The 121,896-nt window shown below is 50.5% G+C and overlaps 1 protein-coding gene across 1 annotated transcript; it reads right to left on the minus strand.

Moving 5' to 3' along the window:
- Positions 1-41,912: 41,912 nt before the first annotated feature.
- SETD3 (SET domain containing 3, actin N3(tau)-histidine methyltransferase) lies at positions 41,913-121,611 on the minus strand (the record flags this gene model as incomplete). The annotated part of the gene is made up of 14 exons (XM_080707226.1): positions 121,518-121,611; positions 106,384-106,493; positions 104,615-104,707; positions 102,446-102,594; positions 100,330-100,402; positions 99,817-100,073; positions 57,800-57,858; positions 57,074-57,188; positions 50,027-50,101; positions 48,357-48,523; positions 47,579-47,664; positions 44,824-44,984; positions 42,371-42,805; positions 41,913-42,176 (listed from the first exon to the last, which is right to left on the minus strand). Exons 2-14 carry the CDS (start codon positions 106,484-106,486, stop codon positions 41,913-41,915), a joined length of 2,037 nt encoding a protein of 678 aa, XP_080563352.1. The 5' UTR covers positions 106,487-106,493; positions 121,518-121,611.
- Positions 121,612-121,896: the final 285 nt, after the last annotated feature.

The following is a 121,896-nucleotide window of genomic DNA, read 5'->3' on the forward strand; positions in this document are numbered from 1 at the left end:
TTTCTCAAACTATCTAATTACACTAAACTGTACGCGCCCTCTTAGGATGATGTAAAATGACACAGTTCTACCCGGTGAGATGGCGTGAGGTGGATGATAACGGAGCATCAGGCTGTGGCTGCCCTGCCCGGGAGGATTATCAGCTTCTGGTGCTCCTGGCTTACCAAGCCATGATGACGATGGGTGGGTAGCATATACAGTGTGGATACGCTGAACAAGGGATGGCTCATATCCTAGCAGGTTGGAGCCGGACAGCACGTTTCATTAGACTACCTAGTGCGGCGCGCTATTTCAATTACTTATTTCTGCAATTTTCCATCTGATTTGTTTTGGGTCACGGTGGAGTAACTTAAACTTTGGGAAAGTGAAACTGAACAGAGGAGACCCACTGTACTGGGTCCGTTTATACGGCAGGGGCGAATACTCGAGTCTGGAAAGAACTGTGGCTTGGAAGGCGTCACTGAAGTGTCTGACACAAGAGGGCAGAGGGGGCCTTTCCAGCAGAGACCCAGCGGGCAGAGCAGCCTGGCAGTGGGCGAGGGTCCGAGCGGAGCCCAGCGGGCAGCGGGCGGAGCAGAAGGCGGTCCCAGCTCCAGGGCTGTCCAAGCACCACGCAGGAGCAAAGGCTGCGTCTCTAACACAGAGGAAAGAAGGGGGCAGAATTGTTAGATTTGTACAGAAAGATGATCCCTGTGGCCATCTGCAGGATGCTGAGGAGTAACCAGTCTGGAGGCAGGGGATTCTAAGCGTTCTTCAACAGAAGCAGGGGGCTGAGGGCAAGAAGGAAGTTTCTGGATGGCTTCAGAGGTAAATGTGTCCAGTTGACAGGGGTCGTGGTGTGTAGGTTTCTTGGTTGAGTGACCAGGCAGGTGCCAGGGACCTTCAGTCACTGGAAAGCCCAGAGGGTCAAGTTTGGGGCTGCTTGGGGGACATGCTGAATTCAGATATCTGTGGGGAGAGGGGTTTTGTGCTGAAAGGAAGGTGTCTGGGGGACACTCGGGTGGAGGGGGAATGCCGGGGCATCTGGTACCCATCAGCACGATGCTGGTGCAGGGGCGGCCACCTGCGCCCACCAGAGTCATTCTGCAGCCCACAGCGACCGGGCACGCCTGATGGCCGGCCGGTGGCATGGGGAGATGACATGTCACAATTTACACCAGAGAATATTGATTTCAAACAGGTGGAAAATACGAGCCAGCAAGAGCAGACAGGAAGAAGAGTTCAACACCCATTCATCAGGGGCTGCAGATCCGCGTCACCAGATGTTGCTGCACACACACACACACAAAAAGAAAGAAAGAAAAATGTAAGGAATTCCATCATTTATCTCACAGACAGGAGGAGCCTGTGAAGGTCAGGGCAGGCAGCCCGGAGTTTCAGGTTGAACAGGAACTCTGGGGTGGGGGTGGGGGGGCTGTCCGCAGCCCACCTGCAATGAATGCTGGGCAGCGTCAGACCTAAGCCTGTAATGCCTGCTCCCAGGGTAAGGGCACTGTCATGGGAAAGCAGTATCTGCCTCCATAGGTCCCCAGCCAGGCTTCTGAGTGAGCATGGTGGCCCAATCTCAACATCCCCCATCCAAGGTGCCTCTGACCTGGAAATCCCTGGTTCAAGACAGTTCAGCACAGGTGCTACCGCCCATCCTGCAGGCCACCTGGCTCTGTCTTCCCCACACCCAGGCACAGGGCCAGCTCTCACGGTGGCCCCCCAGGAGGGAAGTGAGAACCGGGCCTGGCTCCCACGCTGGACACCGCAGAAGCAAGTCATGCTCTGCACGGGGTCCTAAGTAAGGATCCGACTGAGATCCCAACCCAGTGGGAACTCCAGAGCCGAGCCGCTCCCTCCGGCTGGGCTGTGGCAGGGTCCACGCCGCGGTGTGTAAGAGGGGTCGGGTGTCGGGCACCAAGCTACCTCCTCTGAATCGCAGAAGCTGGAGTTCACATCCCAGCAGAGCCCAGACCCTGTGAAATGACCTCTTGGTTTGTTCAGCCAGGGACCCGGGGGGGTGACCAGGGAGCAGGGGCTAGAAACCCACCTGGCTACTTTTTGTTGGTTTGATTTGTGTGTGTGTGTGGGGGGGGGTCAGGGTCCATCCCCAGACCTCTGAGCTAAACCCCCTTCCCTATTTGTTATTTATTTATTTATTTATTTATTGGTGATACTGAGGTGGAACGGGAGCTTTTCTACCTCTGGGCTAGACTCCCAGACACATACACAATATATATATAATGTGTGTGTGTGTGTGTGTGTGTGTGTGTGTGTATATATATATATATATATATAGTGTGTGTGTATATATATAGTGTGTATATATATATTGTGTGTGTATATATATAGTGTGTGTATATATATATAGCATGTATATATATATATATATATATATAGTGTGTGTGTGTATGTGTGGTACTGGGGTTCCTGGAAGCCCTTCTACCTCCGGGCTACACTCCCAGACCTATTTTATACTTTTTTATTTGGAAACAGGGTCTCTTAAGCCGGCGAGGCTGGCTCTGAACCAGCTCAATTCTCCTGTCTCTGCCTCCCAAGCGCAGGGATTACAAGTGTGCACCACCACGCCTGGCTCTATTTTTATATTTTATTTGGAAACGGTCTCACTAAGTTGCTGAGAGCCTCACTAAGTAGCTGAGGCTGGCTTCGAACCTGTGCGATCCTCCTGTCTCAGCCTCCCAAGCGCTGGGATTACAAGCGTGCGCCACCATGCTCGCCTGTATTTGTTTGATTTTTGTATGTATGTGTGTGTGTACCAAGGATGGAACCCAGAGGCATTCTACCTCAGAGCTGCACCCTCAGCCCTATTTTTTATTCTTTATTTTGAAACAAGGTCTCACTGAGTTGCAGAGGGCCTCACTAAGTAGCTGAGGCTGGCAGAGAACCATGATCCTCTGGTCTCAGCCTCCCAAATGCTGGGATTACAAGCGTGCGCCACCACATCGGCCCTGGGCCACTTTGGCACCCTGAGGGGGACCTTATGCAAAGCCACTTGTCTGTCACAGCACCCCACATCACACACCCCGGGAACATGGAGGCAGGGCCTCTGCCCCACGGGGACGGGGTAAAACACACTGCCACAGGTGAGTCCCCAAGAGCCTCAATGAAGACAGCAATGACCAACGGAGACGTTGCTGCCCCGGAGCCAGGCCTGAAGGGGCCCTGGGCGAGGCCCGTGGTGGGAAGGAGAGGTTCCAGGCTGGGAGGCCAGCTCTCTGGGGCCTGCCTCAGTGGTCCTTAAGAGACTCTCCTGCCCAAGTTCTAGACGGAGCCCGGTTCTGCCCCTCAGGCTGGTCAGGAGCCCCTCCTGGGTCCCCACGGTCTCCAGGGGTCCCCTCCCATAACCCTGACTTATGGCACCATTTTCTTGCCTGTTCTCATACTCCCTAGCCAGGCCGGGGTGCCCCTGTGCTGCAGGGCCGTGGTCCCCCAGCCCAAGACAGGGCTGGGCACCTGGGGGTGCTCAGGGCCCTCTGTGGGGTGCACAGGAGAAGGAAGGACCTTCTGAGCTGGGGGCGGGAGTGGGTAGGCGCTGGAGGCGCGGCTTCCTCCTCCTCTGCCCCCCGGGGCTGGGTCCCAGCGAGGGGGAGCCAGCAGGCCAGCCGCGTCCTCACTGCCGAGCGGTGACTCAGCCGCCATCTGGTAGTTAATGAGAAGAAGACAAGCCAATTGCCGCGCTCCCCCTTCTCTTTAATATGGCAAATCGAAAATGTGACTTTCTTGATCTATGTTTTAATGATTCTGACTTCAAATCGAAAATAAGACTTTCTTGATCTATGTTTTAATGATTCTGACTTCTTCCTCTTACTTCTTCTGATTCCGCAGTAAATAAAGCTGTGATTTGCCCAGCAATCCCTGCTGGGGATTCTTAGGATTAGGTTTTGAGGCTTTTGAGTCTGTTCTTAACAGGAGGACGGCTTCTCCTAGGTCATTCCCTCCCTGACTATACCTTGAACAAGGGGCAGTCCACGCCCAGGGTTGGGCTGGACGTGGAGGCAATGTCTGTAATCCCAGTACCTTGGAAAGCTGAGACAGGAGAATGACGGGTTCAAGGGCAGCCTCAGCAACGTAGTGAGCCCCTACCTCAGGCACAAAGTTCAAAAGAGCTGGGGGTCGGGCATGGTGGCACATGCTTGTAATCCCAGTACTTGGGAGGCTGAGACAGGAGGATCCCAGGTTCACAGCCAGCCTCAGCTACTTGGTGAGGACCTCTGCAACTTAGTGGGACCCTGTTTCAAAATAAAGAATAATAAAAAAAAAATGGGGCTAGCTCAATAGTAGAATGCCCCTGGGGTCAATCCCCAGTATCAAAAAATAAATTTAAAAAGCTGTGATTATAGCTCAGCGGTAGAGTGCCCCTGGCTTACCTCCCTACTACCACACACAAAGCTCAGGGTTTGGTTCTTGACTCACAAATAAATGGGAACCCAGGAAAACTCTGAGACCCCAGCACACGTCAGAGAGGACAGCCACAGTGGCAGGTGACAAGGTCTTGCAGGGCGCACAAAGCCTGGAGCCCCATCGTCGAGGCTGGAGACTCACCCTGGGCTGGCCTGCGGCTGACCCCGGGGTGAGCCCGTCCTCATTCTGAAGGGGACCCGACTGATCGCTGAGATCCCGAGGGTTGACGCTATGGCTTCGGGTTCTTCTGGACAGACTTTCTAGCGGTCTGGATGAGCTCCAGGCCTCTCTGTGCAGAAAGGGCATTGTTCAAGTGTGGACCTGGCACGGTCTCCGTGCCTTGTGTGGCCTCGGGCAAGTTCCCGGGCCTGTGTTGATGGGCTCTGTGTTTTGGGAAGGCTGACAGTGCTCTTCCCCCTCCGGAGCCTGAGAAATGGGTATGGGCATCCAGGGAGGTGCTCACCCCAGGAAGATGCCGGGCACTTATACAGGTTCTTATGCAGGAGGCGGCTGGCAGAGCAAGACCAGAGAAGAGACACAGTCCCATGACCAGGAGGAGGCCTGACCTCTCTGGACTGGAAGAGTCCCCATGCACAGGGATGCCCAGACCCGGGAGTGTTTTGTCATAGTTTCAAGCTCAGGGGAACACGAAACGTATCAAGAAGAACCTGCACCTGGGAGTGGAGCAGACCAGCTTGGGCCAGGGATGCCCTGAGACTCAGTTTCCCCATCTGTCCAACAGGGCTGCAATGGCCCTCACCACCGTTATGGGGGAGGAACAAGGCAAATTAGAGGAGTCAGGAGCTGCCGCGTCTAAGGGGCTTCTCGGTTTTCCTCCTTCGTGGTAAGCTGGGCCCCTGAGCACCCACCTGCTGCGGTCCCTGAGCTGGCATGAAGATACCCCCCTTAAAGCTGGCTGCTAGCTAGCTCCCCTTCCCTGCCTGGACAGAGGGCCTGGGGGGGGGTGGCTGCAATCTGGCCACGTGCTCTGCCGCAGTCCAAAAGCCACGCTCACGTGACCATCGACAGTGGATTGATGAAATTAAGCACAGATGGCTACTTTGTTGTTGTTCTTTGAACTGACAGCTGCTGGTATAAAAATAAATTAAATTAAATTTCACATAAGTCAGACTTTTTTGTATTTAAAAAAAAAACGATCTAAGTTTCTCTGTGTTGCTGTCGCTAAATTGTTTTCTTTCTTTTTAACATACGGAGGCAGAGAGAATGCCAGGGCAGTAGAAACAAGAATCGCAAGGCAAAGGCCCCAGTGAGACCCCGGGACCGGAAGAACAAGGTCAGCCCTCCTGTCCACCTGCCCACGCTTGGCCCCGCCTAAGGCCAGGACCGCCATAGGACCGGCGGGAGCCGCCGTCCCGGTCTTGAGGCCTGGGTTGCCTGCCCATTAATCGCGCGTCTTGGAGAGTACTTTCATTTCCCTGTGTACATGGGAGGTAATATCACCGCCCTCCTTGGGATGCTGGGATGGGGGGTGGGGGGGGTCTTGTGCCTGGCTCCTTGGTGCTCAGCGACTTGGACCTGATTCCTGATTCTTTTTTTTTTTTTTTTTTTTTTGCGGTAATAGGGATGGAACCCAGGGGCATTCTACCTCTGAGCTACCCCCGGCCCTATTTTTTATTCTTTATTTTGAAACAGGCTCTCACTGAGTTTCAAAGGGCCTCACTAAATAGCTGAGGCTGTCCTTAAAACATGATCCTCCTGTCTCGGCCTCCCAAATGCTGGGATTACAAGCATGGGCCACCGTGCCCGGCCTGGACCTGATTCTTATTATCTGCATGACCTTGAATGAGTGACCATCTTTACTCGTATCAAAGGGTCACCGTGAAGATGAAATGAATTGCTCCACAGAGGGAACCCTCTGCCTTTCCCCCTTTCTAAACTCAGTTCCCTGTAGGTGACCTCACCCATCACTATACCCACCCCCATTCCCTTCCTTCCCCACACCCTGGGCCCCTGGGCACCTCCATTTGCATATGGGGGGAGGAGGCCTGGCCGGGTGTCCAGTGGACATCATGTATCTGTCTCTTTCTTCACCCTGTTCCTAGAAACCCTCTCCCTTACTCATGGTGGTGCCAGGAACAGCCTGTTCTCGAACAACCTGCCTCTGGCCACACCTGCCACTGTGAATATATAGCCCAGGGGGGCAATCCGAAGGAGATGTGTGTGACCCCTCTTCCGCCAGTCGGTCGCCTACCAGCAGAGGGGAGCAGATGCCTCCGACCACAGCAGCACACTGGTCACAGCAGCGCACGGGTCAGGGCACGGTGGAATTACACGTGCTCGACCTCCCACAGCAGGATGGGCAGTTCTAACGGGGAGCAGGAGGCTGCCTGGAGGAGGGGGCGCTGGAACCGAGGGGGAGGAGGAGAGAACGCTGAGGAAGCGCCTGAGTGGGGCAAATGGGGTCTGAGGGAAGGAAGGCTGGGGCGGGCAGGCCCTGATGAAACCAGATTCCATGTAAGGAATCCGGTCTGGCTCGGTCAGGACAGGACGGTGAGAGCCCTCACACGAGCTGCTCTTTCTTTAAAGACCTGGGGCACGTGCTCCTAGTTGGCCCAAGTGCTCTCTCCTGCTGGGGCAGAACCCCGGGCTTCAGAATCTCTCCTAGCAGGAAGCACTCTGACTCCTGCTCCACGCAGCCAAGCCCAGGGATTGGAGTTGGCACAGGGGTAAAATCTCCTCGGCTGCATCCCTGATGCCGGTGGTGGGACACTGGTTCCCTGCATGCGACCTGCTCCCAAGCCCCAGGGAGGACTGGGTCCTGCGTGGATTCTAGCAGGGGCACCCCTGGCCTCTGGGCGGGAGCAGGGGGCAGGGGACCAGTCGGGGGCTGTGGCAGTAAGCCATCAAGAACTGAGGAAGCAAATTGTGGTGAGGGCCAGGAAGGGGTGTCAGGCTTGGAGCCTGGGTGAGGACACAAAATGGGGTCTGGAAGTTGAGGGTGAGACCAAGGGGACACATGGGGCCGTGGGTGGCAGCTTCACCGTTACCCGGTGCCCCCTCCACGGGCCATATTTCCAAGATGACCCCCAGCCAAGCGGTTCCCCGGGTCTGCAATGTGAGTGAGGACCCCTGGCTAGAGGGCTTCTGACCCTCTCCCAACTCCACACCCCACTCCCAATTCCACATTCAGGGGACCCTGAATTAGAAGTCAGAGAACCACAGTTCTCGGTCCCCGCTAGACACTTGGCGACCAAGCAGCCTCCCAACAGCACCTGCCGACCCGAGTCACCAGTGGACCTTCCTGTATCAACGAAAATATCCTACACCATGCAGTCCAATATGACACCCGCTAGCCATTGAGCACTTAAAATGTAGTTAATACGAGGGAGGAAGTGAAAAAAAATCTAAGTTTTATTTAATTTTTGTTTTAATTTAAATAGCTACATGTGGCCAATAGCTTCCCTACTGGCACACAGCTTCAGATTCTGAGCCTCTATCTTCTCATCTATAAAGTATGAATCCCTCCCTCTCAGGGGGCGTGTAGAACACAATAATAACAACAACAACAACAACAATAATGATAATAATGAGCCCGGCATAGTGGTGGGAGCCTGAGTACTTGGGAGCCTGAGACAGGAGGACTTCAGCAACTTAGTGAGAATGTGTCTCAAAATAAAAAAGGAAGCCAGTTGTGGTGGCGCACACCCGTAATCCCAGTATTTGGAGGCTGAGACAGGAGGATTGTGATTTGCAGATAGCCTCAGCTACTTAGCGAGACTCTCCACAACTCAGTGAGACCTGTAGTAGTAGTAATAATAATAATAATAATAATAATAATAATAATAATGATAATAATAATATAATAAGTAAACAACAATAATAATAATTAAGTTAAATTTAAAAGGAGCTGGGTATGGTGGTGCACACCTGTAATCTCAGTACTTGGGAAGCTGAGACAGAAGGATTGGAGGTTCAAGGCCGACCTCAGCAATTTAGTGAGACCTGGTTTCAAAATGAAAAATAAAAAGGGTTGGGGGTGTAGCTCAGAGGTAGAGTGCCCTGGGGATCAATCTCCAGTAACACAAAATGATGTTGATGATGACTATTCTAATGGTGATCGGACGTCCAGGAACCTCACAAACACAAGGCTGGCCAAGGAACACAGAAGGTCTCACAGAGCAACCGTGGGTTCGTTTTTCTCGAGTCCTTGCCGAGTCCGAGGCCCCGGCTGAAGTCTCCCGTACAGAACAGGGAAGACTGGTCCCTGGGTTCACAGAGCTTGCAGCACAGCCAGAGAAACAGAGACTGAATCCAGGGCCACTGCGATAAATGTCACAACTGTGACCTGTGCCACCAAGGAGGACAGCCAGCTGAGTGAGCAGGACGCGGCCCGTGCCCCTGAGCTACAGCCGCGTCTCAGCAGGGCAGGGGGCGCTCGGTAGAGTTCACAGGGCCTTTTCCTGCCCCGTGACTTCAGACCTAGCCAAGTCCCCCGGTGAGGAACCGTCAGAACCCAGATCTGACAGCCTCGGCGCCTCCGGTCCCTGACAAGAAGCCGTCATTCCTCAGGAATGGCATCTGGGGGCCTCCCACAGACTGCGGAGCTGCCTTCGGGTCTCCTCAGATGCCAGGCTTTTTATTCTGCCCTCGGGATGCAGGTGCTAGGAGGGCGGGTAAAGCCAGAAGACGTGGGGCCCCACTCCCTCCCAGCTCTCCTGACGCTCTGTGTGACCCGGCTGAGCAGTGTTCCTCGTTGGACCTCAGTTGTCGTATTTGTAAAAAAGCTGGACCCGGTGACTGTTGGGGCCGGGCTGACTGTAGCTTTCCCCAATTCTAAAAGATCTGTGTGACAACCGGACAACCACCGTGATGAAAAATAGCAACGGCGACCACGCTTGTCTACCCGCAGGCTAATGGCCGCACAGCGACGTTTTAATCCCCTTCGACCACGGAAAGATTATTTCCGTCCTTTCATAGGTGCCGAGGCCAGGATCACAGGTGAAGGGCCGCGCCCACCAGCCGCAGGTCCTGTGGACAATTCCACACGACTCTAGCACCTGGGATCACAGGTCGGGGCTGGTTCTACCGACAGCGCCACATCCAAAGACCCTGTTCTCTCTAACATCACAGGAGCAGGCACTCATGGGTTCTTCACGCCTGGAACCCCAAGTGTCAGACCTCAGCCATCATCCGATCTTACCCCCTACATCAAAAGGCGGGGAGCCAATCCCCAAGGGACGGAAGGGGTCTACTAAAGGCCTGGGTGTATTGCCTGCTTTCACATAGCACCACGGACTGAGAAGTATAAAGAAAAGAGGCTTATTTTGCTCACAGCCGTGGTTTAAGGTTGGGGGCAGAGGTGGGATCCAGTGATGGTCGTAAGTCCCCAGGTAGTGTAGGGCACCCCACAGTGAGACATGGGTAGTGTGTGTGTGTGTGTGTGTGTGTGTGTGTGTGTGTGTGTTCTAGTCTCTTCTCCTCATTTAAAGCCACCAGGATTGGACCCTGGTGGCTGCCTCTACTCCTAATCACCCTCCATCGTCCCACCTCTAAACACCAGGTCAGATTAAGTGCGAACATCTTAAACCGACCTGACAAGGGGGGTCCAACCCCAATGTGAGTTTCAGAGGGAGACAAAGCATATCTGAACCATGGCCGGTCTCCAGCGAGGAGCGGTGCGTGTGATAGAAACCCAGCTCAGAAAACCACAGGAAGGGGTTCTGTCGCTTGTGGTAGGCTTTTCGCTAGCCTGGGCAGGCCCAGTGGTCTCTGGGCAAAAGGGGCAGACAGACCAGCTCTGCCGCTTCACCTCCGGGAGCAGCAATGGTTCTGTGTCTGCTTCTCTACCTGACAACCGGGGAGCTGACTGCTCCCTCCCGCCACGGGGACAGCAGAGGCCGGCTGGCACAGTGGAGCTGCCCTAGGCTGCAGGGTGGTACACTATCAGGGAGTATTCAGCCACCAAGGACTCTGGACCACAGACCCTTTCGACCTTCTGTGCCCAGCTTCCCTCGAGGCTCAGAAGTCTTGGCCAGGAGATGGCCACCCTACTGTCAAAAAGCCAGGCCCTGGGAAGGACGTGGGGTCATGGATCGAGTCCAAGCACCTCCCCCACAGGGCTGGTCCTCAGGGCTCAGACTCCAGCCACGGCCAGAAGAGCCGGCAGCTGCCCATCCCGGTAGCACCCAGAAAAGAGGATTTCAAGTGAATTAAAAACAAGCATGTGTGTTTCTCTTTTGCCCATCTGTGGCAGTTTCTCGAAGCACCAGCTCTTGGGGGTGGGGGACAAGCGGAAGTAGAGTGGCTCTTGGAGAAGCTGGAAAAATTAGCAATTAGGAGGGAAAATTGTAATGAGAAAATGAGCCTTAATAAGGCAAACACAATACTGCGTGGCTTTTTTCTTGCTCTCTCGCCGCAAACAAGCGGTGACTTCATGTCTGGGTTTCTTTGCTTTCCTGTGGCAGGGCCAACTGGGAAAGAGCGAGAGAAAAATATCTCCATTGTCCGTAGACAGTGTCCCTGGCATCCGGAAAGTGGAGGCCTGCGTGACTGTGATGAGCCAGGCACTCTCGCCGGCTGCCGGCTGTGGAACACCTACACTGCTCTCAGCCCCCCGCACAGGACACCCACACCCTTCATTAGTCAGGATGGGCTAGGCCATGCTGCAACAACAATCTCAAACACTCAGCAGATAACACAACAACCAAAGGTGCTTCTCGCTCACAGTGTATATTCAGACCAGGCTGGCAGGGAGCTTGGCTCACTATGGTCAGTCAGAGACGCAGAGGAGCCAGAGAGCCCTTGTTGATCCATGCCTCCAACGCTGCCACCACAGGGGGCAGTAGCAGGGACATGCTGAATCTCTCAATGCCTTGTTTTTGGGGGGAGGCTACTGGGGATGTTCTATCTACCCATCTGAGGTAGAGCACCCCTAGCCCTTTTTATTTTGAAACAAAGTCTTGCTAAGTTGCTTAGGCTGGCTTTGAACCTGCTATACTCCTGTCTCGGCCTCCTAAGGACTGGGATTACAGACATGCACTAGTACTGCGATTCCACACCCTGCTCCTTCTCGCCGCCCTCTACAGCTCTCACCCAGAAAGGATGCTCATTGCTTCCACTTGCATTTCACGCACCAAAAACGTCACTTGACTATGCTTACCTTCGAGGCAGTAGGGAGCTGCGTTTCAAGTGTGCACCCAGGGGCGGTGTATTGCCAGCATTTCCACTGCTGTCATCTAAAGACTGACCACGTAACTTAGGAGAAGGGAGACCGACTCGCTCGTGGTTTTAGGTTCCGCCTGTGGGGGGCTGGGGACCGCAGATCCCAGAGCATGGTGGCGCGAAGCGGAGAGAGGCAGAGTGCAAGGCTTTGCCCCTCATATCATGGAGGCCAGAAACAAGAGGGGGGAGGAGAAACCATAGGTAATCCCAAAGGCCCAAGGCCCCACCTTCACCAGCTACACCCTACCAAGCCAGCCCACCAACCAGATAAATCCATTACAATGTATTTATCCAACGCTGAAATCCCTCAAGACTCAATCCCATCAACTCCAAATACCAATTCACGCGCTCTTCAGGAACCATTCTATAACAAGGGGAGATGGGAAACAATAAAAGCAGCCCCGATAACTTGCCCGCGTGACCCTCCTCATAGGAGACAGATACTGCCAAGTCAGCGGCGCCATCCTCGCCTACAGATGCAAATACAGCCGCCAACTAGTTCCTCAGTCAGTCACGGGTGCACAGCCTGGGCCACCTGGCGCATTCACTCATGACTAACCATGCCTGGACTCCTTGATTCCCTAGGACCCGGCCCCCGTGCCTTGAAGGCTGGCACTGTGCTAGGCATGGGGGATACTGTGTCGAGGACTCACAGTCCTGTGGGCATGGAGCTCAAGCTCTGGGGGAGACAGACAACATAGGAAACAAGAGAATAAACAAGAAGACGAGGAAGATTATGGAGACGCCGAAGGCAGGGGTTAGACTGGTGAAATAAGAACGTGCTGCACAAATGGGTGAGGGAATGAAGGATTCTCAGCCGGATCCTCGGGAGTCAACTCAAAGCCAGGGTCAATGGCACACACCTGCAATCTCAGCCCTTCGGAGGCTGAGCCAAGAGGAGCGAAGGTTTGAGGTCAGCCTCAGCAATGTAGTGAGACCATAGCTCAGTGGTAGAACTCCCTGGATTGAATCCCTAGTCTCACACACACACACACACACACACACACACACACACACACACACACGTCAAAGGTCAGACTGCTGCAGAGGCACTGGAATAGAAGTTCCACTGTAGGGTTCCCTTTGCACCATTTCCTAGCACTATGGTCTTAAATGAGTTACTTAATCTCTCTGGAACTCAGTTTCCCATCTTTATAAAGAGAATGAAGCCAAGTATGGCGATGCATACCTGGAATCCCAGTGCTTGGGAGGCTGATAGGAGGATTACAGGTTTGAGGTCAGCCTCAGCTTTGAAGTCGACCTCAGCAACTTAGCAAAATCTTATTTAAAAAAAATTTTTTTATTGGTGCATTGTAGTCGTACGTCTTAATGGAGCAGAGGCGTACATGCACATATCACTAATTAGCCCTTACCCAATTCCCACCCCATTTCCTCTCCTTCCCTCCTTCTCAGGTTTGGCTTAGTGATTGACTAGCTAAACCCTATTTAAAAAAAAAAAAAAAAAAAAAAACAATGTCTGGGGTATAGTTCAAAGTCAGAATGTCTCTGGGTTCAATCTCCAGTACCAAAAAAAAAAAAAAAAAAAAAAAGATGAGGAATCTTACTACAAGCTGTTACTTACTTTAGAGATAGTTTACATAAAACACCCAGCATAAGCCAGGTACCAGTACACATTCATTAAATAAGTGGCCATTACGGAAACATGACTCCGTGAAAGGAAGCAAAGAAAATTGTGAGCACAAGAGCGGACGGGGCCGGGCTCTGCTTCTCCTGGGCTGGCTTTCCAGCAGGTGAAGGGGGGAGTCTGGGTCTTCAGGGCCCTCAGCTCCAATTTCCCAGGCCTATGAATTAATGCCTTTGGGGACCAACAGACAGACGCACTCAATACAGAAACAGCTGGCCCTTTCATAACTATTAATGCTGATCAATATCTCTGGGCCTTGCAATATATAACTTCAACGGTCTTTCTGCCGAGGCCAGGCAATCACTAGGCATGACATGGCTGAATGTCTGTATCTAGCCGCCTGCAGCCGCCCAGCTGCTAGTCACCTCCTGAGGACCCACCTTGGTCCTGGTCCAGGGGCCTCCTGGGTTCTGGTGTGGGGGCATCAGCAGGACCTACAAATTTGCTTCCAGGGCACTGCCTGGGTACCAGAAGCTGCTTGAGGCAGGGAACTGTACCCACACATGCTGGGGACACACAAAGGCCATCTTGGAGCAGAAGTCCCTGCTGCCCTGGGAGGAGCCAGCCTGAGCATTTATAGTTCCTAGGAATGGCTCTGATTGGCTCCGATATGGTGCATTCCTATTGGCCAAATGCATCTCGTTTTGACTCCTCCCCCAAGACCTGGTCCAATCGGCATCAGCAAGCAGTCCACCGGTGGGTGTGGCTGCATGCGGTGGGGTGGAATGAGGTGTGGGGCTCTGTCCCAGGCAGGTGGAGGCCCTGCTCTGGGGCTTGGGTCACCAGAGATGCCTAGCATACCTGAAGCCGTGAGGAAGGAGAGCCTGACTCTTGGACTGCCGCCATAGCTAAGGTCCCAGTGATCCTGGGCGAGTCACTGCCTCGCTCATCCAAAATGGAGTAAATGGATGGGGAAATGCGGCTGGCCCTGCACAGATCACATACATGCTCGGGGACTGGCTCCTCGCCCGGTCTGGTACATCAACAGCACGCCTCCGAGCCCTGGTCTCAGTGCCCCTCTCCTCCGCCTCTGGCTTCTCCAGTCCTGCGCCAGCCAGCAGGGCCCCAGCACAATACCTGCTGTGGACAAAGGCTTCTCTGCCAGGGCGTGACAAGCCTATGCATGTAGACCCAGGGATGAGTGTTCTGTGGCTCTCCCGCCAAACCAGTCCCTTCCGCCCGGACTGGCTGGAACGGAAGAAACAGCGGGGCTGCCCGGGCAGCTCAGTTAAGGCTGGTTGTTAACTTCCAGGCCCTCTGTGCAGAAATGGAGTGTTGTGCATAATTTATGGGGGTCTGGGTCTGCGCAGCCAGCCCGGGCGCGATCGCTGTTGGACGGGTGCAGGACGCAGCCACCTGCCCCAGAGACAGCCCTGTTCTCAGGGAGCTAAGCGCCCGGGGCTGAAGGGAGGCCTGGACCCGCTGCTTCCCTGGAGTTCGGCTCCCTGCTGGTTTCACTAGCTGGTGGCAGCTTGCACGCTGAGTCCCCCGACCAGCTGACACCTGGCTGTGTATCCAGTGATTCACACACACTCTCGCACACCACTGCCCATTCCAATGTCGGCTCCGTGAGGGCAGGAATCCTTGGGGGCCCCATTGACACCTGTCTCCTCCTGGTCTAGAAGAGAGCCAGGTCAATACAATCTGCACTTGTCCCTCGACTGAGAGGGCTGGGGGCCTCGGCAGGCGTGGGGGAGACCGTGTGGTGGGGGCAAGGGCCGAGGCGTTGGCTCTTAGTTCTACTACTGACTCGCAGTGTGACCTTGAACAATTTTTTAAAATTTTATTTATATGTAGAACATATTGAAAATGGCATACATTTAGACTGTGCTTGGTGCCCTCTCCTGCCCCGTTCCCCTTCCCCTCCCAACAATGAGCGTCCAGGTCGACCATGCTATATTCATACATTTACTCATATTCGGGCGTAGCTCCTCCATTAGTCAACCTCAGCCTCTTCCTCACCTTTCATTTCAGCTTTGCTGAGGTTTCCCCTCCATTACCTGGAGTCCCTCTGGTATCCCCAATGCTCCCTAGTTTGGGCATTTTAGAGAAAACATATGCCCCTTCTCTTTCTGTGCCTGGCTGACCTCACTTAACATACTGTTCTCCAGGTCTTTCCATCTTATTGTGAACATGATTTTTTCTTCTTTAGAGCTGAATAGAATTCCATTGTGTGTATTTCCCATAATTTTGCAATCCATGCATCTGTTGATGGAGACCTAGGTTGGTTCCATATTTTTGCTATTACGAATTGTGCTGCTATGAACACGGGTATGCATATGTTACTGTAGTTCTGATTTCAACCCCTTTGGAAAGATACCCAGGAGTGGTAAAGCTGGATCATATGGTGGATCTACTCCGTTTTCTTTCTTCTCCTTCTCCTTCTCCTTCTCCTTTCTGTGGTACTGGGGTTCCTGGAAACCCTTCTACCTCTGGACAATGGAGATAACTGGACCTGTTCTTTATGGACCCTAATGGGGGCATATTTGGACTGTGGGGCTACAGGCAGAGTTGGCAGGAAGCCGTGGTGCCCCTCAGGAATCCACATGAGGTTAAGGAATTCACTCCGTAGACAGCTGTTCCCAGTGGGAGGACCCCCCCACCCCAGGGACATCGGCCAGGTCTGGAGACATTCTGGGGAGAATCCTGGTGTCTCTAGTGAGCCCAGGCCAGGGGTGCAGCTAAACACCTTGTGGTGCCCAGGACAGCCCCACCCCAAAGGGCTCCCAATGCAAATAGGGCTCAGGTGAGAACGCTTGGGATAGCCCAGCTTCAGGAAAGAAGCCTGGGAAACCACACACAGGCAGACTTGGACTCAAGACAGAGCCTTCCAAGCCCCCAAGCCCCCCAGAGCTGGGGCGGGGGGGCGCGGTTGGAGAAGACGTGAGCAGGGAATGCCTCCCCGAGTGTGGCGTATTCTCCTGAACTCCTGGGTGAACAGATAAACAAAATAGCTGGTGGGGGGGCTCTCTGCCCATGTAAGTCAGCTCGCGAGGGCAGGAGCAATGGCGGCCCTGATGGACGTCCGAGCGGCTCAGCATGTCACTGTTGTCAGAATCCCCTCCGTCTTTCATCAGCGGCACTGGCCTTCACCCCTGCCAGGCTCTGGCTCCATAAACCCTATTCCTTAGATGGGTTTTGCCCCCCAAGAGGGCAGGATGAGCTCTGCACAAGCAGGACAACTATTGGGAATGCGGGTTCCAGAACCACCTCCATGGTTCTAGAACCACCGGCTCCAAGGTTCCAAACTGCCCATCAGGATTTGGAGTCAGTGACTCTCGGATTTCAGAACTGTACCCTTGACCATTCTGGCAGATGAGAACCATCATCTCCAAGAAGAGGCCAGAGGTCCAAGGACGAGGAGCCCCTGACTCTGGAAGTGTGAGCTCTGGGGTGCCGCCTCGTGGTGCTAAGGCGATCAGCCTACGGTGGCCTCGTGGGGGCTGCACGTCAGACACCAGGGCCCTCACCTGACCGGCTGTGCATAATTCGAGGTCCCATGGCTGGCAGCAGTGCTGGGACCAGGGTGTCCTGAATTCCAGACTTTCTGGTTGGAAGTCAGCTTGGGCAGGCGCTATCATCCACTCCAGAAGGTCCGCCCAGGCCCGGTGTGCTGGCAGTCAATTCTTTGTTGACTGGGGCCCCCACCAGCAGAACACAGCTGAGCCACGTTGTCCAGAAGTCTGGTTGGAAAGAGCCCTGGTGCTCAATAATGCATTCCCTCAAATGAGGACATCCATCAGGTGGCGGAGACAGCACGCGCCCCCTCCTGGGTCAGGCCAGGACGGCACATCTGTCCTAGCAGAGGCGCCGGCAGCTTCCCCAGCCCACGGGGCCTTTGTGAGCACACAGCTCCTCCAGCCCTGACAGCCCATTCCTCTGCCCAGCAGCCTGAATATTCTATGGGCTTGAATAATGCAGGTCCCCCCATCAAAGCAAACCAGCCACGGCTGGGAAACTGGAGAGTTTTAGGGCGCGGGGGCCCCAGTTGCTTCTTCTCCACACATGACTCCTTTCAAGGGGAGAAGCAGATTCCGGCCAGGCTAGGAGGGGGCCGAAATAGATGGGGCAGCCACTCCCAAACTCCGTGAGAGTTGAAGGGCCCGCAAACTGGAAAGGAAGAGGGGTTGGGGGAAGGCTCACTGGGGCTCAGATCCTGGCCCCGCAATTCACTAGCTGTGGCCCCTATGCGAGTCAGCCCACTAAGAGTAAGCTTCCAAACTCTAGGGGGAGGGGAAGTGTAAACAGGAAACGTGACCCGCGTGAACCCCACCCCAGCCAGCTCGCCATCCCCGCGCCAGCCGTCATTGGTCTAGCTCCCGTGGCCGGAATCGCAAGAGGCACTTTCCTCTCTCGTTTTCTGCATAATTTTTCCTGATGGCTTCCGTGAATGTGTTTGGCCAACAGTCTAGAGGCCCGGAAAGGAAGATCCTTCCAGAGGACGGCTGAAATGCCTGGCCACAGAAAGGCAAAAGAGAAAATAGGAAAGAGCCCCCCAGACCCTCCATCCCAGGTCTCTGTAAAATCCTTTAGTTTTCAAATTCAAGGAAACAGCCCTGCTCATGATAACAGTTTAAACAACGAACGCACAGTGACACACCTCCAGCCTTTCCCACCTGCCGGGGCTCGAGTTTGGAATATCTCCCCAAAAGCTCCTGGTTTGAAAGCATGGTCACCGCTGCAGCGAGGTTCAGAGGTGGGGTGTGGCCGAGGAGGCGGGTCCCTAGGACAGGGCCTTGGGGACGATACTCTCTGGCCCCCACCTCTAGTTCTCTCTGCTTCTGGCCCCCATGATGTGAGAGCCGTGTCTCCGCCAGGCCTTGCCATCGTGATTTCTGCCTTGAAGTTGGCCGGCTATGGACCGACCCCCAAAACCATGAAGTCATGAAGATTTACCCTCCTCTTTCTCCCAAAAGTTGTAGAGTCTTTGCTTAGTTTAGATCTTGGTCCACTAAGTGGCCAACTTCATTCTTTTGCATACACCATCCAGTTATCCCGGCATCATTCATTGAAAAACCTGGTCTTTCCTCAACAAAGGAACCTTGTACCTTTATTGAAAATCGATTCGTCATAGACACGTGTTTATTTCTGGACCCTGATTCTATCCCACTATCCACGTGTCTAGCATTATTCCAGTACCACAGAGCTTCCATTATTAGCACATTTAGAAATCAGGAAATCTGAGTCTGCCTTCTTCGTTTCTCTTTTTTAAGATTGCTTTGGGCCAGGCGTGGCTGTAATCCCAGTGCTTGGGAGGCTGAGACAGGAAGATCATAGGTTAGAGACTCACCTCAGCAACATGGGAAGGCTCTCAGCAATCAAGCGAGGGCAATCCTGCTTCAAAATAAATTAATAAAAGGATGGGGGATGTAGCTCAGAGGTAGAATGCTCCTGTGTTCAATTTCCAGTACAGAAAGAAAGATGCAGTTTTGATAATAACACTATAAATCAGGCATGGTGGCACATGTTTATAATCCCAATACTTGGGTGGCTGAGATTGGAGGGTCGCAGGTTTGAGGCTAGCCTCAGAAACTTAGTGAGGCCCTCAGCATCTTAATGGTTTTCTGTTTCAAGATAAAAAAATAAAATAGGGCTGGGGTGTAATTTGGAGGTAGAATGTCCCTGGGTTCCACCTCCAGTACCACAAAAATAATAAGAGTACAATTATACATGCACATATGTGTATGTGTGCATGCAAGCTCCGAGTTAGCACATTTTATTACTTATCCTTTAATAAACATTGAGCCGGACATGGTGGCGCACGCTTGTAATCCCCGCGCTTGGGAGGCAGAGACAGGAGGATCGGCGCAGGTTCGAAGCCAGCCACGCTGGCTTAAGAGACCCTGTTTCCAAATAAAAATGTAAAATAGGTCTGGGAGTGCATCCTGGAGGTAGAAGGGCTTCCAGAAACCCCAGTACCACAAAAACAAACAAACAAACAGACAAACAAACATTGAAATGAATGTCCTGGCTCTGGAAACAATATGAGCCTGGTGCAGGGACCTCCTCCCTCTGCCTGCCCAGGGCCGCACACCCACGCTTTCTGCATCCAGCCCCCGGGCTTCTACCTGGCACCCGGCCTTGGCATTCCCACCCCACCATGGCACAAACCGCTGTCCGACAAGCCTCAAGCAAGACCCAAGCAGGTCTCCATGTCCAGCCGTCCTCCTGCCCCTGGCCTCACACTCTTCCTGCAGAGCCCCCATGCCTGGTGCCGTCCAGAAAACCTACCCATCCTTAGCCAGTATGGTAGGGCATGCCTATAATCCCAGTACTTGGGGGGCTGAGACAGGAGGATCACGGGTTCGAGGCCAGCCTTGGCAACTCAGTGAGACCCTGTTTCAAAATAAAATTCTAAAAAGAGCTGGGGATGTAGTTCAGAGGTAGACTGATCCTAGGTTCAACAATCAGTATAAGAAAGAAAGAAGGAAGGATGGACGGAAGGAAGGAAGGAAGGGAGGGAGGGAGGGAGGCGGGCGGCCTCTCCCATCCTGCAGAGCCCCCTGCGGAGGCTGTCCTTCAAGGCAGAGTGAATGGCTTTCTCTAGGGTCTCCTTGATCTGCTCCACACCCTCCTGTGAGGCCATAGGAAGGTCCTTCAGAGAGAGGGGAGCTCCTTGCCTGCTGGCTCACCCCAGCGCGGGACACTGTTGCTCAGCTGATGATGAGTTTTTTGTTTGTTTGTTTGTTTGTTTGTTTGTTTTGGTACTGGGGATGGAACCCAGGGGCATTCTACCTCCGAGCTACACCCCCAGCACTAGTTTTTTTTTTCTTTTTTTTTCTTTATTTATTTTGGTGATACTGGGGGTGGAACCGGGAGGCTTTCTACCTCCAGCCTATACTGCCAGACCTATTTTTATATTTTATTTGGAAACAGGGTCTCACGAAGTTGCCGAGAGCCTCACTAAGTAGCCGAGGCTGGCTTGGAACCTGTGCGATCCTCCTGTCTCGGCCTCCCAAGGGCAGGGATTACAAGCGTGCGCCACCACGCCCGGCTTTTTTTTTTTTTTTCTTTATTTTTGAAACAGGGTCTTACTGAGTTGCAAATGGTCTCACAAAGTAGTAGCTGAGGCTGTCCTCGAACCACCACGATCCTCCTATCTCAGCCTCCCAAATGCTGGGATTACAGGCGGGTGCCACCACGCCTGGCTCCTTGAGGGTGAATTTGAGTGCCTTGGTGGCGGGTTTTCTGGTCACCTGATGAAGGACCGCCCCGAAGGCTTGGAGGAAGCCTTGTGGCCTCGCGTGACTCAGGCACGGCACACTGACCCGGGCCGGGTCCACACGGAGCAAGCTCTGGAGCCTGTGAGCACCCGGAGATTTGCTCATGACTCGGCAGGTAGTTCCCGCTCACTTTCCCAGGTCGGGACTCAGTGGGAAGATTAGTATTTTACTCCCTTTAATTCCCCAGTAAGTCTACAACCCCAGTCCAAACCCGATGGATATTTTAATGGAAGTTGACAAGCTGGTTCTAATATGCAGGAGGGAGAGTAAACGTTCAGGAATAGCCAAGACAGCTTGAAAAAAGAAAAAACAGAGAGGGGAATTTTGCCCGACAAGATGTCAAAGCATATTATAAAGTAATTTTAATAAATATAATGTGATATTAGCACATGAATAGATAAATAGATCTTGGAACCAATACAGAAGATAAAAAAGACACATGTATATGCTGGGATCTGGTACGTGCACGGAGACGGCATTGCAGGTCAAAGTGGGTCATTTACTACCTGGAAAAATTCAAAATCTCCCCTCACACCGTTAATGAAAATTAATAGAACAAAGACACAAATGTCTTCCTAAAAACTATGAGAGCCTTAGAGAAAACATAGGAAAACATGTCTATGACCTTGAAGAATTTTAAACAAGATTTACCGAAAAGCAAAGTGTATCAATTTAACCACAGAATTTAAAAGTCTACAGGAGGACAGTTAAAGGTCAAAAGAGAAGTGTCCAAAAGAGAGAAAATATTACAATATGCACTTACATATGCATATGTGACCTATATTTGCAACCTGTAACTGTTAGGTTGAAAATAGACTTAGGGGGTTTTGGAGGGAGGCAAAAACACCGACCGGATTATCGGAGACCGCTGATTCAGACCCGGCAGCCTCCGGAGAGTGAGCCGGCCGCGGGGGAAGGGATGGGACCGATGGGCCGCGTCTGAAGAGCCGCGCGTACTCCTGATCGGCCGCTGAGTCTCATGGGGGATCGGGGGCACCGATGTTTTATAGGCATGCCGATTCTCGCGACACCTGTAGTCTCGCGATGTTTGGAGTCTCGAGGCACCTGGAGTCTCACGATATCTCCGCTTCTGGCTTCCAGGGTTCCGCTTCCTGTTCCGCTGTGAGATCACGTGGGGGAGGGACCCAACTTATCAATAACAAACATATATATGTGTATATATATGTTAGAATTAATATTCAAAATATATAAAGAATCCCTTCAAGAAAAGGATAGGGATAAACAAGACAAGAACAAGAATTATTATTATTATTATTATTATTATTTTTTTTTTTTTTTTTGGTGGTACTGGGGTTCCTGGAAGCCCTTTTACCTTCGGGCTACACACCCAGACCTATTTTATATTTTTTTATTTGGAAACAGGGTCTCTTAAGCCAGCGAGGCTGGCTCCAAACCAGCGTGATCCTCCTGTCTCCGCCTCCCAAGCACGGGGATTACAAGCGTGCACCACCACGCCCGGCGTAAGAACAAGAATTATAAGGGGTTAATACACATCTTAGAAGATGTTCAACTTATTAGTAAAAAGGGGAATTGCAAATTATATGATTTTTTTCATCAGACTGGTAAAAATTTAAATGGGCCAATACCAAGTGTTAGAAAATATGTGTAAAGCAGGCTCTGTCCTATATCGCTGGGCAGACTTTGGAAACCAGTTTGACAATATCTACTAAAATTTAACAAGCCAAGCGGGAGTGGGGAGCGCACCTGCAATCCCAGGACGTGGGGGGCTGAGGCAGGAGCATCGTGGGTTCCAGGTCAACATCGGATACAAAGGCAGCGTCCTCGTTCCCAGGAATGCACCTGCATTTTGGGGGGGATGGGGTGACGAGTGTTACATTAGCACGTTCAAATACGGGGTTCAGGAAAAGGAGTTCTCGGTCTTGTTTTGGTTTGCGACTGCTTTGAAAAAGAGCGACTACCAGACGGGACAACTGGTTTGAAGCACACGGAGGGCGTGTGTGTGCGTGCGGTGTGCGTGCGTTACTGGGGACTAAGCCCAGGGGCTTTCGACCTCCCAGCTACACACCAGCCCTTTTTATTTATTTATTTATTTATTTATTTATTTATTTATTTATTTATTTATTTATTTGTAAATAAGAGTCTCGCTCCTTATTGAGGCTGTCCTTGAACATGCAATCCTCCTGTTTCAGCCTCCCAAGAACTGGGATTACGGGCACAAGCCACCATGCCCGGCTGCCCTGGAGGGCCTAGGCTGCAGGAGTCTGGGGGTCAGAAAGCGAATCTGCTTAGGGTGAAGCTTCCTCCTGAGGCTGCGCGCCCCTCCAGGGGGCCTGAGGAACAGTCCTGCGCTCACCCTACTTTACTTTTGTGTTTTGAAAACAGAAACAAAATTCAAAGGGCTGGCCTTGACCCACCTGGTGGCCTGTTCTAGATGGATGGAGGGGACTGGAAGTCCCTGTCCCTGCCCCAGCATCTTGCAGCCCCATCCCAGACCCCCAGAGCACAAGCTGTCTGCAATGAAAGTCCTGGTCCTGACAGAGGCAGAGGCTTAAAGGGCCGCAAGGAAGGAAGGAAGGAAGGAAGGAAGGAAGGAAGGAAGGAAGGAAGGAAGGAAGGAAGGGAGGGAGGCAGGCGCCGGGAAGCCCTTGCTCCAGCACATCCTGGGTTCTGTCCGCGCTCAGCCGCTGGCGGGGGGGCTGCATGTCTGCCCGGATGGCTTCCGTGCGTCGAGGAAGACATCAGCGAGCACCTGGAGGCTCACGTTAGCCTGGAAAGATTTACATTTTTGTATTATTATTAGAAATGTCACAGGAAGTCCACTTGAACATTTGAAGCCACTGCCAAGAGTGTGTACGTTTGATATTAATTAAAGCCAAAGATGACAGCCCCCAGAAAAAGGAATAATTTTTTTTCTCTGGGCTAAATGACCTTTCAGGAGAGCTTGTTCTGCGGTTCTGCTTGGTCATTACCAGAAATTACTGAGGATCTTCAAGAAAGCCGGAATTGCCAGCTCTGGGCCCAGCTCTCAGCATCCTGGGAGAGGCGACAGTCCCATTCTCTGGGGACTCCTGGACACTGGCATCCCCCCGCCCAAGCCCAGAACAGTGTTCTTGATAAATATGGGCCCTGTCAAAAAGCCCCTGTTAAACCGGGTGTGATGGCGCATGCTTGTAATCCCAGTACTTGAGAGGCCGAGACCGGAGGATTGAAGGTTCATGGTCAGCCTCAGCTACTTAGCGAGGCCCTCCAAACCAGACTGGTGGTGCACACCTGTAATCCCAGTACTTGGAGGCTGAGACAGGAGGAGCACAGATTCAAGACCAGCCTTGGCAACTTAGCCAGACTCTCAGCAACCTAGTGAGACCTTGTTTCAAACTAAAAAATAAAATAGAGCTAAGGGGTAGCTCAGAAGTAGCAAGATACAGCGTGCACACACACACAGAATATACAAAGAACTCAATACACTTGACGTACACACACAGCCCAATCAATAAACAGGCAAATGAGCTGAACATACAGGTCTCAAAAGGATAAATAGGCAGAGTTTACAGGGAAAATGTTACGGACTGGGAAACCATCCCCAGGGATCTTTGTCAGACCCCTGGGAATAATTTCCCCAAAACTCCCCAAAGAAACAAAAAAACAGAAAAACACAGAAAAACAGAAAAAAGAGGAAAAGATAGGAACACAGAAAGGAGAGTATGGTGGTGGGGAAACTGTTCTTGGGGACCCCTGTTAGGGTCCCGGACACAATTTCCCTCAAATCACCACAAAACCCCAAAACGACCCAAAACAGAAATAAACCGCGGGTTCTTGTCCTAAGCTAAGAATAAATATGCATAGCTTGGACAGTTGCTGAAGATTTAAAGAAGTTTATTAGAAAGATAGAAATACAGAAAATAGAAATATAGCTCCATACCAGACTGGCATGGAGGGGTGACTCGAAATGAATACACCAAAGGGACGGGACTTTTATACCCATGACCTCCATCTTGTTTACGTAATTCTGACGTAGTGAACGTCCCTGTGAGGTACCTCCCCTTACCCTGTCCCTCAGCAAGGTGGGGCAGGGTGTCGCCTTCCATGAAGGTCGACCCCTCCTACCATCTTAGCTGGCTTATCCAATCATGTAGAACTGTCTCTAGGTAAAGGCCTAGTTCTCCTCAACTAAGATGTGTCTTTAGATAGAGACAGGCCTAGTTCTCCTCTCCAATTGACTGCTTAATTGCTTTGAGCTAGGTTAATTTACATTGGAATAGTTGCCTGCTTTTAGGCAGAAACCAAGTCCTTGCACAGATTTGCCCTTCACCCAATTTTTGAAATATATTAATAATCAGAGCTTTCTCAAATCTTCCTAGACTGTGCCAGTATTGGGAATGACCTAGGAAGATTTGGGAAAGCTCTGATTATTAATATATTTCAAAAGAAAATAATTGATATATTTCAAAATAGTTGTGTCAAAATGGCGGCAGACATGGGTAAAGAAAGGACTTGGTTTCTGCCTAAAACAGGCAGCTATTCCAATGTAAATTAACCTAGCTCAAAGCAATTAACCAGTCAATAGGAGAGGAGAACTAGGCCTGTCTCTATCTAAAGACACATCTTAGTTGAGGAGAACTAGGCCTTTATCTAAAGACAGTTCTACATGATTGGATAAGCCAGCTAAGATGGTAGGAGGGGTCTGCCTTCATGGAAGGCGACGCCCTGCCACGCCTTGCTGGGGGACGTACCTTGCAGGGTAAGGGGAGGTACCTCACAGGGACGTTCACTACGTCAGAATTACGTAAACAAGATGGAGGTCGTGGGTATAAAAAGTCCGGTCCACGTGTAAGCCCTTTGGTGTATTCATTTCGAGTCCCCCCCCCCATGCCATTTTGGTATGGGGCTGTATTTCTATTTTCTGTATTTCTATCTTTCTAATAAACTTCTTTAAATCTTCAGCAACTGTCCAAGCTATGCATATTTATTCTTAGCTTAGGACAAGAACCTACGGTAATTTTCTGGTTTTGGTCATTTTTGGTTTTTGTTATGGGTTGGGGGAAAGTGTGTTCGGGACCCTCGCAGGGTTTCCCGGGGAACAGTTTCCACAAACCACATTCTCTCCAAATCCGTAACATAGACCATTCCCAATTCGGGTACATTTATACATTAGCTATCAATAATTTTTTATTCTTTCTTTATTTGGGGGGGGGGCTTGGGGATGGAACCCAGGGGCATTTGATCTCTGAGCTACACCCCCTGCCCTATTTTTTATTCCTTATTTTGAAACAGGGTCTCACTAAGTTGCGGAGGGCCTCACTAAGTAGCTGAGGCTGGCTGCGAACCATGATCCTCCGGTCTCAGCCTTCTGAACGCTGGGATGACAAGCGGGCACCACCATGCCCAGCTTAACTAATTTTTTTAAAAGGCCTCATCCAAAAAGAACCCTCCTGCCACACAGTGGTCCATCCCCCAGCTCCCAGATGCACCACCCTCCGCCTCCCAGGAAGCGCTCGTGAGCCATGGGGTGTGTGGGGGGGCTTCTCTGGGAAAATGGCCACCTGTAGAGCAGCCGTGCCTGCGGGTGCTAAGTCTCCCGGGCTCCCCTCCCTCAGCTGCTGTGCCCCCCCCCTTCCCGTCCCAGGCCCTCTTCCCCACTGAGGCCTGCGCCCCCGCCCTGCCGCTGTCCTGAGCCGCCTAAGGCTTGGGCTTGGGCCCAGGGGCAGACCAGGCAGGGCCTTCCGGGAGGCTGGGCCCTGGGAGGACTCAGGTGTGACCGCACACACCTGCAGGGGACATTTTTGGGGGCGTGAGGATCATAGTAGACCTTTGGGGCGTTCAGAAGCCACCTCCCCACAAGCCAGTGGGGACTGGAACTCCTCATATGGGTAACCCCTTGAGTGAGATGTAGCCCCAATGGACCAATTCTGTCCTCCCGCTCCCCCCCCCCCCTCACTCCACATCCTCCCCCTGCGGCCTCAACAGTTCCCAGTATCTTCCTGCCCAGCCAGGAGGGGCCGCTTTTTTTTTTTTTTTTTTTTTTTTTTTTTGCGGGTCTGGGGATGGAATCCAGGAGCGTTCTGCACTTGAGCCTCTGGACTCACACCCCATTCCGGTTGGGTTCTGGGGCCCTCTGCTCCAGATGCAGGGCCGATTCCAAGAGCTCCAGACGAGCCAGGGGTACCAGGCTCACCTCAAGGTGCCCGGTGTGTCCCGATGCTCTGGTTTTAGGGTGAGGAGCCCCAGAGTTAGGGCGGGAGGGGGACCAGCTAGAGGGGTCCTGCCCAGTGAGTCAGGGCAGCCTGTGGCCAACCTGGGGGCCCATGCACACGCACGCACAATGCACACTATTACACTCACAGGGCGCGAGCACATTTGTAACACGCACACAGGTGCAGGCTTCCCACACGCATCCACACACGTGCATCGCAATTCACAGACTCAGGACACACACGCATGCGCAATCACGCAGGACAGCGCCCCCGAGGGTCCCCACGCGAGCCCCGGCTCTGGGGGTGTGGGCACCCACTTACAGCAGCAGATTCGGACAGCCCCGGGCCCCGCCCGCCACCTGCCGCCCAGCCCGAGGCAGCACAGCCTGCGTTCTCCTGGCTCAGCCTCCCCAGGCGCCTGGAAAGCCCGTCCTCTTTCCCTGTGTGGTCTACCAGCCTCTCAGTATTTCATCTGAAAAACAAAAAAGCCACACTTGGACCCTTCTGTGCTGCTACAGACTCATCTGCGGCTCTTGCTGCACTTTTTAAAAGGAATTTTAAACCCCCCGTGCAGCCTGGTGACTGATTCGCCTCTGTCCCCAGAACGCAACCCTGGTTCCCAGAGCTCTGGCCGCGGCCCCAGCAGGCTGGGCTTGGACCTGGAGAGCTGACTTTGGGCTCCCAGAGGAGTGGTAGGGGTAGCGCAGGGCCCGCCCTCCCATCCCCGGGCCCCCTCTCCTGAGCCCGGCACTATTGACTGGCCAGCAGACCTTTTGGGGTCACCCCGTCTTCCCACCAACACCTCTCTCTGCTCAGGGGTCCCCTCCAGAGAGCTTCGGTGGCCCGTCTCCTCAGCCCCTCCCATGCGTCACAGCTCCTCCGCCTTGGCTAACAGATGCCGATACTTTGGAAAATTACTTATCAGTTGTTTAGGCCCCGGCCCCTCAGTCTGGGCTTGTCTGAGGCTTTTATAGGATCGGCTGCCCAGAGGGGACCCTGTTTTGGGCGCCTCATATCAGGGCCCAGGGTGTCGGTGTCTTATCCCAGCGATGTCAGCCTTGGTCACTTGAGGAAGTAACGTCTTTTCTTGTTTTGTTTGTTTGGTCGGTTTTTTTCTCAGTACTGGGATTGGAACCCAGGCTATTCTACCTCCAAGCTATACCACAGCCCTATTTTTATTCTTTATTTTGAAACAGGGTCTCACTGAGTTGCAGAGGGCCTCACTAAGTAGCTGAGGCTGATGTTGGGATTACAAGCATGCACCACCATGCCTGGCCACATCTTTTCTTTTTTTTTTTTTTTTTTTTTTTTTTGCGGGTTTGGGGATGGAACCCAGGGGCATTTGATCTCTGAGCTACACCCCCTGCCCTATTTTTTTTTTTTTTTTTTTTTTTTTTTTTGGTGGTACTGGGGTTCCTGGAAGCCCTTCTACCTCCGGGCTACACTCCCAGGCCTATTTTTATATTTTTGAAACAGGGTCTCTTACGCCAGTGCGGCTGGCTTCGAACCTGCGCGATCCTCCTGTCTCCGCCTCCCAAGCGCGGGGATTACAAGCGTGCCCCACCACGCCCGGCCTATTTTTTTATTCTTTATTTTGAAACCGGGTCTCACTGAGTTGCAGACAGCCTCACTAAGTAGCTGAGGTTGGCCACGAACCGCGATCTTCCCATCTCAGCCTCCCAAATGCTGGGATTAGAAGCGTGCGCCACCACGGCCAGCTACACATCTTTTCTCTATAACTAATAAATATCCCAGGCACAGTGGTGCACGCCTGTAAATCCCAGTACTTGGGAGGCTGAGACAGAAAGATTCCAAGTTTGAGGCCAGCTTCAGCAACCTAGCAAGACCCTGTTTCAATATAAAAAAATGAAAAATAAAAAAGGACTCGGGGTGTAGCTCAGAGGTAGAATGCCGCTGGGTTCCATCCTCAGTACCAGAAAAAAAAAAAAAATCTTGAGACCATGCAAATTCTGTTTCTTCTCATAATTTTGCCCATGAATTACTGAATCTTGTCTGCAACAGTTATTACTGCAGTGTTTTCCTAATGCTGCCTTTCCCACTTTCTGCGTTCCCTAGACATTAACAACAGGAATTCTGCTGCAAGAAAGAACTGTCCCTCCTCCCTATTTATTGAACTGGTGTGTGTGTGTGTGTGTGTGTGTGTGTGTGTGTGTGTGTGTGTGTGTTACTGGGGATGGAACCCAGGGGCTTTTCTACCTCTGGGCTATACTCCCATTTTATATTTTATTTGGAAATAGGGTCTCACTGAGTTGCTGAGGGCCTCACTAAGTAGCTGAGGCTGGCTTCGAACCTGCGCGATCCTCCTGTCTCAGCCTCCCAAGCGCGGGGATCACAAGCGCGCGGCCCCACGCCCGGCTGAACTGATTATTTACTTACATCCATTAATTTCTGCCGTGTGTGTATTTATTTTTTCCTGTGCACTACAGTCCCTTCCTTCATTATTTATTTTGTCACCCAGGTTGGGAGCTTTTTTATTTCAGCTCCTGTGTCCACCCAAAACATCCCCCCTCTTTTTTTTCTTAATAGTACTGGGACTTGAACCTGGGGTGTTCTATCTCTGAGCTACACCCTCAGCCCTGTTTTGTTTTTTATTTTGAAACAGAGTCTGGCTAGACGGATGAGAGTCTCACTACTTGGGGAGGCTGGCCTTGAATGTGTGATCCTCCTGTCTCAGCCTCCCCAGTACTAAGCTCACAGGCGTGTACCACCATGCCTAGCTCAAGTCCCATCCTTTTTAAACAATTCATCATGGTCAGGACCACAAGATGCCCAGCTCATGGGTTCCAGTCCTGAACCCATTTCTCCACAGAGCCTGTCTAGGAGGAAACCAAGTCTGGGTGCTGGGTGGCCAGTGCTCTTGGGGTCGCCCTGGGAAGCACGGACACCCCAGATGTTTGAACCATGCATGCGCGCACCTGTGACCCTGTGTCTATCGTGTGTTGGACACCAGCAGTCCACACTGACCCCTGGGCTCCAGTCCACAGAGCCGTGTTGGTCCCAGACGTCCTCTTGTCCTTGTCTGTACCTCTTTCCTCTGGCAATGACAAGCCGCGCTCTAACGATCGGCAATGCAACCCCTCACGTGTTCAGTTCTAGTGGGCACTGGGTGGTGTCCAAATGGCTGGCCACCCCAAGAGAAACGCGTTCCTGCCGCCCCGTGGACCTGGGCAGGGCAGTGCTTTCCACGACGCCCTGGCCAGCACTGTCCTTCCACCTGCAGATGGACACACTGTTCATCCGTAAGGCTGTTTGGCTGTTGGAAGCTTTGCCCTCCCCAGGCCTCCCCCTGTGGCTGGGTGTCCTGGTATTTGGGCACAGTGGGGGACTTGGGAAGGTCTGCAGAGGTTCAGAGTCAGAGCTGCACAAAATGCGCCCAGAGCTCGGCCCCCGCCCCCCAGCTCCTGTTCCTCTCCCTTTTCTACCCACTCCCTGTAATCTCCCCAGCGTCTGTTTATCCATCCTATATTTCTTCTTCACAAATGAGCAGTATTTTCCCCATCTCTTTTCTTACATGAAGAAAGCCCGCTGTAGCAAGTCTTCTGCCTTCAGTTTTTCTTTTTTGCTTAATGGTATATCCTGGGAGTCACACCATGTCGGTTCTTAAAGGCCTTCCTTGTTCTTTTTTATGGCTGTATATGACTCCGCTGTGTGGATGTACTGAGGTTCATTCAACCCTCTCTCGCTTGTGCGCCTGTGGTTTCTAGTATCTTGCAGTTGCAAACGGTGTTAAGATCGGTAACCTGTGTCTGTCTGTTTTGGCTGCACAGCATCTTTAGGAGAGATTGCTGGCCGGGGGTTGTTGAGTTGAAAAGAAACGCGCGTGTCGCATGGTCTGGCAGATTCCCTTCAAGAGGGCGAGGGCGGTGCTAACTTGCATTCCCACCAGCAGTGCATGAGACCGCCGGTTCCCCTGCAGCCTTGCCAGCAGACTGCGTGGCCAGAGTTTGATTTTTGCTCATCTATTAGGTGAAAAACGGTACCTAAGAGTTGCTCAAAACCCTACTTCTCGATGAATGAATCTGGGTTTGTTTTCATGTCTGGGGACCTTGAGGTGTGAATTGTCTGCTCATGTCTTTTCCCCGTTTTTCTTTCAAGTTTCTGGTCCTTTGTTCCCCAATCTTTAGTAAGAATTCTTTATTTAATAGAGCTACTAGTCCTCCTGGGGTTGTTGCTGTGAGGCTTTCCCCTAGTGTCATGAGAAGGAAGTCTTTGACTTTGTTTATGGTAGGTATTTGTCAAGCAGTTTAAGACGGTTCTGTGTGGTCCTCTCCCTCTTCTCTGTCCTGAGTCTGGAGGGGGGTGCTCTGCTGCACTGGCTGTCCTTCCACAGGGACCCCAGGGCTTGGAGCAGGCAGGTGGGCCCCAAGGGCCCTGCTGGAAATAGAACACAGGCTGGCCCACAGAGGGAGTGAGAAGATCACAAAGACAGGCACCCAGGAAGCTTCCCCGACACTTAGAATTTGGGAAGATTTGTCAGGATTCAGCTGAACACCCATGCTTGGGGAAGGTGTTGGCCTGTTTCATGGTGAGGCAGGATTGCACCTGACTACCTCCCGGACGCACTCCAACAGGCGTCCCAGGCCTCGAGCTTCTGCTTCCCCACATTCACTCACCGTGTCCCCATTTTGCAGATGGGGACGCTCAAGCTCAGCTCAACAACCCTGCGAGGCCCCTGGCGTCCGTGTTCATCTCCCACGGGGCTCACGCCCATCTCTGCGGCCTGCTGGCTCGGCAAGGTGGCAGGGGGTGGAAGCCTGCCCCCACCAAGCCCTTTGGGGTCGTGGGTCCTCCTGCCTGCAGCCCGGGCCCCGAGCGCGTAGGTGCCCCCTGAGTCCCGCCCGAGGGAGCACCGCCTCTGCTGGGCCGGCCTCGTCGCCGCCTCCTCCGCCGACCCTCTGCCGTGCCCACACCAGCCCTGATCCTAGCCACAGACCCTAGGATCTATAATTTACTGCATACCTATGGAGTGGGGCCACTTTGGGGGAGCCCGGCCCCACTCCATAGGTGTGGAGTAAATTATAGATGCGACATCTCAGAATCAGAGGGCTGGGGAGAAGGGAGATGAGCCTTAGAGATGGGGAGGGAGGAAGGGCAGGCTAGGGCGGAGGAGACAGGGAGACCAGAGCTGGGAGGTGGGCTCCTGCCGTGTGGGCCAGGTCACAGGCCAGGAGGACACCGCCCACTTCCACGCCGAGCCCGCGCGGGACTCCGAGCCAGCGAGCGCGGGAGCGTCAGGTGTGCGGGGATATTCCGGGCCCAGCAGGTGCTCGCTGCCCAGAGCTGCGAACACTGCGTCCCAGGTGTGTCATCCGACTCCGAGTCCTCGGAAAAGAGATCTCCATCTGTCCACGCTTGTCCATGGGCAGAACAATGCTGATGGGATTGTTAGGAATAAAGCCTTACAGTCAAAGTCTGCATCTTAACAATGTTCTAAATTCTGTGTGTGTGTGTGTGTGTGTGTGTGTGTGTGTGTGTTTATACACACTGGGATTGAACCCAGGGGCATTCTACCCTTGAACTACACCAGTCCTTTTTTTTTTTTTTTTTTTTTTTTTTTTGGTGGTACTGGGGTTCCTGGAAACCCTTCTACCTCCGGGCTACACTCCCAGACCTATTTTTATATTTTCATTTGGAAACAGGGTCTCTTAAGCCAGCAAGGCTGGCTTTGAGCCTGCGCGATCCTCCTGTCTCCGCCTCCCAAGCGCGGGGATTACAAGCGTGCACCACGATGCCCGGGTACACCAGCCCTTTTTAATATTTTTATTTGGAAACGGGGTCTCCCTGGGTTGCCGCGGCTGACCTTGACCCTAGGATCCTCCTGTCTCAGCCCCCCAGGTCCGGGGATTACAGGTGTGCACCCCCACGCCCACTTCAGCTGTTTGTTTTGTCACTGGGGTACAGAGGGACAATGGTTTGTCCTGCACGGTGGCTGTGTGGACCCTCTCTGCCATTACCCCACGGGCGGGTTCTAGGTCTCTTCACCAGCACCTGCCGGATCGGCCGGGTGGATGTGTGCAGGAAGAGCTGCCTAGTGCCACAGACTCCCCAGCCGGCCTCCACCCTGGACCTCCGGCCACGGCGACTCGGCCACATAGCCTGTTCTGTTGGTCCCTCCGTCCCTGGACGCAGCTATGGGTGACGTTTTGGTTCTCAATCCAAGTTGTACTTTGTTACAAGTTTGCAGAAATTACTCATTTTAAAATGTGCAGATTGGCGAGTGGAAGCCTGAAGGTTCCATAATTGAATGCCTAGAGTCTGAGATGATCTCACAAGTGCACAGACTCGCATTATCCTACTCACGGCACACATTATTTGGGCTTAATTTTTCTATTTCCTCGTCTTGTAATCTACTTTCCTTCCCATCAGATACACAGCAATTCTATTCTTCCAGGATCAGCTGTTTCATAATCATTACCCTGACAGCAGAACTACATCCTTGTACTAATTTATAACTATTTATCATCCGCTATCTTCCCATTTTCAAAAAGGAATAAGTTAAATGCTCCAGAAATTGGAAAAAAATTGAAATTTGACCTTTATTAACTGGGTTAATTGTCAAAATCTCTGCTTGTAAAAAAAAAATAATGACCAAAAAGTGTAACTTTTAGAGTTTCAAAGATTAGGTTAATGTCCAAGGAAGTATAAACTTTGACCCTTTTGACACATGTCATAAGTAACATCTAGCCTAATAAATTGCTACCTGTGAGCAATTATAAAATTGCCCCTCTATCCAATCATGCGATTTAATTGCTGCGGGAAATTCTGGCTCTCTCTGAGATGGCCTGGAGAGTATCGTGGGGCCCACGGGAGTGATTTCACATTTGTCTCAGGGAGGGAGACGTGTTCATTTGCGTTTCTAGACAGGAAGATGATCAGGACAAAGACACTAGCTGTTTCGGCCACGGACAACCTGGGGAATAAATAACAATACTCGTCCTAGAAACAAAGAGAAGACCAGACTGCGTGTGTGGGTTTCGGCCCTCTCAGATCATCTTCTAGGTTCCTTCTTTTCCTTTTTTCTTTGGTGGTACTGGGGGTGGAATCCAGGGGCTCTCTACCTCTGGGCTATACTCCCAGACCTATTTTTTATATTTTATTTGGAAACAGGGTCTCACTAAGTTGCCGAGAGCCTCACTAAGTAGCTGAGGCTGGCTTCGAACCTGTGCGATCCTCCTGTCTCAGCCTCCCAAGCGCAGGGATTACAAGCGTGCGCCACCACGCCCGGCCTTCTAGGTTCCTTCTTAATCGTCCGGTTGAGACATGCAGGTGTGGCTGGTGCGCCAGGGATGATGTTTCATTTGATGTTGTTTAGGGAATGGATGTTTGGGACTGTGCCTGCTCCCCCAAACCCATCTCAGAATGGTTTCAGTTTAGGCAAAGGGAAAGGGGAGTTGGTTATACGTTTATTGGGTCACCCCACATCTATGATTCTTGGGTCCCCTCACTGTAATTGTGCCCATTATTTTGGAAGTTCCCAGACTTAGAAAATCTGAAACTGTAACATCTAAAACATGATGTTGACCCTCGTTTCCTGACCCTAATCCCAGTATCTGGGAGGCCGAGACAGGAGGATTGCAGGTTTGCGGCAGCCTCAGCTACGTAGAGAGGCCCTCCGCAATCCAGTGAGACCCTGTTTCAAAAATAAAGAATAAAGCCAGGTGAGGTGGCACATGCTTGTAATCCCAAGGCTGGAGAGGCTGAGACAGGAGGATCCCGAGGGTTCGAAGCCAGCCTCAGTTACTTAGTGAGGCTCTCAGTAATCTCAGTACTTGGGAGGCTGAGACAGGAGGAACCAGCCTCAGCTTCTTAGTAAGGACCTCTGCAACTTAGTGAGACCCTGTTTCAAAATACAGAATAAAAAATAGGGCTGGTGATGTAGCTTGGAGGTAGAATGTCCCTGGGTTCCATCCCTAGTACTGCAACAAGAAAAAAAGAAAAAAAGAAAAAGAATAGGGCTGGGGTTGTAGCTTGGAGGTAGAATGGGGAGTGGGGACCAATCTCTAGTACTGCAAATATAAATATAAAAATAGAAAAAGCATTGGGGTTGTAGGTTGGAGGTAGAACACCACTGGGTTCAATCCCAAGTAACACACACACACACACACACACACACACACACACACACACACACACACACGGAGAGAGAAAACTGGCGCCTGTGGAGACCCAGCACCGGGGACTCTCCCAGGAGGCCCCTCCTCCATGCCGGGCGGTGGCGTCCTCTGCGTCCACACATTCCTTGCTGACAGCATGCACATCACTCGCTGCAGCCAGAGCCTAGCACAGTGCCTGGCACGCACGAGATCCTCCAGTGGCCGCCGGGTGGGCCGGGGAAGAGCCTGGGAGGAGACTTGGGACCCCTGCGTCCTGCCTCCCATTGGCTAGCGTGGACCTCCACTTGTCATCTGTGAGGCGGCCTTTGCCACCTGCGCCAGCATCTGGGTGTGGACGGTGCCCACAGCCTCCGATGCCTGCCTGGACACCTGGGGCAAGCAGCCGTCCTCCTCGCTGCCCTCACCCCGTCCCACGGCCCTCTGCCAGCTTCTGGTCACGGGCCCGAGGACCAGGAGATGGACCCGCATTACAGTTCATTCAGGCAAAACAGGCAGATCCTCCATAGCTCCCCCAAGGGACCGCAGGTGGCGGCGCGGGGACCCGCTGTGCTCCAGGCTCACGTCCCCGGGGCCCGGTCTCCCAAGGGCAGCCCCGCCGGGCGCCTGTGGGAAGGCACCTCTGCTGGCACCAGCCGACCCCGGGTGGCCAGGGCCTCCTCGGTGGCATCTGCTTTCGAAGAGGACAGTGGTGGTGCGAGGGTCCCAGGCCTCCACGTGACCCTAACTTGATTCTCAGCCCAGAAGAGCAGAGCAGCAAATAAGACCCCACTTTTCTTTATCCTGTTCAAAAACACCTGCTCTGGTCCGTCCAGAATCCAAGCAGCGTGGGGACCAAGTTGCTAATTATATGGGTCTCAGCACCGTTAGATAACAGGAGCCGGACGCTAGTTTGTTTTTGTGGTGCTGGGGATGGAACCCAGGGGCATCTACCTCCGAGCTACACTCCCAGCCCTTTTATTCTTTATTTTGAAACAGGGACTCACTAAGTTGTGGAGGGCCTAGGTAGCTGAGGCTGGCCAGGAACCCGGATCCTGTCTCAGCCTCCCAAGCACTAGGATTACAAGTGTGCGCCACCACACCTGGCTAACGCTAGTTATTTTGACAATTGCCAGTGACAAAAGTAAAACGAACGCTCTGTTTTTGTGTAAAGCGGTAGCAGCTGTCTCTCTAGGATTCACTCGACAACAGTCTGGGAAAGCAAGGCGGGCGAGGGCCCGTCCCTGCGGCCATTCGCCTCCACGGGGAGGGGAGGGTTTGAGTCGCCGGCAAGATTTACTTGGAAACTTGCAGCCAAGAAATTCGGAGGTGCCTGTTGGGTCGTTCATACTGAAATATGCATTATGTGTATGTATAAATTAAATATTTCCTATTCGAGACACCTGCCAAGTGCAGGTGCTGCCCGGTGGGTTTAACAGCAGCAAACGGAACCAAGGCCGCGTGCTGGAGTCACAGGGCCGACGGGAGCATCCCTCCTGGGACGTCATTAACACCATTAGTTGCCCACCACTTCGGCCCTTCAGCTTGTCACCGTTAGTCATTCAACAACCACGGGCACCGCCTATTGGTGCCTCCTATACTCCGGGCACTCCCCAGCCTCATTGGGCTATTCCATTTTGCAGATGAGAGCACCGAGGCCCTACATATCAAGAAACGTGCTCAGGGTGGCGGTGGTGAAGGCAGGTCCCGGTGCTTCGGTTTCACCTGATTTCAAAGCCCTTGTCTCTTGGACAAGCAGTTTCTTCTCTGGGCTGGGGTTGTTTGCAGGCTCCAGTGCAGACGCTCTTGAAGGTGCTGAGTTTTAGCAGTACTTACACGAGAGTGAGAATTTGTCCACCTGTTCCTCCTGGGAGTTTTGTGCGCATAGAAAAGGTGGAGAGGAGCCGGGCGTGGTGACGCACACTTGTAATCCCAGCATTCGGGAGGCTGAGACTGGAGGATCGTGGTTTGCCGACAACCTTGGCTACTTAGTGGGGCCCTTTGCAACTTGGTGAGATCCTGTTTCAAAATGAAGAATGAAAAATAGGGCTGGAGGTGTAGCTCGGAGGTAGAATGCCCCTGGGTTCCATCCCCAGCCCCACCAAAAAAAAAAAAAAAAAAAAGAAAGAAAGAAAGAAAGAAAGAAAGAAAGAAAGAAAGAAAGAAAAAAAAAGGACAGGGTGGGAGAGATACGGCCATCCCACTAAAGGGAGCGAGTGGGGGCGCTGGGGAAGCAGATACTCCAGGGTGTCCTCTCTGTGCTTTCGGGGGATCTTGTGACCCTAAAACTAGATCCTCTAGAATAGTACAGGGTGTGGTGGCCCATGCTTGTAATCCCCGCGCTTGGGAGGCTGAGACAGGAGGATCGCACAGGTTCAAGGCCAGCCTCAGCTACTTAGTGAGGCTCTCAGCAACTTAGTGAGACACTGTTTCCAAATAAAATATAAAATAGGTCTGGGAGTATAGCCTGGAGGTAGAAAGCCCCTGGGTTCCATCTCCAGTATCAAAAAATAAAATAAAATAAATAAAATAAAAACATAGAACAGTACAACAGAGCCATCTCTACACATGAGGGGCCCAGATGCAGCCAAAGGAGGCTGTGCTGGCAGCGGCATCTACTCGCTAGCTGAGTTAGCAAGTTTGTCTTAAACCACGCTGAGTGAGGCGTTCCTCTGGGGCCTGCAGCAAAGAATGTGAGCTTTGAAAAAGCTCTATGCACACACGCCTGTGTCTATCTATGCACTTACACACACACACACACACACACACACACACACACACACACACACGTATGCCTCGGTCTGGGCTAAGAAGAGCGGTCCAAATGAGTAAGAAGATATTGAGACTCCGTTCAAAGCCAGGCCTGGTGGTGCACACCTGCAAACCCAGTCCATGGGAGGCTGACACGGGAGGCTCACAGGTTTGAGGTCAGCCTCCGCAACTTAGTGAGAACCTGCTTCAAAATAAAGACTCAAAAAGAGGGCTGGGGGATGTAGCTCCGTTGCAGGATGCTCCTGGATTCTGTACAAAAATAAAAGGTCCTGTGGGAGATCCGGAGCTGGAATTGGCGGGAGCATGCCCAATGGAGCTGCTGCCCCAGGCGGAGCAGCGAGGGCTCCTGTAGCCCTGGCTCCCGCGGGGTCCGGGCAGCGCCTGTGCTGCAGGGCGCCAGCAACCTCTCCCACCTGCAGTTTGCCTGCCACGAATGAGGTGGACAAGTGCAGGCGAGCTCTCCGCTGAGCCGCCTGGGGATTCCTCCTAGATCCCCGAGCTGCTTGGTGTCCCGTGCACGCTGCCCGCCTGTCCTTGCTGACACGGGCCCGCACGCTGGGCGCTAACCACCCCCAGCCCAGCGCCCCGCCAGGCCTCCTCGATGCAGCACTGACCTTGCAGGGTTGTGGGCCTTTGGCAAATGTCTGCCCCTCACCTCGGGGGCGGGGGATGGCTTCAGCCTCCGAATCACCCTGGAATCTAGCGCTGCGCCCAGAACCAAGTGCTGCTAAGCCCGGGCCTGCAGTTCCCGAGTCCACGGGCGCAGCAGGGATGAGTCTGCCATCCCCAGGGATGCCCCAGGTATGAAAAACACTTCTGAGGAACATTTACTGAATGCGTGGGGCAGGGCGCTGGCCAGATGCACCCTGGCTGTCTCCTTGGCCCTCTGAGCACCCCCTAGAGGTAGGCTCCCAGACACTCTGGTTCTGTCCTGCAGACAGGAGCAGGTGGACCCTGGGGAAGGCAGGGAGTGCAGGCCCCGGGGGCTTCCCCTCCCAGCCCCAGCAGGCCGGGGCCAGCAGGCAGCTTCACATAGACCATGGGCTCAATCTATACTCACAGCTTTGGGGGGCATTCTATAAGGAGCTACTGATAAAACAGTAGGGTGAGCTGGGCATGGCGATGCACCTCTGTAATCCCAGTCCTTGGGAGGCTGAGACAGGAGGACTGCAGGCCCAAGGTCAGCCTTAGCGACTTAGACGCTAAGCAACTTAGCAAGACCCTGTTTCAACAAACACAGCAGAAAAACTGGGGTGGGGAGCCGGGTGTGGTGGCGCTCACTTGTGATCCCAGCATTCAGGAGGCTGAGACAGGAGGATCGCAGTTTGCAGACAGCCTCAGCTACTTAGTGAGGCCCTTTGCCACTCAGTGAGACCCTGTTTCAAAATAAAGACTAAAAAACAGGGCTAGGAGTGTAGCTTGGAGCCCCTGGGATCCATGTCCAGTACTGTAAAACAAACAAACAAACAAACAAACAAACAAAACCAAAAACCTGGGGCAGAGGAATGTAGTTTGGAATGCCCTTGAGTTCAATTCTCAGTACCATAAAAAACAAAACCCAACAGTAGGACGACTCCGATGAAGTTCCCGGATTCTCTTCTATACCCATCCAAACTGACACTTAAATCAGGAAGCACAATCCTTGAACAGGATATCAGCTCTACTCCATTAAACACCCTCGCTTTGCTGATCAGAAGAGCCAGCACACGGTACGACGTCCTCTAGGTCTCCCAAACCCTGCCGTCACCAACCTGCGCCCTGTACAGCCAGCCCCTCGCTCTCCACGGCGCGTCTAACTCCACTGGCTTGCGTACTCTTCTACTCCAACTTGTACACACCAAAAAACCCAGTTATTTGTAGAAAATTACTTGTGTGTGTGTGTGAAACTGGGGATCGAACCCAGGGACATTCTACCTCTGAGCTATACTCCCAGCCCTTCTTTTCAGTTTTGAAACAGTCTTGCTGAGTTGCTGAGGGGCTCACTAAGTTGCCGAGGCTGGCCTCGAACTTGAGATGGTCGATCCTCCTTGCTGTCTCAGCCTCCCAAATACTGTGATTACAGGTGTGAGCCACCACGCCCGGCTCATTTCCTCATTTTTAAGTGAAGGGTTAATTAGCACAGCTCTGTCTATGGGGAACCTGGGAATATTTTAAATGTATTACCCTACTTCTCAGAAGGAAAATCCAGTGCATCTTTTAAGTAAGCCTATTTGAGAAGCTCTTGGGGGAAGTCTGCCTATCAATCACCAATTTGCATGAAAACCGAGTGGTGAAATCTAACACCACTATTTACACAAATAACACACCGAGCTTAGGAAACAGGCCAGGGCGGCGCTTCCCCAGCAACTGGCCTCAACAGCCTCTTATCCAAAGCACTAGAGAGAAAGTCAAGTTTAGAATGATTTGAGAAAGGCCTGTTCTCATGGCAGACGGCAACGAGGGCTCTTCCATGCCAACTCACTCACTCTCCCTTGATTTCTGGACGCTTCGCGGCAGCTCCCAGGGTCTGTGAGCACCACTGCGGCTCCCAGTGGGGACGGGCAGAGGGGGACTAACGTGCCGGGGCCTCGCCACCTCAAGAGCTATTTTAGGGCAATACCAGCAGCTCAGCAAAGCAGGACTCAATGACACTGTCTTCCAACATGGACGCAGTCCTGCTCATGTGTGTGCGCATGTGTGCGTGCGTGCACACGTGCGCACGCACTACGGATTGACCCCAGGGGCATTCCACCTCTAAGCTACCCCTCCCCCAGTCTTATTTTGAAACAGGGTCTTGCTCAGTTGCAGAGAACCTTACGAGGTTGCTGAGGCTGACCGCTCACCTGCCATCCTCCTGTCTCGGCCTCCCAACTACTGGGATTACAAGCGTGTGCCACCACGCCCAGCAGGTCCCTGTTCTTCTAAGAGTAGATTTCTTGTCACAAACGCAAAGCTGTTCTCAACTGGAAGCGTACCTTAGCAGTCGCACCAGGTCCGGGCCTCATGGTCCTGGACCGTTCAGCTGTCTGAACAAAAACCTTTCCCAAGGAACAGTTTGAAAACTATCCCGTCTTGTGATACTACACTGGAACTGCACATAGGTTTTCTTTTCTTTTTTTTTGGCAGGTCTGGGGGTGGAACCCAGGGGCATTTGACCTCTGAGCTACACCCCCTGCCCTATTTTTTATTCTTTATTTTGAAACCGGGTCTCACTGAGTTGCAGAGGGCCTAAGTAGCTGAGGCTGGGCGCGAACCGCCATCCTCGGGTCTCAGCCTCCTGAATGCTGGGATTACAAGCGTGCGCCACCACATCCAGCTTGCACATAGGTTTTCAAAACACATTTTTAACATCAGGCTTGAAAACTTAACCCAAGGAGCAAACTGTATCCACCAGGCAGACAAGCGATGCGGGCTGGTGTCTGGGCCTCGGCGGGAACAGAGGGGGGCCCCCGCCGCGGCCTCTGCGCTCTGGACACTCCTGCCCACTTCACACCCACCCAGGCCTTCGGCGGACCTGAGAGCCGGCCAGGGAGGGCACAGGCGCCAACACGACCCACGGTCGCACAGAGACGAGGCCGCCCTCTGCCGCCCTCCGAGCCCAGTGGAGACGCCATTCACCCACAGAAGCGTGTGGAGCCGCATCTATCACACTGACGAGAGAGCAACTGACCGGCCTTCTCCAAAAGGAGTGATCAAAGACAAGCTCTGCGCTAGCCGTGGTCTCAGAGCGCAAGGCCCACAGGGCCGAGGGCAGGCGTGGCCCCGGGCGCACCCACCTAGGACCCGGGAGGCTCCGCTCGCCTGCCCAGGATGCTGTGTGACCTCGTGTCCCTGCCCTGTGTCCTCACCGCAGCCCCTGGCAGGCCTCTGGACGCCCACCAGCTCTCATCCCCATGTCGGGGCACAGGGTACAGTGCTGGCATGAAGTCAAAGTTCAAAATATGCTTGGAAAATAAGGGAGATGATTTGCATGAAAGTTTTACTCCAAGAGCCTGTCCCACTCCAAAGAAAAGGAATAGACAAAAATATTAATCATGTTTTCCTTTTAATAAGGGTTTTTACTCAAAAGGGGAGCTTTGAAAATCTCTAGCTTGTTGTGAAAACCAAAAAAGCCAGGGGCCGACGCCACCAAAGGCCGCGGTGCTCAGTCGGCTGGGTGCGCCACCGTGCACCTGTGTCAACCCTGGACAGGGAGGGCACCAGTGTCCTGCTTTGATTCAGGAGGAAGGACAAGTTATTACAGCGAAACAAAACACAAAAGTAAACAAATCTTTAGAAATCACTAGATATATATGTTTATATATTTTATATAATTAGGATTATCATCAACATTTAAAACTATTAAAAATAAGGTTGCCACCTTACCTTCTCTTTTGGTACTGGGGTGTTATTTTTTAAGAAGAAGAAAAAAAAAGACTGCCTAGACTCTTAAGTTTAGTTTCCTGCCCTCGCCCTTGAGCTCCTGTGCCAGGCCCCCACCTTCCCGCTGGACCCCAGAGTCCCCCCAGCCGCAGCCTATGGCAGCAGGCGGAGCAAGCTTCCTCTGGTCCTCAGGACGCCAGGCCCGCAGAAGCACGCTGAGCCAGGAGCTGAATTCTTCCCCAGGAAGAAAATCCACGTGCCCCGGGGTCTGCAGACTCCCCCACAGGCACCTCTTCCCCTGGTTCCTGCTCATTTGTTTTGCCTAGAAGCAAGATGGCAATCTTAATCAGAAAGGGAAGCTAGATCTTTAAAATAACTTAAAAAATCATTTTTATATAAAGCAGCAAAAACATATTTTCCTCTCTGCAGAAAGAAAAATGTTAACACGGAGCACAGCGATGCGTAGGGACTGCTGACGTGGACCTCCCAGGCCGCGCCTCAGAACTGCTCTCTCGCCTCAGTGCTGTCCGAAGAAGATTCTTTGGCGTCTTCACTGGCTCGTTTGCCTCCTCCTGGATTCAAGTCTTCGTTTTCGGACCTGGTCCCGTTGGGGATAGAGTTTTCGCCATTGACAAGCCCGTTCTCGGCGGCCTTGGCTTTGCTGACGACCTCCTTGAGGCTTAAGGCCTCCTGCACACCAGCCTCCTCCTCGAGGTTCCTCAAGACCAGCGGGAGGCTGGAGTAGCCCACGCCGCCCTCCAGCAGCCCGAGGCTGCCCTCCTCGTACTTGGGCAGCGGCGCCCTCTCCTGCAGGCGCTTGCGGTAGTACTCCCGGTTGGCTGCCGCGCTCCTCACGGCCTTTTCCAGAATCTCCTTCTCCCCGAGGCGCAGCTTGATGGCCATCGTGGCACGCACAGAAAGGTCTCGGTTCTCCAGGACAGCTTTATCTTCCTGGAAAATAAAAGGGGGAACTAATAACGAGGAGTCCGAGCCAGGGCTGGTGGGCACGCCTGTAATCTAGCACTCAGGAGGCTGAGACAGGAGGATCTGGGTTTGCGGCCAGCCTCAGCTACTGAGTGAGGCCCTCTGCGACTCAATAAGACTCTGTTTCCAAATAAAAAGAATAAAACATGGGGCTGGGGTGTAGTTTGGAGGTAGAACGCCCCAGGTTCATCCCCAGTACCGCAAAAACAAAAACAAAAACAAAAACAAAAACAAAAACAAGGGGTCTGCATCAGCCAGGCTGCAGGGCCAGCAGCGCCGGGGAGGGGCTTGCTGGGGTGCTGGACGGTGCAGGCGGTCACGGGACTGGACACTCCCACCAACTGCAGCCAGCTGATGTGGTGGCCCACTGTAATCCCACTCCTTGGGAGGCTGAGACAGGAGGATGGCAAGTTTGCGGCCAGCCTCAGCAACTTAGTGAGATCCTGTCTTAAAATGAAACAAATTTTAAAGGGCTGGGAGTGTAGCTCAGCGGTAGAGCACCCCAGGTTCAATTCCCAGTGACATACACACCCGACAGACAAAACCCTGCACTTTAGGTTCATGGCTCTCATGGCAGAGAGTTACGCCTCAGTATGACTGTTGTGAAACAAAACAACCTGTGTCAGCAGCAGCATGGGCAGGGACCTGGCCGGGCCAGCTAACTCAGTCCCAGGGCACCTGCGTGGAAGGCAGGAGGGGCCAGCGGAGGAGGGGAGGACCCTCGGGGCTCAGGGCGCAGAGGTGGGCTCTGGGGCACAAACGCAACCCACATCTGTGGGATTCTGTGAATTGAAAACTAGAAAACCAGCCGGGCGCGGTGGCGCACACGTGTAATCCCAGCATTCAGGAGGCTGAGACAGAAGGACTGTGGTTCGGGACCAGCCTCAGCTACTTCGTGAGGCCCTCTGCAACTCAGTGAGATCCGGTTTCAAAATAAAGAATAAAAAATAGGGCTGGGGGTGTAGCTCGGAGGTCAAATGCCCCTGGGTTCCATCCCCAGTACAGCACACGAGCGAGCACGCGCGCGCGTGCGCGCGCGCACACACACACACACACACAACAACTAGAAAAACTACATATGCGTGTGTGTGTGTGTGTGTATGTGTGTGTGTGTGTGTGTTTGGTACTGGGGATGAAACCAGGGGGAATTCTACCTCCAAATTCTACCTCCAGCCCTTGTTTGTTTGTTTGTATCCGTGGTACTGGGGATGGACCCAGGGCATTCTACCTCTGCACTACACCCCTAGCCCTATTTTTTATTCTTTATTTCGAAACCGGGTCTCACTGAGTTGCAGAAGGCCTAAGTAGCTGAGGCTGGCTTCGAACCGTGATCCTCCTGTTTCAGCCTCCCAAATGCTGGGATTACAAGCGTGCACTACCACACCCGGTTTCCCCAGCCCTTTTGTAAAAAAAAAATTTTATTTTGAAATCGGGTCTCACTAGATGGCTAAGGGCCTAAGTCGCTGAGGCTGGCCTCGAACCTGTGATTCGCCCACTGAAGCTTCCTGAGTACTGGAGTTATAGGCATGCACCCCTCCCCAATTACTAAATAATTTTAAAATTTTATCTTTTTTTTGTGGTACTGCGGATGGAACCCAGGGGCTTTTCTACCTCCGGGCTATACTTCCAGACCTCTTTTATGCTTTATTTGGAAACAGGGTCTCACTAAGTTGCTGAGAGCTTCACTAAGTAGCCGAGGCTGGTTTCAAACCTGTACAATCGTCCTGTTTCGGCCTCCCAAGAGCTGGGATTACAAGCGTGCACCACCACACCTGGCTAAAATTTTATCTTCTAATCAACAATGCCCCAATACAATTTTTGGTAAGTATAAGCGTACTAAATAGGAAAATAATATAATTGAATAAAAATGTTAAATACACAATTTTTCCACTGAAGAATTAGAGTAATTTACATTACTCTAATTTCTTACTGAGTATCCCTGAAAATACAACAAAGCTCAAATACTCATGTATCAATCTAATCACCTCAATCGTTGTTTTATATGTTTTTAAAAGAAGCGAGGCTCTGTCTTCGAGAAACGTCCAGAGTTTGATCTCGTTGTCCCAGCTCACAGGAAACTCAGAGTTGCCCAGAGTGAAGACCCTATCGATAGCACTGTCTCCTAGCAAATGTTCTTTCAGCTCTTCTACAAGAGATACAAACGCAGTCTGTTAGGGGAAACAGTGCTGCTCTCGACTTTAACCATCAGTCCGCACGAAGTATGTCTTTCCCCACAGTGCCATCTTCCTTCCCGTGGTTAAAAGCTCTCCGGATCAACCAGCCCGGCCATTCCAGACTCTCCACGCACAGTCAGAGCGGAGTTTCGGGCGGGGGGGGGGCGGTGAGGCCCCCTTTGTGTGGAGTTCAGATCCATTTATCACTGTTTATGGGGGACTCTGAGAGCCTCTGGACAGTTTCACAAGATGCCATCTAAAGACAATCTGCGGCCACAACCCTCACTCTGACAGCGCCCTGTCTCCCAGCCAGGACCTGTCACACCAACTGGGCCCAAAGACACTCAGGTGAGCCACATAAACAGTAAAGCAGCAGCAGTCACCACGGCCGGGGAACCCTTCTCGATCTGGAGTCGACTGGCAATAACAAGGGAGCCTCGAATGGAAAGAAATAAGAAAACGGTCAGAAAATCTTAATGAAAAATGAGCCTGTACCTCTCACTTGCCAGGAATCTAAATAGGAATTACAAATAAACACAAGTGCACATCTCAATTACCTTCAATATATTGAAGAAGAGCAAAGAATCCAGTAACTGCGCTGGGCATTTTATCCCCTGGCATTATCTCCGAAACACCAAACATGCCCATCCTATTCAGGCTCAAGAAATACACCCAGGCTCCTTATGCAACTGTGAGACAGTATCTCTTTCAGAGCAAAATGCCCTACAGCTGCCACTATTTACAATTCAAATTGAGGAACTGCTGCTGCCAGCAAACCAAACTTTTATTAGTATTAGTTGGAGTAATTCAAAGAATGCATCGATTGTCTTGACATGACAAACCGGCTTCCTAAGACTAAAGAGAAACTAAGGGGAGCACCCAGCCCAAAGGGATCCAAACAGCTTTCTAAAAAAGAAAGGAGATGTTACCTAACGTCCAAGAAACAGATCTACTGAGTTGGATTTGTTAGCAAAGAACATGATAAACTCCAGGAGTTTTAGACTCTTGATGCTTCTGTTTATATGATTTGCATAAGGCCATGAAGATTTTTTCAAAAAGCTTCCTTGGTGATAGAAACTTCTTTTCAGAAGCCCAAATACTAAGTTACTACTGTCACTCCTTCAATGCGCCCCAGCTCTCTTCGCCCGGGGCCCGGCCGCGCTTTCTGCTGCTGCTGCTGCTGCTGCTGACTGGCGAGACGGGACCCAGCTCTGTTACCGGAGAGAAAAGCCTGCAGCGGGGAGTAAGCCCGCCTGGATGGGGGGCACCACAGCTGTGGTACGGGTTTCCTTCCAGCTAAGGGCTCCTAACCTTGAAGGGACCCCACTCCTCCGAGCCGGCCCAATCCTCCGTGGTCCTCAGCTCCCTCGGACCTGCTGCAGCCGCGCATGGCCGGAGCCCCAGTACCCTGGGCTCCCTCGGCAGGGACGGTCAACAGCTAGCCTCGTGTTGCCCAGACCCTCTCTGTGCTCCCAGAGCTAGCTCAGACACCCTGAGCTACGAAGATTTTCTTCCATGGATTCTGTGACTTGTAAACCAGCACGAGTATGGATCCGGGGCACAGCTCCAGAAGCTGGTTCTAAGTTAGGGCCATCCCTTGTTGACTGAGCCTCTCCAACCTTCCCCCCAGGCTGATGAAAGTAAGGTGTGGACCGCACTTAGCACCGTGCCTGGCACACAGCAAGTGCTCGTGCGGCAGGGGACTGCATCAGCATCACCTCTCGTAATTATGCATTCCCGGAGGGTATGAACCGTGATATTCAGCTTCGTATCCCTGGGTATGAAAAGCCCCAGGTAACCCTTAACTCCAATTCACTGACTGAAATGATGAGCCATGAAAGCCCTCCACAGATGACGGCCAAGCTCCCGCACCATGGCTGCCTTTCGGGATGAGTAGCATATCACTTTGTCCGGGTCTATGGCTGGTGTCCACATTGTCTCCCTGTGTTGGAGACTAAGTTTCCTCTACCTCGTCCCAGCGTCAAGCCCTGGACCCAGACCTGAGGTCCTGGCTGGGCACAGGCGACCCCCAACTGCACTGCCCCGGACTGTGCCTGCCCTGATGAGCAGGCAGCTCCTTCCAGAAGGACACCCATGGGTCTGCTCACTCTCACCCACTCAGCCTCACCCAGTCTGTTCTGCTTGGATCTAAGGCACTTTATGACCACACACACACACACACACACACACACGCACGCACGCACGCACGCACGCACAGTGTGAAACCTCAGCACCAGGGAACTTACTGGAGTACACTCTAGGAGGAAAAACAACCCAACCACACTCAATCTCAGTATAAAAGCAAGAGCACCCTAAGCAAATACGAAGGCGGGCGCTCCTCTGGGGCTAGCCTGAGGTGCAGGGAGGACCACCGCATGCGCCACACAGATCCTGTCCACAATGCTACCTGGGCTTAGTGCCTGGCACTAAACGTTTCCAGGGTAAACAACACATCAGCTTCTCTCTCCCGTGCTGCCACCGTCCCCTCCTCAAAAGCACTTCAGTCGGAAGCAATCCTGCCTTTAGTCTGGACTCTCCCGCGCCTCTCTACCCTGCAAAGACTTACCTTCGGTCATGCAGAACACTCGGAGGAACGCCAGAAGCTGCGCAGAGATGGGCGGCTCCGTGGAGTGCAGGGCGAACACGCTGGAGCTGGGGGAGCAAGGAGCGGCATCAGCCCCGCCACCCCCAAGGACACCCCGCGGGAGGGACCGCCTCTGCCAGCAGGCCCACCGATGGCCTTTGACTCGGGCCGCAGGCTTTATAAGAAGCATTAAACATATCACGCGGTTCTTAAAAATGTTAATAATAATTTATGTTGAGTTCACACTTTAATCATTAATCAAATATTGACAGGTTCAATAAGGAAAGGTCTGGATAATCCATTTTCATTAAGAATGGTTCCTCCATTCCCTGGAGGGCTAATAAATCATAATTCTTGTCTTCTCTATCATTTCACACCTCAAATGCAAGAAAATCTTTAAGAATTTAACCAGAAATTCTTGAAATCACTGAGGATCATGACTTTATTACAGAAACTAATAGTGGCAAAGAATTAACTGAAGTAAATTGCTCCAGGTCATTCGCCGAAGTGCCCATGTGACTTACTGAGGACCGCGGGCCCCGCCCTCACCCACTGTGCCCGCTTCCAGGGACGCGGCGTGTCTACCTGGATGCGTGGTCAGGCACCATGCGTCTCCACGGTCTAAACGTGCTGGCACCAGGGATAAAGGGATTCAGACAAGTTACCGTAGAGAAGTTTTACCAACACACCAACTAAGCACCGTGCGACTGGAGCTACTGGCAGCGCCACAGAAGAGCCCAGGGACCCGTGTGCTACGTACGTGGGGATGCCAGCGCGGGCCAGGACCTCGGCCTTCATGGCGTACAGCCTGTCACTCTTACTCACTCCAAGCTTGATTTTCACTCTGTCGTGTGAATTATTGTCAAAGAAAAATCCACTGTGGATCACAAACTCTGCATTTGACCGAGTGCCATAAAAGATGTAAATCTGAGATGCAGTAGAGAGAAAATAAGGGGACATAAAATAAACTTAGCATGCATTCTTAATACAGAGCAGACCAGAGGACTACTTCTTGCATATTTAGTGCTACTTTACATTAATGAGACAGAATAGCTCTAATGTAATTACCTAATTGTTTGGTACAGCATGTGCAGGAAGGCAAAGGTGTGCTGTCCCAACTCCCGACTGAAGGGGCTGGAGCCAGCGTGCCCACCTAACCCAGCAGAAGGCAGCCTCGGGGAGTCCGGGGACCGTGGGACAGGACACAGGCCCTTGGGCCTGAGGCCCCAAGCCCCTCACAACTCGCTCCTCCCTGCGGGACAGCCAGGCCACTTTTTTTTTTTTTTTGCGGAACTAGAGGTTGAACCTGGGGACATTCTACCCCCAAGCTACACCCCAGCCCTATTTTTTATTCTTTGTTTTGAAACAGGGCCTCACTAAGAGCTGAGGCTGGCTGTGTGCTGCGATCCTCCGGTCTCAGCCTCCTGAGTCCTGGGATCGATCGCAAGCGTGCGCCGCCATGCCCGGCCCTGGGCCGCTCTTTAGGCCCGACTTGGAATGCACCGTATCTTCCTCGCCTTCGCTAAGCAAAGGCCCTTCTGGAACAGCAGTCTGCAGCCACGCCTGCCAAAAACCCATCTCCACATCCCGAACAATTCTGCACCTGCCAGGAAGGTGTAGGGACCCTCGTGAAGAGGGAGCAGATCAGCACTGTTAGCCTGAGCCTTCGCTGTCACGGCCGCAGTCTGGGAACAAGGCACTCTGGCCACAGTACCTGCGTGGCTGTGAAGCTGATGGGGAACACAGAGGGTTAGATGTGTGGCTCCAAACCTGCTCAAGAGCTTAACCCTGCCCCACCAGATTATTAGGTGAAAAGTTAGTGAAAGTGCCAGACTGAGGGCATGATGGTTCCTGATATCCTTGTTTTGCCACCTAAATACTGCTCCTTTTATATTATTATTATTATTATTATTATCATCATTATTATCGTTATTATTATTGTTATTATTATTGTTATTATTATTATTAGCAGTACTTGGGATTGAACCCAGGGGCATTCTACCTCTGAGCTACACCCCCATCCCTATTTTTTCTTCATTTGAAACAGGGTCTCACTAATTTGCAGAGGGCTTCATTAAGTAGCGGAGGCTGGCCACGAACCTGCGATCCTCCTGTCTCAGCCTCCCAAGTACTGGAATTACAGGAGTGTGCTACCATGCCTGGATCATACCTTATTTACTTAATTTATTTTGTGGCACTGGGGACTGAATCCAGGGGCGTTCTACCTGAGATAACCCCCCAGCCCTATTTTATTTTTTAATTGCTGAGCCCGGCCGGGAACGTGAACGCCTTCTGCCTCATCCTCCCGAGTACTGGGATGACAAGCGTGTGCCAGCAGGCCGGGCGCAGTATCTTCTTTAAACGACCGACACAACATTAATTCCGTGCCACTCTCTGGGCCTCATTCTGTGGGACAGTACCGGAACCCACCTGCTCTCCGGCCCGAAAGTCCTGCAGAGCCACACACTCGCAGCGGTCATCTTCCAGGTTGTACCCAGTGGTGATCTAGCCACGGGAGAAAGAACAAACACCTGTGAGGCCGATGTGTCTCTCGCTCGGTCACGACGCTGTTTGCAATGGAAGGATAGCGGGTACTAGAGGTGGAGGTGCATCCGCAGGCTCCTACAGCTAAGCACGGAACGGCCCGAGTATGTCAAGCAATTCAACTCCACCAGTGATACGCGTGGAAAATCACACGCCTGGAATAAAGGAAATGCTGCTGGAGAGGATATTGGACCAATCACCACTGTTGGGCTCAGCCAAACATGACCCCTAATTACAAAGCCACTGCCTTTACGGCTCCCTATGGCCGTGAGCAGGCAGGCAAGGCCCCACAGGTGACAGGAGGCGAGCCCCACACGAGCCCTGGTCTGTCCACTGGCGACCCCAGGGAAGCAGGATCTCTGGAGGCCTCAGACTTGGAATTAATCCCTTTACCTAACATTTGGCCACTAAAGAATGAGGGACAAGAAAAGTCCTATTTCTGAATTATGTCCACATTTTACTTTGAAAGTAGAGAAATTCAAACTTTCAGGTATGCAAAGGAAAAATAAAAGAACTTAGTTATTACTTATTCCCTTTCTTTCTGCTGAGACATGACAGATGGGCATTTCTAAGCCCATCACAGAACAGGTTATAAAGACAGGGCCGCAGCCTGGCTGGCCACATCTCACCTCCTGGATTCCTTTTGGACCCCCCTCTTCATCCCCCCTGCGTGGCTTCGTCTGCTGTTTCTCGCCCAGGTTATTATCTGCAAAAGCCCTTCCGGTGGTCTCAGAACCTAACAGTGCTGCCCCCGAATGGCCCCACTGTGCATTCAGGAAAAAGGCCAGCTTTCAGAGCGGGGCCAGACTCCCCGGGACAGGCTGCCCTGCCACGCAGGCAGAGTCTGGCTCCCTCGTGCAGAGAATGGCCTTCTCCGCCTGCCTTGCCTTGGGACGCAAAGAGGCCTGGCCTCTCCAGAGAAGCCTCCCTCACCAGCCTCCCTGACAATCCCAAGGCCAGCCTTCCCTCTCCTGGGCTAAGTACCATGCAGAGAGCACTGCCTCCCCTCTCAGCTGTGAGGCCAGAGCTCCCTTTAATGAGGTGCCGAGTATGTGGCACACAGTCCACACCAACTGATGCTGTCTTTGACAAGATTTATTGGAGGTCTAAGCCCCACAAGGAAAGAATAGGACCCTTAATTTATAGGACGTGCCTTTTCTTTTTTTCTTTTTTCTTTTTTTTCTTTTGCAATACTGGGGATGGAACCCAGGGGCATTCTACCTCCAAGTGACATCCCCAGCCCTATTTTTTTTATTTGGAAACAGGGTCTCACTGAGTTGCAAAGGGCCTCATTAAGTAGTAGCTGAGGCTGGCCATGAACCAAGATCCTCCTGTCTCAGCCTCCAGTACATGCCTTTTCTTTATGTCCCATCCCAATGAGAAGCCTCCAACTTCCTAGACCGTGCAAAAGCTTATTTAACCCTTTTGGACCTATTTACTTGGAAAATCAAAGATTCAGGGCAACTACAAGTGCTGCTTACTAGTAACCATATGAATTCAGACCCAAAGGGTGACTTCAGAGCAGAGGATGCAGTGTTTGGGGGATGACCAACTCGTCTTTAAACCCAACAGGCCCGGAGCCACAGGTCATGAACACCACATCTAGGAGCCTCTGTGCTTCCGCTCCAGCGAGGACACGAAGCCAGGTCTTCCAGAGCAACTGCGCTCGGAATGCTTTACACACTTGACAAGAAGGGGTGGCAAACCCGAGTCACTAGGTAACGAAGTGCAGAGTGAGGGTCTGCCCTTCATCCTGAGCCTCCTGCGAGGGGCCAGCCAGCAGCGGGAAGGGAGGTGGGCTGGGGGAAGGGGTGGGCGAGGGGGACGTGGCGCACTCCTGTGAGGGAGACCAGGGGTCTGAGGTGTGTGCAGCTGTCTGGGTGACATTCAGCCTGTGGCTTCAGGGGTCTGCCAAGCCCCTCAGCGAAGCTCACGTGCCTGAGGGTGAGTACGTGACTGCTTGTGGCACAGCCAAACACTTCCTCCAGGGTGCACGGAGACGCCCAGCAAAGGGGAAGGCGTTCAGGGCGAGCGTAGCCTCGACGCGGGAGCAGCACGGCTGCACTCTAGGGCTCTGCTCTCCTTGGGAGGTCCCGGGGGAGCCACAGGGGACAGCCCTCCTGCAGGGCATGAGTGGCCACGTGAGGGCCAGGGAGCAGTGCACTGGGCCGCACCTCCTCTTCCTCACCCAGCCCCTGTGAGCCTGAGGGCCCCACCTGTGAGTCAGTTCAAGCGCCTACTGAGCGCCCATTCCCTGCCAGGCCTTCAGAAAACAGCCAGAAACGCCTCGTCCCCACCCACGGGGGCAGAAGAGTGGGGGGCAGACACGAGGAAAAATCAAGTAAACCCAAGAGCACAGCCCCGCAGACACCTGGAAGCCAGTGGAGGCCAGGGAGGTGGCTGGAGTTGCTGGCGACTTGGGTGGGCACAGGGCGCCCATCCCCAGTGGCGATACTGACACGGGCGCAGGAGGGCCACAGCTGCACTCCTGCTCGGTGGGCCTGTTAGCAGTGGTACAGGAGGAGGAGCACGACACCTAACTCCTGCTCAGATGGAAGCTCAGTGAGGAGTAGAGCCCATTTGAATGTTCTTTTCTGTGTTTTTTCATTTTCTCCAAGTATGTATCTCATCATTTTGTATTACCAGGGGGAAGGAGTGTGGTAAGACATGCTCATCAAATAAAAGGGAAAAACTGAAAGAAAAGCTGTAAGCCGGGCATGGGGGAGCACACTTGTAATCACAGCGCTTGGGAGGCTGAGACAGGAGGATTGCAGGTTCGAAGCCAGCCTCACCAGCTAGTGAGGCTCTCAGCAACTTAGACCCTGTTTCCAAATAAAATATAAAATAGGTCTGGAGGTGCAACCCAGAGGTAGAAGGGCCCTGGGTTCCATCACACACACACACAAAAAAAAAAAAAAAAAAGAAAAAGAAAAAGAAAAAGAAAAAGAAAAATGAAAGAAAGAAAAGCTGCTGGAAAAAAGGTCACAATCACATCATATTAACATTTTGGAATCTTCCTTTTGGTCACTTTCCTAAGCCTGAGTATAGATATTTTCCATTCATTCACTCCCCACTCATGAATTTGTTAAAAGAATATATCCGGTATCTGATGTACCAGGGTCCTGGGAGATGAGCAGGACAGAGCAGAGCACTGCCCTGCCCTCGGGGACCTGCCCTCCGACCTCACACGAAGTAAAAGGCAGGACAAGCACCCGGCGTACAACCGAGCGGGCAGGGAGGCCGTAGTGCCGGGAGCGGGCCTCTAGCTAGAGGCCGTCTGTGCAGGCAGGTCTCAAACCCCTGCGGGTCAGAGGAGAGCTTCCGGCGGAGGTGGGTGTGGGCTGGGGTGCGAGGGCAGCAGGGGCCAGAGGCAGTCACACCTGTGTGTGGAGGGTGCAGGGGAGACAAACCGTGCAGGGGCCTCGTCGACGTCAAGGTGGACTTCACTTTGCAGCCAGGGGACGGAGCCTTCAGTATATTAACAGAAAGACGGTGGGGCTGGGCCTCACTGGCTTTGCTGGAGTGAACCCTGCACCTCCACCCACCCAGGGTCACATCTACTTTACATACCAGAACTGATGCTGGCCTGGGTGCCACCGGGCCCACCTCACACAGACTAAACCACTTCAAGAAAGGGAACCCGCTGCTACATTAATTCTGAACAAGGCATGCAAGACTTAAAGATACATTACTTTCCACAGCTCACTACTGTGCCTTCCGGCCTTCCTAAAATCCCTTCTTCAAGTGGCTAGGAAACCCGCCCCGTTCACCAGAGCCCTGCCTGGGTTTGCGCCGACCTCCACCAGGATCCTGCCTCTCCTGTGGCTGATCTGAAACAATGGCTACAGGCCTCATCTCTCTGTTCTACCATGGCCAGGATTCAGGGCCGCACTTGAAAAGGCCGGTGTTGCTGAGCTACCAATCTCTACCTCCTCCCTCAGTTCGAGGCAGGATAGTCTCACAGCAGGAGGAAGATCGTCAGCTCAGAGGCACACAAAAAAGAAAATCTCCCACTTGAAAAGCAGAGCCTTGGTTTCAAGTGCCTTGTTTTTAAAAAGAGATTAACTGCTAATATGTATGATATACAACTCTATAGAGTTGAAACAGAATTTCTTAAATCCGATCACATTAAATTCCCCATGAAGACTTATAAAGACAACGGGAAGCAGTCCAGCAAAGGTGTGGGGTTAAGTGCGTGGGAAAGGACCCCTCCAGAGATACACGTGGGCTCCTGAGTACACCTCCTGAGGGCGGAGGGCTTCTCTGCCAAGATAGCGGCAGGTTCTAGACCACACGCATCGCACCGGGGAAAAGACAGTGAGCACTGTCACCAGTTCGTGATTTTTATTTTGAGAGGAAGTCAAAAAGTGAACAGCATCACGGCATTCACAGGGAGCAACAAACAGCTGCTGTGTCTGCCAGTAAGAGCGGGCGCTGCACGCACACGAGGGACGGACAGAACGCTGCAGCCGCGGCTCCTGGGCCAGCGGGCCAGGCTCCTGGGCCGGCACGGCAGGAAGGCCCTCCTACCTCTCCTCTCCAGAGACTTCTGTGCTGTGTGATCCTTATTTTCTTATAATAAAACATGCATTCATCTTCCCTCTCTCTCCCCCCTCCCCCTCTCCCCCTCTCTCTTTTTTGTGTGCATGTATAATACTGGGAATTGAACCTACGAGTATTCCACCTCTGAACTATACCCCAGCCCTATTTAAAAACAAAAAACAAGGTCTTGCTACATTGCTGAGGCTGTCCCTGAACCGGCAATTCGCCTGTCTTAGATTCCCAAGTACTAGGATTACAGGTATGCCCCCTCACATCCAGACTATTTAATATTTCTTATTTGCCTTAATAAAGCATGTTTTCTTTTGGGGTGAGATTAAACCCAGGGACATTTTACTTCTGAGCTATATTCCTATCCCTGTTTTATGTTTTATTTTGTTTGGTTTGGTTTTTTTGTGGATCTGGGGATGGAACCCAGGGGCATTCGACCTCTGAGCTACAGTCCCTGCCCTATTTTTATTCTTATTTTGAAACCAGGTCTCACTAAGTTGCAGAGGGCCTCACTAAGTAGCTGAGGCTGTCCGCGAACCGCCATCCTCCGGTCTCAGCCTCCCAAATGCTGGGATTACAAGTGTGCGCCACCACGCCCGGCATTTCATGTTTTATTTTGAAATAGTTATCCTGATAAGTTTCCAAGGCAGGCCTTGAACATGCAATCCTCTTGTCTCAGTCTCCCAAGTATTGAGATTACAGACATGCACCACCGTAACTGACTGCGTACTTTCTTTTTATTTTTAGAAATGAAATATTAGGCTGGGTGCAGAGGCACATAGCTGTGATCCCAATACTTGAGAGGCTGTGACTATAGATCGCAGGTTCAAGGCCAGCCTTAGTGACTTAGCAAGACCCTGTTTCAAAATAAAAATAAAAGCCGGGCGCGGTGGCACACTTGTCATCCCAGCGCTTGGGAGGCGGAGACAGGAGGATCACGCAGGTTCGAAGCCAGCCTCGCTGGCTTAAAAGACCCTATTTCCAAATTTAAAAAAGTATAAAATAGGTCCGGGAGTGTAGCCTGGAGGGAGAAGGGTTTCCAGGAACCCCAGTACCACCAAAAAAATAAATTAATTAAATAAATAAAAATAAATAAAATCAAACTGGGAATGTAACTTAGGGTAGAATGCCCAGATAGAATGTACCTCAGGGTCCAATCCCCAGTATCACAAAAAGAAATAAATAGGGTTGAGGGTACTGTGAGTTAAGCCCCCAGTGTCAAAAGAAAAAAAAGAACAAAAAAGAATCTCTAATGATTAATCTAGTTTGAGAACCAATGATCTAGTCCCAAAAAGGAAAGAAAGTGACTAAGTTAGATATTGAAAGGTAAATTTTTAAAAATTTTAAGTTATGATTAGTTAAAAACAAAAAGAAAAAAAAGAATGTAAACTTAAATTCATTACTAAAAACACAAAATATCCTACTACTTCCTAGTATTGTTAAATATTAGACATATTGAAATTAAAGCAGAAACATAATTATAAAAGTGGAACTATTCTTTCTTGCTGCAATTTAAATGTTTTTAAGATTCAAGAGAGTACTTGTTGCTAGACTTTCCAAAATTAGCACAAGGCTACTCTATCTAAAGTGTTTGGCACACGGTGTATGTGTTCTGGACATTTTGTGGAATTAGATGTGATATAATTGTTTACAGCATTTCTCTCATCTATTTATACTACTGCTAATAATAACAAAGAAAGTTGACACTGAAAAAGACGAAGAAAAACCAAACCAGCAGACTAGTATAATGTTAAAAACGTAAATGCCTGAATTTATGATTTCTACCTCTACTGACAGGAAATCTCTCTCAGAAGAGAGACAGCTTCAGCCAGGCTGTTGTTCGGAACCCAAATCGCTGAGAAACAGAGGCCGCATCCTCTCTCCAAGCTGAAGCAACACTAGAATGAGGCTGCCCTGTTTCTTCATCTCTCCCACCCACATCTGACGGTGCCGTGGACTCCAGCGCCGAGGCCAGGGGAGGCCGGGGCAGGGACGGAGCGGGGCAAGTGTGCGCCAGCAAACAGCGGCACAGACAGAAAGGAAGGCGAGCGAGGAAGATCTTCAATAAGTCAAAAACTGAGTATAAATTAAAAGAATAAGAGAAACTACGAGGCAAGAAAATGAGCGTGTGGGCTGGAATTATGGCTTAGCAAATAAATGCAATTCGCTGTGGTTTTTGAAAGTGTCATAAAATCTGCGTTCCCAGTTTTCAGCAGGACATTAACACAGCAAAAGAGAAAGCCTGAGTCTAGCAAGGAGGGAGGGCGTCTGGTCCACACTGCACTGCACTGCACGCTCCTCCAGGAGGGAGGGGCGGAGGGAGAAGGAATGGCCAGGGGCTCAGCACAGCCTCCCAGACCAAAGCCAAGCGGAGATGGTTACCAGGCCGTTGGTGTGGTTACACATGTCCCATAGAGGGATCAGGGCCAGGGTCACCCGGGAACCGTCCTCCGTGGGAATCTGGTTTTGTCGCGTCATGACGGAAGACACTGCCCACCTGTAACATAAGAAAAGGGTGAATTTAGGTCAGAACCTTGAGGAGCCACGTGCACTGAGAAAGGAGCACAGTGTAGAGCTGCCCGGCCCCTCGAGGCGCCTGAGTACCAAGGCAGCCGTGCTCTTGTATCAGCCACTGAAGACCACATCCAGGGTTGAGGGAGGCCGGGGAGGGCAGCCCGGCTGGGGGAGCGCAGGGCTGGCGGAGGCCGCAGGCAGCCTGAGGGAGGAGCAGGCAGCAAGCTGGGCTGAGGGCAGCCGCGCCCTACTGAACTGGCTCTGTGGCCATCTTCAGAAGAGCAAACCTTAGACCCTTCCTGAGCTCCTGCCTCTAATAACTGAACAAAATGTGGAATGCAAATTCTCATCACATTGTGTGCAGTAAGTTAACTCTTTGGGGTCAAAAGAATTCCCCACTTTATATGGACATATCTATTTAAAAGAGAAAAAACACCTTCCACACTACCCAGCACTGATGGATGCTGATTTGGGTACAGAGGTAACCTGAGCCTTTCCGCACCACTGCCTCCCCCAGCCCAGCCTGCCAGTCACGGCTGCGGTGGTCAGAGACCTCCCCCTCACCTCAGGACTCCGGCCCAGCCCTGCACTCACCTGTAGTCCTCGTAAGTGAAAGAGTCCTTCAAGGGCAGCTTGCTGGCATGAGGGTGGGTCTGGGAACGAGGAATTTACGAAAGCAGAGGTGAAAAGAGAAAAGGGAAAACAGAAAAATCAGTCAGCGGAATTTCATTATTTAGCTGCCTAACAGATCCTAACAAGAGCCAAATGAAGCAGGAGGCGTCCAGCCGCCGACTGAGGGATCATGGTGCCATCACGCGCTCGTACATCACTGTCAGCTTAATCTGTCGTGCCCAGCCGCCACCATAAATCTGCTCCTTCGCATTCTGGTCCTAGAACCCACAGACACTGCACGAAATACAATCGAAGGGGGACAGACTTCACAAAGGCAGCGGCCCCAGGCCCCGAGCGTCTGATCTGAACAGACCACAGCGCCTGCAGATCCGCTGGCCGTCCTGGCCCTTCCTGGGAATCTCGGGCCGCAGTGTCTGTGTGGGCCTCGTGAGCAGATTTCAAGTCTCTTCTCGTACCAACAAAAGGGACAGTTGCAGGCACTCGGATACACTCAAAGTTCTTACACTTATCTCTGACTCAAATCATCTGCTGGAAACCAACTCATTTCGAATGAATCATGTCCACGGCGAATGCGGATCGAGTGCAGAAAATCAAGGGAAGTACAGTTTAGGAGATCGGAGATCACAAAGTAAAATGGACCAGCAAGTAAGAGAAAGATACAACAGAAATGAGCAGAGTTTAAATTATACTACTTTTTTCTGGACAAAATAACACTTGGCAAAAATATACCAAACTTCACACTTAGAAGGAAATTTTATGCGTTCCGTATTCTCTTCCCCACAACCCCCAGACCTTCCCAACCCTTCACTTTATCTCAATTAAGAAATTAAAAGCTGTAACAGTGTAATTTTAATCTTCAGTTTCAATTGCAGCCTGATAGACAGACTGCAGTTAGTGATCTGAGTCAACAAATGGTTATTTCTGAGCTACAAAGAAAACTCCGCGGCGCTGCGCCTGCACCGTGCGCGGGGCTGTGTGCGGCGTGGCTCTCCACGCGCAGCACCAGCGCGCTGTAATTTATCACCGCTCACCGTAATGTACTCGCTGGCACCGTACACAGGACAGTAGGGGATGAGGTAAAAGTGGCTCAAACCGTAAATCAATTAGAAAACAAAAGCTTGTGCTCAGTGCGCAATTTTAGGCAAATTCTATATTACAAAAGGCTGCCAACTGGGTGCTAGCTCCCAGGTGCCTGCCTGTCCCTCTCCCTGCCCCAGTTGTAACCCTTTGGAGAAAGTAAAAATGGGAAAATACATTCCTGTCATCTTTAAAATGTATGCTGTGATAACAAAGTGAAATGAAGGAGATGTGCTTTAAGGCAACATATGAAACACCACATTGCACAGAGGCATTTCCTAGCCAACACGGAAAGATCAGGAAATTGTACGGGGGCTGGGGGGTCCACAGCACGGCCGGCAGCAGGCAGCCGGTGAAAGCCGGGGCCTTGGGCTTCTCGCTCTTTTTCTCACTAACAAGTGAGGTAAATGCCGGGCTGGGCCTTAGCTAAGGCTCTCACGGAATTATTACACTCAATCAAGGCAGTGGCAGGGCGTGGTGGCACACGCTTGTAATCCCAGTACTTGGGAGGCTGAGACAGGAGGATCGCAGGTTCATGGCCAGCCTCAGCTACTTAGTGAGGCCCTCCGCAACTCAGTGAGACCCTGTTTCAAAATAAAGAATAAAAGACAGGGCTGGGGTGTAGCTCAGAGGCAGAATGCCCCTGGGATCAATCCCTAGTACTGTGGGGGAAAAGAAAAAGTACAAATCAGATCAGAACTTCTCATCCTGCAGACTTGTTTATTTATTCATTTATTTAGTGGTGCTAGGGATAAAGCTTATGGCATTGTGCATGCTAGGGAAGGGCTCTACCACTGAGCTATACACCCAAGCCAGCCAAAGTAACTGGATCACAAGAAGTACCAGGTCAAGACTTCAAAACTATAATGAAAGGCATTCTACTGCTAAAATTTCCTTTCTCTTGTAATGAATGAAATTTCACATCATCTACTCTATTGGGAAACTGTACACATCTGTCTCTTGTCAAAGTCCGGGAGGTGGGGAAATTCTGTTGCTTTTTTATTTTTAAGTACTTTAATTTACATGTATGGAATTCGCTATGGCATTTTGAAAGATGGTAAATTTCAATGCTAAATCTAATAAATACTAAACATTTACAAAGTTTGACTTACTAAACAGGAGAAAAGTGACAATTTTCAAAATTGGAATGCTGAATCTCAAGGCAACCTGAGGAAGAATCTTCTAACACTTACCTTTAAAGGGCCTTGGACCCTACAAACGACTGAGGGTGGGTGACCTCAGGGACCAGAGACGTTTCCCCTCTCCACTACTTACAAACACTTCCTACCCAGCCTATATGTTCATACTAGTAGCCTTCAGAAGTCATATAAAAACTCTCAAGGAAAAAATGGGGAAATGCCTTTTTAACATTGATTTTGAGGATTATTTTGGCTGTGGTTATATAATATTTGCAGGATCTGTTAGAAATAGTTGTTCTTCTTTAAAAACAGGGTGTGCCTACTGCATGCGATTCTGGTATAAAAGCTATTCTGCCACTGACAGAAGCACTTACCAGTTCCACTGAAGCAAAATGAGACAGGATGAGGAAGCCAGGACTTCCATTTGGCAGGCTCTCGCCACTGTGGCACCAGCGCCATCTACTGGCAGCACGGGGGAGTGGGCCGCAGACGCCCAGCAGGGGCATTTCCCAGGGCCCAACCAGGCCTGTAGCAGCAACTGGCTGAAAACCAAACCTGGGCTTACCAGAAATGGCCACCGTCTCAACTTCACTTAAGTCAAATCTGGCCTCTAAAAAAAAAATCTGACCTATATCTAAAAATTATGTAATAGTTTTATGAGGATCTTGAAACATTCAAATAACACAAATTATTTGCCTATGAAAGATATCTAACATTGAAAATAAATGGTTTTGCGCATCCTAAAATAAAAAGTGAACAAGGCTAAGACAAATGTCTACTCCAAATAATTTTCATTTAAGCTCTGGACAGAATGGGGTGTGTGTTTGTGTGTGTGTTACTATACTAGGAAACGAATCGAATCCAGGGGCATTCTTACACCCAAAACCCTATTTTATTTTGCTTTTTTTTTTTTTTCCAACAGGGTCTCTTCGGCTGCTGATTGCTTAGGCTGTCTTTAAACCTGTGATCCTCCTGTCTCAGCCTCCCAAGTACAGAGATCACAGGCATGTGCCACCGTGCCTTGCTTTTTTTTTTTTTTTTTCCTGCGGGTCTGGAGATGGAACTGAGGGGCATTCGACCTCCAGGCTACACTCCCTGCTTTTTTTTATTTTTTATTTTGAGACAGGGTCTCACTGAGTTGCAGAGGGCCCCACTAAGTAGCTGAGGCTGTGGGCGAACCACGATCTTCCAGTCTCAGCCTCCCAAATGCTGGGATTACAAGCGTGCGCCACCATGCCTGGCTAATTTTTTTTTTTTTTTTTTTTTTGGTGGTACTAGGGTTTCTGGAAGCCCTTATATGCCCGGGCTACACTCCCAGACCTATTTCATATATTTTTTTTTATTTGGAAACAGGGTCTCATAAGCGGCACCACGCCCAGCTAATTTTTTTTTTAAACTAAGCCTTTTCCCTCTTTCCAAGTGAAAGTTTAAAAACCTCTTCCAGAAATTGGATTTAGCTGAAGTTACTTGAACGTTCCTTGAACGTTCTTGGGTGAAAGTGGGTGCGCGCCCATGTTAGCAGAGGGTGCTGAGCCCTCCTCACGCCACAGCTCAGAGCGAGCGCCGGTAAGGACACATTCACAACAGCCTCTTCCCACAGAAGACACTCCTCACCTGTGCTCTAAAAATAAAAATGCAAAATTCAAACACAAGACTGATTCTTTGTGGCCAACTGGTTTTAGCTGCAATGGTGGCTTCTAAGACATAGGAGACGGGTGAAGGATGAAGAGGGTCCCCAGATAGCTTCCTCTGGCCACTGTCACAAAGGCCACAGTGAATGGGCCTCTGGGGCGCCGGGGCCGGCAGGGGCTGGTGGAGGGTCTGCCGAGTCACCAACGTCCCCTCCAACCCCACTAAACACAGGGCAGCAAAGTAACCATGGGCTCTTGGCAGGAATTTTAAGGGACTAGTGTTTGTACCTTGTTGGGCATAATAAATGTTTGAAGCTGGGAACAATGAACGACTGCCTTAGCTCCTAATCAGACCTGCAGCACTAGGAGCTTACTCTGGAAGGAGGATTCTGGAATCCTGTACAAAGCCAGGTGAGCCAGTAAAGCCCTGTGCCCCGCCTCCTGGTCTACCGAGAGGAGACAGGCACTGAGAGACACGGCAATACTGTGCCTCGTGCAAAATAATCACTGTGTTTGGGAAAGATTAATATCTAAAATTGTTTGTTTGGCTTCAATAAAAAGGAGCAATATTACTAAATATGTAAGTATGACATTTTGAAGAATTTACCATATTGCATGGGTCTGGTAGCGATGCTTAAGGAAATTAAAAACCACTACAGTCAGCATATTTGATCCTTATTAAAGCTCTGTCTTGAACTATCACTCACATAAAACAAAAATAAACCAAGAAGAAATTTAAATAAAACCTATGGATTATAAGTGTTTGAAGATGAAAAAATGAATGATATTCTGGCTTTAAAAAATTGATTTAGCATGCAGCTTCTCTTTATAGTCCCTTGATAAAAATGAAATCTCCCTAACAAACACTTAATAAAACCTGTCAATATCTCTAGAAAGAAAAATGACACAAATGCATTAAGTATTAAATACCCTTGGAAAAAGTCACATATTCCATGAATTTTTGATGTACTATCTTGACATTAATGTAAAACCTTGATATTTATAATTGACAGATATTTAATAAAGTATAAAAGAAAATGGCTGCCGCACAGCATGCAAATGCTCCAGGCTGATCAGAGACGGGAGATACAGACGTGCACTTACGCTAAATAAACAGGTAATATGTGTTACACGAGTCAGCTGCAGCCTTATTTTAAGCTCATACAACAAACCTTTGTGGCGAACCAAAATAAGCAGAATTCGTTATTATGTGAATTCCTAATACAGAAACATTTAGTGTGTGAAACAGCTTTCTTCAAACACTCACATCTCTGCACAGGAACAAAATACTTTTGAGTCAAGGGTGTTTTTGTTTTTAACAATCAATTGCTTATTTAGCAATAAGCATTTTAAAAATAAAGAAGCACTTCCATGATACATGGAGAAAACAGTCTGCAAAGGAAACAAATTTGACCTCAAGAAAGATTCAACTTTGCTGAGAGGAGAAAAAGGATCAGGACACACGAAGGCCTCAAAGACACAAACACCTCCTCAGACTGGGCTCGCACTTTTCTAAAGAAAGTGCTTTCCTACCTCGGCTGTTCTTGTAAAGAAACTGAGCTGAATACATTAAGGAGTCGCCTTCGATGAATATACTAAGGGAAAGTTGCTCTGTTCATAAAATGACTCCTAACTGCTTAATGCATAATTATTAATTTTCAAAAGATATGATAGTTCAGTGACTCCAATCTGTTCATGGGTATAGCAGTGACAAAATACATTTTAAGAGCTACACCTAGCTTGTGCTGATAAAAAGCCACAACTTCACACAATTAAATTTTTCTGACTAAAATACATCTGGATTTATTTTGCTTTGCACATCTTAAAGGGGTCAGCCTGGCTGATTATCCAGGGGCAGGCACACCTAACCAACTCCAGCAGACGGTTCCCTTCCACTGAAGCCACAGTGATGGACTCAGCACAGGGCTTCACCTGGACCATTTGGGGTGGACACAACACATGTGCTTCACCACTGTGGCCCTCTCACATGGCTAAGAGGCTTCGGGGGCTTTCAGAACCATCTGAGAACTTCTTGGCAGGCTGGCCTGCAGCATCCTCCCGGAGGACACTTGCCTCAGCCAATGCCCCGTTCCCCAAAACTAAGAAGAGAAGCAACAGCTAAGGCCGACCTGCAGACTGGGTGGACCCTCTCCCTCTTCGAGGCAACGGTGCCCATCACAGAGGGAGGGAGCCGAGAGGGATTCCCTGGAGAAAGCTGAGTGAAGGCAAGGCGGGAGAAGGAAACGAAATAGAGAGAGGCTGAAAACTGAAGAGACAGAGATGGCAGGTAGGAAAAATTTTCACACCGAATACCTTGAGGTCTCCTTGAGCCCCAAAGGCCAACTTTGCAAGATGGCACATTCCCAGGCCAATCAACCCTTCTGCTTGTATTTTCTTTTCTAAGTGGATATGGCAGAGTTTAGCAGAAAGACAAATTATAAAATACTTATGGGACCTAAAATTTAGTTTTGATGACCATAAATCAGAATCAAAGCATGGTTCATATAGTCAGCTCTTGAGGGGGAAAAATTATTTGTTTTAGATTTTTATTTTAACACAGATTACATCAAACTCTTTGGGGAATTTTTCATCATAAAGTTCTTTGAATTCATTCAATATAAGCAAATAAAAATTTAACTACATCGATACACATTAGGACTTTTTGCTTTTTGCTTATACACATATAATTTTATATAACAAATATGTCTTACCTTATCAAAAAATTAAAGTAAAAAAATGAGATTAGTGGAAAATAACATTGTTTAAAAAATCTGTAAAATTACTTTTAAGATGACTGAATCTATAATTCACATGCGGTTTAAATTCTATTGCAATTTGGCAAAATGTTGCAAAACTATGGCTGTGTGACATTTTTATTTTGTAGTTGTCATTTGTATACCCTGAAGGACAATCACTGTGGACCAAACCCAGGCATCATCAATCACCCTTCCTCACTCATTCACTCACTCAAGGACCATATGCCTTAGAAAGAAAAAAGGGTGACACGAAGTTCACTAGAAATTCATCTATCAACAAACGCTGTCTTTCCTGAGTGACTCTGACTAACATCGTCAGGAGTCACTGCCCAGTGGCAAGTTAGAGGGCTAACTTAGGAAAAAGGAAAAGAAAGGAAGGTGGCGAGGACACAGCTCAGCCCTGCACCGGCCCAGGTCCTCTGCTGGAGTGGCCGCCCCATCAGATGGCACCAGCAGGCCAGGGAGGGGAGACCTGCTTGTGGCTTCCAGAGTCCCCAGCACCTCATTCAAGGGACACAGGAGCCCCCACCCCCGCCCAGCCCTGGGGCAGCCGGAACTGCTAAGACCAGGAGGAGAGACCACTCTTGGAACGACACCTCTCCAGGGTGAGTCCCCTTGAGACCCTGTCCTGTAAGCAGTCCAGCCACAGGCAGTGACCAGCAGCTTCTAGAAACATGGCTTCTTTGTCTTCTGTGTTCCTTCTCCCTCCCTTTCTCCCTTGGTACTGGGGATTGCACCAGTAATGGGGGTTGAACTGAGGCCTTTCTACCTCTGAGCTACAAGCTCAACCCTATTTTCTACCTCCTGATTGATTGACTGATTGGTGGTACTAAGAATCAAACCCAGTACATGTTAGGCACAGTCAGGGTGCCCCAGATCTTATATTTTTTTGTGGTGCTAGGGATTGGACCCAGAGACATTATACCATTAAGTTACACCCCAGCCTTTTTTTTTTTTTTTAAAGGATATCACTAAATTCCTCAGGCTGGCCTTATACAATCCTCCTGTCATAGCCTTCTAAGTACTAGGATTACATGCCTGTTCCACCACAGGGGCATGGCTTTCCTTTGGAAAAGAAGCTGCTTCTGCCATCTAGGGGTCAGAGAACCTTCTTGCGTTCTTTTTTTCAAATCTGTCTTTAAATATATTTGAGAAAGCCTTGCTTTAAGAATCTAGCAAGATGCCGGGCGTGGTGGCGCACACTTGTAATCCCCGCGCTTGGAAGGCAAAGACAGGAAGATTGCACTGGTTCGAAGCCAGCCGTGCGCGCTGGCTTAGGAGACCCTGTTTCCAAATAAAAATATAAAATAGGTCTGGGAGTGTAGCTCAGAGGTAGAAGGGCTTCCAGGAACCCCAGTACCACCAAAAAAAAAAAAAAAAAAAAAGAATCTAGCAAGAAGCAAAACAGACCAAGCCCAGCTGGTCTAAAGTGCTCTTGAAAACTTTATGTGTGCAAAATGTAATCATGTAACTCCTCCAAAACAGGCACTATCATTAGCCCCATTCTACCAATGAAGAAACTGAGAGACAGAGACGTTTCCAGAATGCCCAAGCTAACCAGCTGATAAATGATGAGGCTGGAATAAAAACCAGAGAACAGTTCTCTGGGGTTTACTTAAAGACAAAGGTTGGTTAGTTGGTCTACTTTTTTCTTTTTTGCAGTACTGGGGATTGAACCCAAGGGCATTTTACCTCTGAGCACACCCCCAGCCTTTTTTTATTCTTTATTTTGAAATAGGGTCTCGCTAAGTTGCAGAGGGCCTAAGTAGCCGAGGCTGGCTGTGAAGCAATCTTAGCCTCCCAAGTACTGAGATTAAAAGTGTGTGCCACCACACCCGGCTTAACTGTTCTACTTCTATAAGTAAATCTTTTAAGTTTTGACGTGGTAAATATATTTTTGCTTGGCAAAATTCTGGAAAATGTTCAGTAAATATTGTTATTGTTTAAAATTCACCATAGTGACATAATAAAAGGTATTATAAATTCTAGTGTCAAATAATAATAACAAGGCTGAAACTGTGAGTCTATTACTTTCCAAACCAACAGAAAGGATACTATAGTTACCCGCAAACCTTACTGAGGATAAAAGTTTCAGACTGGAATGGTAATGGAGACATTATCGTACCCAGTTCCCTTCACCACGCACACAGAGAACTCTGTTCTGGGCTCTGGCTCGGTGGTAGAAGATGTGCTGAGCAATAAACCAAGTCCTGGGCTCTATCAGCAGCACCCAAACAAAAAAACTTCCAGTCCAGAAAAGACACACGTACAAATACATGTAGACATACACATATGTTTCTTTCTTGGCTTTCATCCTAAAACACATGGGTCATATCAGAATTCACCGGTATCTTCTCCACTACAATTGTGCCACACTGGAGCCCCTAACACTTCCAGCATTTTGGTATCTAGGATTCCTATCTATTTCTCGATAACGCCCAACAGCCTCTGAGAGACCCCACGTTCCTATCAATCATTAAGCCAGCCTATCTCCAAGCTCTCACATCTTTCTGGCTGCTTTCAGCTCTTCGAGTTGTTGTCACCCTATCGGGAGATGAACTTTGGTCCCTTAGATGTTTGGCCCAAAGCCCAAAGGAAGTCAAAGAAGTCCACAACAGCTAGTAAGAAAGAAACTGCAGGCTCCCACCACAGAATCTGAGGGCCTGCAGGTATCCCCCTGAGGGTTGCAGAGAGGTCGGGCCACATCCTGATGTAAGAATCGATGCTGAGGTGTATTCATTTCAAGTTACCCCCCCATGCCATTTTGGCATGGGGCTGTATTTCTATCTTTCCAATAAACTTCTTTAAATCTTAAAAAAAAAAAAAAAAAGAATCGGTGCTGATAGGATACCTCAGGAGGTGTGCACTGAGAGCCTCTCAGACCCGCACTGTTAAGAACACCAAGTGAATCCACTCCCTGAGTGTGTCACTCTGTCGCCAGCTGCCAAGAGTTCACTCTGGTAAGCCCCACTGATAAGAGAAGCTGGGGAAAGGTCCCTGCTGCTCCGTGCCCAGCTGCGGCACACAGGCGAGCTCAGAGTGTAGCCTGGGTGGGCTGGTGGCTGCCAGGCGTCTGGCACACACGGCTGTGGAGGCCAGGCCAGCGTGTCACAGGTATCTGCCCTTGTTTCTCTATCGCAGGAGCACAGCAACTTCAAGAGTGCATAGTTTCTGCCCATCTGCGTTCCCTCCCTTTCTCTATTTCCCATGTCTAAAGTGTTCAAAAGCCGGGCGTGCTGGCGCACGCTTGTAATCCCCGCGCTTAGGAGGCAGAGGCAGGAAGATGGCGCAGGTTCGAAGCCAGCCGCACTAGCTTAGGAGACCCTGTTTCCAAAAATAAAATAGGTCTGGGAGTGTAGCCCAGAGGTAGAAGGTCTTCCAGGAACCCCAGTACCACCAAAAATAAATAAATAAATAAATAAATAAATAAATAAATAAAGTGTTCAAAAACTGGGTGTCGTGGCCCACACCTATAATCCCACAACCTTCTAAGACCCTGTTTCCAAACAAAAAATAAAAATGGCCTGGGGGGTGTAGCTCAGAGGGAGAATGCCCCTGGGCTCAATCTCCTATATGAAGAAAAAGTGTTCAAAAGTACCAAAGAAAAAGTCCCCAGCACTACTTTTTCAGGTCATTCTAGGTAGAGCAAAAGGACAGATGTCCTCACCTAAGCCAGAGAGGGATGCAGGCTCTAAGACACTAGAGAACTCTTCTGTAATATCAAGGGACTGACAGTAAAAGTCCTAACTACGAACTACGGAACCTTCGTGTGTTCTGAACATGGAGGGTATTTGACACACCCCGAGATTTGACAAAACACAAATTTTAACATTACTGGAAAAATGCTCCCCTTAAAAGCTGCAATGCACTGAACCATGGGATTACAGTATCTCAGAGGTGAAACAACGCTCTGGCCAGCTGAGCTGCGCACCTGCAGGGCCAAGCGTAATCTAAGCTGCCATGCCCCTGGAGGCGGCCCGGAGGGCTGCGCTTAGATTCTAGTAAGCAGCTACCCTGCTTGTGTCCAGCTGTGCTGCGGTGTGTGCGTGTCCTAACAGCCCCGGGTTACAGCGCGGGCCTGGGCGCCTGGACGTGGGAGGAGGGCCCAGAGAGAGGCCCTGGGGTGCGCCCCTGAGGGGGACGGTGGGGCCCCACCCCTTCCTTTCTCCTGGCTTTGTAAGCAGCGTCCCTACTGTGTGCTCCCACCATGGTGTGCCGCTTATTCGGAGCCCCACGAGAGGCCCCGAGCAAATGGGACACCCTGGTCTTGAACTGAAACTGCCAAACCTGTGAGCCGAGATATATCTTTCCTCTTTATAATTATTTCAGGTATTTCATCATAGTGATGGAAAGCTGGCTAGCAAAGGCGATTACAACAGTACAAAACAGCCTCTGGAATGCTCTCAAATACTGTTCTGTGAAAAGGTAGGGAGCAGAGGTCATTAGGAGCTTCTGGCTATTTCCCCATTAGCATTAACTTTTCTTAGGGAAAAAAGCCATAAGGAGAAAATCTTCTGCAAAGTACTGTTAGATTCTGACTTTGAACTCAACAGAGAAGAGCCAGGACGAATCACACAAGGGCTGGGCCAAGCCTCACCTGGCTCCGACCCCACGAGGGCAAGCCAAGGGACAGGGTGGGCAGCACCAGTCTGATGATTTCCTTTTTCATTAAAAACTATGCTCCCTGCCTTGAGGCAAGGCCGGTACTGGGGCCTCTGAGGCCGGGATCGGTGCCTGCCGAGGGTTAGGCCGCTGCTGAGGCCAGTGAGGCCGGCATCGGAGCCTGCTGTGAGGCAAGGCCGGTACTGGGGCCTCCGAGGCCAGGATAAGAGCCTGCCGAGGGGTTAGGCCGGTGCTGGGGCCAGCGAGGCCGGCATCGGAGCCTGCCTTGAGGCAAGGCCGGTACTGGGGCCTCGAGGCCAGGATAAGAGCCTGCCGAGGGGTTAGGCCGGTGCTGGGGCCAGCGAGGCCGGCATCGGAGCCTGCCGTGAGGCATGACCAGTGCTGGGGCCTCCGAGGCCGGGATCGGAGCATGCTGAGGGGTTAGGCCGGTGCTGGGGCCAGCGAGGCTGGCATCGGAGCCTGCCTTGAGGCAAGGCCGGTACTTGGGCCTCTGAGGCCAGGATAAGAGCCTGTCGAGGGGTTAGGCCGGTGCTGGGGCCAGTGAGGCCGGCATCGGAGCCTGCCGTGAGGCATTACCAGTGTTGGGGCCTCCAAGGCCGGGATTGGAATCCTGCCAAGGGGTTAGACCGGTGCAGGGGCCAATGGCCAGCATCGGAGCCTGGTGTGAGGCAAGTTCACTCCTGCGGCCTCCAAGGTCGGGACCAAAGCCAGCTTAGGGGTTTGACCGGTTCAGGGGCCAGCGAGACCAGAACTGGGGCCTCCCATGAGGCAAGGCCGCTGCTTGAGCCAGCGAGGTCTGGATCAGTCCACTGAGTAGCCAGGCCACTACTGGGACCATCAAGAGTGGGATTGGTACTTGCAACGCAGCATGCACAGAGAAATATCGCAGAAAATATAAATCAGACGCTTCTCTTAATCAGCAATAACTAGGAGGAAAAGGGCAACAGGAAGAGGTTGAGCTATAGAAAGGGCCCTATAGTGAAGCAACTAATGTGACCAATCAGAGGGTATGTAATACTGGAGGACGGAGCCTCTTTAAAACACAGGAGGTACATAAACAAATGTATCAAAGTAAATCACCAAAGAAGTGTGGGATGGAGGGAGGGGGAGGGAATGGGATGGGGGCTGGAGGAGGGCTAATTGGATGATGTGTGCTTGTATATCCTCTCAAGTCTTGTACTCCAATGTGATTGATATATGACTACAATGCACCAATTTAAAAAATAAATTAATTTTTAAAAAAATAAAAAATAAATAAATAAATATGGATATACATGTAAAAAAAATAAAAAAAATAAATACATGAACTCTTATAAAAAAATAAAATTCTAAGGTTTATCAAATTCATAAAATCACAATAGTTGAACCAAATCAGATATATATTGGATGTAAATATTAAGGGTTGTAGATGAATGCTTATCCTTTAAATTAAAAAAACAAAAATTTAAATAATAAAAAATAAATAAATAAATAAAAAATAAAAACTATGCTCCATGCCGGGCGTGGTGGCGCATGCTTGTAATCCCCATGTGCTTGGAAGGTGGAGACAGGAGGATCGCGCAGGTTTCAAGCCAGCCGTGCGCGCTGGCTTAGGAGACCCTGTTTCCAAATTTTAAAAAAATATAAAATAGGTCTGGGAGTGTAGCCTGGAGATAGAAGGGCTTCCAGGAACCCTAGTACCATCAAAAAAAAAAAAAAAAACAACAACAACAACAAACAAAAAACTATGCTCCACCTTATATTTTCTTAATTAAATACTTTACTAATCAATAGTTATGAAGTAAATTCTCTTTTTTTTTTCCAGAGGAAATACTATCTAATATTCTAAGAGTAATACCATTCTGTTGGAGCAGTCAATTTCTGGAAACAAATTTTCCATGAAGGAATAGTTTAATCAGTGCATGTCTTTTAAGCACTACCTAGAAAACAGATAATTGTTAAATTGTTCACTTGGAACAGAAAGCCAGAAATTCAATATATTGATTCACATCATCTTTTGATAGAAGATGATGTTTGACCACAGTCAGATGAGAAAGCGTTTCCCAGATGGCTCCTAACCCAGAGCCCCCAGCTCTGGGAAGCAACTATACTCAGGGGCCAGGGCTGTCCGTGCCCGAGAAGCCTGCAAGAGCTCACAGGGGAGCGTGCACATCTGGGAGGATACAGACAGATGGGAAGTTCCACTGGTGGTCCTGGAGACCCTGGGGCACTTCACTGTGGGCAGAGGGCAGAGCCCAGCTGCAGGGGCTGAGAGATAAAAGATGAACACTACCTCAAAGACACAGGGACAGTGTGTCCATCAAGGGGACAAAGCTGGCGTAGAAGCAAAGACACAGAGCAAGGGATGGTAAGGAAGGGGCAGTGCACAGGCCAGGGCGGTTGGCTTCCAGGGGAGGAAGGGTGGAGAAGACACAAAGGGGCTCAGGGATGGAGGCAAGGGAATGCAGACATGCCTGCCACAGGCACGTCTTCAGGCCCTCACTGGAGGAGGAATGAGGGGAGCAGAGCAGCTGAGCTGAACCATCTGGGGGGCACAGGAGAGGTCGGGAGACAGGACACCATGGGTGTCTGCAGCAGCAGGAAGACTCCCCGCCAGGCTGAGGAGCCTGGAGCCACCGGGAGCGAGTGGCCAGAGCCGGGAACAGGGGCTGAGAAGGGGTGCTGAGGAGCATGTGGGGCGTCAAGTGTGTCCCAGAGACAGGAGGGCCAAGCCAGCCCGGGGAGGGCACAGGGACACTGATCACAGTCAGGACGAGGCCCGATTTACTCAGAATGCTCACTGCTGCTTTCCAATTAAATGGCACCAGACAAAAAGAGACAGGACTGGAAATAATTTCCATGTGGATGGATAATTGCTGCATTTCCACATGAAATAACACTCCACCAGGTTTGTGGAACTAACGAGTCCCACGCTCTGCAAAAGGAAAGGTTAGCAGACTGTCTCTCGAGGTAAACAGCGGCAGGCGGGCGGGCGGGCGGGCGGGCGAGCGGCAGGCACACCTTGGGATTTCAGTCTCCTTGGGCAGGAGAGCCACAAAGGGTGGGGTGCATCTGAGGACAGGAAAGTCCTAGCAGAAACTGGTGCGAAGCGCTGCCCACCTGCGTCCGGCCCGCCACCCTGCCAAGCGGGCCTCACCTGGAACTCATCACCTAGAGCAAGCACCTAGGATGTCGTGCTCGGTGGGGTGTTCTTAGCAAACAGCAAGCACGCGGCAAGCGCCAGCTGTTACTACTCTCCGGCTCAGCCACCCTTGCTGTGCGCAGGCCAGTTGCTCAGGGACCCCCACCTCTCAGCAGGTGGCTGCTGCGGCCCAGAGATGGACCCCGGTGTCAGCCTCAGCACAGAGCAGCCCAGCACTGACAGCCTGCAGCTTAGATACAGCCTCAAGTTACTCGGGATAAGATGGTGCAGAAGAGAATCACTTCCTAAACACTTAATGAATCTACTGCAAAGAGAAAAAAAATCTGTTTTCCCATCTGCACTTCCAGACGCATATAATAGAGTGACATTTTCCAACATAGGTTTTCTAGATCATTAGCTTTGTCAATTAAGACTCTCTGGGCTCAGCACAATGACCATTATTCTTTCTAGTCACCTTTCAGTTTCTAAGAAACAAAGTTGCAAAATCTGGAAGCAGTCTTAAATTATTTATCCCTATAAAAAAAACTTGATATGGGAAATAGTTTCTCCATTTTCACAACTTTCCAGATTGGAATAATTTCCCCCTCTCCCACAGATCCACTTAGCCAAGCCCGAAGACAGGGTTTAAGATTCCTCTTCCTTTAAACTCTCTTGTGACCTCCAGCAACCTCTGCGTGCCTAACCCCAGCAGTCAGCAGGAGTGGAGCGGAGTCGTACCACGCCCACTGCTGGCCACAGCTGGGCTGCCTGCCCGCAGTCCTCCTGTTGAGCGGGCATTATGGAGCAGGAGGCCCAGAGGTGGTCTCTGCCCTCGTGACGCTTCCTGTCCATGGATGCTGAGCAACAGTCCCGTGGGACGAGAGCCACGAAGAGGGAAAGGGCCTGGCGGGCGTGGACACAGGCAGCGCGTGTCGGCCGGCGAAAGGCCAAGCCACACAGGGAGCCCAGGGCATCGCACCCGCGGATGCGGACAAGCACAGACTGGCTCCAGGGCCACCGCCTCTGCTTCTTGTTTCCCCCAGAAATCCTAAACTTAAACTTGGGGAAAAAGAGACTGCTCACCTCGTAGTAAGAGCAACCAGAGTGTAAATTCTTTTCATACTTCTTTGTGAAGGCTTCATTCTTTTAAAAAAATAAAAAGGGCCTCCATGGCAGAATCACATTTAACAAAGGTGAGCAGCCCGCAGACCGACCGCAGCTCCCAGGCCTGGAGTCCTGCTCGTCATGGAGGGCAGGGCCTGGGGTTTCCAGCCCATGTGCTCTGCCCCCTCCCAGCACAACCCAACGTGCGGCCTTGTGCTCACCACGGATTCGGTGGGGCGGCAACTGCAAGCAGCTGCAGCACATGCCCTGCCCGGGCCACGCGGGCGGTGCCCAGGAGCCTGCTGGGCAGGGGAGGGACAGGGCATCCCAGCCACACTGCTCTCATGATCGGTGCCAACTTCCCCATGCCCACATGGGGTTGCTGGCCAATTTGCAAATTAACCTTTTAGTTTGCAGAGTCAAGCTAGGTACTTCAAATTATTCTCAGAAACTGACAAGGAAAACCTCTCAACCAGAGAACAGATGGCTTCTCTAACTGATCTGAATAAGGCGCTTGCTGGTCCTAAGGATGGCCGTATCTGTTGGCCTCCTGCCTGCCTAAAAGGTAAGCCCACCTGTAAAAAGCAGGCTGACAGGCAACCGTGTGACACTTGCTGTGAAACTCCAGTCAGTAAGTGGCATGGGGACTGCACAGAAATGAGAAAAGGAGCAGATCTAACCAGCTTTAAGGAAAGGTTTTGACCAATCAAAACCACACTTACACGCATCTCACTCCAAAGAGAATGGCAATCAAGAACACAGAGAAATGCTGGCAAGGTGTGAGGGAAGAGGAGCACTCTACCCCGCTGGGGCGTGTAATCAGTAGATCCACTATGAAGGTCAACGTGGAGGCTCCTCAGAAGACGAGAGCCACAGAGAACCCAACCAAGGTTACAGCACACAAGCCTCAGCGCCAAGCCGTGAAGCCAAGCGAGGTGTCTGTCAGCAGATGAGTGGACCAATGAAGATGAGGTGTGGACACACGAAGGAGTTTACTTAGCCCTGCAGGCATCTGCAGGACACGGGCGGGAAGCAAAGGACAGGCTACGTGGGATCCGCCGGACTCAGGACATCAGGACCGCAGGCTTCCTCTCGTGCAGAAGCCAGAGAGAAGGGAGAAAGGGAGCCTCATGAAACCAGGAGGCACGTACAGTGGGCAGGCCCGGGGGGACGTGAGGAGGCACGGCCAAGCACGTCACGGGCACACGTGAACGTGCGCCAGGAAGCTCACCAGTGCGAACCATTCAAATGCACTGACAAACTTTTTTTAGAAAAGGTTTTGATTCCTCTCAGAGAAATTACTCCAGTAGCTATGATTTCATCAGAAGAATACAGGAAGCCAGGCGTGGTGGCGCACGCTTGTAATCCCCGTGCTTGGGAGGCGGAGACAGGAGGATCGCGCAGGTTTGAAGCCAGCCTCACTGGCTTAAGAGACCCTGTTTCCAAATAAAAACATAAAATAGGTCTGGGAGTGTAGCTCAGAGGTAGAAGAGTTTCCAGGAACCCCAGTACCAAAGAAGGAGGAGGAGGAAGAAGAGGAGGAGGAGGAGGAGACAGGAGAAGACAGAAGAAGGAGGAGAAGAAGAAAAAGAAGGAGAAGAAGGAGAAGACAGGAGGCAAAGTCGGAAGCGCTTATACAACCTGAAGGGAATTCTCCATGCTCAGCCCCACTTCATCCTCACAGAGGCTTCGGAGCAACACTCCCTCCACTGACCCAAGACCCCCTGCATGTCTGCAGCGTGCTAGATGAGGGAGGTGGCGCCCCCCTCACCACAGCAGAGTTAAGGGTCGCGGAGGGAGCCCCTCTGGCAGCCCCTCGGATGGCGGCTGGAGTCAGGCCTAAGGCTGGGCAGGCTCTGAGGCGGGAGGCAGGCGTGGGAGAGAAGGCGCGAGTCACTGGGTGCCAGCACGGGAGCCCTGCAGACGGCGCAGTGCCCAGAGCAGGGATGCTGGGACAGGCCTGAAGGGCCCCGGAGCCGCCAACTGTCAGGCCTCAGTTTCTCCACATGTGAAATAAAGGAAATGCTATACTGCTTTTGCTGGTGCTTAAGAGGTGCCAATAACTTTATATCCTTCCAGGAAAAAGGACTTAGTAAACACTGGCAAAGCAATGGAAATGAGGATAGGGTCTTTTTCGGGGAAGGCAATTTGTCAAAGGAGATTATGGAAAATGAAGGCAGAGGGCCAGGGGCCGCTGAGGTTTGAGAACATGTTAAAAGTAGGAGACGTGGCAAGGAACTGAGGACACCCACCCGCGTGAAGCCGAGGCCCAAGGAGCCCCGTGGCCGGCTCGGAGACTGTCCACACACGCAGGGTACACGTGGGGCTCCTGGTTGGCTTGTTTGCTTTTCATATGGAGGACAGAGGATCAAACCCAAAGGCATTTGCCCTCCAAGCTACATCCCCAGCCCTTTTTACTTTTTGAAACAGGGTCTCGCTAAGTTGCCGAGGCTGTCCTCAGACCTACAGTCCTTCTATTTCAGCCTCCCGAGAACTGAGGTGACAGGCATGCACCATCACACCCTGCCACAAAATTCTTTTGAATGATGACTGTCTGGATACACGCCTCTAAACAACTCACACAACCACAGTGCACGGGGTTTAGACTGTAGAGGGCGTGCCGCCATAAGGTGCCTTCCAGCTCGGGCCCAGCCAGGTGCTGAAGCGATGCGGCGGCCGTCAGTAACTGCCACTGCCTTCCTGCCTCTCGGGAAGAAGGGACCGGACATATCTGCAGGGAAAACTTAGAAGAAAAGAAAAAAGGAACAAAACGAAGGAAGGGAGTGTAAGGGACAGGAAGGAGACAGGTGGCATTTCACAGCACCAGGAGCACGGGCAAAGGGAGAGGCCCAGGCGTGTGGAGGGAGAGCTCAGGACGCCGGTGGACAGAGCACGGCCTTGTCTTCCGGCCGGGGCAGGCGGTGTGCGGGGCGTGCATGAACTGCTGCCGCTGTTAACACGGGCTCGCCTGCCCGCCTGAGCTAGGACTCTCGGTGCGCATTCACGGCTGCGGCCATATCGGGGTTCTTTGAGACACAGGCTATGTGCCCTGGCCAGTTATGGTATGATGAATTGGAGCTTCTAAATCAGCATCTTAGAAAGAACCAAAAGCAATACAGGTTCCATTTCAAAGTTCCTTATGAAAACCAGGCAATTTTCAGGCCTCCATAAGGCTGACGTTATAAGCTTAAGGATTTATTTTGGTCTCTTCAATTCTACACACCTGCTTTTGTCCTTTGAAACAGATGAAAACTATGAGGCAGAAAGGAAAGGCCTTAATTTCCCATTATCCAAATCAGCTCAGACAATAATAACTAACATTTACTAAATGTCTACCATGTGCTAGACACATGAATATGCTGAACATTCTTTATGTATGAACAAGGGGAAGCCCGACAGTACAGCGGCAAGACAGGCGCTCGCCACCCTAGCTACGGCCTACAAAGACACCTGCTCCAGGCCAGCCAGCCGGTCAGTGCAGGAGGTCCCAAACGCCACCTAGACACCATGATGCCGTGTCTGCGCAGAGGGCCATGTGACACAGTAAGAAACTTGTTTAAGAAGGGAGCCCACAAAGTAGCGCCCATCTCCTTGACAAGACACACATTTTACAAAGCGAACCCGGACGCTTCATCTCCTCATCCCCGAAGCCAAAACAGGCAGTTACGGCACCGGGTTACCAGACACGGAAACGAGGCCAAGCGACTCAGAGGCAGAGCTAGACCCAAACCTAGGCTCTGACTCCGAATCTCACGCTCTTTCTAGCACATACCATTCACACAGATGCAGAAAGGCACAGAGGGAGCCGGCAGCGCCACGACAGCAACATCACTTTGGCTTCTACGAGATTTATCTTATTTTGGTGCTATGGGTTAAACCCAGTGGCATTCTACCTCCAACCTACACTCCCCTTTTTTTAAGTTTTTATTTGGAAACAGGCCTCGCTAAGTTGCTGAGAGCCTTGCTAAGTGGCTTAGGCTGGCCTCAAACCTGCAATCCTTTTACCTCAGCCTCCCAAATACTGGGATTACAGATCATTACAACAAAACTGGCATAAAGGTTTTTCAAACAAAACCTCGGAGTCTAAACCTAGATCAAGAGACCCCCTTGCCAGGGTCAGTTACCATTTCACAACACATACTGAAGAAATTGGTTTTTCCCATCTGACCAATCCACAGCCATAAATTCGGATTTAACGTAGAGCTCCACACAGAACAGTACGAATCCACTCACCATGGGCAACAACACAGGCCAATGCTCGCCAGGCTGGGCCCACACTTCTGAGTAACGGTCGCACACGGGGCTCGCAAGCACCACTCTGAAAGCCCCCGCGGGTACCACAGCCCAGCGACCAAGAGCCGTCCACCTCAAAGGTCAGCGCTGTGGCAGACCTCGCCAGCAGAAATGCGGCGGAACCATAGTGACCAGAGTTAAGACACGCATCCTCTCCCATCTGGCCGTGCCCAGCTAATCATGATGTGTATGTGCAAAGAGCCTGGGAACACTCCTGAGAGCAACAGCACACTAGGGACTCGGCTTACTCCCCAGATTAATCTTTTGTGCAATAAAGGAATCCAGTTTTCAGCTTTCATTATGATTCTAACTTGAAAGTTAAAAAGCAACAAGACATCAAGTCCTAATGATTGGACTGGAAGGGGAAACAATTCCTAGCTTCTGCTGCAGCCAGGCAATTTGTGTTCATGCTTCAAATATGGCTTTTTGTTGTTGTTGTTGTACTGGGGGTGGAACCCAGGGGCTTTTCTACCTCCGGGCTACACTCCCAGACCTATTTTATGTTTTATTTGGAAGCGGGGTCTAAGTTGCTGAGAGCCTCACTCAGTAGCTGAGGCTGGCTGTGAACCTGTGCGATCCTCCCGTCTCGGCCTCCCAAGTGCAGGGATGACAAGCGTGCGCCACCACGCCCGGTTATCAAATATGGCTTTTAAACCACCAAATCCCGAAACTTATTTCCATATATTAATACCTCCCATCTAAAGCTCCTGGTAGTCAACAAGCTGAGTTGTGTTAAACAAAAGGCTGGGAGCACAGATGTGGAACGACCGAGACTTCTCTCCAGTCCCTTTCAGCACGCCCACAAGGATGGAGACACGGAGCACAGACCGAGGGAAGGAGCAGCCCCTAGAAGCAGCTCTCCAAGAGCGTCTTCACACCAGGCCGAGGCTCCCAACCTCAGCCTGGGCAGATGGACTGAATGATACTCGCCAGGCAGCTCTGTGCGTTTCACGATGTTTACAGCACCCCTGGCCCAGTCGGAACAGCCAAACCATCACAGCTGAAAGCTGAGCACCACAGGACTAGAAAGAATTCTTAAAAATGACACAAACAGACCATCTTGGAAAACTAAAACTGATAAATTGGGTTCCTTAAAATTCAAGACTGTCCAGCAAACAGTATCATTCAGAATTGGAGCCGGCGGGCCAGAAGTGGAGAAGACAGGCACAAAGCCAGTCACTTTTGAAGGATCATAGGAAAGAAAAAAATGCTGAACTGCAAAGGGGCACAGCAAGGACGGGCACTGCGGAGCTACTGCTCAGCGGTGAGAGGCGTGCTGTACGGGGTGCACAAAAGGCTTGGAAAGTAGTCAGGCGTGGTGGCGCACGCTCGTATTCCCAGCATTGGGAGGCTGAGACAGGAGGATTGCACAGGTTCAAAGCCAGCCTCGGCTACTTAGTGAGGCCCTCTGCAACTCAGTGAGACCGTTTCCAAATAAAGAATAAAAAATAGGGCTGAGGGTACAGCTCGGAGATTGAATGCCCCTGGGTTCCATCCCCAGTACCGCAAGAAAAAGAAAAGGCTTTGGAAGTGATGGTGATGGTTACACAAGCCCGTCAAAGTCATGAGAATAGTCAAAAGTGCTGTACTGTGTATTTTACTATAGTTTTAAAGTATAACCCACTTACAAGCCGGGCGTGGTGGTGCACACTTGTAATCCCAGCGCTTGGGAGGCTGAGACGGGAGGATCGCATAGGTTCGAAGTCAGCCTCGGCTACTTAGTGAGGCTCTCAGCAACTTAGTGAGACCCTGTTTCCAATTAAAGTATAAAATAGGTCTGGGAGTATAGCCCAGAGGTAGAAAAGCCCCTGGATTCCACCCCTAGTACCACAAAAAAATAATGTAAAATATATCATTACTAATTTCATATTGATTATATGTTCACAGGATACTTCAGATATAGTGGGTTAAATAAAATATACTTAACATGTTTAAATGAACAAAAGATTTGAACAGGTACTTCCCAAAAGTGGATATACAAGGAGCCAATAAGCAAACAAAAACATGGTCAACGCCATTAGTGACCGAGGAATGAAAATTAAGACTGCAATGAGATACTACTATTCACGCAGCAGAATGGCCCCCAGGACCTGCTAAGGAAGCAAAACAACTAGAATGAACAGCTGGGAGGAGGTCAATGGGCGCCAGAGCCTGGGAAAAGTCTATCAGTGTCTGCCGAGACTAAAGAGACGACTGCCCAAAGCCAGTGATGCTGCGAGGACGCCCAGGAGGAGTGAATGTGCATGCCCACGATGTACGCATGCTCACTCAACAGCAGCGGCATGCCCTCGATGTACGCATGCTCACTCAACAGCAGCGTCATGCCCACGATGTACGCATGCTCACTCAACAGCAGCGTCATTTCTAACAGCCAAAAGCTATTCCAGCCTTTGCTCCAGGTTCACGGACAGCTCACTACTTAGTGAGGCCGCCTGCAACTCAGAGACCCGGTTCAATATAAAGAATAAAAAAAAAAAAAAAACGGGGCTGGGGGGTGTAGCTCGGAGGTCGAATGCCCCTGGGTTTCATCCCCATGCTGAAAAAAAATAGTAAGAAATTAATATATTAATGAGACTAAAGGTAAATAAAAATGAACACAGTATCCATGCTATTTTCTACAACTACTCTTTGGAACACAGTTTTTCTTTTAAGCTAGGAGGATACAGCTGGTCCGTAAAGGACAAAACTACCCAAATCATAATGCGTGACGAAGCTCAACGTAAAGACTGCGGCGGGCCTCAAAGGACCAGCTCTCCAAAACTTTAATTCAGGTTTGAACTGTTGATAATAGTGAGGTGGAGATGCCCGTCATCTCCAGGAGGAAAAGGCAGGGGAGAGGGCCTGGAGCTGTCTATACAGAGAAGATGTGTACACATCAGCACACAGAGGAAGGGCAATTCACTCGAGTGGAGAGACTGTCTCAGTGTGGTCAGAAAGCCCTCGCTGGAGAGGCCCAGGTGGACTGGCTATGGGAACCTGCGCCTCATTCAGAGACCTGGCAGGAGGCAGGGAGACATAGGACGAGGCACAGCTGCAGAAGATAGGGAGGGAGGGGTGTGTGTGTGTGTGCGCGCGCACGCACGCGCTCGCGCGCAGATCGACACCAGGGGCATCCTACCTCTGAACTATGTATCTCCAGCCCATTTAATTTTTATTTCGAAACACGGTCTCACTAGCCTCAAATCTTCAATCCTCCTATCTCAGCCTCCAAGTACTGAGGTTCTAGGCTTGTGCCACCACACTCAGCTTGCACAGAACTATTGACTCTGAGCCCCGAGGCCTGGTAGAGAACACTGTGAACACTACGAGGAACAGGAGCTGCCAGTGTTGTGAAGTGTGTTTAATATTCCTCACCTTCTGCAGAATAAGGCACATGATCTTTTGTCTTCTGTTGTTTTTTATTGTTGTTTGTTTTACTGGGATTGAGCCCAGGGATGTCTACCTCCATGCTATTTAATTTTTCCATTTTGAAATAGAGCCTCGCTAAGTTACTGAGGGTCTGGTTAAATTACTGAGGCTGGCCTCAAACCTGTGACCCTCCTGTCTCAGCCTCGCAAGTTCTGGGATTCCAGGCATGTGGCACCATGCCTGGCTAAGGCTTTTTTTTTTTTTTTTTTTTTTTTTTTTTTAACAAAGAGAAAAACACAACAGCCCCAGCAATCACAGCCTGGGATTTGGAGCACCACTGGCTAAGTCTGCTGAAAGCCAGGGGCCTGATAATTTCTTCCCTCACTATGAATTTCATTCCTAGAAGACAGAGAAAATCACAGAATGTGCACACTAAGGGCAGCAGATCCTGGAGAAGAGCGCCTGCGCTGCTGGACCATGAAGGCTCCGTGAGGCCCCACCAGGGTCAGCACTGGTTCTGGTGGGGGGAGAGCGCCCAGTAGGGGCTGTTACACAAACTGGACCCGCTGCCTGACTGGGGCTGTGCTCTGCGGGGCAACAGGGACTTGGCCGCCCTTCACCGGGTACACTGGGGCCCACGGTGGCCCACCGCCCGCAGGCCAGGCCACACGTGGCAGTGCGGGGAGCTGGAGGTGGCTGCTTCTCCCATTCCGCGAGGACCGCCTCCTGGGCCTTGCCTCGTGCTGGCATGTCAGGCCGCTGTGCCGCCCCGGTGCGAGACAGGCCAGAGGGGACGACAGCAGGGACACAGCGATCCAAGAGCGTGTCTGTGAAAGCATGCCATCGCAGAGCCAGGAGGCGGAGTCTCCGGGCCTTGGGCAGGAAGGGAGAATGCAGCTAGGTGCCTGTGAGCCCGATGCCAGGAAGGGCTGTGGAGGAGGGGCGGCCCGCCTTCGGAGACTATTCCACGCTTGGGGGGCTCAAGTGGCACAAGGCGTCTCATTTACATTCCAAAGATTCCTTTAGCTCTGTAGGTACAGCTAGGCTGAGGGTCCAGAGCAGCGAGACCCTTGGGGAGGGGGCAGTGTCCTGGATGAGGTGACAGACACTGCTGGAAGAAAAGTGAATCCAAAGTGATAGAAAAGACAGACAGCCCCAGGCACTTAAACAGTCCACTGCTCTCCAGATGGCCAGAGCAAGCAAACCAACCAACCACCCTGACCTTGGGTATTCAAAGAACTTGTCCTGACAGGTGAGTCATTCACTGCAGAGACCTTCTACTCATCGCAGGAACTGAGAGAACCATCTGAGCAGAGTCAGCAGGGAGCGTGCCCATCGAGAGTTGCGCTGAGCCGGGCGTGGTGGCGCACGCTTGTCATCCCGGCATTCGGATGGCCGAGACAGGAGGATCGCAGTTCATGGACAGCCTCAGCTACTTAGTGAGGCCCTCTGCAACTCAGTGAGACCCTGCTTCAAAATAAGGAATAAAAAATAGCTTGGAGGTCAAATGCCCCTGGGTTCCATCCCCAGACTTACCCCCCCCCAAAAAAAAGAGGTGCTGAGATCACAGGCAGCGCTAGTCTGCCCCAGCCACCTGCAGGCTCTAGGACAGCCCGCTCAGCTGATGACTGAATAACGGGTTTTTGGCTCAGAAGGCGGGGAGTGCGGGGCAGGCTCCACCATCTGTATCTGCCAAGGCCTGACTTCTTCCATCTGCATACCTGGTGGGGTGGAGGGTCCTCCGATCCTGTAAAGGGAAAGTAGCCAAACCCTTTCACTGGGCCACTGAGGGAGAAAAGGAAACAGTGTACAGCAGCTGCCCAGAGTTAAGTGTTAGTGGTCTGCTGTTTTGACTACGGACTGGCACACTTGAAATCCCGGTACTTGGGAGGCTGAGACAGGAGGAGCACAGGTTCGAGGACATCCTCAGCAATGTAGCAAGATTCTCAGCAACCCAGTAAGACCTTGCTTCAAAACAAAAAATAAAAAGGGCTGGAGACAGAGTTTGGAGGTAGAATGCCCCTGAATTCAATCTGCAGCACAACAGACACACAGACAGACACACAGAGCCCCATCCCTGTGCTAGGCACATTCTAGCTGAGCATGCACGTCCTGGCCTCGGCGGGTGCATGCTCCAGTTGGGGGGCCAGACAAGCGAGCAAAGCCTTGACGTGCTGTCAGGTCCCGACCTGTTTTAGGAGACAGTGAGGCAGAGGGTGACGGGCACCAGGGCACAGCCAGAGGGCCCACAGGGAAAGCGTCTTTATTCTTTTCCCTTTGATGGAACCCAGGGTCTTGCATTTGCTGGGCAAGTGTGTACCATGGAGCACTCCCTCCCAAATGATAGGTCGTAGCATAGGACAGGGCCTCAGATTTCAGAACCACAAAGCCCTCAGCAAGTGCCGACAACACGACAGCTGTCTTCTCCAGAGGCCGCTTCCCCTGTACAAAACCCAAAATTAAAAAGCCCTCCGCGGGTCATGGCTCGTGGTGGGATTGAGCACAAGCCTGCAGGAAGCCCTGGGCTCAACCCCAGCACCAGGAACTTCTCAGCTGGAAGCACCTTTCCTTTTTGTTTTTAGCTCTGTGCTAAAAACAAATACATGGCTTTTTGCTAAACTGCACAGGCCCCGAATGTAAGCTTCTGAAGAGAGGATTTATTCTGATTATTTTCGTACACACTTGCTCCAAGCAGATGCAGCTGTGAGATGAGGGCTCTTGTGGCAGAAGGTGGAATCGACTCTTGCTCTAAAAGCCAGAAATGAAGCATAAGATGAAGGGAACCATTTTGCCTCTATGTCAGAGTGGCTAACTATGGTCTTCTAGCATGGAGAGGGCTGTCCTGCAAATGTCACCCTGGCAGGGGCCGCGCTCTACAGAGGCCAGGCTCTGGACGGTGGTGAGGTGCACACCACGAGGCGCCCGCAGCTCCCTGCGTCGGTGTGGGGCCTCTGCGTTCCCACAGCGCCTTGCCAGAAATACTCCCAGCCCTCCTACAGACAAGGGATCAGACTCCAACTTCAACTAGCAAACAACGAGCTCAAACTCCCAAGTCTTGTTCTAGCTTCTGTAAGACACTGCATCGGACAAAAAAGTCAATACAAGCCGGACGCAACGAAGGCAGAGGAGAGCTGAAAGAATCTGTCAGTAATAAGGCCATTTGAAAAACTATTTTGGGATAATCTGCCCAGAAGAAACTAAGAAACTAAGATGAATTTCCACAAGAGAAAGACTACAACCCACCTGGGATGGGTTGTAAGCCCCTTAGAACCTCGAGCAATCAAGGCTGAAGACAGTTTTTGTCAGCATCAGGCCCAGGCAGAGGCAATGGCACCATGAACGCAGTGAGCTACCTACCGATGCTTGGCGAAGATCCCAGGACAAGTGCCACCGCTGCCCAAGCCTCGGGCTCAAGATCCAAAGGGAGAGGAAGACGGGGCTGGACTGGAGAGGAGCCCATGGCACCTCGCTCCCTCTACACAAAGACCCATCAACACAGCTCTGCCTGCGGTAGCCAGCACCTCCCCACTCCACTGTAGACGCACTCACAGCCCTACAGCTAAGCTCAGCCTGACTCCACCTGGCACTCAAGTGCAGCGTGAGAAGCACAACTGAGCTTGCACACGAAGGCATTGGGATGTCCTAGCCTGGTCACGTCAGAAATTGCGTATTACCAGCCGGGCGTGGTGGCGCACGCTTGTAATCCCAGTATTGGGAGGCTGAGACCAGAGGATCGCAGTTCACGGACAGCCTCAGCTACTTAGTGAGGCCCTCTGCAACTCAGTGAGACCCGGTTTCAAAACAAAGAATAAAAAATAGGGCAGGGGTTGTAGCTCTGAGGTTGAATGCCCCTGGATTCCATCCCCAGACCTACACAAAGAAAAGAAAGAAAGAAATTGCATTATTACGACTCTTGTTTTTTTCCCAGTCCTATTTTTTTTTTAATTCTTTATTTTGAAACAAGGTCTCACTGAGTTGCAAAGGGCCTCACTAAGTAGCTAAGGCTGTCCCAGAACTCTGGTCCTCCTATCTCAGCCTCCCAAATGCTGGGATTACAAGTGTGCGCCACCACACCCAGCCCAACTTTTGCTTTTTGTACTGAGGATTGACTCAAGGGGCATTCTGCCTCCAAGCTACATCACTAGCCCTTTGTGTGAGTGTGTGTGTGTGTGTGTGTGTGTGTGTGTGTGTGTGTGTGTGTGTTACTGGGGATTGGACCCAGGTATATTCTACCTCTGAGCTCCGCCCCAAATCCGTCTTTTATTTTGAAACGAGGCCTAAGTTGCTGAGGGTGGCATTGAACCTGCCATTCTCTTGTCTCAGCCTCCCAATGTTGAGATTAAAACAAATGCGCACCATCATGCCCAGCTACTTTTTATTTTTTTATTACAGGGGATGAAACCCTGAGGCTTCTTACCTCTGAGCTATTCCCCCAGCCCTGTTTTTTATTTTGAATTGCAAAGGCCTCACTAAGCAGCTGAGGCTGGCTACAAACCTAGATCCTCCTGTCTCAGCCTCCCAAATGCTAGGATTACAAGTGTGTGCCACCATGCCTGGCTCTTTTTTTTTTTTTTTTTTAACTTTTAAAACAGGATCTTAGCCGGGTGTGGTGGTGCACGCTTGTAATTCCAGCGCTTGGGAGGCAGAGACAGGAGGATCGCGCAGGTTCGAAGTCAGCCGCGCTGGCTTAAGAGACCCTGTTTCCAAATAAAAAGTATAAAATAGGTCTGGGAGTGTAGCCCAGAGGTAGAAGGGCTTCCAGGAACCCCAGTACCACAAATAAATAAATAAATAAATAAATAAATAAATAAATAAATAAATAAATAAATAAAAAACAGGATCTTGCTAAGTTGCTAAGGGCCTCTCCAAGTTGCTAAGGCTGGCCTCAAACCTGCACTCCTCCTGCCTCAGCCTCCCAAGTGCTGGGATTACAGGTGTGTGCCACCACACTCGGCTACTTGTTCACAGCTTCCGCCGTTCTGTAGGTTCCCCTGCCGCCTCTTTTTCCCGTCTTCTTCCTTGAGAGCGGGGGACAGATACAAAGGGTGGCCCTGGATGGTCGTAGCCGACGCCGCTCAGAGGACAAGCAGCGACAACAGCAGACCTCTGCAGGGACAGGAGCGTGAGCACAAAGATGAACCAGTGTGGGTGGCCGCCAACGTGAAGGCGCAGGGCCGTCTGTGAGGGTGTGTACCCAGGACCTCCTCGAAAATATAGACCTCCTCTTCCACCACACTGTCGGGAACAAACCGAAGCCCAGGGACTCAATTCCGCAAATGCTGGCACTGTGGAGGGCAAGGGAGCGAGCATGTATCAAGAAAAACTTCCCTGAAGCAGCTTCTCCTCGGAGCTCCAGTGGCCAGACCCGTGGTGGAGACCCTGCACAGGTACGGCCGGGCCGGAGCGCAGGCGGGCCCCTTCTCACCACAGCCTGCCCTGGGCCCCGCGCAGGCCTGGCCGGCCGCCAGCACATAGTACAGTTGGTAGCCCGTCTTTCCTGAACAACTCAGTACACAAACCATGCTATCAGCAGCCTGGACGTGGTACTGAAGATTTCTCCCGACCTAACTTGGTTAATTTCGGGTAGAGTTTTCAGGCAAGCTGTAATTTCTGGCTTCTCTTTCCCAGGAGAACAAACGCTAGAAAAGGTCTTCTGGCGTTTGGCACGTGCCAGGCACTGCCGTACGTTCATGTCTCGGGATGGTCTGCGTCCTACCCAGGGACTGCGAGGTCTTGCCCTGTGGCGTCTGCTTGCCACACCGTGCTAGGGCTTCTGCTACTGTGAACATCCGGGCAACGCGTAGTGGGACAATGGGTGTGCACTTGTTTGTTGGACAACTGCTCCTAAGCTGATCAGCAAAGCCACAGGTTTTTCTACACAGGCCAAGGATGAGGAGCCAGGCAGCCGAGGCAGAGGGCTGCGGAAGAGGCTCCCGGCGGGAGCGGCGCTGGGCCACAGGGCTGGCTGCAGACCTGAAGGATGCAGAGAGTGGACTGCCCGCCTCCTCACACAGACCTGCCACTCGGGGCCCCAGGGGCCCGCCTGTCACCTCTGGCAGGGCGCCAGGTATGGCTGTCCCTGGTAGAGCCACGAAGACAGAAAGTGCTTCACTTCTCCCCCTGCGCCTCCCAAAACTACAGCCAAAGAACAGAGAACGCAGAGAGGCCGAAATTCCCAAAAGGTGAAGACTCCGAGTCACTACGACATTACCCAGAACAAGTGAGCACAGTTAAAAACACAAACCAGATTTTACACAATATCTCTATAGTTTTTTATTTGTGAAAAGGATGAAAATTAGGTACATGTTTAGGGTGAATACTTTACAAAACTGGAAACCTTGCGTGGGACACAGAGAAGACACTCCTATACATTTAACACAAATTAATAACGATCAAGGTGTAGGCTACCAGGAACAAGCAAGGACACAGGTCAGGGCATTTCAGCAAAAGAGCCCAGCTCCAACCAAGACCGTACAGGCGCTGGCAACCCTCCAGAGAACGCGCAAGCCTGGGCTCATCCTGAGTCCTAGCGTACTCAGTTTTTATACCATTAAAAAAGTTAAAACAGCCGGGCGTGGTGGCGCACGCTTGTAATCCCCGCGCTTGGGAGGCAGAGACAGGAGGATCGCGCTGGTTCAAAGCCAGCCGCGCTGGCTTAAGAGACCCTGTTTCCAAATAAAAAGTATAAAATAGGTCTGGGAGTGTAGCTGGGAGGTAGAAGGGTTTCTAGGACCCCAGTACCACCAAAAGAAAAAAAAAAAGTCAAACTGGAGTCAAGGATGGCCCATCTGTAATCCCAATACTTGGGAGGATCACAAATTCAAGGCCAGCCTCGGCAGGTTAATTCTGAGTAGATTTTTCCAGGCAAGCAGTAGTTTCTGGATCTTTTTACCAGAAGAAAAAAAGGAAAGAAAGGTCTTATGGTGCTTGGCACATGCCAGGAACACGTTCACGTCTGTCCTTCTGAGTCCTATCCCCAGGGGCTGAGCGGTATTGGGTTTAGGGCCAAGTAGTCAACTTAGCAAGACTCTGTCTCAAAATAAAAAATAAAAAGCTGGGGTGGGTGTGGCTCAGGGAGAATGCCCCTGGGTGTGTAAGCCCCAGTGCTACCCCTCCAAAAGCACAAGTGGAACTGATGAGGTTAAGATCAGTGGACGGAACGCGCAACAGCAGCTTCCACGGCACTCAGGGAAGCAAAGCGCCGTCATGTGCTCGAGTACGCACCCCCACCTCTGGGCCAGGGCGCACACTGATCGGGGAGCCACGGAGACCAGCAGGCTCACAGGAGGGCCTGAGGCTGGAGGCGGCCCTCCCAGGCAGCAGGGCCTGCCGGCTTTCTGTCAAGAAACAGCCCGACAGAGTTTTAACCAGGCTGCTCTGCCCATAAACCTAGAGTTCTTCTTTGGACCAAAATTAGACTGGAAACAACTTCAAGGCATTGGTGAGCACGCAGGTGAGGAGCTCAGGCCCTGGGGCTAACAGCTGCTGTGAATCCTGCCCCAGCCCAGCTGCCAGAACCTCTGCAGGCTGTTCAACATCTCCCATTCCTCGTGTCCAGAACCAGGGAGCCTCTTACTGCATACACCATCCTTATCATAGAGACACGGATAGCGGCGTGCACATGGTCTGCAGTCCCAGCAGGCTCCAGCTGTCCCCACCGCACCCCCTACGGATACAGAGTAGGCCCCCCGCCCGCCGGCCCTGCACCTCCTGCACCTGTGCTTAGCTCAGTCCGGTGAGGCCCTGCAAAGACTGTTACTTACCTGAACAGAAAAGTTACCCAGCTGAGTCGGACGGACAGCCCGAAAACAGAACCCACCCTAGCCCTCTGCTCCCAGAACCCCACCTGGCTCTCACTGTCACCGATGGCAAGGACTGAGGCCAGGGTCACTGCCCGCTTACCTAGCACCTCCACCATTACTGCTGCCCGCCCTGCTTTGACTCCGTCCCTCAGCCCTCACCATCTGCAGTTCAACCCTGTGGCAAGCAGCGGGGGGCATTCCCAGAACACTGGCTGGGAACAATGTCATGTATGGAGCGCCCTGCCTCGGGGCAATATAAGAGGGACTAAGGCTGGACAGTGGCATCCGGGAGGCCAGTGTCTACTACTGCTTCCAGATCTGGGACCAAGTGAGCCTTATAAGTGACCTGCTGTGCTGTGAGCCAATCTTTTCAACAACGTTTTATTCAATATATCCCCAGGCTTTTAGACTTATGGTAAGTTCAGTATAAGACACACCCTCTCGAGATGGTTACAACTAGGAGGAGATCAAATCTCTTCACAGCAAGAGCCATTTTAAACACACTTTATATCAAATAGATAAGAGCAGTAAACCATATAACCCATCAATTAAGACAAATATCCACGAATGCGTGGTGCTACGAATAGCTGATAAGTGCAGAGAAGTGGGGACAGCTTTCCTTAAAGGTAAATTCCAATTAGTACACATAAGAAAAACAGAAAGTTACCCCTTGGCCCACACCACAGTAAAAACTACTGCTGACAAGAATCGTGATGGACGCCAAAGTCAGAAGATGAAAATATGGTGAAAAACAGGTTATCTGCAGAGTCTCAAAGTTTCTACAAGACACTCACTAATTATAAGGAAAAATATTGGGACCACCAGTAGTAAGACACTGATTCAGTGTCTCCAAAGGACGCGACTTTGTGTCCTTGGGATTCTTTCCAAAACAGCATGGCCTCGGTCTAAGCATGAGCAAATGTGCAGACACGAACGAGGGGCTTCTGCAGGGGCCGGGCCAGCAGTGCTCTTCAAAAGGCCAGGCTCATGGAAGACAAGGAGGGACGACGGACTGCCCCAGGCCGCCGGAGGCGACCGGGGAGACGTGGTACCACATGCACTATGGGATTCGGGAACGCAAGAGAGGACGCTGGTGGGACAACTGATGAGGTTCAAATTCAGTTCTGCAGACTGGAGAGCAGTATTTGCTGAGGCCACTGTCCTGGCCTACACCACTGTACCGCGGGCACATGTTCACACGAGGCCAAGCAGACGAGGCAAGTATGAGAGCTTGGGGCCCTATTTTCATAACTTTTTTCTAAGTCTAAAATTATTATTATTATTATTATTATTATTATTATTATTATTATTATTATTATTTTGGTGGTACGGGGAATGAAACCCAGGGGCTTTCTACTCCAGGCTACACCCCCAGACCTATTTTATACTTTATTTGGAAACAGGGTCTCACTAAGTTGTTGAGAGCCTCACTCAGTAGCTGAGGCTGGCTTGGAACCTGTGCGAGCCTCCTGTCTCAGCCTCCCAAGCGCGGGGATTACAAGCGTGCGCCACCAAGCCCAGCCTAAAATTATTTCAAAATAAAAGTTAAAAGAAATCTGAAGATGGAGCAGCTCAGTGGCAGCACGCTTCGCTAGAGTGCCTGAGGCCCTAGGATCCACCCCAACTACACAACTCCCCCGAGAATTTTTGCATCCCCCGAGACACAAAGCCCATCTCTGTGATACCTCACACTTGAGAACACTCAATAAACGCTAGCTAAACCTATTAAGAGGATGTGATGTCGGCACACCCACACATGCACACGCACATGCACAGATAGGGTAGTGCCCGTGGGAAGAGCTGAGACCAGAAGCTGGCTGGTTTGCTGAGGGTGGAGGACCCTTACTCAGGGCAGGAGCGGGGTGAGGAGGGGAGCCCATGCCCACTGGAATGCCAACCCAGAACACACCTGCACATAAGCTGGGACGCTCCTATCTACGCATGCCCTCTGCCACCAGAGTGGAGGATATGCAGCTGCACGGACATGTTTCATGATGCACTGCTGAGGTACACAAACCTGTGCAGGTATCTATGAACGGCTTTAGATACTGAGTATCTTTTTCCATGAATTTCAGGGTGTTGGATTCTCTAAAATAAAGTAGCCCCCTGCCATCCACTATTTTTAGTTACCTGTAGTCAACAGTGGTCCAAAGGTATTAAATGAGAAATTCGGGAAATAACTCACAACTTTTCAAGTTTATGCTGTTGTGGGTAGTGTGGTGAAATCCTGTGCCAACCACTCGTTCTTCAAAGGGACGTGAATTGTTTCAGCGTATCCACACTGTATACACTATGCACTTGTTAGTCACCTGGCGATGTCTAGGTTATCAGATCAACTCCCACGGTACTGTGGTGCTTGTGTTCATTTATTAATAATGGCTCCAAAACATGAGTGGTGATGCTGGCAATGATGGTTTTATTATTAGTTATCACTGGTAATCTCTTACTGTGCCTAAATAAGCTTTATCATATGGGTGGTACCTGCAGGGAAAAAAGCAGTATGCAGGGCTAGGTACTATCTGCAGTTTCAGGCATCTGGTCTTGGAAGCTATTCCCCAAGGATAAAGGAGAACTGCGATGAGCTGATGCCCAGAAGTTTTCACCTAATTCTGCATGCATTCCTAAAGGCATTCCTGTGGAGATGACAGCGTTATGGAAACACAAGCTGAATCCAGCTCTGGAAACTCCCATCTTGCGTTCCTCTCGTGCTCTGTGAGGTGCAAGTGGAGCGGCAGGGCACAGGGGGAGCAACTGTTTGTACTTAGCCGACTGCCGTGGGTGCCAAGAGCCGAGGCGGCGCCGTCCTCCACCTCCGGCAGGCCTCCTGTGCAGAGCCCCTGCAGCCGCAGCAGCAGTGATTGTGAGGACGGCTGTTCGAGACCACCTCACTCTGTCCTGGAGCACAAAGCAGGAAAGCAGAAACTGCTGCAAAGCAGGCATGGCTTGAAACACAACTCAGCGCGGTGAAGGTGCAGACGAGATTTTCCACTCCAAGCCTTATTCGGTACCTCTCAATTGTGCGATCGACACAAAAAGGAATTCCAAGTGAGGATGGCAGATCAATTCAGTTACGAGATCAACAGAAATAGCAGTCCATTTTATTGATACGCCGCTGCTCTACGAAGCCCTGTATATCTGCATTTACTTTAAAAAGCCTCATATTCCATCTCAACAACAAAGGGAAGTGCGCATGTCCCTTAAGATAATCTTGGCACAGCTGGCACCCCATGCCACAACCTGTTACATGGGACTGATTATCAATTAAATAAACAGTTCATTCTTAGATCTATTAATTTCTTTTTCAATGACATGAGTGAAAAATTATTTGGAATATAATTCAACTATGTTAAGTAAGTAAAACCAAACGGAATTTGCTTTATTTCCACGCAATTTTACTATTTCAAAGCTGGGCTCAAGCCAAATCCTCCTTTTCCACAGATTTCTGTCACAAAAGTGCCTTGAGTTGCCAAGTAGACCCAACAGGGAGCTGCCCTTTGGTGTGCTCTGCTCTGCCGGGAGCACCTCCCAGGGAAACTGCAACGCTCTGAATGGCAGGTTCTGCCTCCCGCATCATCCTCGCCTCTTCCCTGGCCCCACCTCACAAACTGACAGATCTGACGCCCATGCAGGGCTCTGGTCCACATAAGCCTTTCTAGACCTAGCTCATGGCATTCTGGTATTAACATTCCTTAACCAGCAGGCTGCAATACAGTGTTCCGCCAGCAGGTGCTGCGGCTTAACACAGGGAAGCCCTGGGAATTCTGTCTAAGGCTCAGGTTACACACTAGCACCTAAAGGATACAAATTATACCTGGTATGGCAAGAAAAAACAATGTAAAACCTGAAGTACCCAGTGACTGCTAAGCCCAGGCAGCAAGGGAGGATGAGCAGAGACCTGGAGAGTCAACTAACACAAAACTCCTGACCAAGGAAATAAAAGGCCCCTGACCAAGGAAATAAGCCACAGAAAATTCATTTTCTAGTGTTTAGACAATGAGAGAAAGAGACAGACAGACAGACAGACAGACGTAGATAGATTACAACAAAAATAACATAGAGAAATCTACTTCCAGAAATTTACAATTACCAGAAGTTAGAATAAAAATCCTAGCTAGCAAAAGCCGGGCGTGGTGACACTCGCTTGTAATCCCAGTATTTGGGAGGCCGAGACAGGAAGATCGCAGTTGGCAGACGGCCTCAGCTACTTAGTGAGGCCCTTTGCAACTAAGTGAGACTCTGTTTCAAAATAAAGAATAAAAAAATAGGGCTGGGGGTATAACTCAGAGGTAGGATGCCCCTGTACCACAAAGAAGAAAAAAAAAAATCCTGGCTAGGCAGAGTGGTACATGTCTGTAAGCCCAGTACTTAAAAGGCTAAAACAGGAGGATCACAGTTTGGGGCCAGCAAACAACCTAGCCAGATAAAAATATAACACAGAGAAATCTACCTAGGGAAACATAATTATCAGAAGTTAGTAATAGAGCTTTTAGAATAAAAACCTTAGTCAGACGTGGTGACGCATGTCTGTAACCTGGGTACTTGAGAATCCCAGGTTTGATGCCAAGCAAACAATATGCCAGGCCTTCAGCAACTTAGTGAGGCCCTGACCAGCAGCCAGAGCTGACATGGTGGCACACCTTCAACCAGCAGTCAGCTGGCGGAGAAGCAGCAGGCTTCTTCAGATGAAGAGGCTGGCACAGGCCTCCAGGAGAGGAGTCTACACAGGAGACCACAGCTAGCCACTGCAGACAGGGACCTGGATTTGGATTTCTCCCCTCCAGCATCTGCAAGTGCCTGTGATATAATACACTGTGTGTCTTTCGCTGGGGAGAGTCCTCGTGTCCCCAGAAAACCTGAAGAGCCACAATGAAAACAAAAGATTCTGAGGGCAGGTCACTGTGATGAAAATGTTAGACATGAACTGATGTCATAATGCTCCTCACTCCAGGTGATACGCACTGATGACAAGACCCACTATGACATCATAACGCTCCTCCCCAGGTGAGCACTGATGACAAGACCCACTATGACGTCTTAACGCTCCTCCCCAGGTGAGCACTGATGACAAGACCCACTATGACGTCATAACGCTCCTCCCCAGGTGATAACACATTGATGACAAGACCCATTATGACGTCATGATGCTCCTTCCCCAGGTGAGCACTGATGACAAGACCCATTATGACATCATAACGCTCCTCCTCAGGTGATATGCACTGATGACAAGACCGGCCCACTATGACGTCATAATGTTTCTCCCCAGGTGCTAGCACTGATGACAAGACCCACTATGACGTCATAATGTTCCTCCCCAGGTGATACGCATTGATGACAAGACCCACTATGACATCATAACGTTCCTCCCCAGGTGATAACACACTGATGGCAATACCCACTATGACGTCATGATGCTCCTTCCCCAGGTGAGCACTGATGACAAGACCCACTATGATGTCATAACGTTCCTCCCCAGGTGATAACACACTGATGACAAGACCCACTATGACGTCATGATGCTCCTCCCCCAGGTGATAACACACTGATGACAAGACCCACTATGACGTCATAACGTTCCTCCCCAGGTGATAACACACTGATGACAAGACCCACTATGACGTCATGATGCTCCTCCCCGGGTGATACGCACTGATGACAAGACCCACAATGATGTCATGATGCTCCTCCCCCAGGTGAGCACTGATGACAAGACCCACTATGACGTCATGATGCTCCTCCCCCGGGTGATACGCACTGATGACAAGACCCACTAGAGAGAAGCCCAAGCCTAACACCTGTTCTGGATGAGGAAGAAGTTTTTAGTTTGTTGTTGAAGGGGGGGAGATATGACACATTAATAAAATAATATTTACTGTGCACTACTGTAGGCATGTAGAAATTACAGAAACATTCTAAAACTAGAAAAGTAGCTAGACTCAAAAGATGATTTCCAAAAACATAACTTGTGCTGCAATCTGTTTCTTTGTCCTGGGACCTAACGTGGAAGTCTCCTTCTACTGCCTGGCAGTAGACCCCACTCCAGGCGCCCGGAGCCCCTAGCGTGGACACCACAGTCACTGGCAGGAAAGCGCACACACGAGCTCTTGGTTTTGTTCTTCCAATCTGGAATGACCCTCCTGCTGCTTATTTTTGCCATTGTTGACATCCGTCACGTTTTCCCTGCGCATGTGCGCGGTGCTGGGGCTTGAACTCAGGGCTGTTCCAGTTCTTTTGAGCTAGACCCCCAGTCCTATCGTACTTTTTATTTGAAATAAGATCTCACTAAGTTACTGAAGGCCTCGCTAAGTTGCGAGGACTGGCCTCAAACCTGTAACCCTCCTGTCTCGGCCTCCCAAGTCCTGGGAGTTAGGTGCATGCCCCACCACACCTGGCACATTCTTTTCCTCAGACACTGCTGTCTGGACCTGGCAGGTTACCGCCATGCAGGTCACAGTGAAGGGGAGGCGCCCTGAGTCCTCAGAAATTCGGCTGTTTTCTTACAGTGCCAATCTGACTTGACTTCACACAATCTTAAAACTACAGCAAACATTTGTATGAATTTTTAGGATTTAAAACCCCAAGTCTAAAGACTTGGAAGCACCTCTGAGTTGTGAGGAGTCACTGTGCGCTTAAACCCTACTCTTGCAGGAGTACCCTTCATTATTCTTGGCCACTAGAAGTACTGACATAAGGTATTGCAGGGACAGGGGAGAAGCAACTTAAAATCTTAACAACAACTAAACCAGTCTATACCAAGGTCTGACGGAAACACAAACTGATGATGCCTGATGGAGAGTCCCGAGTGCCAGGCTCTGTGCTGCACCTCTCAGGGAGGAACCCATCTGGTCTGCTCAGCAGCCCTGGGGTCAAGGCTGCGGGAAACACAAGGCCTGCCCACGTGGCAGAGCGTGGGGCTGCGCCCTGGCGGGCCAGCGCCACAGCCACCCTGGGTCACCCCCCATGTCCTCTGAGTTTCCTAGAGGACACAGTACTCCAGCCATCCGCAAACCCTGTGGCCAGGCTCTGCTAGGTACCGGGATACACTCCAATGTGGATGGACTGACGACATTTTAAGTAGAGGTCTTCATGCTCTTGTCTTATAGGCCAGGAAATCAACTCAGAGAAGTAAATGAATCATTCCAAATGATATCTGAATAGCAAGTGAGATATGGATGAGAACTTCAGCTCAGATGTGACTTATTACGGCCTCTTCCTGGACAGATGACCGCTCCTGGCTTCAGCTCCTCTCGCACCACGCTGGCAGGACTGCGCGGTTGGGGACCACAGTTCCTTCTCTCCATCCCTGGAATGGTGCCCGCGGAGGAGACGCAGCTGACTTGGGGTTAAGTACGTACACTCACTAGTCCACTGACCTGACTGTGCAGGGCCAAGGTTCCAGCTGGACTCCTGATTCCAGATTGCAGGGCTCTGCCACACGTACCCCGGATCTTACCTTCACACTTCTCCCAGTGTTCGTTCCTCTGATCCTTACTAAGTCAAATACGCCAAACATCTGCCTTACATATACAGGTCTTAAGAAGGGATGTTTATTAAATGAGTTGCTCTAAGAGGACTCTAAAAGCCGGGGTGGCGGCGCATGCTTGTGATCCCAGGATCCAGGAGTCTGAGACTGAAGGGCAGTGGTTTGCGGACAGCCTCAACTACTTAGTGAGACCCAGTTTCAAAATAAAGAAAAAAAATATTTTATTTATAAAAAAAAATAGGACTAGGGATGTAGCTCAGAGGTAGAATGCCCCTGGGTTCCATTCCCAGTACAAATAAATAAATAAATTAAATTAAATAAATAAAAATAAATAAAAGGGCTCTAAAATCCATTTTCCTAGCCAAGTACACGGCTAGGCCAGGGAGGGGCCCATGACTAGGTCACAGGAGGACTCCCACAAAACAGGTCCAGTAACTCTCAGTCACTGTGGCCCAAGATCCGGGTTCTTAAGATGGTAACTTCCAAAACCACAAAGGCACTGGGCCAGGTCCTTCTGCATGTAAACACAAGGCAGGCCTCTCGCCCGCAGCACCTCTGATACCTGGGCTGGAGAGCCCTTGTTGGGGGGGGGGGGGTCTGTCCCTGGACTAGATGCCACAAGCACCCGACTCCACTTTAACAAGCCAAAATGTCTCCAAATACTGTCAAATGCCCTCTTGATGCCTGGCTGAGAACCACTGACACAAAACACAAGAACTTATTTATGGGATTACAAACATACTCTGCTCTCTCCTCAGTTTGGTATTTTTTTTTTTTTTCTTTTTGGTGGTACTGGAAGTGGAACCCAGGGGTTTATCTTCCTCCAGGCTACAGGGTCTCACTAAGTAGCTGAGGCTGGCTTCGAACCTGAGCGATCTTCCTGCCTCAGCCTCCCAAACACTGGGATTATAAGCATGAGCCACTACGCCTGGCTCAGTTTGATAATTTTGATAGAAAACTATCCAGTCTTTCAAATCGTAAGAATTTTGTTTTTAAACCCTCAATTGTGCAAAAAAAAAAAAAAAAAAGCCAATATCTGACTGTTTGGCAATTTGCGCGCGCGCGCGCACACACACACACACACACACACACACACACACATATATCTTGTTTCATATTTATTATTACATTTTCCAGTAAAAGGGAATAATTGCTTTTAAAGACAGATCCCTTAAGGCTTTAGGAATTTAGTTATTAGGGTTTTTTTTGTTTTGTTTGTGGTACTGGGGGTTGAACTCAGGTGTAGTCTACTTCCAAGCTACACCCCAGCCCTATTTTTACTTTGAAACTGGGTCTTACTAGGTGGATGAGAGTCTATTTGTTGAGGCTGTCCTCAAATCTGTGATTCTTCTGTCTCAGCCTCCAAAGTACTGGATTATAGACATTTGCCACCACACTCAGCTTAGTTATTAGTTTTTTTTAATGACATCATTTATATTCATTATAATGGTTCTTTATTTCTTTTTTTTTTTTTTTTGGTAGTACTGGGGATTGAACCCTGTGTATGCTAAGAAATGTTCTACCACTGAGTTATAACCCAGACCTTTTAAATTTTTTTTATTTTTATTTTTATTTTTTTTGTGTGTATGTGGTACTGGGGCTGGAACCCAGGGGCTTTTCTACCTCTGGGCTACACCCCCAGCCCTATTTTATATTTTATTTGGAAACTAAGTTGCTGAGAGCCTCACTCAGGAGCTGAGGCTGGCACTGAACCTGTGTGATCCTCCTGTCTCCGCCTCCCAAGCGCAGGGATTACAAGCGTGCGCCACCACGCCTGGCCCTTTTTAAATTTTAAGACTCTGAGGCTGATCTCAAATTTAGGACCCTCGTGCCTCAGCCTCCCAGGTAGCATCTATGTGAAGAGAATATTTTATTGCCACACAGCTATGTAGAATCTAATCAAACTTTGAAGCAAAGCTGTGCTACTTGAGTAACATTCAAATAAACAGAGCAGTGAGTACAAAGAAATATCCAAAGATCACTTGTGCCAGGGCAGCTGCCAGGGGACTGGTCATCATCCCAGAATTCGCTCCCTCAGACGGAGCCAACTCCTCTCACAAGAGGCTAGTGGCAACGGCCACTAATAACAGCCCAATTTGAGAAGCGCCTTAGTGAGAAGAGTCAACCAGCAGTCCACTGTCCAACAGCAGAAAACGACAAACCAAGGCCTGCTAGCATGAGCTTTTAGTTCTTAAAAACATCCCAACGGGCTGGGCAGGGTGCTGCGGGCCTACGATCCTACACTTGGGAGGCTGAGACAGGAGGATCACAGATTTGAGGACAGCCTCAGCAACATCGGGAGACTGTCAGAAACCAGCAAGAAACTGTCCAAAGCAAAAGAGAAGATGATCTGGGGTGTGGCTTGGAGGTCGGACGCCCTCGGGTTCAACCAGTGGTCACACACACGAGAACTAAGGAAAGGCACAATCCCTGTAGCTCACAAAGAGCCATGCCAAAACATGAGACTTTTCTAAGTTAAGCAGCACGGGGCTCAGGATGCAGCTCAGGAGCAAAGCACGTGCCCGGCACGTGTATCCCTGGGTGAATCCCCAGTGCAAAAGTAAATGAAGCAAGCTTGCAATAAGAACTAAGTACATACTAGACGCTCATTCTCACGGACTTCCTAACGTGCAAGGTTTTCAAAAGTGCAGTGACTTCGACTTGAGGACAATGAGAGTCACAAAACTTTGGACATATCTGAAGAATTCATTAGGAGGAGATAGGACTTTGAGCATAATGTTCTTGTACATAAACACGCTGTCCAGTGAAAACAGTGAATGGAAAACAGTGTTACCTGGAGCAGTGAAACGGCAGTACAGCTTCTTGGATACAAATGCAGCAGGAACAGACCATTTAAGACACAAATCGCCCTGATTCAGACGTTGAAACGCCGAGCAAACGCAAAGGAGGCAGCAGGTCCCACTCCTACTGGTTCCTACACACCGTGAGCCATGGCTCAGGGACAGCAGCCCAGAAGCCGAGTCCTGAGCACTGAGGAGAGTCGGGAGGCAGCGTGACCCCAGCGCTGGGGGCGCAGCGCTGCTCTGAACCCTCTAAATGCTGCCAGCTGGAAACACAAGACTGGACGGACCGAACCACAATACAGAAAGGCCTAAGCAGGCAGAATTAAAAGGTTCACGTCCTCCTGGGGGTTGTTCATGACACCTTTACATAGATCTAATGAATATATCATACACAGTATATTTTGAAATACATAAATTATGTTACAATTTACTAAATTGTCAACATTTTACTACTAACAAATATAAGAGAAATCTAAAAAGGATTTTCATTTTCCTGGAAACTTTACACACAAAGCACCTTTGTGTATTAGGTACACTTTATAGCTTTTAAATTTTCATCATCATCTTTTGTTTTCAAAAAGCTCAATAACTCAGGAACAACGGCTGCTTATCTTCACACTGGACAATGATGGAGTCAGAGATACTCGAAACTACTGCAGTGATACTTCTGTAAAAACGGAAACTGTCAAATGCACTTGAATATCCTTTAATGTAAAAAGCAAAGTGCTTAAGCATCCGTAACAAGATGTCAAATGAAACGTACGCACAAGCGTCAGTCCCCTCTTCCCCGCCCTGCTCACCTGGATGACTTTATAGAAATAGGCATACTGTCGAGCTGTGTTTTTATACTGGCTGAAGACATCATGTATAGCTTGTGTTGACTGAAGACACCGAACTTCCTCCTCTTCAAAGTAGAGGGGGGTGTCATATTCGCTGGGGAGGGTCTGAATGTAGGGCTGCCAGAAAGAGTTGGGGCTGGCTCGCTCGCACAGCAGATGAAAGGCCAGCGCGATGTTTCCCATGGCTTGGAGAATTCGGTCTTGAGAATACAAGGGCCCTGAATCAACCCAGAATTTAGCTGTGTAAGTGCCACAGGCTTCTTTCGAAAGAACCACTTCAAAACATACACTAACAGGTCTGTAACATTTAAAGTCATGTATGTCTTTCTTTGGACATAAAGTGGAAAACATTTGAAGGACTATTTCACCAAGGGATAAAACAACTAAATATGGTCTTTGGCATCACAAGTTGAATTTTATGTACTTTTGTCATTTGCACTTTGCCTTAAATAAACAGTCAGAAAGTATTCTCACCCAATACTGAACTTTTAGCAGATTCAACAGTCATTAGCAATTTTCGTGGAACCCATAAAAATAATTCTTCTGCCTAGGGAAAAAAGACAAGAGTAGAATCATCAAAACCTGTTACAATCCTCAATCCAATCACACATTAAATGCAACTTAAGGTTGCATCTCCACAATCCTTTTCTTTTCTTTCTTTCTTTTTTTTTCTTTCTTTTTTTTTCTTTTTGGTGGTATTGGGGTTCCTGAAAACCCTTCTACCTCTAGGCTACATTCCAAGACCTATTTCCCAAGCGCAGGGATTTCAAGTGTGCGCCACCACACCCAGCCACAACCCTTTTCTAATATCAGATCTATTTTAAAGTGTAAATACACTTATTATAGGTAAATAAATAGATGCATAAAGTCCTATTTCCACTAGACAGACTGGAAATTCTTTATAATGCATCTATACAGAGAAGGCAAATAATCAAAGATGGAACTTTCAACTTTAACCTGAAGAATAATCTTTAGAGCATAAAGGGCATTTATTTCATCTACTGTATTTACATTTTTAAGTTCTAAAAACAAAGCAATTCCTGCCTCTAACAGAAATCCTAGCCTGCCGGCGCAGCTGCGCTGAGGTCCGAGTGCCCCCCCCGCCCGCACGCTCGTCCTCACCGCACAACCGCGGCCGGCCAAAGCACAAGCCTGTGAGGCACACTTTGGTTTACTAATTTTTCCCAAAGTGCTGTCTTGCTTTTAGCAATATGAGCTACTTCTTTGTGGTACGTTCTCTGTGCCTACACTATATGAAACACACACAGCCCTCTGCAGTGAAGAAGACTCTAAAGCAGGAAGCGGGCCTTCCCCAGAGCAGAGCAGGCCGGCACCTTACGCTGTGCCTTCTAGTCGCACAACCGTGAGAAATACATGTTGTCCAGCCACACCCCACCCCAGCCCAGCACGCAGGCCGGACAGACGCCTCGCTCTGCACAGCATCCACAGTGATGAGCTCCTCGTCTGCTACAGCGAGGGCCGAGACATCTTGCCTTTACCAAAGTCACGACTTCAATTAACTTGTTTTGTCCCTTACTACAGACTATACGCATCATGAAAGAGAAACCATGGGTTTTTATTTTTGCTTTTGGAAATCTGGTATCGAAATTAAAGAGGATAGAAATCTGGTATAATAACAAACAAGGTACCACTCACACGGTAGATATTTCATGAGTATCTACTATACCAGTGTATAGTTTAATCGGCATTTCAATGAAAGATTAACTTAAACCTACCCAAAAATACTGCAGGAGGAGGTTTGAAGGGGCCCAAACAAATAACACCCACTTCCTGCACCCAAGCTCTGAACCAACTGAGAGAAACACGAGAATACAACAGATGGTCACCCGAAATATCACCTGCTGAGTCCAGAATTAGACGGGCTCCCCACCTAGTTACACGCTGGCTCCTGGGGCCTTGTGTGGGCCCATCCCTCTGAGGCTCACGGTGGAGAGCAGGCAGACCAAATGCACGGGCCAGCCAGCCCCACCGAGAAGGCCGCGCCTGGTCCCTCCTCCCAAGTGGGCACACAGGCCGGGCACGCCTCCTCCTCAGGACGAGCGTGAGTGGGCAGGGAGGCCAGGCACCTCGTGGAGCCGCTGCGCCCTCACTGCCAGGACCCAGAGAAGCACGGCCTCTCTCCCTGGACAGAAACCCGGCTCTCGGTTCCCCTCCCAATCACCTCTGCTGCTGCGTCCTGGCCAGAGGCGCTGCCGCGCACTCAGTTACCCACAATGCTGGCGGCGCCCTCCACGCCGCCCTGCCTCCCTCCCTCCATGAGATCCGTGTGCTCTCCTTTTCTTTCCTTAAGTCTCCAAGTCCATGAGGCATGGCCTCCGGTCTCCCAGAGGCTTGGCAGCGTGCACTGACCTCTTGAGGCACGGCTAACAGCACAGCTCTCTAGAGGACGAGCTGGCAGCTGCTGGCATGCTGGGCTGCGGGTCGGTTTTAGGGACTGCTCTCCACGAAGGGGGGTGTCTGCCTATTTGGCCACGTGGCTCTAGATGAAGCCCGGGAATCTGCCCTATGTCCTCAACACACCACAGCTCCAACCCATTTAGACCCCTCAGACCATCAGTGGATAACTCACCTTGATGTCTCTTGTTGCTCGCAAGCCAAAGCCCTCTTCTTTGAAGTTAACCATTTCGAAACCCTCGACAGAAGCCCCATTTTCAGAGGCCCATTTCATTAGATCGGGAAAGTAATCTTCTCTTTTTCCATCAAAAGTAACAGACAGACCTATATTATCCAGGATCAGAAAATAAGAGCGTCTTTAGGACACAGGTCATTCACATGTCTCTCTGAAAGCAGGGCACAACTCACTCTCTCAAGACCAAAACCATCACCCCAGACAGCCACGGTGCAGACCTTCCTAGGCTCCAGGACAGGCAGACTGCACTCCTAAGCTCCCTGTCACTTACAGAGAGCTACATCCTGGTGCTGGGCGCTTTGCATGTTGCACACAGGCAGTATGGTGGGGTGGAGAGAGCCCCAGTCCCACCACAATCAGCTTCCCCCCAGAAGCCTAGTGACATCGCTCACATTCATGTGGGCCTGGACAGAATCCCTTTAAAACAGAATCCAGTAGCTCGTGCAGGTGGACACCTGGGGAAGGACGAGGAAGCTCAACAGCCCTGATGCTAAGACAGAACACTGCAGCACAGCTCAGACGCAGAATACAAAATGCGGCGTGTATTTTTAAAAATCAAGTAAGCCGGGCATGCTGGTGCACGCTTGTCACCTCAGCATTTTGGAGGCTGAGACAGGAGGACTGAAGGTTTGAGATCAGTCTCAGCTACTTGGTGAGGCCCTCCGCAACTCAGTGAGATCCTGTTTCAAAATAAAGAATAAAAAGTAGGGTTGGGGTAGAGCTTGGAGGTAGAATGCCCCTGGGGTCAATCCCCAGTATTACCAAAAAAAAAAATAAAATAAAATAATAAAAATAAAAAATCAAGTAAGAATGATACCACTGATGTACATTTTAAAACATCAGTCGCAACCATATATGGCTCGTGTGTTTGTAGTTTCACGGGGTTATACGTGGAACAGAAAACCATGCAGAGGACAGACCCCACAGGGTGAAATGCAAGAGAATGGAATCGAGAGCTACAGCCACGCGCTGAGGATGACGGGCGGGAGAGAAGGAGAGGAGCCCCGGAACCGGGAGTGTGGTTCCAGGTAGTAGGGTCTCGGGCATCTGTTGTGTTGTGTTCTGGGCTTTTCAGCACATTTGACATGTTCGGGCCTGTGGCCATCGCGCCCATGTGGGTAGCGCTGCCGGCACACGGTCACGCCGCAGCAGGTGTACAGAAGTGCTAAGGAAGACAAACGAGCCGAGGCCATCCCAAGGCGGGATCCACGCTTCCCTCGTGGAAGTAATAGGCGCTCTAGCTGTAGTGGCGGCCATAGTAAACAGTATCTTCTTGGGAGAGAAACTCAGGACATACAAACATTATTTGGCTGCCTATTCGGGGAGAGAGGATTAGCACCGTCCACTATTTAGTGCAAGGAAACACATTCTAAAGGAGTCTGTTCACCGTCTGGGAGCCTGAGACCATCCAAGTCAAGACTACATGTTAACAGCAGAGCAACAGAAGACAGCAAGGAGGCAGCACCCTCTTCTGACCCTCAGGACAGCACGAGGGAGGCGAAGCAGGGTCTCCTCGCCCTTCCCAAGCACACTGCTTATTAGGTTTCCTCTTCTACCTTCCGTGTGGCTCTGCATACCAATCTTCACTTTTTATGCTTTGCAGAACAAAAACAATAGGTACACTGAATAAGCTTCTTCAAACTGACACCGCCCCATTGCCAGCTTGGCTGAGAATCATTAAAATGGCTAAGTACACCCGGTAAAAACAGCTTAAGAGACAGGACTCGGTCTCTTAGTTAAGCAAGATGTGTTGGAGTTAATCATAAACACCTGATAAGACATTAACCAACTGGCATAATTTGTGTTGGCCATATTCAGTATTATGCACTGTCCTGAATCGCAAAAGGAAACAGTTAAAACAAGATTTAAGGGCATATTTCATAATATAAAAATAAAAAAGTTGTGTCACATTGGCCTCCAGATACAAACTTTCTTCTTCCCCAGAGCTTACTGTTGCTGCCCTCTGCTCTCAGAGATGGGAGCAGTCCGACAGTCTCCCCGGGCCCTCTCCCAGGGTCTAGGAGCCTTTCTACAGATGAGCACAGATTCTGACCCACGCCAAGCTTCCCTACAACATTATTAAATATGGTCAGCATCCTAGCGATTTACCTTTCTGTTTTCTTCGTATTTTCTCAACCAGAGATCGAATCTGCACATACTCTTCCCACTCTTTTCCTGGGCCTGGTGCAGGACTGCTGCATTCTGCAACACAAAAACCACGACATGAAACTTTCCCCTCCTTAGACCTGACTCACCAGTCCAAGAAGGAAGAGCCTCTGGGTTTTGCTGTTGGCTCCTGTTTAAAGAACCGGGCTACTTGAGCATGATAATAAGTGTACAACTGATAAAACAGGGAGTACACTTCTCATAGCTCGTAAGCCCTCTGAAACCTAAGAACGCCCCTCACAAAATTGAGAGCCAGTGCTCCGGGTACATGCCTGGCTCTTACCATCCAGCCTGATCTTGCTGCACTTACAAACAGGTAAAGTCTAAACTAACACACCAAGGATTTTCCCAGAACTCCCCTAGATGGTAAAAGGAAGGCAATACTGAAATCAATATACCTTTCTAGTTGGGCCCCATGACAATGCTCGCTAAGGAAACCAGTTACACTGGGCACCAGGAAAATCAGTTGGCAAACACTGTATACCCATGTGTGTGGCGCTGTAGTAAGTACTGTGGGGAGTTACAAAGGGTGGAGCAGCCACTGCTCAAACAGAAGCCAAGACTCTGCTGTGAGCCTAGAGCTTAAAGACCACCCCGAGCCGGCCTGGCCACTCTGGAAGGCTGCACACAGGCGCCCAGCCTCTTGGTGGTCTACTCCTTCCCAAATATCACAGCAGTTTATTTAAAGAGAGTGCCCCCTTCCTATGCTCCTGCGGAACCTTTGGCCCCCTTCTGCTCTCTAGGAAAAAGAAGATCCATGGCAATGATTACTGTGAACTGGTGATGCATTAACTCCTGACTACCAAGGTTAACCAGCATGACTTTGTTCTCCCGTCAACAAGCACTGGCCAAGGTCTGTGGTGACATGCTGAAGAAGGCAGGTGCCTGTGTGGAGCTGCTCCAGGCAAGCGGGGGAGCAGAGGCAGGGACGGTGGTAGGGACCACTGAGTTCTGCCTGGGCCCAGCACTCCAGGGAGACCTAACTCCGCTCGGCTGCTGCCTACTTCCCTCCAGAGAGGAGAAGCTCAATTTCATTTGAGATTTAGCTGTCACGTAATCTAAGCCTAAGAGGCAAAGGTCAACAAAGGGATCACAGCTGAAGCTGAGGAATGTGCAGCCCAATTTACTTTCACAACTATAAAAAGGTACCAAATAACAGCAGCTTACTAAAGCAAGTACAGGCGCTTAAGATGTTTTCTTTGAACAAGACCTCTCAAGACTTCAGTATGTAAAAATTGAAAGCACTACTGCGTAAGCACTAAAAGCAAAGGTGAGCCCCACAAGGCTGTGAGGCAGGATGTGCTGGCCTGTGGCTGACAGCCCAGAGCGGCTCACAGCAGAGCTCGCAAGTCCTTTTCACATCCCATCACACTCCAGTCAGGGCCCTGTGTACTGATGGACGCTGAGCCCGAGGCAGTGCTGTGCTGCAGGGCTATCTTGCTAAAAGCAGTGGGCGTGTTCTTGTCCCCACAGCAGACCAGGTTCAGCTGGCTGGCTACACAGGCTAGCCTACATTCAACTGTCATCTGCCCCAACTGGTACCAGCATCCCGTCTTTACAGAGGAGACTGCAAGTTAGGGAAGTGCGAAGTGCCCAGGCCACGGCTGCTAAGCCGAGTGGGACAGAGCTTGTGGGCTGCCTTCACACTGCCCCGAACACGCGGGCACAGAAAGGCCTGCCGCCACCAGGCGCGCTTGGCCGAGGGCACTTACTTTGCAATAGCTCACTGGTCAGGTTCAGGATTTCCTTCGGAGACGCTGTAGCAGTAGCCCCAGTGCCTGATTTCTGAGTTTTTACTCGACTCTTCTTACCCATTTTCTGACTAAAAAGAAGAAAGACAAAGAGAAAATATTAGATTACCAAAGAACACAACCAAGTAATAAAATGTGGCATGGCAGTGTGTTACGCTTGAGATGCCAAGATCTTACCTAACATGCCACGTCCTGAAGTTCCCTTCCAGAATAAGAAATGTGTAATGTTAGTATTTGAAGGCTCTCAAAGGGTAAAGAATTGTGCATGGCAGTCTGTAGAAAAAAGTTCACTCCTTTGTCACCGACAAAACTCTAGTAGAAACTCACTTTACACTAGAGTGTTTTTAACAGAGATTTTACTGTGCATACTAAAATGTTTACTGGACAACACTACAGGATGTCAGCACTACAGCCGCCGGAGACACACACGCTGTGGATCGTAAGGCACAAAGACCTCAATATTCTCTGTCCACTTTCCTTGCAAAGATTCTACTCCCTGTAGCAGTAGCTCTATCGTAAGTGACAGATCAGACTCCCCCGACAAATGCTAATGACATCTGAGAGTGCAACAAGACTTCAGAGAGCTAGTTCCTATATTTTGTCCCACAAAAAAATTCTAAGTGCCTTCCTGAGGACTTCACAGGAAGCCCCCAACAGGCCTTAGATTACATGAGGTCTCTCACTGCCCTCCAGTCCCTACTCTGACCTCCATGAGTCCTGTATCACCAGACGCAGAGCAGTGACCAGAATGTCACAGGCAGATGAGCGAGTAAGACCCTGGACACATCAGCGGCATTCTGGGCAAACACCTCTATGAGATGGTATTTGTCTGGAGACATTTATAACATTAAGACTCAAAGGATACCTGGGAGGCTGAGACAGGGGGATCATGCAGGTTCAAAGCCAGTCTCAGCTTTTTTTTTTTTTTTTTTTTTTGGTGGTACTGGGGTTCCTGGAAACCCTTCTACCTCCGAGCTACACTCCCAGACCTATTTTATATTTTTATTTGGAAACAGGGTCTCTTAAGCCAGCGAGGCTGGCTACAAATCTCCACGATCCTGTCTCTGCCTCCCAAGCGCAGGGATTACAAGTGTGCACCATCATGCCCGGCCAGTCTCAGCTATTTAGTGAGGCTCTCAAGCAGCTTAATGAGACCCTGCTTCAAATTAAAAAAAAAAAAAAAAAAAAGTAAAATAGGTCTGGGAGTGTAGCCTGGAGGTAGAAAGCCCCTGGGTTTCATTCCCAGTACCACACACACAAAAAACAAACTCAAAGAAAACACGTGGTTTGGGTGTGTGAAGACTTGGGTGATTCCGAGACAAGGCCGAGACTCAGAAGCACCAGCAAACACAGTGAGGAGAGGAGGCTGGGGGGAGGGCAGCCAAGGGGGAAGTCTGCTGCCTTGTCTGGGTCCAACCTCTAGACATTAAGTGCATTAAGACAGGAACGCCGCAGGAGATGGAGGAAAGTCCCCCGGGATCTAGGGGAGCCGCCTATGTACTGACAGTAGGCGACATCCTCCCGGAGCCCCAGGCAGGTGCGGCCCTCGTGACTCACGCCAGACCCACAGGCACTCTGGAGTGAGGCACAGTGGCACACGCCTAAGATTCCAATACTCGGAGGCTGAGATGGGAGGGTCATGGGTTCCAGGTCGGAGGCTGAGATGGGAGGGTCATGGGTTCCAGGTCAGCACACAGGAACTTACTGAGACCCTGTTTCAAAAAATAGGGCTGGGGGTGTAGCTTGGAGGTAGAACACCTCTGGGTTCAATCCCCAGTACCATACACACACACACACACACACACACACACACACACACACACACACACTTTTGAGTCTATTTGTAGGTTACAAAAGAAATGATTGGCTGAGGTACAGCTCAGGAGCAGTGCACTTGCTAAGCATGCCTGCAGCCCTGAGTTCAATCCTCAGCACCAAAAAAGGAAAAGAAATACCTACTGCAGCTTGGAGCGGTGTGACAGGACAGAAGCTTAGAATGCGGATTCTCCCACTATGTAGATCACTGGTTCTGTTGTAACTGAGCCCATGCAAACCTGGCCATGTGCTACAACAACAGGGAAACGCATTCTTGACCAACCTGAGTATCTCTTATCTAAGGTGTACAGAAGAATGTGTAACTCGTGTACTCGATGACTTCTAAAAAGCAGTGTGAAATAGTGCCAGTCATTCTGCAATAAAAGGGCACCAGTAAAGGTATGAACACTTGTTGCAGAATTAGTCGTTACGTGATCAAAAGCAAAAAAAGCAAGCAGGGTGGGGGGAGAGCAGCAGCTCGAGCGGGGTCCCACGCTGGAGGACTGTCTCCCAGGCGGGGGAGGGCTCCCTCCTGACACCGGCAGCGCGACTCCACCCATGCTGCGCCTCAGGCCTCCCGTCTGCGAGGCCTCTCCACGCAGGACCCTGAACGCAACCTGAGAATAGCCAAAGCCGCGGAGGAGCCCGGGAACAAGAACTTTCATCAGTTCCATATTTAGTGGATGTGCTGGCCTGACAGGAAGAAACACAGAAGCTTGCCGCTGGGGCTGCTCAGCTGGCCTCTCCCTTCAGCTGGCTGGCTGGCAAGAGCTCTGTCATGTGGGGGCCTCTCAGTGACTGAGATGGGCACTGGCCAGAGCGTCGAGACCGCCCTGCCCTTACCAGAGAAATACAGAACAGGCTTTGCTCCCCGGCTCCCCGCCTGGAGAGCAGTGGCCGCAGCTGCCGTATTCACAGGTGGTCCTATCAGACACTGAGTGGCCCTTTACACTCTCAGGAAGGTTAGCCCTTTCTCTCTGTCCAAGGTCATGTGTCAGCTAAGGGGCAGAGCTAGAATTTGAACTCGGCACCACTACCACACTCACTCTTGGATGCTACGCGCACCCGTCCCTGCCAGTGAGCACCTGGGTGGCCAGCCCCCTCCTCTCAGCCCTCCTACACACTTCTGAACGCATCCCTTGCTTAGCCCAGGCACAGTCTCCCATGCATCTCCCGCCCAGGCCCCGCCATGTCTACGTCTAACCCCATGCTGCCCCTCATACCTCAAGCTCCACCAAGATCAATGGCTCCCCGCCCACTTCTCAACAAGCACCGTGTGTGCCGCAGGGCACCTGTCCCTCAACCTGCCATCCCATCCCTGGCCCGAAAGCCTTTTGTCATTGTCCACAAACCTGCTTTTCTCTGTAGATGCTGTTCAGGCATCCCCAGGAAGGCTTTAGTGCTGGTCCTCCTAGTCACAGCCTTCTCTTCACCACACTGATCTGCGCAGCCTTCTATTACTGCGGAACCCTCTCTGCTGAAAGACCGGCTCTCACACCAGCCCCTTCCCGTGGGGTGGGGTCCTTGAGGCCCCCTCTGCCTTTCCCATCCCCCACTCTAGCTCAGAACTCACACACAGTGGGTGTTCCCTGAACGATGCTACAGAGCTCCCAGGGGAAACATCTGGACAGTTCTCAGGGCAGGTCAAAGCTATGTCCCAAAAGCTTCTACCCAAGTCTATTCCCTTGGAACACAGAAAATGTCGGACTGCCTGTGCCTTGAGAGAATAAGATATATAGCCACAATGATCTGAAAGCACAATAGATTCCTTTGGCAATAATTTTCATGTAGTAGAATACTTATAACTCAAATTGTTATCAAGGCTTCTTTTTTCTTCAGTTGAAAAACTGCTAACTTCTAGAAAGAGTAACAGGTGTAGAAATAAAACACATCTGTAAATTAGCCTCTGATGAAGCAGATATCCCAGAATGCCATCTGCAAAGGTACCACGGGGTGGGCACGGTGACACATGCCTGCGATCCCAGTACTTGGGAGGCTGACACAGGAGGATCACAGGTTTGCAGCCAGCCTCAGCTACGTAGAGATTCCATTTCAAAATAAAAAATAAAGTAGGGCTGAGGAATGTAACTCAGGAGGAGGTAGAATGCCCCTGGGTTCAATTTCCAGTACCAAAAAAAAAAAAAAAAAAAAAAAAGTCCCATGGCTGTGTGCGGTCCCTGCAGCCAAGTCGATCCCCTCCAGCTCCTTCAGTCCCTGCCCACTCGGGCCTGTCTCCACTCTCCACACACTGTCCAGTCGGCCTCCAAAGACAGAAGCAAAAGCTACGCTGACAGCGCGCAGCTCCCTGGGCCGGCTCTGCCTGCGGCCACCACCTCCAGACAGCAAGCAGCCTCCCTGGAGCCCTTCTCAGAACACATCATCGCCGACCTGACAGGTCTCCTGCTCTTGAGCTGAATGCAGCCGTGGACCATGTGGCTCGCGCTCCATGCATGCGCTTCCCCGCCCGGCCACCCAGCAGGGCAGCAGCGCCTTGGAAGGTGAGCTGCCTGCCCCCTCCCCTGCCCAGCCTTGCCCTCTCCTCCTTCACACACTCGTCCTCCCCTTTTTCTGAAATGGAACCACCCCTCGTCTGTGCCCTTGTCTTCTGGCAACATTTTTCACATACTTTGAGGCTCCTGCCAAAATGTCCCCAGGGCCTGAGGGAAAGTCGAGGCTCTTCCTCCGCAGTCCTCACTCCTGACAGTCAGTAGGAAGGGTCAATTCAAGGTGGTCAACAAAGCTAAGGGAGGGCGTATCCTGGGTTCAGTCTCTGAGAAGCTTCTCTGGACAGCTCTCCTCCCACAGGGAGAGAAGGCCAGGCCCTAGCCTGGCAGGAGAATCTTCGTCTGGAGGAGGAGGAGGAGGAGGCGGATACCTGTCCTTGTCTCTAGAGACTATGTCTCACTAGGGCCTGGGCCCTGAGGTCCTGCCCTTCCTTAATGCGGTCCACCCAGACTGGTGTGCAGGCTCCCAGGGGTCCCAGCCCCTGAGCACAGAACCCACACAGCCCAGCCTTCACCAGTGCTTTCAGAACTTCTCTGGAAGACAGGAATCTCTCTGCACTGGCTAGACAGCCTAGCAGATGCTCCTCTGACCCTGCAGCCACCACTGTCTATAAGATCCACTCTAAGGACCGAGCTCTAATTCCGGTATTCAGGAGACATTCTTAAGTCAAAGCGCCTCGAAGGCAGAAGTCCTACACTTACTTGTCTTCGCCCCACAAAACATCACTTTCTATAGGCCTGCCCTCCTCAACCCGGGTCTGGCCATCATTTCCAATCCCACGTACTTCTTGTCCAGCTCCTCTGAGCTAGTGCTCTTCCACCTTGGTGAGAGCGCCGAGTCCTCGGCCCCCACAGGGTCCCTGCCCCTCACGTCTAAACACCGTCCTAGCCTCTGTCGCTGGCGCCGACTCGTCTCAGTTACCATGTGCCCATTTTACCCACTGTCTTGTGGCAGAAGCAAGAAATGTCCATCTCTCTACCTGCAGGCTCTAGTATAGAGACAGGGGTAGAGTGGATAGGCAAATATTTGTTGAATAAAGAAATCTTTGACTATCATGCTTGAATATATTAGTGTTAATAATTTTGATGTTTCTCCCACAAGTAGTCAAAATGAGACCCTGACTAAATATTTCACTAATAGTTCTACTAAAGAATAAGGGCAACTCTTGAAAGTAAAAGATGTGTACATGGGGGGATGGAAAGGTTGGCCATACCAGGAATGTCACAGATTAAGGTCAGGGTTAAGCTTATATAGAATCACACTTGAAAGAGGGTTTCAGCCGGGTGTGGTGGTGCAAGCTTGCAATGCCAGTACTTAGGAGGCTGAGACAGGAGGATCTGGGTTTGGAGCCAGCCTCAGATACTCAGAGGCCCTACTTGGTGAGACCCTGTATCAAAAATAAAAAATAAATCAGGCTGGGGATGTAGCTCAGAGGTAGATTGCCCCGGGATCATTCAATCCCCAGCATCACAGAGGAGGAGGAGGAGGAGGAGGAGGAGGAGGAGGAGGAGGAGGAGGAGGAGGAGGAGGATTTCTTTTGGAAATCCAGAGTGTAAGGGTATTATTATTTTTTTTATTTGTTTGTTTGTTTTGGTGGTACTGGGGTCGAACCCAGGGGTTTTTCTACCTCCTCTTCTACCTATTTTATACTTTATTTGGAAGCAGGGTCTCACTAAGTTGCTGAAAGCCTCACTAAGCAGCTGAGGCTGGCTTTGAACCCATATGATCCTTCTGTCTCAGTCTCCCAAGCACGAGGATTACAAGTGTGCGCCGCCATGCCCGGCTAAGGGTATTAAATTTAATAACAAACTCTGAAAAAAAAGTCAAAAATTTTCATTGTTTTTGTTTTCTTTAAAGACAACAAATGGACATCAGGCAATAGTCTATTTCTGAAAGGAAAGGAAGAGCTATGGCAAGGCTGGCTTACAGCTCTGTGGGCACCAGTGATCAGGGCAGCCAGCATCTGCCATGGCCTCCTGGCATGCCCACCACAGTCCACAGAAGCCGGTGGCAATGACACCAGTGTCTGGAGGCTCAGAGAGGGCTGTGACTTGGCCAAGAGACTAGAGCTGCCAGACAGCAGCCCCACAGCTTCACACTTGAAATCCTAGATTAGTTCTAGCATATAAGGACTCTAAATATGAGTGCCTCCAACTAAACAAACCCACTCATGACTCCATGCCTGGGATAATGCTGGCCACTGCAGAAGACAACAAAATAAGAGAAAGCCAGACCATGAGCCTCGCGAGATGAGGCTGGGGAGCCGAGGGTCACCTCCAAAATAAGGCAGCCAAGATGATTCCTAAAATACATGAGTGACTAAGCACAGAAAAGCAAGAAGCAAAGTAGAGTTTGAGAAGGACAACTAAATTTCAGAGTCAGCTTGAGAGGGTGCTAGTATCCAGTATGGGTGGTCTCCTATTCAATCCCCCTTCACCTTCTATAGCTAACAAAAAAGATCTCTGATAGCCGGGCGTGGTGGCGCACGCTTGGAATCCCAGCACTCAGGAGGCTGAGACAGGAGGCATGCACAGGTTCAAAGCCAGCCTCGGCTACTTAGTGAGACCCTGTTTCCAAATAAAGTATAAAATAGGTCTGGGACGCCGGGCGTGGTGGCGCACGCTTGTAATCCCCGCGCTTGGGAGGCGGAGACGGGAGGATCTCACAGGTTCGAAGCCAGCCGTGCTGGTGTAAGAGACTCTGTTTCAAAAATATAAAATAGGTCTGGGAGTGTAGCCCGGAGGAAGAAGGGCTTCCAAGGAACCCCAGTACCACAAAATAAATAAATAAATAAATAAATAAAAATAAATAAAAATAAAATAGGTCTGGGAGTTCAGCCGTGATGTAGCATGCCCCTGGGTTCCATCCCCAGTGCCCCCCCCACACACACACACACGATCTATACATGATTTCCCCAGCCTTATGGATATGAACTACCTACCCCCTCTGTTTTTTATTCAAAAATTTGTTACACACAACAAATCATTTTCATTTTGATTTAAGTTGAACAGGGACTAGATTAAAAGTTTCGACAAATCAAACAGTCAAATAAGTGTGTAGGTCCATAATGCTTTTTGTGAAAAACATCAACCTATTAGACATTCAGCAAGTTCCTATAAAGACTAAATACTTATAGTCAATATGTATTTCAAATATTTACGTTAAGAAAATGCAAATTCATGCTAACCCACATTCTCTCTCCCTCCCTCCCTCATTAAATTACAAATGTTAACCAGAAGGTGCAAGGCTAAGTGAAACAAAGATATTTTCCCTCAAAATCTGGATTGAAATCAGGATAACTTACAAGTGCTCTTTCAATTATCATTTGAGAAGCAAAAGTACAGTGGGGAAAAGAGATTTAAATACTACTCGGGACAGCCGGGCGTGGTGGCGCACGCTTGTAATCCCCGCGCTTGGGAGGCAGAGACAGGAGGATCGCGCAGGTTCGAAGCCAGCCGTGCGCGCTGGCTTAGGAGACCCTGTTTCCAAAATGAAAATGTAAAAATAGGTCTGGGAGTGTAGCCCCGAGGTAGAAGGGCTTCCAGGAACCCCAGTACCACCAAAAAAAAAAAAAAAAAATACTACTCGGGACAGAAGAAACCATGAAGAGCAGTGCAGGAGCCGCGAATGCGCTGGAGGGAGCCCGGAGTGGGCTCAGCGCTTCCTGCACCTGCACCTCGTACACCCTGGCAGCCTCAGGTGCCAGCCCTTTCCCGCACCGTACCTGTGTATGAAGTCCACCCACACTCTCCCCAGCTAACAGACAGGAGAGAAGAAGTGAGCTGGTCAATTACTACGGCAACTGCGGACTGACAGCAGGGGCATCTATAATCAACAGCCGTTTTTGAGCAAGGCAGTGATTCTATCCCATACAATCCATACAGTAGAATAAAGAGGCAGAAGTACAATGAAGTGTACTTGGGGGCCAAGGCTGATGAAGGGGCAGTGATGGGTGTGGGTAGGTGCCGGGTCCCTAACTCACTTCTCCACAGGAGAGCTGACACACCGAACAGATGACAGAATTCAGTGCAGTTTTTTTTTTTTTTAATTCTGAATGGAAGGGATACATATTTATATTTTGCTTGAAATCTTCCTGAAAATGCTTTCAGCTGAATACAACTAGAATAAACATTTCTGATTGCACTTATCTGGCAATTTATCCAGGAAATCCCAGCTCCAGCACAGCTCTGCTTTTCAGTGTATCCTGCACTGACCTAGCTTCACAGCTGGTCTGAATGAGGAGGGGATGCTCATATGGCCTCCTCCTACCGCAGGTTCCCAGCTGTAAAATGTCTTTGTGGCTAGGAGTCTGCCCCATCTTTGTGAAAGAATATGGAAACACGCTCTTCACTTTACTAAAATATTTTGCAGGCCATTAGGATCAGGTTACCAGGTTCAGGGTTCAGTGCACACATTGCAGGATGACAGGTTAGGAAAGGAAGGTATCCCGGCAATGTTCTCTCTCCTGCAGACACTCCTAAGGACATACAGTGAGTCCTCCCTTCACAGGGCACCATGTTAACTGAAACTGCTAGCAGAACTCGCTCTGGCCTTGCCCCAAGAACAGGCCATTCCACCAACAACTGGACTCATCATCACACTGTATAAGAAGGTACTAATGTGCCATGGCCCAAAAATATATCAAGAAGCCAAAGAAGCAGGCAAAGAATTCATCTCAGCTCAGCAGCTACTAAAGCACCAAATGGACACAGGTCTGTACGTGGCACATACATTTCAATCTCTGTGCAGAACACTTTGGGCTGTCATACATGTTGTTATAACCCGAGACACAAAAAAGTTGCTGCTTCTTCCCACAATGTGTTTTGCTCCTTTCCCTCTGATTTACACATTAATTTTCGAGACGCTAAAACCGTTTCTGATCGACTTTTCAATACCTAAGTTCTGGTTCTCACCAGCTGTTGAGTAAGTGATAAATACACTTAGGTGACATGAGGCTCAGTTCCTGCTCCACCAGCGCTTGGAGGCGCAGCGCAGAGCAGCAGAGTGCCTGGCCTGGCCTGCCTCGCCAGCACGTGCCCACCACAGGCAGGTGTCTCAGGTGTGGACCACGAGCAGGACCTGGAGACCACTGTCGACCACCTCCTCCATCTGCCCGTCTCTGCTGCCTCACTACTTGGCAGTGGGAGTGCCTGTGAAGACCTTCACCAGACAATTCCCTCACCAACCTCCAGAGAGGGCGCATGCTAGGAGACTGAGGAGCTGCCGAACCGAGGAGGCGGCCGAGTCCTCCTTCAGGACAGCAAGAAACCAGATGGTGGTGACCAAAGTAGGTGAGAGTCGGCAAAAAGGCAGACTTCGTCTCTGTACAAACTGACCACTGACAAAAATGGTCCTGTTTACGTGACTCCACTGAGACACGTTACCTGAACGAGCAGGTGAAATCCACCAAAGATTTTGGTGACCACCAACTTGCCAAGCCAGGAGCTCCCAATCCAGCATGGCAGGACGTTACTCTGGCAAGCACAGCTGGCTGGCAGTGACAAGGAGAGCCCACCGGGGCTGACGCCCACAGCCCGAGTGGCTCGGCCAGGGTACTGCATGCGCAGTGGGTCACCCTTTCTTTTCAGTAAGTTGTACCACAACATCCACAAAAGTTCTTTAATTTGTACCACTGCTTCGAATAAGGAAATGTGGCACCCTTCTTCTCCAAAAATGAGGCCCCTATTTAAGGGAAATTGCCAAAAATCTTCTGTAAAGCAAGGAACCATTTGGCACGGCTAATCATTATATCTTTCTACAATTAAGAAGACAATGTCAAGTATGTACAAACAGCTAAAATCTGCTTAAGAAGATTACTTTCGAATCCCTCACACTCCTCACACACGATCCTAGGCTCCGGCACTGTGGAGAGACTTCTGAAGTTCTCTACATTACCCTCGGAGCCTGCTCGCTGTTCAAATGCGGGCACCCCATGTAATGCAGCAGTTAGGGTTTCCTACCAATCTCCCGACTCAAGTCTTAAGACCTGTGAGATAGCTCGGGCCAACGAGGCACCAGCTGAGGCTGACTGCTGGGGACCTGACCCAAAGCTTCCAGCCCTCCACCCTGGGTTCTTGTGCTGGCTACTGCCTGCAACCCGCCCCCTTCCACGCAGCCTCCTACTTTGCCATCACCCCAGTGCTATACTGTTTGAAAAGAGCTTCATTCTCTTTGACATTTCCAAATTCTTTGAAAACAACTTTAGGTCCTCCCCAAGGCCTTCTCTTCTCAGGCTTAACATGACCCTCAGGACACACTGCTCTAAATGGAACACACACTTGATGCATACCCTACTCTGATAGATAGTTCTTAAAAGGCCAGTGAAACCCTTTAGGTGTGCTGTTCTGGGTAGGACAGAGGTCAGTGGCTGCCTGCCTTCCTGGAACCCAAGAGCCTTCTAATATTCCCAAGACTGCTCAGCCTTTCCACAAGCCAAGGGAATTCACTGGCTTGTTCTGTGCACATTTCTTGAGTATCTAATCTGAAATGCAAAGAGGAAGGGACATGGCCTCAGAGCCTTGGAGTCGAGATGGTAATCAACGAGAGCCGCCGCTTACGCACACCGATCAGTAGCAAGACAGATGCGCTATATTAAACAACTGAGTTTCTGAGGCTAATGCAATAATCCCTGCTACCCATCATGTTATTAGTTCCATGACCACCATCCGAGCCGCTCAAATGGCACTGTCCTGGCCATGCACTGTGGCAGTTCCAACACCATCATCTTTCTCCTAACTGCATCCTTTGGGTTAACTGTATCCCAGAAACTCTGGTTAGCATTTTACACAGTGGGTAAGAAAAATATTATTATGGCCCCTTTACAGAAAAGAAAGCCAATGCTTTGAAAGATTGGTTAGCTTATGCAAGATGAGGGACTCAGACATGGTGGTGCGCTGCACGCCTGTAATCCCAGTACTTGGGAAGCTGAGATAGGAGGACCCTGGTTCGCAGCCAATCTCAGCAACTTAGAGAGGCCCTCAAAAACTTAGTGAGATCCTGCTTCAAAATAAACAACAACAAAAAAGGTCTGGGGGTACAGCTCAGAGGTAGAATGCCCCTATGTTCAATCCCCAGTAACACACACACACACACACACACACACACACACACACACCCCAAGACTCAGCAACAGAGCCTTACCAGTGCACTTCCATGACAGATTTTACCGATATTCCAAGAGTCCAGCATGGTGGTGTACAACTACAATCTCAGTATTTGGGAGGCTGAGATAGGAGGTTTGCAAGTTCAAGGCCAGTCTCAACAACTTAGCAAGAAGCCCAGCAACTTAGGAAGGTCCTGTTTCAAATAAAAAATAAAATGCATTGGGGATATAGCTGGGAGGTAGAATGCCACTGGGTTCCATTGCCAGTATGAAAAAGAGAGAGAATATCAAAGATTCAGCTCAAAACAAGAAGGTTCCGAAGCAGGTTCAAGGCCAGCCCCAGCAATTTAGTGAGCCCCTATTTCAAAATAGAAAAACATTAAAAGTGCTGAGGATGTGGCTCAGAGATAAAATACCCGGGGTGGTTAATCCCCAGTACAAAAGAAAAAGGTCTCAACCTCTCTTGTAATAGAAAACTATATCATGTGAATTAATAATCGGTTAAGAGTCATTTTTAGCCGGGTGTGGTGGAACACACTTATAATCCCAGGATCTGACAGGCTGAGACAGAGGATGGCAGGTTTGCAGCCAGTCTCAACTACTTAGTGAGGCGTTCAGCAACTTAGTGGGACCCTGCTTCAAAATGAAGAATTAAAAAAAAAAAGGGTCTGGGAATGTAGCTCATACGGAGAATGCCCCTGGGTTTCATCTCCAGTACCACACACACACACAAACACACACACACACACACAAATCTATTTTACCTTGTGAGCAAATATTATAAAATCAAATTATATTTCATTTCAAAATAATTAACAGCTCTAATTTTAAAATGAAGTGATAAAAAGAAACCCAATATATAGCAATCCATCTTGCCAACTAAAGTATGATTATAAATGAACAAAAATAAAAACTGCAGAAAAAAAATTTAAAGTGAGGAATGCTTAGTCTAATATTCTTAATTGGTTAAAGACCCAGACTGAACTGATATTGAAGATAACACTTCTGTGGCTGTAGCAAGAGAAAGGGGATGCAGAGCAAATCTAAATACTGTTTCCTAACTAAAAAAAAAAAAAAGAGCCAGCAGGGCAGGTGGTACATGACTACCTGGGTACCTCAGGAGGCTGAGGCAGAAAAATAAAGAGTTAAAGGCCATCCTATGCAACTTAGCAGGCCCTGTATCAAAATACAGAAAAAGGGCTGGAGATGTGGCTTAGTGGCAGAGTACCCCTGGGTTTGATCCCAATACCAGCCCAAATAAACAAAAAAATCCCCCCAAATTAGCTCAAGTGCAAATGGTGTAAATTACAAGCTAACTGAGAAAGCAAATAACCAGCCACAAGCAGCTTCCAAAGTAACATTAGAATAAAGATATGTTCATTGTTATGTTAAAAATATTTAATACCACAGTAACAGATGACTCCTATTCTTCTTTGTGGCAACAAAATCATGGCTCCATTCCCAGGTCTTTGGTCCAGAGGGAGAAACCGCACTGTAAAAAAACTTTCTCCCTCCCCCAACAGAAGCACCTTGCACTGTAGCCAGTTTTTTCTTAAAAAAAACAAAAACAAAAACAAAAAACCCTCCCAGTGGAAGACATTCATCAAACTATACACAGCAAAGATACAGTGTTATTAGTTATATTCCTAATAGCTACTTCAGTTAATGAAAGTTAAAAAAGAGACTATGTAATTCAAACATCTGAGAAGCTTGGAAAGCCTCAAACTCTACTAACATCTAACCAGCATTCAGAGAAACTGACTTGGAGGTAGTACTACTCATATTTTTATTAAAATCCTACATGGCATACATGGTTGCTTCACATCCCCAACCTTCATCAACAGGTTCCACATCCAAATTCAACCAGCAGTGGAGGAAAATTACTTGGGAAAAAGTCATCTACAGTGAACATATGCAGGCTTTTCTAGTCATTGATTCCCCAAACAATACAGTATATAGCAACTATTTACATAGCACTGACATCATGTTAGCTATCATAAAAAATCTATGGACATCATAATCTATGGACATCATAAAAGTTTACGGGATGATGTGCATCAATTATATGCAAACAGCACCACTCTATCTACAGAGACTTGGGCACCCGTGGGTTTTGTTATGGGCCGGGGAGGGGACAAGGAGACATCTTGGGATCAATCCCCCTACTAAATCTTACTACAAGGCAGGCTCTGGTGCTGATATTGACACTTTCACCCAGCACTGTCTCTTCTTGGTATGAGAGCATCAACTTTTTAGGAGGTAGTTGTGACTGTTTATCAAAACTCTGAGCGGGGCGTGGTGACGCACACTTGTGATCCCAGCATTTGGGAGGCTGAGAGTGGAGGATCACGGTTCGCGGACAGCCTCAGCTACTTAGTGAGGCCCTCTGCAACTCAGTGAGACCCCCGGTTTCAAAATGAAGAATAAAAAATAGGGCAGGGGGTGTAGCTCGGAGGCTGAGTGCTCCTGGGTTCCATCCCCAGACCCGCAAAAAAAAAAAAAAACATGAAAACAAAAAGGTTTTCAGCAACTGAACTTTAGAGCAGAAAAATATTTAAGTACTACCCTGACATTTTTCCATTCAGTAGCTTTAAGCAAAGGGCCAATCATCATTAAAATGTGGCCTAAAAACTCCATAGCATTACTTCCTTAGTGGCAATCTTGTATAGAGAAGGAGCAACACTCAACCCTGTAGTACTTACAGACATCGGTGTTTAATCTTCAAGTGCAACATCACTCTCTTTCCAGGAAAAGACACTGAGATATTAGCACACTGGACGAGGGCTGAGAAACAGCAACCATCTCACTCCCTTAGCGCTGCAGTTCCGTGTCAGACATGAGTTTACAATCTTAACCACACAGAGGGAAAGAGGGAGCAGAAGGCTTCACATCTAAGGCTGTCTGAGATCCCAATAAAGAGGCTGTTCTATAGCTGATGGAGAACCTGGCTCTGCAAACCACTTTCTTAAGCCAGAGAGAAACTCGTTCCTAAATTGTTGAAATTTCCCCAAAATATCAACCACAGCGGCCCCTGAGACGACTTTGGCTCGGCGGACGCCGTGCTCAGCGGCCCATCTAAACGCTGTAAATCATGGCTCGAGCAGGGCTTGGTGAGTCTGAATGCGCGGAAAGTCGCTTTTATTTTGCCATATTCTTGGCGTTCGCTCACTTACACACCTGCCCGAGGCTGTGCAGGTTTAGTTCCCCTCGGAAACACCACTGGGGTCACTTTTGGGGAAACAAGATGAGTCCGTCGATACACTCTGGAGGCATTTTGCTCTGGGAACATCACCTCTTCGGTTTAGAAAGAGAAAACATGTCCCGGGGGCCTGAGGGCGGCCGCCGCTCGCGCGCGGGGCCGGGGCCGGCGGCGCTGCGGGCCGGCCGGAGCCCGAGGGGAGCCGGGCCCGACCCGGGCCCCGCGGAGGAGGATGACCCACTTCCCTGGCGGCGCCGGCCCGGGGGGCCTCCCGCCGCAGCCTCCCCCGCCCGGGCGGCGCCGCTGCACCTGCCGACGCGCCCGCGCGGACCGGCCGGCGCCCTCCCACCGGAGCCCGGGCCGCCCGCCCGCCCGCCCGCAACCGCCCACCGCGGCCGGGCCGGGCCGCTCGGCGGTGGGAGCGCGGCCTGCCTCGGGCCCGCCGCCCGCGCGCGAGACGCCGCCGCTCCTCACCTGTCCGCTCACCTTCGCGCAGCGGCGGCGCCACACTCCGGCCCGGACCCACCGTCGCCTCAACCTACCCCCCAGGCGGCGGCGGCGGCGGCGGCGGCCGGACGGGAGGGGCGGGACGGCGGCCAGAGACGGCCCCGCCGCTGCGGCCCTACCCGGCTCCGCCTGCCCCCGGGCCCGCCCCCGGGCCGCCGCCGCCGCCGCTCATTGGCCCGCGTCTCGCACGCCTAGGCGCGGCCCCGCCCCACCGCCCAGCCGCGGTTCCGCTCCGGGTCCGGCGCAGCCATTGGCCGAGCAGCTCTGGGGGTGAGAGCAAGGGGTGCGGCCACTGCCAGTTCCGAAACCGTGATTGGCTGGGCTTCGCCCACGCCCGCGCTCTGAT

The sequence above is a fragment of the Muscardinus avellanarius genome (genome assembly GCF_963383645.1).
Source record: "Muscardinus avellanarius genome assembly, chromosome: 12".
In the NCBI taxonomy this organism is placed as follows: Eukaryota; Metazoa; Chordata; class Mammalia; order Rodentia; family Gliridae; genus Muscardinus; species Muscardinus avellanarius.